The sequence below is a fragment of the Sphaerodactylus townsendi genome, linkage group LG05, assembly GCF_021028975.2.
Source record: "Sphaerodactylus townsendi isolate TG3544 linkage group LG05, MPM_Stown_v2.3, whole genome shotgun sequence".
NCBI lineage: Eukaryota > Metazoa > Chordata > Lepidosauria > Squamata > Sphaerodactylidae > Sphaerodactylus > Sphaerodactylus townsendi.
Genome location: NC_059429.1, coordinates 20,402,590 through 20,544,163, shown reverse-complemented (window position 1 = coordinate 20,544,163; position 141,574 = coordinate 20,402,590). Strand labels below are relative to the sequence as shown.

The following is a 141,574-nucleotide window of genomic DNA, read 5'->3' as shown; positions in this document are numbered from 1 at the left end:
AATTGTTCAAATGTAAGCTTTTGTAAGTCTGATGAAGTGAATTTTGACTCACAGAAGCTTATATCCCCGGGAAATTCTGCCCCCTTCCGCACCTGCAGAATAATGCACTTTCAATCCACTTTGCAGTTGGATTTTACTGTGCGGAATAGCAAAATCCACTTGCAAACAATTGTGAAAGTGGATTGAAAGTGCATTATTCTGCATGTGCGGAAGGGGCCTCTATTGGTCTTTAGGATGCTACTGGACTCCAGTTTTGTTGTACTGTTACAGATTAACACAGCTGTTAAGATAGGTTTGCGGGTGAATGGGAAAAAGAGAAGAGGCAGGAAAAGGTGAGAGGCTATGGGGGCTTTTGGGAAAGAGGGAACAGTGGGGGAGAACAGAAAGTGAAAATTCCCTTTCAATCTCCCTTGTAATTCATATGATTTCAACAGAAGATCAAATTCAGAAGAGCCTGAATTCCTGTCTTGGTTTTGGAGGGAAGAAGAAGAAGAAGAGTTTGGATTTATATCCCCCCTTTCTCTCCTGCAGAAGACTCAAAGGGGCTGACAATCTCCTTGCCCTTCCCCCCTCACAACAAACACCCTGTGAGGTAGGTGGGGCTGAGAGAGCTCCGAAAAGCTGTTACTAGCCTAAGGTCACCCAGCTGGCGTGTGTGGGAGTGTACAGGCTAATCTGAATTCCCCAGATAAGCCTCCGCAGCTCAGGCGGCAGAGCTGGGAATCAAACCTGGTTCCTCCAGATTAGATACACGAGCTCTTAACCTCCTACGCCACTGCTGCTCACTGTTGGGAAAGGGTAATAATGCATTGCAGCGGTCATGCAAGGTCTGGCGTTTCTCTTGCTGGTCTCCTGCGAGCAGCTGCTGGGATCCCCACTCGAGGGAGAGGGCATGCTTAATGCAACTTCAAACACAACCAAGGTTTCCAGCTGGAGACAAAAGGACTGTTCATCCTGCCTGCTTGCCTTTCCATCCTATCTGTCTGCCAAGACAGAGCCACTCAGTGCCCTGGGGTGGCTTTCAGAGAAATATCAGAAGTTTAGATGGCCCACATTTACTTGCATCTCTATGGCCCCTTCCGCACATGCAGAATAAAGCACTTTCAATCCACTTTCAATGGCAGCAGTGGACAAGGCATCTGGGCCAGGAAGAACAGAGTGACTCTGGTGTTCATTTTGGAGGGCTTTTCTCAAAGCCACATCTTTTAAAACAGTGTATTTTTAACAGGGGTTTGCAGGGGTTATCTCTTTTTTTCTCTCCTGGGCTAAGGCTACTAGGGAGCTGAGGACTGGGTTGGAGGTGGGTCAATTAGGTTAACAGAGGTTACTCCTTTGTCCCATTGCTAAAGGTGTGGGCTCCCTGAGGTGAGTCATTCAGTCTCTTAGTTCAGTCTCTGGATATATGCTAAGGCCAGCTTCTTAGTGGCTGCTGCAAGTAATTTCTTTCTTTTTTCTTTTAAAAAATTCAATTAATTAATTAATTAATAAGGACATTTCTTGAGGGATATTAGGTAGGTACAGATAGTCTCCTAAGGGGCAATCTGACTAAAAGTTTAATATCTAAATATCTAAAACAAAAGCAGATATGAAGGCAGGAAGCCAGCAGGGGATGGGGCTTGCCAGTGTTTTGCACTGAGTGTCAAGCTTTTTACTGTATGACGCCATCTGCCACTAGGCCAGAAAGTCATGGGTGCGCTCCCTCGCTGTGGCAAGGGAGCTCCTGGCACTCAAGGAACGTGTCCGGTTTCCTCTTGAAGCCAAGGTGGCAGACCTGGAGAAGCTTGGAGAGAGGCAGAGAGGGCAACAAACAAGGCTTTCTTGTGGGACCTAGCAGCCGGGTCCCACTTCCCAAGGTGACATCTCTTCAGATGTCATGGAGAATGAGAGAGTCTGGGTGACAGAGGGTGCTACAGGCTTGGAGGTGGGGGGAAGATGCTCCCTTAGATGGGGATCCCTTCCTTAACTGGCAGGATCAGCTATCCCTCTCGCACTGAGGATACCCCCCTTCGGGGAGGTGGGGGCTCCCTTGTAGTGGGTGATTCGGATCATCAGGAATATAGAGAGTTGGGTTTGTGACAGGCGTGATGACCGCATGGTGACTTGCCTGCTCTGGTGCTGGAAGGTTGCGGATGTCACGCCACGCCTAGATAGGCTGTTAGACAGTGTCTGGGGTGGAGTCAGCAGTTGTGGTCCACATTGGTACCAATGACATTGGGAAATGTAGCCGGGAGGTTCTGGAAGCTAAATTCTAGGCTGCTAGGAAAAGGTTAAAATCCAGGGACCCCCAAGGTGGCACTTCTCCTCTGAAATGCTACCTGTTCCACGCCAAGCAGGGCGAAGCTAGGCAAGCTGGAGATACAGGGTCTCAAATGCTGGGGATGAGAAGGTGGTGCAAGGCAGAGGGTTTCAGATTTGTCAGGAACTGGGGAACCTTTTGGGATAAGGCAGGCCTGTACAAAAGGGACGGGCTTCATCTTAACCAAAGAGGAACCCATTGCTGGCGCCAACATTAAAAAAAGGTGGCAGAACAGCTTTTAAACTGATTCCTGGGGAAAGTTTCTACAGGAGCTGGAGGTGGACTTCGTCTCGGAATACAGAGTCCATGGGGATGCAGACAGAGAAGCGAGGTTTTTTAAATCAACCACATACAAGCAGTGAGGAACATAGCAATGTGATAAGTGATAGTGTCTACAAAAGGCTAGGAGGGCAAAAAACACATAAATCCTAGGGTTAGGGGACAGAGACAGAGTATACAAGTGTCTCTATGCTAATAGTAGAAGCTGCTTGACCTAAAATGGGGGGGAGCTGGAGTACAGAGTTTTTAAGGAGGACATTGATATAGTGCGGGTAATCACAGAGACATGTGGGTGGAAATGAGGGAGAACCAGTGGGACAAGCTGTTATCCCAGGTTAAGCAGGCTCTACAGGGAAGGACAGGACAGGGCGATTAGTGGGGTGGCCCTCTACATCAAAGAGAGCATAGTGTCACATAAAATAGACAAATGTAGGGAGCTGATTCCTCTGGCACAGAAGCACTGTGGATATCAATACCCAGGGGTGAAGCTTATATAGTTTAACATTAGGAATATATTATCAGCCCCTGACCAAAGCGCACAAGAGGATTCTGAGATGGAAAAAAAAGAAATTAGGAGGAGGCTCAAACAAAAAAGCAAAAAAAATTGTCGTGGTAATGAGCTTTATTTTGAACTATCCCTCGGTTATAAACTCCGGAAATGCGTGTTCAGGTCATAGTAAGGAGAGAACATTCCTGGATATGCTAAATGACTGTGGCTTAGAGCAGATGGTTGTAGAACCAACCAGGGGAGATGTGATCCTAGATCTAATTCTATGTGGGACCCAGGACCTGGTGCGGGAAGTCAGTGGGAGCCGAACGGGAACAGGGACCTAAATGCTGTCAGATGCAGTATCTCTGCATGCTAACAAGTGGGACAACTCCACTAATGTAGTTACATTCACTGCTTCACAGAAAGGGAAATGTTCTCAAAGATGAGGGGGATAGTGCGCAGGAAGCTGAAAAGGGAAAAATCAAGAGAGTCAAAAATGTCCAAGATGCTTGGAGGTTATTTAAAAAAACACAGTCTTAAAAGCTCAACTGGAATGTAAGGTTCCATAGTGGTTAGGAAAGGCAGCGCCCAGTCCAAAAAAGAAAGCCACCATGGTTAACAACAAGGGACGCTTTTGAGGAAATTATTAGGGGAAAAAAAAAAGATGTCTCTTTAGAAAATGGAAGTCCAAACTTAACTGATAAAGAATACCAGAGAGAACACAAATGGTGGCAAAAGAGAAGCAACTAGCTGTAAGGGAGGCAAAAAAGGATTATGAGGAACACATGGCTGCGTAACATCAAGACCGTAGCAACAAACAGTCTCTTCGGCACATCAAAAGCAGGAAGCCAGCAAGGGAAGCGGTAGGTCCAAGTTAGATGACAAAGGAACAAAGGGTGTGCTAAAAGATGACAGGGAGATTGCAGAAAAAGCTTGAATGAATTCTTTATGCATCTGTCTTCACTCCAAGAGGAGGTGAGGAAAATTCCTGCACCTTGAACCAAGCTTCTTAGGAGGCGAATCCGAGGAACTAAACGAAGATAGCGGGTGGTAGACAAGGAAGAAGTTCTGGCGAAAGCCATTGATAAACTAAATGCTACTCAAACTCTGGCCCAGATTGCATCTCACCCAAGAGTTCTTAAAGAGCTCAAGCTAATGAAATTGCTGATCTTCTCTACCCTTCTAATATGCAACTTATCCTTTGAAATCAGGCTCCATCCCTGAAGACTGGAAGATGGCTAAATGTCACACCAATCTTTAAGAAAGGATCTAGGGGGACCCGGAAATTTCAGGCCAGTCAGTTTGACATCTGTTCCTGGTAAATTAGTAGAATCTATCATTAAAGATAAAATTATAAAACATGTACAAAAGCAAGACCTGCTGAGAAAGAGTCAGCATGGCTTTTGCAGAGGCAACTCCTGTCTTACAAACTTACTAGAGTTCTTTGAGGGTGTAAACAGGCATGTGGATAAGGGGGAAACCAGTGGACATTGTCTACTTGGATTTCCAAAAGTTGCTTTTGATCAAAAAAGTTCCTCACCAGAGACTATTGAGAAAAAAACTCAGCAATGAAGGAATAAGAGGGGAAGTCCCTCCCATGGATTAAAAAAAAACTGGTTGAGAAAACAGGAAGCAAAGAGTGGGTGTAAATGGGAAATTCTCACAATGGAGAGATGTGGGGAGTGGTGTCCCCCAAGGATCCGTATTGGGACCCTTGTGCGCTCTTTAACCTATTCATAAAATGACCTGGAAGTAGGGTGGGTAGCGTGGTGGCCAAGTTTGCAGATGATACCAAATTATGCTTCGGGTGGTGAGAACCACAAAGGATTGCGCAGGAGGTCCAAGCCGGACCTTGATAAATTAGGTGAGTGGGCTAAGAAATGGCAAATGTGTAGTTCAATGTAGCAAAATGCAAAGTGATGCACATAGGGGCAAAAAATCCAAACTTCTACATACACGCATATACAGGGGTCAGTGCTATCAGTCACAGACCAGGAAAGGGATTTGGGCTGCCTTAATTGATAGTTCCATGGGAATGTCAACTCAATGTATGGCAGCTGTGAAAAAAGGCAAACTCTATGCTGGGGATAATCAGGGAAAGGAATTGATAATAAAACTGCAAAGATTGTCATGCCCTTATATAAATGCACGTGGTGCGACTCCACACACTTGGAGTACTTGTGTTCAGTTCTGGTCACCACATCTCAAAAGGGGATATTGAAGAGATAGAAAAAGTGCAGAGAAGGGCAACGAGGGATGATTGAGGGACTGGAGCACCTTCTCTTATGAGGAAAGGCATTGCAGCCGCTTGTCACTCTTTTAGTTTTGGAGAGGAGACGTCTGAGGGGGGATATGATTGAAGTCTATAAAATTATGCATGGGGTAGAAAATGTTGACAGAGAGAAATTTTTTTCTCTTTCTCACAATACTAGAACCAGGGGGCATTCATTGAAAATGCTGGGGGGGAGAATTAGGACTTAATAAAAGGAAACACTTCTTCACGCAACGTGTGATTGGTGTTTGGAATATGCTGCCACAGGAGGTGGTGATGGCCACTAACCTGGATAGCTTTAAAAGGGGCTTGGACAGATTTATGGAGGAGAAGTCAATTTATGGCTACCAATCTTGATCCTCTTTGATCTGAGATTGCAAATGCCTTAACAGTCCAGGTGCTCGGGAGCAGCAGCAGCAGAAGGCCATTGCTTTCACATCCTACATGTGAACTCCCAAAGGCACCTGGTGGGCCACTGCGAGTAGCAGAGAGCTGGACTAGATGGACTCTGGTCTGATCCAGCTGGCTTGTTCTTATGTTCTTATGTTCTTATGTTCTTAATGCACTTTGCAGATACATTTTACTGTGCGGAATAGCAAAATCCACTTGCAAACAATTGTGAAAGTAGATTGAAAGTGCATTCTTCTGCATGTGCGGAAGGGGCCAAAGTCCTCCTTCCACCTTACCTTTGCCACTCCTTTTTTAAAGAGGGGACACTTTGCTTTTTGCCCCCTTCTTTCTCTGGCTGCCTACAAACATGGAAGGTTTTTACATAGCTACAAAAAATGCCCTGACCTGGTCCATGTTTAGCAAAGCTTTTTACGTGCACCGTATCAATTGTAGTCAGCAGTACTGGGAATGAGGAAAGTGTGATCCTGCCGATAGGAGACCAGGAAAAATGTCCACAGAAAAAATGTCCACAGTCATGAATGCCCATGCGAAAAATGCCCACACAGAAAACTGACCACACCGAAAAATGCCCACGTGATTTTGAGAAGTCTTGTAAGACTGCAGTGAGGATTGCCTTTCCCCACACTGAGGTCCAAGGGTGTTATTTTCACCTGTGTCAGAGTCTCATCAGGAAAATAAAAAAAACGTTGTCTTGAAGACTGAATATGAAACTAATATCAACATATTACATGGAAGTCCCTTGCGGCATTAGCTTTTGTCCCAATCAAAGATGCGAGAAGGTGGTTTTGATACGTTTGCTGCTCCACCTCAACAGCTATATTGAGGTGCTCCCATACTTCTTTCCTACATATATTTTATTTATTTATTTATTTATTAGAGTTTTATACCGCCCTATCCCCAAGGGGCTCCGGGCGGTGTACAACAACAAACGTAAAATGGCTAAATCTTTAAAAGCAGTGATAAAACAGTAAAAGCTAAATCTTATAAATATAATAAAAATACAATAATAAATATAAATGGTGTCCAGCAGCTCCATATTCAAAATCCTCTCCCCAAGAGGGAGGAATGGCAGGTCCCAGATGTAGAGGGCCATGAGGTAGAGGGCCATGAAAGGCGGGGGGGAGGGGGCACCATCAGCGGCCGGTTCCTCCAAAGGCCCGGCGGAACAGCTCCGTCTTACAGGCCCTGCGGAACTCACCAAGGTCAGCTTGTAGAGAGTGGAGCTTGTAGAGATCCTCAGTTTTATATAACAATATGGAATCATCATCATGATGCCACCCTGGAACAGTTGCCCCAAACTAAAAACTGTTGTGGAAGATTTTATAATGCTCCTATGGCCTCATCCAAAGGGGGAGCCCAAATCCATTCCTGAGAGCAGTTTGGGGCCATGCCAGTAGATATGTCTGTGGTGGCGAACCCATGGCACTCCAGACAATCATGGACTACAATTCCCATCAACCCCTGCCTGCTGGCAGGGACTGATGGGAATTGTAGTCCATAAACATTGGACTGCAATGACATGCTGGCAGGGACTGATGGGAATCGTAGTCCATGAACATCTGGAGTGCCATAGGTTCGCCACCACTGGGATATGCCAACCCAGGGGGACATGCACCAGCAGAAAGACAGATCTGCCAGCTGCTGCAGCTCTCCCCAGTGGAGTATCTGGTGGGGACAGAGGGAGCAAACAACCCAGGCGCCACTTTCAAGTGTAGCATGGGGGGCCCATTGGTCAGTCCCTCCTGCCACTTCTCCTCCTCTATGGGCCACATGCCTCACCACTTCTGCTGCTTGCCCACTGTTTCTGCCACCTTGCTGCCACTCACCTGATGCTTCTGCCGCCTGCTCAGTGCTTCTGCCGCCTGCCTGCTCCTTTTGCCACCTCTGCTACCCCCACTGCCCTCCGCTGCTCACTCAATGTTTCTGTCACTCCCACTGCCCCCTACCACTTCTGCCACCCCCACTGCTTACCCAATACTTCTGCCACCGCCAAGGCGTCTGCCGCCACCGATGCCCCCCAGCACTTCTGCTGCCTGTCTGCCACTTCTGTTGGCCACCTGCCCCTTCTGCTGCCTTCCCTCTGCTTCTGCTGCCCCCTGCTGCCCACCTGCCCTTGCCACCCTTCCGCTACCTGCCCACCATTTCTGCCACCCATCCACTGTTTCTGCTACCCCGTGCTGCTTGCCTACTGCTTCTGCTGCCCCTGCCACTTCTGTCACCTGTTTCTGCCACCCTCATTTTCCCCTGTTGCTTCTGCTGCCCCCACCTACCCACTGCTTCTGATGCTTCTGCCACCTGCCTGAGGTTCACCCAGAGGTGGGATCCAGCAGGTTCTCACAGGTTCCCAAGAGTAGGTTACTAATTATTTGTGTGTGCTGAGAGGGGGTTACTAATTGGTGATTTTGCCATGTGATTTTTGCCTTAGTTACGCCCCTCCTCTCAGCAGTAGCACGCAGAACTTGAAGCAGTCTAGCAGGAGGTGCACCAGCTGCATGCGGCAGTCCACTGTGCCCTAGTGCGTGGCATTCAAGTTTCCCGCCCAAGGACCCCCCCACAAGGACGCAGGGGCTGCGTCCTCTGCCACAGCTCCCCCCGCCCAGGAGATGCCCCGCACCAGGGAATGCCTCGGCCATGCCCCGTGGCTGTGCCCCCACCCAGCCCCACATTCGGCAAGCACGCCACAGTTTGAATCCCACCACCATGGGAACCTGTTACTATAATTTTTGGATCGATCCCACCACTGGGTTCACCCACTGCTTCTGCCTCCTGCCCTTTGCTCCTGCTGTCCCCCGCTGCTCGGCCACTGTTTCTGCTGCCCATCAGATGGTCGCCCGATGCTTCTGCCGCCCATCGCCCACTTCTGCTGCCCCCTAATGCTCGCCCACAGCTTCTGCTGCACCCCTGGCTGCTTGCATGACACTTCTGCCCCTAGCTTTCCCACTGCTTCTGTTGCCCAGCTGAGGCCCACCAGCTAACTTCTGCCGCCCACCAGTCACTTCTGCTGCCCACAGTTGCTTCACGTGCCACTTCTGCTATGATTTCAAAGCTGGAGGGGCCAGCTGGGAGGGGTGCAAGTGGAAGATAAACTTAATTACTGAAGGAGATTGGCTAATTTGCAAGAAAGGATTATATTTCTCCCTGTGTGCAATGGCGATCGTTGCAATTTGTTGTCGTTTTTTGTTTGGTGTAGTTCATTTGTCTCTGTTCTCTCCTGCCTCATTGTGTGTAAACTTTTTCAGTAGTAAACAGTTGGTCTTTTTTTAATTATTAGGGTTAGGTAATTGTTAGGGCCAGGTGATCCTTTGTGGTGGTCACTGGGTTGTTTGCTTGTATTAAGTTGTATATATTATTCTTTTAAATTATATCATATATATTTTTAATCATTTCTATTATTTTAATTATATTGTTTCTGTGTGGGTATATTTCCCTGTGGGCATTCATGACTGTGGGCCTTTTTCTGTGAGCATTCTTCCTGTGGGCTTCTTCGTGGAACCCCTGCCTCTAGGTAAGTAGAGAGCACTGAGGGATAAACAAAATGAGCTAGTTCTTCACTGAAATGTGCATACACTTCTACATAGAAGATTAAAATTTCAGTGTATCTAATGAAGGGAACTCTGACTAATGAAAACTTCTGCTGGAATATTTTTTTTTCATCTTCAAGGTGCCACGACTTTTTTTTTTTTTTTGCCACAACAGAGTAATATGGCTACTCCTCTGGAGTATTAACCCAATAAGAGAATTAATTTTGGGATTCCCTTCCAGTAGATGTAATGCTGACCATGTGCATAGGTGGCTTTAAAAGGGGGTTATATAGATTCATGGAAGATGTATCCATCAATGGGTAGCAAAGGGAGCCTCAATATACCGAGGCAGTCGACCTCTGACAGGCAGTATGGTGTGGAGGCTAGTATATCAGACTAGCACTGGGGAGACCCAGGTTAAAATCCTCACGTCATGAAACTTACTAGATGGCACTGTGTTCCACCATGTTTTGGTGGTCAAGGCTTGGGACCTGGCACCGTGTGAAGCCCAATCATCTGGATGCCAGGAGTGAGAGGTAAAACCTTTTTATTTTGAGCTGCAGCCAAAATAAGCAACTGACGAAAGGCAAAAGCAAAAGTACAGTCAAAGTTCAGAGGTTATATAGGCATAATACAAATGGACCATTGCGTACATCATTCTTAACCAACTTTTTTGCGTACGGTAACAGGTGAAGCCCCTTTCAGGCAAGTTCCTATGTCCCATGACCAGAAAATGGTTCTAAGGAGTGGAAATTTTGCCATGCTAATAAGGTCTTGGGCAGGGGTCTGCAACCTGCGGCTCTCCAGATGGTCATGGACTACAAATCCTGTCAGCCCCTGCCACCATGACCAATTGGCCATGGTGGCAGGGGCTGATGGGATTTGTAGTCCATGAACATCTGGAGAGCCGCAGGTTGCAGACCCCTGGTCTAGGGCAACATTCCAGCACAGTTGCCTCTGAAACTTCTCTGCTGCAAGATCATATAACAATGTAGTGGTGCTTTGGCTAATGTGTTTATCTCTTATCCAGGAGAAGAAAGAATCTAATTCATAGCCTTTCTGCGTAGTTTATCTTCCCCCAGTACCCTTGATGAGACTAGTAACTCCCTACTGAATTATTGCTTAGGTCAGAAAAGACCATTAACACTTAGATTTTTTTAAACATAAATATAATCAAAGAAAATATCCAAAGGCTGGAAGCACTCTAAGGATGGGGGGGGGGAACCCCGTTTCTCTTTAATTCAGCTGTGCTATAGAGGGCTTAACTAAGGTTCCCTCCCAGCTCCCGCAGAATACTGTACAAAAACAATTAAGCCTGTGATGGAATAGTACTGTAAAACTAGCAGAATCACACCCACATGTTAAAATCGGCCTTTGATCTCAAGACCTCTGGATGGAGAAACCAAAAGGCCATGGATATTTACCCAGGACAGGAAGATGCCCAAATAAGGCACTTCAAAAAGCTTTGCGGACCACATGGCAAGGGGGAAAGTTTTCTTGGAGACTAAGAAAAAAGACCAAGGTGATTCAATCATGGGCTAAGCCAAGAGAAGCACCTCTGGGCTGGATGTCCCGAGAGATCCATAAGAATGTATTCAGCTGAGCAATCTCTGTAACTGCATTTATGTTTTATTTCTTTGATTTCATGTTTTTCAATAAATCCTTGAGAACTCAGCTGGTTGGAGTTATTGGAGAAAGGACCCAGATTTTACTGAAACAGGCTTGGTTCTCCCAGGCTTGGTTTCATGATAAAGCCCATTCTAACTAAGGGTATAACTGACCCTTAAGTTAAAAAAATAGCGAGGGTGTCTCTAGGGGCATGACGGGCAAAACGAGAAAAAAAAACAGTTTCTCTTTAATTCAGCTATGCTATAAAGAAGAAGAAGAAGAGTTTGGATTTATATCCCCCCTTTCTCTCCTGCAGGAGACTCAAAGGGGTTTACAATCTCCTTGCCCTTCCCCCCTCACAACAAACACCCTGTGAGGTGGGTGGGGCTGAGAGAGCTCCAAGAAGCTGTGACTAGCCCAAGGTCACCCAGCTGGTATGTGTGGGAGTGTACAGGCTAATCTGAATTCCCCAGATTAGCCTCCACAGCTCAGGCGGCAGAACTGGGAATCAAACCCGGTTCCTCCAGATTAGATACACGAGCTCTTAACCTCCTACGCCACTGCTGCTCCCACTTCTGCTTCCAGAAGGGCCAATTTATGTCAACTACTATAAAATAAAATATACCCCTGGTTTTTGGCCTACATATCCAGGCTGCCGCTACAGGTGGGCCAACCTGTCTCTCTCAACCTAGCCTACCTGACAAGGCATGGAGGAGGAAGCATGTTTGCCACCCCAAGCAGGATATTAAAAAGGGGCTATTTAAAAAGGAAAATTGAAAAAGGGCAAGATATGTAAACGTGTATAAAGTTCACAGATACCAGTGCTAGAAGGCCTGCTTTTGGGCTCTCCAAGGCAACTGGTTGGCCACAGTGTGAAATGGGCTGTTGAATGAGATGGACCGCTGATCTAATCCAGCAAGTCTCTTCTTGCATACCTGTAGTAGTAAATGCCTAATCCAGAGGATGAATGTGGGACATCTTCTATTACTGTATTACTATTTCATTTGTGGGTGCATAGTCCTACATGAATGGGAACTTAAGAAGGCTTTCATGATTACTGTGCCTCATATTGATTCCCAAGACTGGACATGATGCTTCTAAGGGGTTGGAAGTCATCAAGCCCTTGACAATGAGGGTGAAACGGGTCTCTTATCCAGAATTCCCCATCTTCATTGCTCATATGTGACTTTCACATGTGATCAGTCTTTGAATCTGCCAGCAATTACAAGAAGACCCTGTTCTATAGGACACTACTTCAGTACCATATAGAATTTGGACTTAACGCCAGTTGACTCACCACTGATTCTGGCCGAATTCCCACTGAAAATTGCATCTAGATACAACAAAGTTTCAAAAGAATCAGCACTTTTTCATCCAGGTTCCAATATCCTCACTGCAGCATGTTTCTAGTGAAGACATCTAGGCCTGCCCCTTGGGGTGTGGGGGTATGTGTGTGCCTGCTGTCGGGGGTGCAATTGTTAAGCTAGCAGCACCAACATTTCAGAGTATCTTTAGGAGACCCTCCAGATGATGCACCCCAGGTTTGGTTAAGTTTGGTTCATGGGGTCCAAAGTTATGGACCCCCAAATGTGTAGCCCCCATCTCCTATTAGCTCCCATTTGAAACAATGGGGGATGGGGGGACCCCCTTTGGGAGTCCATAGCTGTGAACCCCATGGACCAAACTTCACAAAACCTGGGTGGTATCAGTAGGAGACTCTGCTGATGATACCACCCAGGTTTGGTGAAGTTTGGTTCATGGGGACCAAAGTTATGGACCCTCAAATGTGTAGCCCCCATGTCCTACTAGCTCCCATTGGAGTGTTTTTTCAAAAAGGTGCATATACAAGCAAGTCCAGGAAAATCCCGTGATGGGGTGGGGGGGAGTGTAGCAGGTTCTGTTTTGTTCCTTGGTGGGACATCTTTGACTTCCCCAGCAACATTACCCTTAAATGGGGCTTGAATCCAGGACCCTCGGCGTGCGAAGCAGGTGCTCAACCATTGGCCTGTGTCCCCCTCTGGCTTAAAGCAGAGCTGAGGTGTGTTGATGTTGAATTTGAAAAGCTGCCTTCCACAGCACTTGTAATTCCTGCTTTACCGTCTGGATACTATATTGTACTGCATTTTCAGTGCAACCATCTCCAGCAGTGGCATAGGAGGTTAAGAGCTCATGTATCTAATCTGGAGGAACCGGGTTCGATTCCCAGCTCTGCCGCCTGAGCTGTGGAGGCTTATTGGGGAATTCAGATTAGCCTGTGCACTCCCACACACGCCAGCTGGGTGACCTTGGGCTAGTCACAGCTTCTCGGAGCTCTCTCAGCCCAACCTACCTCACAGGGTGTTTGTTGTGAGGGGGGAAGGGCAAGGAGATTGTAAGCCCCTTTGAGTCTCCTGCAGGAGAGAAAGGGGGGATATAAATCCAAACTCTTCTTCTTCTTCTTCCAATTCTGTGGGTTGCATCTATCATTAGAGCCATTGCGGTGCAGTGGTTAGAGGGCTAGACAAGGATCTGGTCCCTGCAGTGCTGTGGGTGATTTGGGGCCAGTCATACCCTCTCAGCCAAACCAGCCACAAGGAGGAGAAGAGAACAATGTAAACAAAGGAGATGGTTATTTAACAAAAGAAGAATGGTTACTTAAGATAACAGACTATATGAATTCTAGACTATCAGTTAAGGTTAAAGAATTACCTTGGAATAAATTTGAGAAGACATGGAAAGATTTATTTATTTGTTTATTTGTTAGATTTATAGGCTACCTCACCCTCCAAAGGGCTCGAGGCAGCTCACAATATAGCTGTTCTCAGTGACAGCAAATAAGTACAAAAATATAACTTAACCCCATTAAAACCTGATAGCAGCAATTACTTTAAATGAGTACAGATTAAGACAACAAAAGTTGTTAAAAACAGGCGCCCGATCTAAAGGCCAAAAAGGCCAAAAAGATTATCTTCAGTTCTTAGAAAAAGACAAGAAACATATAGTTAGTAAAAATGTATTAAAGGAAAACTGAAAGTAATGGTATATTATATTATAATATGTACGGTATGTGTAGTGACTTGAATTAAATACATTATTAGAAGAATTTGTATATTTAATAGTATATTAACTCTTCTAAGAAAATATTGATTTCTTATTTAATTCTCAGATTCAGCTAAACCGATGTGGAAGCCTAAAAGCTGTAAAGATAGAAGGAATTAAACCAAGCTATCTGTTTAAAAGAATAGAGGATAGAATTGAAGAATTTGGTTTGGTAGAATAATTGGAGCAGATCTTTTTCTTTTGTATAAATGTAATTGAAGAATAATTGTCTGTTTACTTGTATGTTCATTTTTTAAACAATAAAGCTTATGAAAACTAAAAAAAAACCCCCACACTTTTGGACCACCAATGGGGAGAAAGACCAACAGTGAAATCCTATGCAAAATCACTCCATTCTCAGCCCATTTATTTCAATTGGCTTAGACTGGAGTAACTTCACACTAACTAACACCACCCTTACTGTTTTTAATTGTAATTGCTTTGAGCCTTAGGGAGAACAACGGACCATAAATGAATTAAGCAGGGAAGTAAACAAATAAAATTCCTTTCCCCTGTCCAATAACCTACTGGAAATTCAAGCACACAAAAACAGGCCACCTCTCAGCGGCGGCGGCTTGAGAAGAAGATTAATTGAACAACTGCAAAACTATACAACAGGTGCATGATCTCAGTGGGTTTAACAAGAGGACTGTGTGGTTAATCGGAGCAATCTAATATGGGATAAGGGGAGAGCATTCCTTTCCCCCGGTGTTCAGGAGTTTGGCTGCCTTCTCTTTTTTCTTGTATTCAGAACGATTTGCTGTTACTGCAATTTCCTGGCAGCCGTTAAGTGATCTCGATGTTATGGATGTTGAAGTCCAGCATCATTTACTTGCTGTTTTGGTAGCTGTTAAATTCCGAGCCAATTCAAATTGGGCCTTATCCAAGACATCGCTTAGGTGTCCCTTTTAATGTACAATGGATTTTTTTTTTTAAAGACGCCTGTTCAAAGCAGCTGCAGGATTTCAGGGAGGCTTTTTATTTAAAGGGGCTTTATTTTCAAGCGGTCCCCACCAAATACATTAATATAAAAAATCCACTTGATGTGCCTTGCCTTCCAACACGTGATCTGATTTGTTTTGTAAAAGCCACTGATCTTCTGTAACTTCAAATACTGACAATATAATACTGATCTTCTGTAACTTCAAATACTGACGACAGCAGAGAGGCAGGGAGAAAGAACTCATGGAAGGAAGATTATCTGCCAACTGGACTGAACTAGGATTCTTTGAGAGGACCCACATAATAGTACCCCAGGACTTGAGATCCCTTAGTCATTGTAAGTGCCAATGATCTGAATAAAACTCAGTCCCCAACATATTCCTGGTGCTGCCAGCTTAGCAAAACTAGATATATGGCCAATGACTTCAATGATCTCTGTGTTTTTCTTATATTTCAGTCTTACATCATTGGCTCTTACCCTGTGAACTGGCATTGCGTGGACTTGGGACTCTGCTGTCCCCCCCCCCCCCACTCAAATAACCTCATATATAAATGTCTGATTAATGAAGACCCACTGCATGTATTTGATAAAGTGGGCTATCATCCAAGAAAGTCCCAAAAGCCCATGCTGGAAGTCTTTAGGATACGATTAGACTCCTTTTATGAGTTTCAGCTCGAGATTTCCTACAATTTTACTCCAGAAGAAGAAGAAGAGGAGTAGGAGTAGGAGTAGTAGTTTGGATTTATACTCCACCTTTCTCTCCTGTAAGGAGACTCAAGGTGGCTTACAAGCTCCTTTCCCTTCCTTTCCCCACAACAGACACCTCGTGATGTAGGTGGGGCTGAGAGAGTTCCGAAGAACTGTGACTAGCCCAAGGTTACGCAGCAGGAGTGTAGGAGTGCGGAAACATCTGGTTCAGATAAGCCTCCGCCACTCAGGTGGAGGAGTCAGGAATCAAACCCGGTTCTCCAGATTAGAATCCACCTGCTCTTAACCACTACATCACGCTGGCAATTTCAAGGAGTCCTTCTGTATCATCCTTGTTTACAGTTTACATTAAGCAGTGAATGTACATTGTTCAGGCTTGCTGGCAGTGAATGTACATTCTAACCTGGAGGAACCGGGTTTGATTCCCCACTCTGCCGCCGGAGCTGTGGAGGCTTATCTGGGGGATTCAGATTAGCCTGTGCACTCCCACACAGGCCAGCTGGGTGATTTTGGGCTAGTCACAGCTTTTCAGAGCTCTCTCAGCCCCACCCACCTCACAGGGTGTTTGTTGTGAGAGGGGAAAGGAAAGGAGATTGTCAGCCCCTTTGAGTCTCCTACAGGAGAGAAAGGGGGGATATAAATCCAAACTCCTCCTCCTCCTCCTTCGTCCTCCTCCTCCTCCTCCTCAACTTTGTCATGGAAATAAGCTCTCCTAGTAGTTAAATGTTCTGATGTGGATGGCCCAGGCTAACCTAGACTCATCAGATATTGGAAGTTAAGCAGGGTTAGCCCTGGCTTGTACTTGGGAGACCTCCAAGGAAGTCCAGGGTTGTTACAAAGAGGCAGGCAGTAGCAAATCACTCCTTGCCTTGAAGCCCCTTTGGTGTCGCCATCTTGACAGCAAAAAAAGGTTGATAAATGCTTTACCTAACTTATTATTTTATGAATCTGTGTTTTTTCATCCCTTGCTTCCTTTTTTTATTCTGACCAGTACTTTTCCACCACCACTTTCTCACATCATCTTGACTATCACATTTTAATCCAATTTCACACTCCACTACCAAGAGAAAGATCTTCATTTATTAGGACGCTCGTAATGAAATAGGCCTTTGATTGCTTTTTAAGAAACCTCTGAGAGTAACGAATGCTGGAGCAGTATCTAGGTTCTCAATATTTTTTTTATTAAGTTCTGTGTTTGTGGGATATCCAAGGACTTTTCAAGACACAGCGTTCTGCAGTATATGGTGGAAGGTAGGGTCAAATTCCAACTAACCTGTGGCAGTTCTTCATGGGGGTTTTCAATGCAAGAGATGAACAGAGGCTGTTTGCCATTGCCTGCCTCTTTGCAGCTACCCTCAATTTTCTTGAGGGTCTCCCATCCAAGTACTAACCAGGGCCGACCCTTGTTAGATTCCAGGATCTGATGGGTTCAGGCTTGCTGGCATTATCCAGAGTGGGACGTTCTGAATATACCTTGGTTTTTATAATTTGAAAAATATTGTCCTCAGGACAGCTCACTGGCTAATAGTTCAAAATTACATTTGCAAAAGTTAAGCCCCCTGTTATCTATTATTTCTCTGCTATCTCTGGGTTTCTCCTTGCACTATGAATTTCCCAAGGTTTTCCTCGATTTTTCTTCGACAACTCTTGGAAGTATTCTGCAACATCTATACCCAAAAACAGTTCTGCCAAAATACTTTTTGTGTGTGTGCAGGTACTTTTTCCCTCCATCCAAGATTGTAATAACGAGCATTTTAAGGTCATCCTTCATTTGTTATTTATGGAAGCTAGGATTTAAGTTTGCAAAGAAATAAATATTTGATCGGGTTCCAGTGCAGATGCCCGGACAGCTGCTCCAAATTCCTCTGTGACTTTCAAAACCAAATTGCTCGGCCAGATTTTCATAGGCAGAGATTATGTTTTTTTTTTCAGCGAGTATCAATAAAGCTAGCAGCAGGATGGGTCAACCACACTGGATTTAACAACGCAAAGAGCTCGGCTGCAAGGAAACTTGCTTCTGGGTTTTTGTGAACGGTTTCTTATTACTTTCGTTCTGCAAAACACAGGAGTGGGTTCATGGCTCAGTGGGGAAGTATCAGAAGATACAGCAAAAAGAAAACCTGTCTGGCTCAAAGAACCGCGTTAAAACTATACCTTTAATAGAAACAATTAAAACGTTTGTATCAAAAAACCAAAATGCCAACAATAAAGAAAAATACAAAACGTGGATAACACATTACAAACAGAATGTGTAGAAGAAGAATGTTTATTTATAGTCCTTGACCAGTAAAATACAACTATTGTACTGTCGAAGGCTTTCACAGTCGGATTCAACTGGTTCTGGTGGGTTTTCTGGGCTGTGTGGCAGTGGTCTGGTGGATCTTGCGTTTCTCCTGCATCTGTGGCTGGCATCTTCAGAGGTGTATCACAGAGGTGTATCACCTCTGAAGATGCCAGCCACAGATGCAGGAGAAACGTTAGGAACAAGATCCACCAGACCACGGCCACACAGCCCGGAAAACCCACCAGAACCAGTAAAATACAAATAGTTTAAAATTACAAAAATACAGATAAAATTATATGAAACAAATAAAAGAAACATTATCCATCTAAAAAGAAAAGAAAATTAGCTGCCACACCTGATAAGAGTTCTGTTGTGCCTTCCTGATTTCACTAGAAGGCCAAGCAAACTTAGCAACAGAGTATGTTAGATATTTATTTGTCTCCGATAATCGTATTTTCATGTGTTTGTAATCCAAGTGTTATCCATGTTTTGTACTTTTCTTTATTGTTGGCATTTTGGTTTTTTGAGACAGACGTTTAAATTATTTCTAATAAAGGTATAGTTTCAATGCTGTTTTTTGAGCCAGACAGAGGTTTTCTTTTTGCTATATCTATTCTGTTTCTGGCTCATCTTGTATACCAGTGGTGGCGAACCTATGGCACGGGTGCCAAGAGGTGGCACTCAGAGCCCTTTCTGTGGGCACACGTGCACAGAGTTCATCATGTGGAGGGGGCAGAAAATCACCCCCTCACACACACATCTAGGCTAGCCTGGGCACGATCCTTTACCTGGGAGTAAGCTTGGTTGCTAGCAATGGGGCTTGCTTCTGAGTAAACCCTCCTAGGGTCGTGATTCACCCATTCGAAGCGTTGCACGGTTGCTTCACCAAGCTTACTCCGAGTAATGTGTGCCACAGCGCCAACCATTTTTTCTAAACTAAAACCTCAGTATTCAGGTTAAATTGCTGTGTTGACACTTTGCGATAAATAAGTGGGTTTTGGGTTGCAATTTGGGCACTCGGTCTGAAAAAGGTTCACCATCACTGTTGTATACTGAGAATATCAAAAGGTCCCAGTTTCAATTGGCATTTCCAGCTGGTAGCAGATGATTTGGAAGACCTGTGTCTACAGGCCTCTCCAGCGAGTAGGCCGAGGCCATCAAAGGAGTCAATTCCAATCCTCTGACTCTGAATAAGGCAGCTTAAAGAAGGGACTGGGACTCAAGGGAACCGCAGCACCTGCTTTGGCATGAAGAAGGCCTCCGGTTCTGTTCACCGTATCTCCAGTTTAAAAAGGATAAAGAAGTTGGCCATGTGAAAGACCCGCACTCGCCTGAGACCCCGGAGAGTTGCCGCCAGTCAGAGGAGACCAGATTGACTTTGACAGAAAAATAAGAAGGCAGTCATGTGTCGCTGCTCAGTGCGGTGGGGCAAGGGGGTGTGATTTCCCAGTTTGACCCCTCCGAGGTCATCTAGCCTTCTCCGCTGCTTGATCCTCAGTACAAATAGATCGGTTCATTCAAAAACAAAAAACGGCAAGCCACGACCCCCTCTTGAACCTTTGTCATAACGTGTCGGGACCAGAGGTGGGATCCAACCAGCTCTCACCACTTCTCTAGAAGTGGTTACTAATTTTCTCTGAGTGCCGAGAAGGGGTTACTAAAGCAGCCTCCCTGCCCAATAGGGACTGGAGGGGCGTGTGTGCGGCGGCGCCACTGTTTGAATCCCACCACCATCGGAACCTGTTATTAAAATTTTTGGATCCCACCACTGGTTGCGACCCTTCTTCTTTAAACAACCCCCCCCCCCCCCGCAACAGACTTCCCTCTGTGATACACCTCTGAAGATGCCAGCCACAAATGCAGGCGAAACGTTAGGAACAAGATCCACCAGACCACGGAAGACCCACCAGAACCAGTTGAATCCGGCCGTGATAGCCTTCCACAACACAAACCCCCCCCCCCCCCACCCAGTCCTGCACTGGAGGGGACGTCCCAATGGCCGTTTACTTCCAAGAAACCCCACCCGAGGAGGCTGCATCCGTTCGTGGCGCTTCCTTCCAGTGCGGCCGGTGCAATTTGCAGCTGGAGAAGAGACACCGAAGCCCCGCTGGGTGCAGAGCGGCTTCCTTACGAGCAAGCACGCCCAAGGGCTGTAGGTTGCAGCTGCAATCCCGTGCACGCCCTTTGCGCCCGGTGGGGCTTGCTCTCGTCTAGAGGAAAGCGATTAAGACTCGGGCTGCAGGACTTCGCAGCCACACCGGGGGGCGCACCGGGGAGCGAGTGCCGGGGCTTACTCCCGAGGAGGCGGCTGCAGGGTGGGGGGCGCGCCCACGGAGACGCACCTGCGCCCAGGCGCGCCCCCGCCGGGTCCAGGAGGAGGAGGAGGAGGAGACGGAGGCGGGCGGGGAGGCCAGCAGGCGCCGCCGCCCCGGGGCTGCAACGTGCGCGGCGCTCCAGACGAGCCGGGCGCCGCCGATGCAGGCGGGCAGGGAGGCGCCGGCGAGGAGCTGACCCACGGAGGATGGAGAGCCGCGCCGGCCGGCCACGGTGAGGGGCTTTGCCGTGGGGAGGGAGGGGGGGCAGTGGAGACGTGCGAGTTTGGCGCCCGAGTGGAGCCAGATAGCACAGCCGACGCCCGGTCCCCTCGAGCGCCCGCGGACCCGATCCCCAGTGCTGACTCCCGTGTGCGTGGGAACGGGCGCCGTGCGGGCAAGAGCGCCTCTTCCCTCGGCTGGGCTCCAGAGAAGGACCGGCAGGCGAGGAAAGCCGAGCCAAGGGGCACCCACCTGGCATTAGCCTTGGCTCCGCTGCCTGCCTGGCTGCCGATGCCTTCCCTGCGCCTGGTTCTTGGGTTGGAAACCTGGGCCACCCCGAAGCGGAAGACGCCTGCTGTCTCACCCGGTGGGTGTTGTAGGGTGGGAGGGAGACCCACGAAGCAGAGACTCGCCCCGAGCCGGAGGGAGACCGATGGCTTGGGATGGACACCCCCCCCCCCACACACACACACACACCCCTTGGGCAGCATGAGCGCAACCCTCCCACGGCTCCCTCTCAGTGCCATCGCGTGCAAAGTTACTCCAGAGGAATCCCATGGAAATGGTTAGCTTTGAAGATTGCAGTCTTCAAAAGCGGCTCCTGACTCTGGGGCTTCTGAAGGGCCGGGGTGGGGGTGGGGGCAGCCTGGCGCTTGACCCTCCAGTGGTCTCTGGAGGACGCAATTGGTATGAGAAAGCCGTTTGCAGAAGACTCGGGCTAGTGGGCCGTCTAGGGATGCTGGCGCTGACTTTTCCAGCACCTGAGTGCCTGTTTCAGGTGTTTCCAGCACCTGAGTGCCTGGGGATGTCCTGGTTTCAGTCTGGGACCTTCTCGGTGTGAAACAGGTGTCTTGCCACAGCCTCTGCCCCCCCAGATGCCTTGCCACAGCGGGGGTCTTCTGGCACCCAGCCGCAAAGGGGGAAAGTCTTGTGTGACACTCTAGGAGATTCTCCTGATGTCCTTCCTGTTGATGTCTTGCAAGCTTCCAGAAGAGAGATCCAGATTCTTGGGACTGTCTGCTGTAGATGCTGGGGTTTAGAAATCCGTGTTCCTTCGGAAAGGATTAATTTTTTTAAAGTTCTTTGGAAGTCCTGCTTTTGGGAGCACAAAGTATGGGTGGTCATCTCCAGCAACTGGAGACGTTCTTGTGGTCTTGTTCCCGGCTTGTGACTGGACACTGTTGGAAACTGGATGATGGGTTGATGTTCTTTCTGCTATTACTCTGTGGCAAGTTCCCACTGGACTCAGGGAAACTGTCTGGAATTCCTCCACAGGTGTCAAACTCGCGGCCCTCCAGATGTTATGGACTACAGTTCCCATCATCCCCTGCCAACATGGTGCTGGCAGAGGATGATGGGAACTGTAGTCCATAACATCTGGAGGGCCACGAATTTGACACCTGTGCTAGAGAATGTAGACAAAAGGGGTTAGATCCTGCAAAAACTGTGCTGCGTAACTACATTGTGCTTGCCCTTGTGGTCAAATTAAACCTGACCCCAGTCAAACAGAAGAAGAAGAGTTTGGATTTATACCCCCCTTCTCTCCTGTAAGGAGACTCAAGGAGGCTTACAAATTCCTTCCCCCCCCCCCCCCCACGCACACAACAGACACCTTGTGAGGCAAGTGGGGCTGAGACAGTGCAGAGAGAACTGGGAACAGCCCAAGGTCAACCAGCAGGCTTCATGTGTAGGAGCAGGAAAACAAATCTAGTTCACCAGAATCCGCGGTTCATGTGGTTAAGTGGGGAATCAAACCCAACTGTCCAGTTTAGAGCCCTCACCCTTAACCATGACACCACGCTGGCTCTCAACGTGGTGCTGTAGCTGTGTGTGCATATGCACAAGAAATGTGGGCGTTCTTTCAGTGCTCGTGAGGGTGTTAGGAAGATTAATCACAAGTGCCGGGGACTGTGGTGAGTAGTAACACGGCAAACTCACCTGGAGAACTCTGCTTTCCTGTTTCTGCTGGTCAGATCCATCAGTGGTGCATTGGTAACCTCAAATTCACCTTTTTCCCAGAGCTGGGTGCAAAGCCACCCAGAGAAGAAGGGAGAAATATAAAGTCCCCCCTGTGGCTATGTCTAACCTACACATGCATTCCGTTCCATTGCATCCCATTTACTTTGGCCTTTCCTGATCTTGTAAATGAAGCGTTGAGAGTCCGGCTTCCTTGGGAATCTTATCGGAGGAGTGCTAACTCCAAGGCACAGTTTGGAGGTCTGAATGACACAGCTGTGTGTGTGTGTGTGTTTGTGGAGATTTACCTTTCCACCTGCAGTCTTTATTTTCCACCCCAATTGAACTAGGTGACCCAGAGCAGAGATCTGTGTTGTATTTGTGTGTATGCAGGTACCCAAGAAACGTGAACGTTCTTTCAGTTCTTGTGCGCAGGTTAGGATGATGACTGCCAAGTTCAAGCCTGGGTGGGGGGAGGGGATACTGTAGTGAGGAACGGCCAACTCATCTAGGCAACTCTTTCTTCCTGTTTTGTTAGCTAAATCCACCAGGGAAAAGCAAGGTTGGCCAGAACATTCTCACTCACCTTTTCCCTTCAGTTGGGTGCCAAACCACCCAAAGAAGGGAGAAAGACATTTTATTCTCTTCCACCCAGTCAGACTCCAGTGTACTCATCTAGCAGGATATATTCTTGGTTCAGTATTCCTAGCTCTGCCTTAAAATTGGCACTTATCTCCTGCAAGAGATCTAGCCAGTGCCAGACTTACCTATTGGGTTGGCAGGCCGAAGCCTAGGGCCTCAAAATCTAGGGACTCTCCAGTCAAGGTATGTAGTATTTTTGACACAGTCACGGCCCTTTTTGACATGTTTATGCATTTAAAAAAACCACTATGGTATTGAACAATAACATTGTATGTCCTGTAGAGGAGGAATTGAGAATTGCGGAATTTGAAACACCCGTCGTCCTGGGTTTTGTGGGTTTTCCGGGCTGTGTGGCCGTGGTCTGGTAGATCTTGTTCCTAACGTTTCGCCTGCATCTGTGGCTGGCATCTTCAGAGGTGTAGTATCACAGAGAGAAGTGTGTTACACACTGTGTCCAGTGAGAAGGGAATATTTAGTGCGGTATATATTATCCATGTCCCAGAGTGGGGAACCAGTCAGTAAGTGTTTGGGTGGAACTTGCTAGGCAAAGGTGTGGTTGACTGCATTGTATTGCCGGTGTGGTTTTCAGTCCATTTACATTCGTATTCGCATTTGCATTCCCTGCAGTAGCAACAGTATTAGTGAACGCAAACCCTGTGTCTGGGTGGAGTTCATTGTCCATGAACCTATCATTCCCTTGGCCTTTGATTCTGGTGTTTTTAAGTACTGGTAGCCAAGTTTTGTTAATTCTCAGAGTCTCTTCCTTCTTGTTGAAGTTGTCTTGGTGTTTGTGGATTTCAATAGCCTCCCTGTCATCCTCCTCGGCTTTTACTCAATGTTGTTGAAGACGCTCTTCCATCTTCCTCTAGTCATGAGGGCGGAGGGGCCTCACAAGTGGAATAGGGCCTCTCTTAATTTAAATCTATCACTGGATCTAACCCTTCTAGCCAAAGCCCCCCTTTGGGCTTGCCAGGTGAACTCTGTTCCATTTTTAACCCACAGTGACATTTGGACAGGCCCAAATGCCAGGTCTCTCTGCTTCCACAGATGGTTGTTCAATACATTATGCTGTGCTCCAGTGAACATGGTAGCTGGGGGGCGGGGGGAGGAGAGAAGAGAAGAGGCAGATTTCCTGAGTTTTGTTTGTGAATCATCCTCTGCAGGTCTTTTCTGCAGAAATCAGGCGGAGGATCTCTTTTTTGATGGCAGTCAATCGCAGGAGAATCTGTTTGCTGTGAGAACAGCAAAAAAACAAAAAGAGAAAAGTCTTCTGGCACCTTAAACTCGAACAGATTTGTTGTAGCATAAACTGGAACGGAGCCAGTTTTGTCAACTGAGCATAGTGAGCATCAGTTGACAACAGACCCAAGTACGCAAATGCACACTCCGAGACAGAATGAGTGCAAACAGTTGGATCAAAACGGCTTTGAATATGCTGGAGGCGCCAGGGATGGAGGGAAAAAATGTAGAACGTTCTACCTTTTGTGTCTTTTGACTGTGCTGTTTACAATTATTTTTTGTTTGGCTGCGTGTGTAGCGATAAGTGGTGTCTTCTGCTGTTTTTATGAAGTGGGCTGTAGTCGTTGAAAGTGACTGCCCCGATACCTCTATTCATCCCTCAAACTCGGGCAGCAAATGGCAACAGATGTAGGCTGTACCCGCTGTTGTCATTGTAGCAGGCCGGGTCTAAGCCGAATGGCCCCGTGGCAGTGTCAGCCCCACTGGTGGCATTTAGCACCACTTCGTGCAGGATTGTTTTGATATCTTATTCCAGTCCTGCAGGACTATAAGAGTCATAGATCATAAGAGTCATAGATCATAGAATCACAAAGTTGGAAGAGACCACAAGGGCCATCAAGTCCAACCCCCTGCAATGCAGAAACCCATCATCAAAACACTCCTGACAGATGGCCATCCAGCCTCTGTTTAAAAACCTCCAAAGAAGGAGACTCCACCACACTCCAAGGTAGTGCATTCCAGTCTTTTCTTTTTGTCCAACTGGGATTTATTTTCTTACCCTGGGTGTACGATTTCTGGTTTTGACTGTATTTTTGCTGCATGCTGTGGCTGGCAGGTTCCCCGTCAGTCAGATTTTCCCTGCCCCTGCTCTGCGTTCGCAGGAACCCTTTCGCAGTTAGGTACCCCCCAAAACATGCCTCCCTCTGGTCTTCAGATTCTCCCAAAAGACAGTACAGCTTCTGCAGTTTGGATTGCAGAGTTAGAGGTCGAAGGACGTCTCTTCTTTGAGGGAAAGAGTGCTGGCGTTGTATGGGGTAGGTTCAAATCCCTGCTCAGCTGTGAGGCTTAGCGGGCAGACTGCTTGGAAGAGATTGCTCTCCTCTCCGCAGGGGGTTGGCGAATGTTTAAATGGCAAAACACTTTGCAACAAACAGGCCCCCAATGGCCAATGAATGAAAACTGGTATTAGAGAACTGCTAGAGATCTATCTGCGGAAATTGCTTGCTGCACACAAATGAAGTTCAGCAAATGAGACCAAAGACAAGTCTCTCTTTCCCTCAAAGTTCTCATTTTAAGAAACCATGGTGTCGGAAGCCTTGTATAATTGATTGTGGTTAGGTATGTGTATAGTTATCTGTTCCAAAAAATCTGCATTTACTGGTTCTCGCGGCATACTGGAACAAATGTTCTGCTCGTGAGCCTGCGCGGTTTGTGTTTTTGAATCCTGTGTGGCTCGTGTCCAGCTGTAGTACCACTGTGCTCGGTCCTCTTTCTCTGTTCTGATTTTGGGTGCCTGCCGAGCCAACAGTATTTTGATTTATGTCTGAACACAGTGGCCCTGACCTGGTATCGTCTCCAGATTTCATTTGGGTTCATCTCATTTGGGTCGCTTGTCTCTCTCTCTCTGGATTATTTTGGCAGGCTTTCAGTTTGTTTGCCTATCTTTCAAAAGGGGCAAACTCTGTCTCTCAGTGAGGTCAGCTGAACTCGATGATCTCCGCTATTTCCTGCGAAGTCCACCGTGGAAGCGTGGCAGCTTGTTTGGCTGTTTTATGACGCTGAGAAGCAACCACTGCCTGGGAATCTCTTGCGTGCTTTGTGGGATTCTGCGGAATAGAAATGGGTTCAGTGAAAGAAATCCCTGTCCTTCATTTTGATATTCCAGAGCCTGATGCTGTTTTGGTCCCAAGGAGAAATACAAAGATTCTACTGGTTACTAGGAGATAAAAAATAAGGCCAAGGCTGTTGGTGCTGTGTGGTTTCCGGGCTGTATGGCCGTGTTCTAGCAGCATTCTCTCCTGACGTTTCGCCTGCATCTGTGGCTGGCATCTTCAGAGATCCTCTGAAAATGCCAGCCTGATCTGGCAACGCATCGAGGCATCACTGCTAGAACAGCTACAACAAAATCCCGACGATGAAAGCCGACAAGGCCAAGGCTGTTGGTGCGAAATAAAGTAAAAATATATTTTATTACTCACTTAAAATTTTGTATGTGTTTCGCCAAGGAATTACCCTGAGCTAGCTTCTTAGCAAAATGCCTAGGGAATTTTGGGAATTTGAACAGAGTAATAAAATATATATTTGTCCCACTGGTCTTAATTTTTAAAATCTCCTGTTTTGGTCCCATCATGACACGTTCTGGATCAGTTCCGTGGCTTTTGCACATTGAGTACAATCAACCCCCCACCTCTGTCCTGCTAATAGGCAGAGGCATTTGGAAAATCTGCTCTGAATTTAACGAACACATTGCACTCTCTTCTACCCCACTCTGTTTCTCGGCCGCTCTGGCAGTTTGCTCTCTGAGAGCCTTCTGAGTCACGGACGTAAATTGTAAGCTGCTTATGCAGAGAGACGAGATTGTCTGCGTGAACTTGTGTCCGGAGTCTAACAGGACTTGAAAACCATCTCTGTTGGGAGCAGTGTGACATGTAGCCGTTTCACATCCCATTTGCATCCCTCAGAGGCCAGCTGGCTTGCTTCTGCCCCACAGAAAGGAGCTCAGAACTGAAAAATGGGGTGCTGGGAGTACCAGGTGGGAGCTAGGGATCCCCCGGAATTACAGCTCATCTCCAGACTGCAGAGATAAGTTCCCTTTGAGAAAATGGATGCTTTGGAAGGAGGGGTGCATTGCATTTCACCCCACGGAGGACTCTATCTTTTCAGGCTCCATCCCAAAATCTCCAGAAGTTTCTCAACCTGAATCTGGCCACCCTATCCCATCTTTACTTGTCAGGTTAGCACAGGTGTTGTGCATGCTGAGCGAGCGACCGAGCGCCACTTGCCCGCTTCACTCACAAATGACGTGACGCGTGGCAAGCACTGTCATACTGAACACGTCCTAAAGTGAGCGGAGGTTGCTTCGCCTCCATGGACCATGAGGCAGTTGCCGGATTCCAATTTTGTTGTATTCCCAAGATTAAAATATATTATTAAGCTTTTCAATACTATCATTAATATTAATTTTTTTCATTTATTGTGGGGATGAGCCGTGGCTCAGCTGCCAACATTATACCATGGTCCATTGTAAATCTGGCACTGGAAAAGAGCCCCTCTATGGGGCCCTCTATGGGACCAGCAGTGGCGTAGTGGTTAAGAGCAGGTGTACTCTAATCTGGAGGAACCGGGTTTGATTCCCCGCTCTGCCACTTGAGCTGTGGAGGCTTATCTGGGGAATTCAGATTAGTTTGTGCACTCCAACACACGCCAAGCTGGGTGACCTTGGGCTAGTCACAGCTCTTCTGAGCTCTCTCAGCCCCACCTACCTCACAGGGTGTTTGTTATGAGGGCGGAAGGGTAAGGAGTATGTAAGCCCCTTTGAATCTCCTATAAATCAAACTCTCCTCCTCAGTGGTGGGATTCAAATAATTTAACAACTGGTTCTGGTGGTGGGATTCAAATAATTTAACAACTGGTTGTTTACAAGCACCATTTCAACAACCGGTTCTCCCGAAGTGGTGCGAACCTGCTGAATCCCACCACTGCTCCTCCTCCTCCTCTTTACTTGAGGCTTTAAGCATGTTCTTATTTTGCTTAATGATTAATCCAGGGGTGCTATCATGATTGAGTCAGTGATGGCTAAGATACCTCCTGAGGAACTCCTGATGCTGGTATAGATGGGGAGGACCTTCTGCTATAGCTCTCTCACAACAATTGGCAGCTGAATGTACGCTGTCTCTGAATGTGGAGGTTCTACCGATTGGAATGTGGAAGTTCCACTGGGGTGAAAACAAGTAACAGACCTTGGTTAAACTCGTCCTTTTATGAATTTGCCTAACATTTTCGAATGCCTTCGTAGCTTTAAGCCTAATGCCGTAAATGCGCCTTGTAATGAATTTTAATTGGCTTCATTATGCATTGAGGAAAATGCTCTGGGGAAGAGAGGCGAGAGGAGGCCAGTGCCTTTTTTTTTGCAAGGAGAAGTTTTGGAAGCAGAAGAGGGAACCGCACGGCCAAATCAGCTGAAATTCCTATTGATTTGAGGTAACCAGCCACATCTTCCTGTATCTCAATTTAGACTTGCCACTGAGACCTCTGCTCAGGCGAGGAAGCAGCCAAGAAAGCCACCGAGGGATGCCAGAATTGTCCAGAGATGGATGTCCTCTCCAAGAGCATCCATTTGACTTCTGAGCAGGACTGTCTGAGCTTTAGGAGAAGGATGTTTTCTCTTCTGAAGTTTTATCTCTTTTGGCAAAACAAAAATGTTTCCATGAGGCAAATTCCTGCATAGTAGCTGTGGGGCCACCTTGACGACAAATTTGGATCAGCTTTGCAGAAAGGGAAGGGGGGTACAGGGATTGGGTCCCTCCCTGTTTTACCCCCATAGGTTGGAGAATGTTGTTGTGGCTGGAATTCTATGTTGGTGTGGCTGGAATTCACACATATGTTGGTGTGGTTGTGTGACTGGAATTCTAAGCAGTGCAAATGGAGTCCTGGGTTGAAGGCAACTTTGTCACTTTCTCCCCCTCCCCAAAATCTTGCCCCTTTGGGTCAGCAGATACAGGGGCATGTTGTTGGATATATAAAAGCAGAAAAGAACAGAAGGAAAGAGTCTCTGTTGCTTTTGATATATGAGTTTACCAAGTAGTAGTAATAGGTTTATTGTCTTGACCATAGGCCTTCACAATCTCCTCACACACAGCATCATAAAATAAAAGCATATACAGTGGAACCTCAGTTTTCGTTGGTAATCCGTCCGGAAAGAATCGATGAAAACCAAGGCAAACTTTTCCATAGGAATCAATGTAAATCCAATTAATCCAATTAATCTGTTCTAGGCACTCCAAAAAACATACCAAAAACACATTTTTGGTGAATAAACATAGTGTTTAATGCTGAAAACAGTAACGAACAATAACACTAGGACCAGCTTCAGAGCCAGTGGACCAATGTCACACCAGAAAGCTGTCCAAAGAGGTCTGTTTCTGACACCTCTTTAAGATTTGTCTGAAATGGGGCAAGACATTGTCATTAAACAAGTTGCAGACACGGCCTGCAACAGCTTTGTCCGGGTGATTTTTCTCCACAAACCCCTGCATTTCACTGCAAATCGATGAAAACCGAAGCAAATCGATGAAAACCGAGACAAATTTTTCACTGAAAAAATTGATGAAAACCGAAACTGATGAAAACCGAAGGCAATGAAAACCAAGGTTCCACTGTACACAAAACACCTCCTGTATACTGACATAACTAAAATAGACTAAATTAACACGAATATAATCTCCCTATCTATTAATACAACAGAACATACCCTGTTTCCCCGAAAATAAGACATCCCCTGAAAATAAGACGTAGTAGAGGTTTTGCTGAAGTGCTAAATATAAAGCATCCCCCGAAAGTAAGACGTAGCAAAGTTTTTGTTTGGAAGCATGCCCAATGAACAGAACACAGAAAAATAAGACATCCCCTGAAAATAAGACATAGCGCATCTTTGGGAGCAAAAATTAATATTAGACACTGTCTTATTTTCGGGGAAACGGTAATTGCACCACACTTCACCTGATTCTTCTTGCAGCCTGAGCAAAAAGTGCTACTCGATTGGTAATGTATGGATATGAGTTTACTAACTATAAAGGGAGGGTTACATGGAGATAAAATGAGAAATCCTTTCTTTCCTGTTACGCGTCTACATTACTGTATGTTTGGTTACATCTTGGTACCTATCTGCTGTTTGGTGGTGGTGGTAGTGGTGTCATGCCTGCTCAAACAAAGAGACAGAGTTAACTTTATAACTTCAGATGTATGTGTTCACTAGCATGTAAGCAATGGCTTTCTGACTGACCAACAGCTGATCAATAGATCCGTTCATAAACAGTGACTTCAGCAACTTGTTTACGTACAAACAGTTAAACCCTTTTATAACTGAGTTGTGACAGACAACTTGCAAGAAGAATTCCCGTGGCTATCTTTTAGGAACCAGGGGCATCCCTTGAAAATGCTGGGAAGAGTGGACTAATAAAGAAACACTTCTTCCATAGCGTGTGATTGGTGTTTGGAATATGCTGCCGCAGGAGGTGGTGATGGCCACTAACCTGGATAGCTTTAAAAAGGGCTTGGACAGATGTATGGAGGAGAAGTCGATCCATGGCTACCAATCTTGACCCTCCTTGATCTGAGATTGCAAATGCCTTAACAGTCCAGGTGCTCGGGAGCAGCAGCAGCAGCAGAAGGCCATTGCTTTCACCTTCATGTGAGCTCCCAAAGGCACCTGGTGGGCCACTGCGAGTAGCAGAATGCTGGACTAGATGGACTCTGGTCTGATCCAGCAGGCTAGTTCTTATGTTCTTATGTGGGGAGAGAACCGGGAGTTTTCACTTGGAAGGGGAATTCAGTTAAAAAAAAGCCTTCCCCTCTTCCACATTAGGGAAAGCTGTTTTTGCCGGAGAACCTTACTGCTGTGTTGATGGAGCTGAATGGTACATAAAACCTAAGCCCGGGACGCTTCTTATCTGCCTTCATTCATAGCATGGGAATCTTCATGGCTACCTTGCCGGGTTGCTGTGGAGGTCTAATCTCAGTTGCCCAGTGTCCCCCGTGGACATAACCTTTCAGTGACTTTACAAAATATTAATCTAAAAATTGCCACCATGTGGAGAATCATTGTTAAAAGCGTCCCTCCCCACAATGCAAGGCGGCTCTGCCTTTTAAAAATAAACCGGTGAAGTGTTCTGATGGGGGGGGGGGGATGGGTTTGGGTTTTTTTGCTGAATACTCTGTGTTTTGTGCCAGGATGCAAACCTGATTAACTTTCTGGAAGTCCCAGGCATAGATCACAAGAGGCAGGGCTTCTGGGACACTGAGACGGTTTCCAACTCTCAAGCTGTCAAGAATTTGACCTTTGGAACAGAATCCTGCAAGGTTTTTAGTTTAGGAAAAAGAGATGACTAAGGGAGAGACATGATAAAGGTTTGTGAAATGGTATAAGGGGGCAGAATGTGGATTGAGGGGACAATTTCCCCCTCTTCTGCAGTGACGTAGGTATAGATTTTTCATGGGGGGGTTCGGGGGTGGCCACCTGCCCCCACCTCCCCAGGCCCCGCCCCTGGCCTTAGTGCTTATAAAAGCAGCTCTTCGAGGCCAGGGATGGCAGACTCCCCTGCCCCACCCGCCCCGCCTCGCCCTGCCCTGCCCACCCCCCACTGGCTGGGCTTCCAGCTGGCAGCTAGCAGTCCTTTCTGTCCTCCCCTATGGGCAGAGGCATAGCTAGGGAAAATGGAGCCTGGTGCAAAATCTGAGCCCCCCCCCGGCATGGGTACCTGCTGTGATGCTGGAATCCACCCCCAAGCAGCATCACTTTCAATGGTGTTTAAACGAGGGAGCCCAAATTCTCCTTTTAGATCCACCTTAAAGGGAGAATCTGGGGCCCCCAGTTAAAACAACGTTGAAAGTGATGCTGTTTGGGGGTGGATTATCCCCCACCCTGAAACAGCCCCACTTTCAATGTTTAAACTGGGGACCTCAGATTCTCCCTTTAAATCCATGCTGAAGGGGATGGATTTAAAAGGAGAATCTGGGGAAATTTGGGGAGTGCCTGCTGTCAAAGGTGCAATTGTTAAGCTAGCAGCACCAAACTTTCGGGGTATCTTTAGGAGACTCTCCTGGTGCTACCACCTGGGTTTGGTGAAGTTTGGTTCACGGGGTCCAATGTTATGGACCCTCAAAGGTGTAGCCCCCATCTTCTATTGGAAACAATGGGGGATGGGGCACCCCTGCTAGCCTAAAAACTGCGCCCCCCGCAGGTCAAAAACCGAAAAAACACAAAAAATACAAAAAAACCACAAACGGGAGGCAGAACTTCAGACATGTAATGCGGGAGTTGAACCCGAGGAAAAAACCCCCCTTTACCTACGTCCTTGCTCTTCTGTAACACTATGGCTTGGGGACACCCAGTGAAATTGATGGGCGATAGAGTCAGGACGGAGAAAACATCTCTTAACACAAGGAGTGATTAAATTGTGGAATTCACTGCCAGTGACTTTAATGGTGTCCGCACAAGCAAGGATGCCTTTAAAAGGGGTTAGACAGATTCATGGAGGAGACGTTCATCAATGGCTACTTGCCATCGTGAGTAAAAGGAGCCTCCACATACAGAGGCAGTCAACCTGTGATTACCAGTGCTAGGAGATAACATCAGGGGAATGCCTTGGCCTCAGCGACTTGTTTGTGGGGACAAACAGCACTGTTGGAAACAGGGTGTCAGAGTGGATGGACCATTGGTCTAATACAGCTGTTCTGGATAAATTTGTTCTGGATAAATCCAGTGTGGTTAGCTCGAGGACCACCAGGGACTGACCCCAGCTGGGATCTTTCGTGAGCTTTTTGCGTTGCCTGCTGCTTGGACATCAGAGGGCCTTGAGGCCTTCAACCTCTCTCTGTGTGCCCATCAGTCATACCTCTGGCCTATGAAACCACAGCCCTGCTTTCTCAGCCTTTTCCCTTGTGATAACGTCAGTGCCTTCTACAAGTTGCTTCTGCTGGGTCTGAGGGAATGCTCCTGGCTGTGCTGTGCCGCGCCGCCGCGCCTGAGGAGAACAGGGATCCCAGATGGGATTGCTTGTCATGTCGTATTTCTTCCAGATCCTAAGAGGCAGAGTGGGGAAGGACCGCCTGCTGTTCTGCGAAACCCCCTGGCGCTCGGCTGCTCAGGCATCCGTTCAGTGTAGGCTGCCTGTTACGAAAGAGCGCTGCTCCTCTCTGGAGGCCAAGGCACTTTCCCTCCCAAAAGAACTGTAATCCTTAAAAATCAAATTCGCAGAGGTAGCGGTAGGAAGGGAAAAGATGCCGAGGAGCCGGCTGCCTTAAGCCCACCCACCCTCTGTGTTGCTCCTCGTCAAACTGACAGCTGCTCGGGATAATCGCACAAAAACGGGAGGCGGGTATCAAGAGTGTCACCCGGTTAAATGAGGGGCAAAGAATGATGGTTCGGTTTCCTCCTTCGCCAGCCACATTATTCTCACAGGTCAGTGGAACCCAAAATTCAGGTTAGCCCTGAGCGGTGGAAAAACCTCAACTAAGAAGAGAAGAAGAGTTTGGATTTATATCCCACATTTCTCTCCTGTAAGGAGACTGAAAGGAGCTTACAATCTCCTTTCCCTTCCCCTCCCCCCACAACAAACACCCTGTGAGGTGGGTGGGGCTGAGAGAGCTCCGAAGAACTGTGACTAGCCCAAGGTCATCCAGCTGGCATGTGTTAGAGTGCACAAGCTAATCTGGTTCACCAGATAGGCCTCCACAGCTCAAGTGGCAGAGTGGGGAATCAAACCTGGTTCTCCAGGTTAGAGTGCACCTGCTCTTAACCACTACATCACATCTACCCTCATCTATCACCACTGGCAGAAACTAAGCATCCAGCCAATGGCAAACAGCCAGTGCTAGTAATAGGCTAGCTGACCCTTGTCAAAAACGGAGGCATCGAACTGCCTTTGGCCAAGCCAAGCCAACCCTTGTAACCTGACATGCTGAGGAGCATTCATTCATTTATACTCCAACTTTCTCCCCAATGGGGACCCGAAGCAGCTTACATCTTTTTCCTGTCCACCATTTTGTCCCCACAGCAATCCTGCGAGGTAGGTCAGGCTGGAAGTTTGTGACTGGTCCAAGGTCACCCAGAAAACTTCCATGGAAAAGTAGATATTCAAACCTGGCATCCCAGATTGTCTTTTGACACTTTAACCGCTAGATGCACTACACTGTCTCTCAAAAGTAAATCAGGGACTTCATTCCCAGGTGATATCTTCAATCTTCAGTTGTTTGTCAGGAATGCTTTAGGTCATCCTGCGTTGTGCAGGGGGTTGGACTGGATGATCTTCAGGCGCATTCCAACTTCATTCTAAGGTTGATTTTCCTTGCTAACAGCAACCAGTTCCAAGTTTGGTAGTTTTGTGGAAGATCCAGCTTAAAACATGCTCTGGTGCATGGCCAGTTGCTCTTTTGCTCTGGTGCATGGCCAATTGGCCATGCTGGCAGGGGCTGATGGGAATTGTAGTCCATGAACATCTGGAGAGCCACAGGTTGCAGACTCCTGCTCTGGTGTTTTTTTTAAAAAATCCTCCACTCTGTGACAAGCAGGAGTAGCCAACTGGGAAGCTGGCGGTTCAAATCCCACCTCTGCCGCAAACTTGACTACTGGTCTCATTCAGTGCCCATTCTCATACCCCAATATGGGGCCAATAATATGCATCTACTTTATAGGATTGGTGTACAGATCAAAACACGATGATGCCTGTGTAGCGTTTGAGTTATTACGAATAGGTCCTTTCCTATAGGCCGTAGGTGTCAAACTCACGGCCCTCCAGAAGGTATGGACTACAGTTCCCATCATCCCCTGCCAGCATCATGCTGACAGGGGGTGATGGGAACTGTAGTCCATAACCTCTGGAGGGCTGCGAGTTTGACACCTGTGCTATAGGCTGTTACGAATAGGTCCTTTCCCAACAGGGCGATAGATGGCTTCTGACCAGCCAGCAGCTTCTCGAGCTTTTGGCGGAATGTCGGAAAGTGCTACGCAAACATATCTTGTTTCATCCCTGACCTTGGAGCAGCACCAGAAAAGGCCCTGTTTCTTTTTTTCCATTGCTGATTCATGCACTTGTGTAGTGGGTCTTCTGAACAGCACCCTCCTACCAATTCAAAGGAAGGGGCATGCGTCAAGATCCAGTGATGGGCTGTGTAAGGAATCCAGCACGGAACAGACCATGGTAGTGAATGGATGTCAGATGCAGACTTTGTAGAGCATGTTTTACCACTGTTGTCCACCCAGTAGGTGGCAGTAGTGTTCTCCATCTGCTTCTGCTTCAGGGATGTTTTCAAGGGCCGCTCTTGACTAGAGCCTCTTGCAGTAGTCAAACTGAGCGATGAAACAGGCACGACAAAATCTGAGCCACGTGTCCGTGCTCTGCTCAGCATCATGGATGTAAAATTATTAGGACTGTTGCTTCATTTAAGAGATCTTAGTGGATGACTCCTATGCATTTTCAAAGTAATGGATGAAATTGGTATGCATTTGCCCGTGAATACCACGATAGTCCTGAAGGGGAGAAAAGCTTTATTTTTTAAACCGTGTTCATACCACTGGCATTTCTCTGCCCTGTGAAAGCTGGGGTGGGGAGTGCTGAATGTGTCTGCTGGAAAACCGAGGCTGTTTCCCCACTCACCTTTTGTTGGGCGCTACTCGCTCCAAGTAACGCGGGTTCCAGCAGCACTCCCCACTACTGGAGCGGCAACAACGCAGCCGCCCCGATTCTGCTGCCCTCGCGACCCCTCAGCACGCGTCATTTCTGTTCCTGTTCGGAACAGCACCTTTTGGGAAACCCCACGTGACTACCTGCAGTGGGGAGCGTGACTGCGGGCTCAAAAACACCCAAAGCTTACAAAACCGTTTTGCCTCTGCTTTTTTTTTAAAGTGAGGAAACGGCCCAAGACTTTTCTGGGCAATCCTAATCAGAATTACTCCAGTTTAAGCCCATTGAAACAGTGGGTTTAGACGGGAGTAACACTCCTAAGGATCTGCAAGTCAAATAATTCAGTCAAATTAATTTATGAAATCTTCAACTACTCAGCATTATTGCTTCTTTTCTTTTTGGTATCCTTTGCATCTACGAAGCCTTCTGGAATAACCAGAGGCAACGCCAGCCTCTGCCTCTCAGGGTTTCCTATCCAGATGCAGACCAAGGAGTGGGGGGAGGCTGGGGGTGGGGGAAAGGGTGGGGAAGGAGAAGCTGCCGCGAATTCATCCAGGGATTAGAGGGAAGCTATCCGTGATTTCCGCTCTGAGCACTGGCCCTGTTGTCGAAAGAGAATCACAAAGCCATGAGTGGCAGATGTTCTGTTTATTTACCTTTGGAGATTGGCTGGAAGGAAAAGCCACAATCTCCGCTCCTTTTCCCCATCAAATTTAGCGCAGGGAAGCTGGCAGCTTTTGAAACAGGCACTCGAAGCTGCTGCCGGTCCTTGACTGCAGATCAGTCCATTTGCCGACTGCTAAAATACCTGTCATCTGGGTGCTCCAAGCACAGAGGTCATGTTCCCAACCTCCAGATGAGGCATGGCGATCTCCTGGAATCACTCCTGCTCTCCAGACTTCAAAGACCCATTCCCTTTGGAGAAAATGGACGCTTTGGAGCATGGACTCTGTGGTATGACACCCACTAAGGCAGAGGCACACCATGGGTAAATGGCGCCCGGAGACAAATTGTCTCCAGGATGCCCCCCAGGCTCTGCCCCACCACCACCCTGGCTCCGCCCCTGATGCCCCCAGGCTCCACCCCCCACTGACCTTGACCCCGCCCATGTCACCATGGGCAAGGTCTAGGGTGCCCACCTCCCTCCCTCTGCCGGCTGGGCTCCCAGCCGGCAGCCTGCAGTCTCTTCTGACTGGGGAGAGGAGGAAGGGAGGGGGGAGTCCAGGGGGAGCTGAGGGTGCTTGGAGGCAGCAGGAAGTCCTGCTGCCTCATCGTTTTTGCGTGCCTTGACTGACACAGATAGGTTGAGGCACGTGAAAACGACGAGGCAGCAGGACTTCCTGGTCACGTGGGGGGCCAATTTTGCGCCCCCCATGTGACCAGAAGAGTGGCGCCCCCCATGTGACCAGAAGAGTATCTATCTAGGTAGATACGCCACTGCACTAAGGTCTCTCCCGAAATCCTGCCTTGCCCAGGAGCCACCCTCTCTGATCTCCAGGAATTTCCCAACCAGGAGTTGGCAACCCTACATAGAGGCCACTTTCCAGCTGCAGGCTGGCGTGGAAAAGCAGCTCACCTGTGCCCCGATTCCCAGTAATGCTTCTCCATCTGCTTACTAGTTCCTACCTTTGCCAATTTGAGAATGCGTCTGGACCACCCTGGCTCACTGCAGAACTTGGCTATCCTTCTTAGCCCAAGGTTCCTCTGCCTCATGCTTTTGGGATGCTTCTGGCTTCCTCCCTTCCTTTCAGAGGAGGCTGTAAATCATTAGGGTGTTTGCAGAAAAGCCTTGATATGGTCATTCCTTATTTGGAGGCATAGCTGGGTCGTGTCCACCCCCCACTTCCTGCCAAAGTGTAATTTTCATGGCAGTTAATTCATGTGGATTTCAGGTACCTCCAGCTGCATAAGGACCTCGCATACTACTTCTTCTGCATTTTCCCCAACATCTGCCAGTCCATTTGATTTGAAGAGGAGGCACCTGATTCAACAACTTCTTTTTCCTCCTGGGGATTCATGACGCTAAGGCCCCTTCCGCCCATGGAGAATAATGCACTTTCAATCCACTTTCAATGCACTTTGCAGCCGGATTTCACTGTGCGGAAAAGCAAAATCCACTTGCAAACACTTGTGAAAATGGATGGAAAGTGCATTATCCTGCATGTGTGGAAGAGGCCTAAGTCCTTCCTGGTTCGAGGAGAATTGCTGAAGGTAAATTGGGATAATGGAGTTGAGCAGACTGCCTTCCCCTTTTTAGGTAATTTTGAGCAGACAAGTTGTGGATAGACAGGGGAGGGTGTTTGATGCTTCCCCTGTATCTCCTCTCCATTCCACCCCCCAAAAGTCTCCCTTCAACGACCACAAAGTTGTGGGTCAAACCTAAGCAAGTTCTTGGCCTCCTTTAGTTCCAGTTCCAGAAGGTGATTTCTGCTGTAATACCTGTTCCCTTTGGAATAGCCCCAACTTGGGGAGCACATGTTGGAAGCATCACATCTCAAGCCCAGTACAATCTGCTTTGTTTGCTTGTACAGTGGAACCTCGGTTTTCATTGCCTTCAGTTTTCATCGGTTTCGGTTTTCATTGATTTTTTCAGTGAAAAATTTGCCCCGGTTTTCATCGATTTGCCTCGGTTTTCATCGATTTGCAGTAAGGTGCAGGGGTTTGCGGAGAAAAATCACCCGGACAAAGCTGTTGCAGGCCGTGTCCGCAACTTGTTTAATGACAATGTCTTGCCCCATTTCAGACAAATCTTAAAGAGGCGTCAGAAACAGACATCTTGGGACAGCTTTCTGGTGCGACATTGGTCCACTGGCTCTGAAGTTGGTCCTAGTGTTATTGTTTGTTACTGTTTTCAGCATCAAACACTATTTATTCACCAAAAATGTGTTTTTGGTATGTTTTTTGGAGTGCCTAGAACGGATTAATTGGATTTACATTGATTCCTATAGAAAAGTATTGTCATATATTGGTGGAAATTTAGTAGAAATTTGTTACAACCACCCCAAAATTAAAATACTGGGGCTAAAACTAAAAAGAGGAACTAAAAAGAGGGAGCTCCTTCAGATTCATCCCTGACTGAAAGGAGCTTTCAATGCAGCAGCAAACATAAATTCAGCCCATTTTTTTTAACCCATATGCAAAAGGCCATCGGGAGAATAATGTGTATGTGTTTGTGGGACGTACAATCTGATTCCAGGCGTGGGGAAACAGAACTGGTGTGCTGTTTGGGCCAGCCCCCTCAAATGCTGCAGATCTGTTTAGCCAATGCGGGGGTAAAAGGCTGAAAGGGTGGGATGCAGCATCAGGTGGTGCCGGATATTTTCCAAACAACCCATTTGTCTCCGATTTGCACAGCAGTTGCAGAGAGGCTGGGGAGGGGGGGAGAGAGGCAGCGCATCTTGCGGCGGAAGTCACGACTCCGAGAGCTCGCATTGTGCTGCTATCTAATCGGGTTCCCATCAGAGGCTGAGTATTAAGTGCCACCTCCAGACGATTATTCCCTTAAGAAAGCTGCCGAGTGAGGCTTGAAAGACAGTTTTCAGGTGGGAGCAGAGATGTGAAAGGCTGGCAGGGGATTGGCTCTTTGAAGGGTTGAACTGGAGGACTGGAAAATTCCGCATAACAGGACGGTTTGATTCTGGGACCTCTGGGGGCGTCTTGTAATTGCATGTTCCTCGGCCCCCTCCCAGCTCTCCGGCTGGCAGTTCTTTCTTGGCTTCTTTAGGCTGTGATAATTTGAGATATCGTTCCCGGAAGGACGTGCCGAATTCATACTGATTTGGAAGAGTGGCAGCGGGGGACAAACAATGTGATTTGCTCAGTTTTTCTTTGCTTTTAATTTTTAAACATTTTATATCAGTATTCAATGTATCTACAAAAGACAAAACGGCACGGAAGGTGATCGCGAAAGGCTGGGTGTTGGCCGGAACAGCCCTCATGAAAAGTAGCTGTCAGTTGCAGCCTTTATACTTGTTACCGCGCCCTGAGTCTGGGCACTATGGAGCCAAGACCAAGAAAGAATTAAAGAAAAACTTTTATTTTAAACAGACAAGGGGCCCTTCCCCACTTACCCTAAGCCCCGCGCTACTCGAGGAGAGTAGCGCGGGGTCCCTCGGCGCTCCCCACTGAGAGGGGCGGCGACAGCGCAGCCGCCCCGACGCTGCTGCTGTCGCGCCCCTTAGCGCGCGGTATCCCTGGCGCTCTTTCAAAGGGCGCCTTTTGATGACCCCGCGCAGAGCGCGGGGTCGTGGGGAAGCCCGAGCGCGCGCCAGGGATGCTGCGCGCTCGGAATTGCGGGCAGCAGCCCTCGGGAAAAGGTAAGTGGGGAAGGGCCCAAGGATTCATTCAGCAAAGGGGCAAAGAACCAACAGCAAAAAAAAAAGACAACCCCTTTTATAGGGTTTCAAACAGTTACATAAAATCAAAAATTATTCATAATAATAATAATAACAACAAAACGAGAAGGTCACTAGAAACCATGATTTGAAAATCGAGCTTCAGCGTCTATGGCACAAACCAGCTGAGGTCGTCCCAGTGGTAATCGGCACGCTGGGCGCCATCCCGAAAACACTAGGGCAGCACTTGAAACATCTTCAAATTGTCAAAATTAAATCTGTCAAATTCAGAAGGCAGCCCTGCTGGGATCCGCACAAATACTACGCCGATACATCACAACTTCCTAGGCCTCTGGGTGAGGCTCGAATTGTAATGAAGGCCAACAACCAGCTAAAGATCTGGCAGCTGTGAAATCTGCCATACTCATACTCATAATTCATTCCCATCACGGTTCTTCTCCGGAGACTCTCTGGCATCTTTCAGACTTCTTATTTTCCACGCTTCTGGATCAATAACGCTCCTTATCAATCACCCCAGAATGCGAACATCAAGCGATAGATACTTGTCTCAAATACTTGTCTCTGCAAAGCAGGCTTTCTCGTGTTTAACAGAGGAACCCTTTTGTGTGCCTAAACTCAAAGTTATATGCCCAACTAAGGATTAACTTCTCCAACTAATTTCTAAATTAATTCTATTTCTTACAGCCTGGTTACATACTTATTTCCCCACCAGCAGCAAAAACACTCCTGTAACGAGATCAAGTCGGGAGAGAATGTCAGTTTTGCTGCCCGTAAAAGGTGTGTGATGGCTCTACACCACTATTGTTAGTGATATTTTTCTGATAACAGGACACATTAAATATGTTGCCAACCTCCAGGTGAATGGTGGAGATTTCATGAAATTACTACTGTAAGCAATGGCAGCAGTGGCGTAGGAGGTTAAGAGCTCGTGTATCTAATCTGGAGGAACCGGGTTTGATTCCCAGCTCTGCGGCCTGAGTTGTGGAGGCTTATCTGGGGAATTCAGATTAGCCTGTGCACTCCCACACATGCCAGCTGGGTGATCTTGGGCTAGTCACAGCTTCTCAGAGCTCTCTCAGCCCCAACTCCACTCCTGCACAGGGTGTTTGCTGTGAGGGGGGAAGGGCAAGGAGATTGTAAGCCCCTTTGAGTCTCCTGCAGGAGAGAAAGGGGGGATATAAATCCAAACTCTTCTTCTTCTCTTCTTCCTCTTCTTCTTCTTCTTTCTTCTTCTTCTTCTTCTTCTTCTTCTTCTTCTTCTTTCTTCTTCTTCTTCTTCTTCTTTCTTCTTCTTCTTCTTCTTCTTCTTTCTTCTTCTTCTTCTTCTTCTTCTTCTTCTTCTTCTTCTTCTTCTTCTTCTTCTTCTTCTTCTTCTTCTTCTTCTTCTTCTTCTTCTTCTTCTTCTACTATCTGGCTGATCAATAGCTGAAATACTAAAAGACTTAACGAAGGAACTATATGAAGAAGTGATTCTTATAGGAGATTTCAACAGGATAGTAGATAAAGATCTAGATATAAGGGGGTGGGGGGAATCCCCCAAAATCGATACTTTACCAAAAGCCTTTACAAGATTAACACAAATTTTATATTTAAAAGATGTTTGGGGAGAGAAAGAAGGCAATGCAAAGGAATATACCTTTTTTTCCCCCAAACAGACATAAGACCTTTACATGCATTGATATATGGACATCCAAAAAATATGATAAATAGCTAATCACCCCCCACTGAAGCTGCCGTTTCCATCTGGCCGGGCCCTGGTTTCCATCTTGGGCCGACCTATCCCCTCCCTCCATTGGCCTCTAGTCCGGGCGCTCTGATATCTGATATTTTAATCAGTATGTAATTGAAATCGCTATTAAGTTTTAAAGTTTTAAGTTTTAATGAATTAAGCTGCACTCTTGTATTTGATATGTTTTATGGATTGTTATTGAATGTGCAGCCATTCTGTGAGCCGCCTCGAGCCCTTCGGGGGTGAGGCGGCTTATAAATCTCATAATAAATAAATAAAAATAAATAGCTAATCAATAGATCAGGTCATAAGCAGTGACTTCAGCAACTTGTTTACATACAAACAGTTAACCCTTTTATGACTGAGTTGTGACAGACAACTTGCAAAGTCCCAACAGCCTGGCAATCCTAGGGAGGGGCTAGAAAGGGATGACCTTTGATCTGGAAGTATAGTTTCTAGGTGTTCGTCCCCGTGCCCCTCGGCCACTGGTGGTGGCTTGATGCAACATTGCAGGGCAAGACACTTCTTCCCGCTGAGCTTTCTCCCTTCCCCAATCTGTACCCTCCCCAGGCATCTAGCCCCAAATCTCCAGGAATCTCCCAAGCACAGAGGCGTAGCTAGGGAAAATGGAGCCTAGTGCAAAATTGGGGGCCCCCCCCCCCCCCGGTCGTTTGTGTTTTTTTGTATTTTTTAGTGTTTTTTCAGTTTTTGGCCTGCAGGGGGTATAGTTTTTAGGCTAGCAGCACCAACATTTCAGGGTATCTTTAGGAGACTCTCCTGATAATACCTCCCAGGTTTGGTGAAGTTTGGTCCAGGGGGTCCAAAGTTATGGACCCTCAAAAGGGTAGCCCCATCTACTATTAGCTTTCATTGGAAACAATGGAGGATGGGGCACCTTCTTTGGGGGTCCATGACTTTGGACCCCCTGAACCAAATATCACCAAACTTGGCTGGTATCAGCAGGAGTGTTGCCGGACGATATCCTGAAATTTTGGTGCTGCTATTTTACACCACCCGCCCCCCGGCAGGCCGACAAAGTAAAAACACTAAAAATATCAAAAATACATTTTTGCTCCCCCCACCCCCCGGTGCGCGCACGGTGCGACACGCACCCCCATGTCCCATGGTAGCTACGCCACTGCCCAAGCAAGAGCCAGCAACTCTAAGAGATGCCCTTCCTGAATGTCATGGTGTGAAGAGCATCTGGTACCATTCTTCTTGGCAACTGTAGCAAGGATATGTGGGTGTGAACTCTACATCCATCAGCAGTTTGGGATGTCCTCTGCAATTGGGAGTTGGCAAACTGCATTTAATCCCATGGAGGAAGCACGGAGTGGCAGTAAGGAGAAGGCTGGCCTTAGCTGAGAGGACAAGGCACTCAAAGCTGCCTCAGGGCTCAACTGGAGGATACATATGATACGAGTCGGGTCAAGAATCCCCTAATCTGAGAGCCAGTGTGGTGTAGTGGTTAAGAGCAGGTGGGTTCTAATCTGGAGAACCGGGTTTGATTCCCCACTCCTCTATTTGAGCGGCAGAGGCTTATCTGGTGAACCAGATGTGTTTCTGCACTCCTACATTCCTGCTGCATGATCTTGGGCTAGTCACAGTTCTTCTGAGCTCTCTCAGTCCCACCTTCCTCACAAGGTGTTTGTTGTGAGGGGGGAAGGGTAAGGAGTTTGTAAGCCCCTTTGAGTCTCCTATAAATAAAACTCTTCCTCTTCCTCCTCTTCCTCTCCCTCCTCCTCCTCCTCCTCCTCCTCCTCCTCCTCCTCCTCCTCCTCCTCCTCCTCCTCCTCCTTCTTCTTCTTCTTCGAGAAAGCAGTGCATGTGAGGAGGTTAAGAGCTTTAGGGTCTAATCTGGAGGAACCTCGGTTTGATTCCCCTCAGCCTCTGTCAGCCTGAGCTGTGGAGTGGGGCTATCTGGGGGATTCAGATTAGCCTGTACACTCTCATACACGCCAGCTGGGTGACCTTGGGCTAGTCCCAGCTTCTCGGAGCTCTCTCAGCCCCACCTACCTCACAGGGTGTTTGTTGTGAGGGGGAAGGGCAAGGAGATTGTAAGCCCCTTAGAGTCTCCTACAAGAGAGAAAGGGGGGATATAAATCCAAACTCCTCCTCCTGCTCCTGCTCCTCCTGCTCCTGCTCCTGCTCCTCCTGCTCCTGCTCCTGCTCCTCCTCCTCCTCCTCCTCCTCCTCCTCCTCCTCCTCCTCCTTCTCCTCCTCCTCCTCCTCCTCCTCCTCCTTCTTCTTCTTCTTCTTCTTCTTCTTCTTCTTCTTCTTCTTCTTCTTCTTCTTCTTCTTCTTCTTCTTCTTCTTCTTCTTCTTCTTCTTCTTCTTCTTCTTCTTCTTCTTCCTCCATATAACCTTGGGGAACTAACATTTCCAAGTGCTGCAGGCCAGATTAGATTGGTGAGCGTGGTGCATGTTGTGAGGAGGGTCTTCAGTTTTCCCTTCTGTGCCAACCTGTCTTTCGATGGCACCTCTGGCCTGCGCGGATTCCTTGCAATCACTCCCACCTCTTGGCTGAGAGGAGTGCAGGAGATCCATTTTAAAAATAAATGAATGTGTGTTCTGCAGTAGAGGAGGTGAAAAATGGCTTCTTGAAATCTGTCCTATTTTTCATTAGGATGTTTGAATGCTGCCGTACTATTGTTTTCACCCAGGAGTAAAGATCACTTAGAAAGTATAAAGTAGCATAGTACAATGAACAAAATCCACAGTAAGAATTGCACGCGCACACACACACACCACCACCATCTACGCTGTGTAAAAGCAGCTAGACCAGGGGTCTGCAACCTGAGGCTCTCCAGATGTTCATGGACTACAATTCCCATCGCCCCCTAATGGGAATTCCCAATTGGCCATGGTGGCAGGAGCTGATGGGAATTGTAGTCCATGAACATCTGGAGAGCCACAGGTTGCAGACCCCTGAGCTAGACGGTTATAATAATCCAGTTCTCCAAAACAGCATGAGGCAGATCTACAGGAGAAACATTCCCAGATGTGAAACCGGGTAGTCTTGACTGAATTATCAGGAGTGAAGAGGCCAGATGGGCCTCTAGAAGGCTGGCACTTCACAATGTGGGTGTTACAACTGGAAAGGTCCTGACCAGGAGACCTTTCTTGCCTTCACATAGAGTAAATGACATTTCACCTACATGCTCACTGCCAGGATCTCTCCTCACCCTAACCAGTGATTCCCAAAGTGGGCGCCACCGCCCCTTGGTGGGTGCTGCAGCAATCCAGGGGGGCAGTGATGGCCACAGGTAGAAACATTAATACATATATCTTTCTGTTTAATTGCTATTAAAATTTAAAAAAAATTTATTTCCAGGGGGCCCTAAGTAATATTTTTTCTGGAAAGGGGGCGGTAGGCCAAATAAGTTTGGGAACCACTGCCCTAGACCATAGGTGTCAAACTCACGGCCCTCCAGATGTTATGGACTACAGTTCCCATCATCCCCTGCCGATGATGGGAACTGTAGCCCATAACATCTGGAGGGCCGCGAGTTTGACACCTATGCTCTAGACATAGCATGTTCCGGCCTCTTCCGCACATGCAGAAGAATCCACTTTGAATCCACTTTGCAGCTGGATTTTACTGTGCGGAATAGCAAAATTCACTTGTAAACAGTTGTGAAAGTGGATTGAATGTGCTTTATTCTGCATGTGCGAAAGGGGCCTTTGGTGCCTTCAGTGTTCTTTTCTCAATCTCTGGGGCTCCCCCCCTCAATTTATGCATTTAGTAACCTCCTTGGGCTGTGCTTGGTACTTAGATCTTCTTCCTGATGTTCTTTTTGTATGTGTGTCTATAGTATGCCTAGATGGACTAGATGGCCCTCAAGCTTGAGTGTTAATTTCTGTCATGACCCTGCTTCTCCGTCTCCTCACACTTTGAAATTGCATCTTCCCCTCCTTGCCCTCTCTGCCGAGATAATAAAGTGCTAAGAGCTCCGCTTGGGCTGAGGAAAACCGAAGAGATCTTCGGACGCTTACGAATGATCCGAAACCTCCTTTTCTGTCAGGGCCCATCATCGCAACAGGGATGGCAAGGAGCCCGTTGATTCAACAGCTGCTGGCGGGCCTTTAAAAATGCAGCCGCTGCTCAGCTGATAGTTAACACAAGCTGAAAAGTGCTGACGATCGGTTGACCGCTTGCGCTTGCATCCCAGCCTTTTCCGGAACGTTTCTCAGAGGCTGGGGGTCACCCGCAGTGGAGCCGTTGCCAGCCTGCTCAGCAGAGGTTGTTGAAGTACGGTTGGTAAAGAGTGAAGGTGTTGCCCCGTTGCCGTTTCTGAGGAAATGGCAGAGGCCCCTGCTGCTGCTAGACAACTTGGGGAAGGCCTTCCCAACCCTTCAGGTTGTTGGGTCCTGAAAAGCTTGGAAACAGTAAGAGCGGATCTTCTTGTTTTGAAAGATGGGAATCTTTCAGATGCTCGGTTTGGAGATCCAGAAGTATAGCATGGCACAACTTTGCGCTCATCTCGGAGAGACTGATGTGCCAAATCTGGGACTGCTTCTGGAGTCAGAATGTCTCAACTTTGCGTATCTTTTGAGATGGGTTCTCAGCTCTTCTTCAGAACACTCGGGGATACGTGAAAGGAAGGTGAGTGGCTATGTGGCCCTTAATCTTTTTTCCAATCGAAGGGTACTTCCGCGAAACACTTGGCGGAAATCTTGGCCTTTGACTTGGAAATGCTCAAGACTGTGGGTTTGCAATGTAGAGGAAAACGTGGGCAGTCTGCTCATACACAAAATGCCCCATAGTATGGTCTGGAGGCCAAAACAAAATGCATCTGGTGTATTGTTGAAGACTTTCACGGCTGGACTCAACTGGTTGTTGTGGGCTTTCTGGGCTGCGTGGCCGTGGTCTGGTAGAGCTTGTTCCTAATGTTTCGCCTGCATCTGTGGCTGGCATCTTCAGAGGTCCGTCACAGAGGAAAGTCCTGGGTTTCCAGCCTGGATGAGAGTCTGTCTACCTTGGAAACCTTCTGAATTCCCTGATGAAAAAGAAGGCATACGGAGTAAAGAACAACGGATAATTCTGTCCTTAAAATAACTACTGAGCCCCGTGACACAGAATGGAAAGATGCAATACTGCAGTCAAAGCTCTGCTCATGGCCTGAGTTTGATCCCGACAGAAGTTGGTTTCATGTCGGTTGACTCAGCCTTCCATCCTTTCAAGGTTGGTAAAATGAGTACCCAGCTTGCTGGGGGGTAATAGTGTAGACTACTAGGGAAGGCAATGGCAAACCACCCTGTAAACATAGTCTGCCTAGTGAACATTGTGATGTGATGTCACCTCATGGGTCAGTCTTAACACAGCTAGCTTTGACCACAAACTGTGGGATTGCACCTGGGTCAAATCATGGCCTTTGGTTCAGCCGCTCTGGCACACCACTGATGGAAAACATCAATCTTTCACACGGCACCTCCAGAGTTTTTATTCAAATGAAGCATTCTTGAGATTTTGTCAAGCCAACTGAACAAAGATACTCCATTTGCTGAGTTCTAGACATAATTGCATAAGTACTTCAATTATGCCTATATTTTTTGGTCACAAATGAGTGAGTTTTCTTCCCTCTTGGAGGGATGAAAAGCATCAGAAACTTCCACAGTGAAGTATGCGCGCACGCACGCACGCGCGCACTCTCTCTCTCTCTCTCTCTCTCTCTCTCTCTCTCTCTCTCTCTCTCTGGCTCATTCCGCACATGCAGAATAATGCACTTTCAAACTGCTTTCAGTGCTCTTTGAAGCTGTGCGGAATAGCAAAATCCACTTGCAAACAGTTGTGAAAGTGGTTTGAAAACGCATTATTTTGCGTGTGCGGAAGGGGCCTTACTCTCTCTTTTTTCTGGCTTCATCCCAGGATCTAACAGATCGCCCTGTTTGGGGACCACAAGGGTAATGCCCCTAGTTCAGTGCAGGCACGTACCATTTATGGCTTTGCCTTGATGGCATTTGGGATGTTTTGACTTGGTCGCTGGTGTATTGGAGGAACTACGAGGCTGAGCTGCAAATCAGGAAAAACTCCTGACTGAAATCCTGTCTCGGTGAGTTCCTCAGATGACCGGAGGCAAGGTAGTATGTGCCTAATTTACAGGGCTGTTGTAAAGATCTGAAGCACTTTTCAGTGCGCTGCATATGTATGTGCTTGGTTTAAGGCTATTTTTATAACAGCAGCTTCTGTGTTGCGCTTGTGATCCATACTGTGGTGTGAACCGTCGGAGGTTTTCTGTGAGGAAACTGATCCATACATACAACAGAGCCCTGGAGGTGGGATGACTGGCGGTCTTCCAGTTGAGCTCTACGGAATTTCTTTTTTTAGATGTTTATACCCTGCTTTCCTTCCCAAAACAGCTTACAACATCATTCTCTCCTCTTCCTGTTTATATCCTCACAACAACCCTGACCAGCCCAAGGTCGCCCAGTGAACTTCAGTGGCAGAGCAGGCGCTCAAACCAAAGTCTCCCGGATCTTAATCAAAGACTCTAACCCACAACAGCACGCTGACTTCCTAGAATCAATGCTGAGATTTTACCTTTGAGCCTACAGCTTTGTTGACTGTTGGGCCAGCGTGGTGTGGTGGTTAAGAGCCAGTGCACGCTAATCTGGAGAACCGGGCTTGATTCCCCGCTCTGTCACTTGAGCTGTGGAGGCTTATCTGGTGAACCAGATTAGCTTGTGCACTCCGACACATGCCGGCTGCGTGACCTTGGGCCAGTCGCAGTTCTTCGGAGCTCTCTCAGCCCCACCCACCTCACAGGGTGTTTGTGGGGGGGGAGGGAAGGGAAAGGAGTTTGTGAGCCCCTTTGAGTCTCCTTACAGGAGAAAAGGGGGGGATATAAATCCAAACACTTCTTCTTCTTCTATGGGCCTTGGCCATCCCCACAGGCTAAAGAGTTTGGGGCTTTTCCATTTAGAGAAAAGACAACTTAGGGCAGGAGGGAGGGAGAAATGGGGGAGGTTTATAGGATCCTGTATGGTGTTGAGAAAGTACAGCTCCCCTCCCTTTTCATAACATCAGAGCTTTGGACCCCCAAATGAAGTGAATGGGCAGTCGATTCCGAATAGGCAAAAGGAAGTGCTTCTTGACATTAAGTACAATTACCTTGTGGAACTCCCTTCCATGAGATGTAGTGTTGGCTGCTGGCATCATTGGCTCTAAAAGGAGATTAGGCAAATTAATTGAGAATGAGAGTCCCTCTGTTATCTTATTAGCCTTGATTATGAAATGGAAACTTGTTCAGCAGCTGTCTGCTTCCAAATACAAGATAATAGAGGCGCGCAGAAGAAGAAAAAGAAGATTGTGGCCGCCACGTTCTGCTTGCTGGGTTTCTGAGACCCTAATCTTGTGTTTGTGTGCTGGGCACCCAATTAATATGGCAATAATATCAGTGTGAGGATTTGCTGACCCTGTTAATTAGCATCGTGTTACCATTTGCCCTTGCGTGGTACAGGAATTACATTGCAGGGAGCTTTTCCTGGATTTGCAGTGTGACACACACACACACACACACACACACACCCACCCACCCACCCACCCACCCACCCACACCCATCACTTTTGTGATGGAGCTGGTAAATTTCACCCCGTTTGGGGACCACAAGGTTGTGTGTACCTTTTGCCTTACACTGTATGGACCTGTTAGTCTTCCTGTTAAAGTAAGACTGTGTCCATTTGAAATGGAAAAGAGACCACAGTGCCAGGGAACTTCCTAGCAGCCCTGTAGCACTGGCTGGGACAGTGTGTGTGGGGCGGCGGCGGCGCTGCTGTCCAGGAAATAAGTACACCAAATGCCAAAGTTCTACTCTTACCATTTTGCTCAGAAATTGAAGCACGGCGTCGGTAAAGTCTGCTCTGGATACAGAACTGTCAGCTTACAATTCTATTGCCGGGATAACGATGACTGAATATTTGGCTGTTTCTGTGACGGAGTGGGTGGCATCTTTGGCAAACTTGCCACCCAGCGTGGTGGTGGTGGTGGTGATGGCGAAAAGTACCCTCACTCACTGCCAACTTATGGCAACTATAGAGTTTTCAAGGAAAGAGATGCAGAGGTGGTTTGTCATTGCCCGTCCTTGTAGCAACCCTGGACTTCCTTGGTGGTCTCCCATCCCAAGTACTAACCAGGACCAACCCTCCTTAGCTTATGACATCTGCTAAGATCAGGCTAGTCTGAGTCAGCAACCTGGAATAGGATGGCCTTTTGAATCCTTACTTTAACAAACCAGGAATCCAAACTGTTTTCTTGAATCTGCCCTTAGAATTCTGCTTTCTTGATGTCTTCTGTGGCAATGTTAGTTCATGTTGGTTCATGTTAGCTCCTTGGGAGTAATTTGGGTAGTATTGTCATTTTGTCTTTTTGCAGCGGTTATAGTAGTAGTTTACTGTTAATGCATTGATATGGTGTTACGGTATCGATAAATTGTTAATGTATTTTCTATTAATGTATGGATATATTTGAATGTGTTGATATATTGTCCATGTATTGGCGTTTTGTTATATTGATACACTGTTAAGATATTGCTGTATGGATTTAGTATTGATATGTATTGATGTGGTGCTGCTGTTATTGTTACTGGCAAATGGTTAGGCTTGATGTGTTTAAATTGCCATCTGTATTTGTTTCTTATTTCAACTTCAAAGACCTTTATTAGACATCAAGAGAAAATACAGATAAAACTGTGCAGTAATGTGATCCTGAGTTTGACGGGGTAAAACAACTGCTCATAGTTCATACAGTACAAACTTCAAGAAAATAAGTAAATAAAGGGAGAGCCAGAAACTTATTTCACAATATCGAGCAGGAACTTGGCCACCATTTTCAACTGCCTGGGATCCTCATTGTTCAGGAGGCGGTTCAGTTTGGAGTATGGAGGGCACAAGTAAGTCGGTGTTGAAAAAAACAAGCTAGGATTGTTTCTCATTTTTTAGTTCCATGTATTCTATTTGTATTTACTCTGTTTTAATGTATGTTGTTTTGCTATGTTGTTAGCCGCCCTGAGCCCTGCAGGGATAGGGCGGGGTGTAAATTGAAATACAAATATAAAATTGACCCTATTTCAGAAACACGCACCGTGGCTGTAAATTGCGCCATTGAAATGTCAGTGGGTCACAGGTCGACCCAACTCTTCCTGGGAGTCCCCAGAGGAAGAGGGGCTGAGATACTTCTGAAAAGTCGATGGCTTCATTCTACTTTCCTGGGCAGCCGGAAGTCCCTGGGACGTTCATTGTCAGGGAATGGGGAGGCTTTGTCCTTGCAGTGGCCAAAAATACCAGTTTATACAAATCTACAATCAGAGCATATTGGAAGCTCCATTGAAAGCAGGCACCACCACTCCTGATCCCGCTTCCAAATCCAAAGCAGCATCTTCTGGCGTCTTCTACTTCAGCCACCCACATCCAGAGGACAATGTGGTGTAGCGATTAAGAGCAGGTGCGCCTCTAATCTGGAGAACCGGGTTTGATTCCCCGCTCTGCCACTTAGCTTGTGCACTTCAACACATGCCGGCTGAGTGACCTTGGGCTAGTCGCAGTTCTTCGGAGCTCTCTCAGCCTCACCCACCTCACAGGGTGTTTGTTGTGGGAGGAGGGAGGGAAAGGAAATTGTAAGCCCCTTTGAGTCTCCTTACAGCAGAGAAAGGGGGGTATAAATCCAAACTCTTTTTTTTTCTTTTTCTGCCCTCCCGAGCACATTCATGGTGTTGGCCCCCAGCCTCTGGGTGGATTTGCCTATTCAGGGAGACAAACTCCAACCTTCTGGCTCCCACTGAGCAAATGACCACTGAGCATTCCCCGGTTTCTTCAAGGGGCTATACAGAGCGTTTGAAGGCAGTAGCTTTTTGACTTGTTTAGCTGCTTAGACGGCAAGCCGATTAACTTTCTTCCTCATTCCAGGCGCTTGGGGTGGCTAATGATGCCAGTCGTCAAAAAACAAATTAGAAATAATTCTAGGAAACACGATTTCAGGACTCGGAATGCTTTTCCGTGACGCAGCACAGTTTGAGGGGGCCAAAGTGCTTTTTTATCGATTTCTTTCCTCCGGCGTATGACTTCTTATCCCCTGTTGCTGAATGAGAGCTTTGGCCGCTTCCTGCCGGGGTGAGAAGTCTCAAATATCCCGAGAGCGAAGCTGGAAGCAGCTCGGAGGAGCTGCGTCTCTGATGCTGAAACGGCTGTTACCTTTTCTCAGTCTTCCTAATGGCCACTTTGTAAGGTAGAACCATATTATTAGCTGAAGTTGAGATACGGCCCCCAAGGCTTAGAGAGTGATAAACCCAAGGCCAACTAGAGTCTTAATTGCATACTACATTCTGCCACGAACCTTTTCAGTCAAACGTACACCACAAGTTCTCACTGAAAACACAGTTCCATGGGGACCGAGTTCAAATCAAGACTGTGGTGCATAAGGGGAAATCATGGAAGAGTCCCTCTTTATTTCCCAGACCTGAAATGGCTCAAGGGATGTCGTTTGCTCCTCTGAGGTGCGTTTGGCCTCGACCAGAGCCAGGGCTTTTACCGTCACCAACTACTACCCCTGTTTCCCCGAATATAAGACATCCCCTGAAAATAAGACGTAGTAGAGGTTTTGCTGAATTGCGAAATATAAGGCATCCCCCGAAAGTAAGACATAGCAAAGTTTTTGTTTGGGCTTAAGCATGCCCGACGAACAGAACACAGAAAAATAAGACATCCCCTGAAAATAAGACATAGCGCATCTTTGGGAGCAAAAATTAATTTAAGACACTGTCTTATTTTCGGGAAAACAGGGTAGTAGGGCCTTGCGGGATCTATCAGAATCCCGCAGGGCCTGTAAAACCACACTTTTCCGCCAGGCATTTGGCGGAGGCTAACCTTTCATCTTTCTGGCTGCCACCTGTTTGTATATCAGCCCAAGCTCTTCGAACAGTTAGGAGCAGAAGGTATTGTTTACCCGTCGCCTGTTGTTAGTTTGTGGTTTATTGTTTAGCTAATGTGTATTTTTAGTGTAATTTTAGTTTTGTTGTACGTACTATGTCATTTGAGGTTTGGTCTCTGTTGTGAGCTGCTCTGAGCACATGAGGGAGAGCAGCATATAAATTTAAATAATAAATAAATAAATTTGTGGGCTGCGCTTGTGTTGCTGGCTACATGCCTGCTTTCCTAGTGGGGCCAGTTTAGGTTAGGAAAATGGCACAGGATGGCGGAAGAGGATTAGTTGCTCTTTTGTAGAAGGCTGCAGCCCCAAATCCCCTGTGCCTTGGAGTTGAGACCTCAAGCGGGGAATTCACAGTGCGTATGTCCCGAGTAGTTCCAATTTGTTAGTGGCCCCTTGCCCCTCAATGATGCGGCTGGCCTCAACCCGGGCCAGGGCCTTTACAGCCTGGTGGAACAGTCTTCCACCAGCGGTGCGGGCCCTTGGTGAGTTCCGCAGGGCCTGCATAATGGAGCTGTTCCACAGGGCCTTTCGGGAGGCCAGCCGCGGATTGCCTGCCCCCTCCTGATTCCCACGCCGTATTTTTACCATCTCCAGCATTGCCGGTACTGTATTTCCGTCTTTGGCAGTGCTGGTTTCCCCTCCCAGCCTTGAGATCAGACGCTGTGCGTGCGTGCGTGCGTGCGTGCGTGCGTGCGTGCGTGCGTGCGAGAAAGAGAGAGAGAGAGAGAGAGAGAGATGTAATTTTACTTGGATTGTTATGTTGCTATGGGAATTTTAATGGTTCGATACTATTTACGTTTTTGCTGTTTTATTGCCTATTTGGCCTTGTACACTGCTCAGAGCCCTCTGGGGGTTGAGCGGTCTATTAAGTTCAATCATCATCATCATCATCATCATCATCATCATCATCATCATCATCATCTGATTGAAAGTCCTCATGGCAGACTAGGGCACAACTAAAGGATTGCGTAACATGTTAGTTAGGTTCTTTATTCATGATGGAGGTGAGAACTTGAACCAAAATCTGGGACCACATAAAATCACTTTAAAAAACTAGGATAGAACTTTAGGGATTCATTGGTGTCACAGGCGCTGTCCAGTAGATAGTTCTGATAATCACACAATTGTCTATTCCCTTTTTCATCTTTTGTGTTTTCTGAGGAGTTCAGAGCGTTGTGCATGATTCTGTCTTCCTCCGTTTATCCTCACAATGACCCTTTGAGGTAGGTCAGGCTGAGAAAGGGTGAAAGGCTGTCCCAAGGTCGCCCAGCAAGCTTCCGTGGCAGTATGGGGAGTTGAGGCCGCCCCTCTTAAATCCTAATCTGTCAACTTCAACTGGTGTCAGCAAGGGGAAGATTCCAACATGTAGAAGACCCAACCCCTTGGTGGTGTGAATTTTGGATTCTCATCAGCAATATTGGATTCTGGAAGGACTTCAGATAAAGTATTACAAGAATTATTTCTCCCACCCTGGACACTCCACAGGTATATATACTCCACTTGCTTTACTACCATCAGATCCTCTGAAGATGGCAGCCACAGATGCAGGCGAAACGTAAGGAGAAAATGCTACTAGAACATGGTCATACAACCCAGAAAACCCACAACACCCTAGTGATTCCGGCCATGAAAGCCTTTGACAATACATATTACAAGAATATTCTCAAGATCAGTAATTAATAAGATGCAGGTTGCTGAGTGTCTTGTTTTCCCCCAGCTGATTTCTACTGACAAATCCGGCTAACAGACGCATTGATGTCTCTACTTTGTAACTGTGAGGATCTCTTATTATAGCAGGTGTTGACATGTGTATGGCAGGGAGAGAAGTCCAAGGTTGCCTTTCCGGAACGCTTTTGCTTAATTGAAATCAAAATTCATCCCTTGACGCTCCTTCTAAAATGTAAACCTCCCACTCCGTGTCAAGCTAGTTGATTCAAATGCAGACAAGTTCTGTTTGCCTTTTTTCCCACAGGATGTCGGAAGACATTAAGCTGGCTCGGAAGTGAGGAACAGGTCCATTTTATTTTTATTTATTTAAAAGCAGCTAACTGAAAAATTATGATTCAGAGAAGAGGGGAGGTGACATCTTTTATCCTAGATACGAGTCCACTGGCTCCTTGGAGACCCGTAAGATTTTTCAGGTATGAGCTTTTGGAAGTTCGTCAGATACAAGTAGGAGTGGAGGTCTCTGCGTTCTTATATCCCAGTGTAAAGGTGGTATGGGTGTTGTAGAGCAATGCGTCGGGATGAAGATGTACAATGCATAATACAATCAGGTTGATTAGAGCAGGGGACAAATGCTTAGAGGCAGAAAATTAGCATCTGTAGTGACATAAGAATCATTTGTTCCTTTGGGTCCCTTGTTCTGAACTTGTGAATGAACTCATGTTCAGCCATCTCATTAACCTAGAGTCTTGTGGCACTGTAAAGACTATAAATTTAGTGGTCTATCAACAAGTTTTGTGGCCAAATGCCTACTTGGTCAAAACTGCAAGGTGGCCTGTAGTCCACAAAAGCTTGTGCTAGAATAGTGTCAAGGGCATTGGAAATTTGTGGCATAGCTGGGCTAGTGTTCCACACTCAGGCGCGTAGCTGCCAAGGTGCATGGTTGGGTGTTCTCCTGGAGGCGATCTCGGGCATCCTGGATGGGTGATTTCCAACCTATACTCAGGGAGGCAGGACTTAATTGATGTCACTTCCTGTGTTGGGTTGGATCCACCCCTCGATCCCCAGTCTTCTTCCTGCCTACAGCAGGGAGGTACGAGTTGACCCAGGAGCTCCAAGCCCAAACCATTTGCTTTTCAGCCTACCTTAGTGTCTTTTCGGTCTTGTGAACTGTAAGATTGTCTTCCAAGGAAAGGGCTAAAGCATAGCCGAGAGTAATGCATCGGTACTAAATAGGCTCGGTTCGCTAACCGAAAGCAAGCGAAAGCATCGGCCACTTCTCCTCCTCCTCCAGACTCTCTTGGCAAATCGCGCCCCAGCAGAAGACCAGGCAGTTTTAACCCATAGGGGCTTGCGGTAGCCCAACGACACTGAGTTCTTCGTGAGAGGCTCGCGGAGCTCTTCGCCTGCCAGCGCAACGAAGGCGGAAAGGGCGAAAGCCCCGCCGCATTAAAGCGGCCGAGAATCCCCGCAGCCCTCGACAGAACGTAAGCGGAGCACCAGCTGCTCCACTCAAGGGGACGTGGCTGGCGGCGCTCCATCCAGCCCCCAGGGCACAAAAGGAGCCAGGAGCCGCTTCGCACACACGGCCCTAACAGATTGCCACGAAACGGAGGGAGGAGGAGGATAGGGCTGGCGCGCCTATTGAGCAGGGCCGCGAAAGCACACCTTTATTGGATCTCCTCGCCTCGCCTCCAGCCGGAAGGCAAAGATTGAAGGCGGGAACAGGGAGGGAGGGCTCATTCAGCCCAACGATTCTAACTTAAAAATACCCATCACTCCCGCCCATACAATTCTTACTGTATGCCCTGATGGGACTATTTAGAACAGCCATGAGTGAGGAGATTATTCAATACCATAAAAATATATAAAGCCTCAAACGTAAAGGGGAAAAAAAAACTGCGTCCAAAAGGGCTCTTTCTAGCTCACGCAAGCTAAGCCTTGCACTGTAATGGAAAGAGGCTGTTTAGGTTCTAGCCTAGCCAAGAGACAAATAATTTCTTATAGACTCTAGTCACACAGCTTCCCCACCCTTCTGCCTAGGGGATCCCTCAATCCACCTGGAGGAGGAGGATGCTAATGAATGGGAGATTGGAGATTTGAAGACCATTCCTCCTGAGTCCTGAGGAGACTTCGCGAAAGAACCCAATGAGTGAAAAGCATTAGACCTGCCCAAAAAAGAAAAAGGACTCCTGCTCCTCTTATGGGTCAGGCTATTCCGCTTTGGAATCAAAAGAGGATTCGCAGATGTAAAGACCCTTAAGTGGTCCATCTCCTCTCAAAAGTCAGTTAAGGAGCTGCCCAAGGGAAGAAGCTTAATTCTCCACTCAGAGTCTGGAGTGACACCCCTCCAAGCATCCACTACCAGAGCTGGTTCTTGAAAAAAAGATTTTGATTAAAGAGAGTGCGTTTAACACTAGAGGCCAGCAGAGTTGCCCCTTCATTCCTCAAAGCTCTCTACTGCTCCTGAGCATATCCACAACATCATCCAAATCCCTGGTTGACGCCTCTAGTAAGTGGGCTCCTCCAGTTCCTGGCTATGTGCCTGCGTCACCAAGGACGTGGGAGGGCAAATCTGAGGGACCTCTATAGATCGTGAGTGCAGATGTCTTTCTGACACTGGATCCACATGTATAGCCCAAATCTTCTATCCGGGTCCTAGCTCCCCCGTGATTCATCATGCACAGTGCCACTCATGGTATGGTTACGCCACCTTCTCCTCTCGTAATGGCTTCCCCTGAGGGCCCAGGGTCTAAGAGGAGATGCGTGGAAAGGGTCCTCAGGGCAGTATCCATATTGGGCGACTCCCACCTTCTGCCAACGCCTCTAATGTTAACTTCACTGAGCCCCTAGCACTTGGCACACAGTGGTCAGTAGACAGGCCTGGCTGAGGAGCACATGTCGAAGCCCACTTCACTCCAACAGAGTGGTCTCCCCACTCTATGATTACTGCCGGCTCCTCTACTCGCCCGAGGAAGAAACGGATGCTCCAGATTCTAGTGGGAAACCAAGGCAACAAGAAGTCCATGCACTAGATACGCCAGGGTTACGATTTGTGACAGATTTGCTTCCTCCAAGCGCAACGCCTCCCCAGGGTGCCTAGAGGGCCTGTAAAACGCTGGTTCTCACAACAGCAACCACTACAGCAACAACAAACATTTCGCCAGAGATGTAATGTTCCTTCGCCTTAGCCCTAAGCCACCAGATCCTGACTTCACCAAAATGGAGAGATACCAGTGTAGAGGTCACTTTAAACTTTTTTTTCACTCTCACCAGTGGATAAGCTAATTACTGTGAGACCAGTGGACCCAAGAGGTCGTGTTACATTCGGATATTAATAAAAGATTCTTCTTCATTCTGACTTCGCACTGCCCCGTGTTTTCTCTCGAAGGTCCTCCCTGGCTCCTATCATGGCCCTTTCTCGCAACGGTGGCACCCATGTACACGCATTCTAGGACGAATTTCTAGTCAGGTCAGCGTCCAGGTAATGTGGCACCACAGGACCTGCAAGATAAATAAGTGCACACTCTTCGCCAAACACAGCTTCCTCAATCTAGAAAGAGCTCTCTGAATTTTCCTTCAACTGTGATGGAACACCTGGGAGTGATCGTGGACTACCCTTCACAATCATCGCTGTCATCACCACTACATCCCAAGATAACCAAAATTCAGAAACATGGTGAACACGCTCTTTCGCTACATTAGCAGAGCCTCACTCCTTCAAGCTAGCCAAACTGATGGGACTATTCATATCAGTCATAGATAATGTTGCTATAGTGGGCAGTTCCACGCATCGACATTGTAGAAGTTGTTCTAAGCTTCTTACCAGTTCCAGATCATGCAGAAAGAGACAGAGTCCCTTTACAGACACAACAAACAATCTCAAGCGTTAACCATGCGTTGAGTGGTCCAAGCAAGCAAAACTTCACGGGAAAGGCTTTTGCCTCTACCTGCACAGATCATGAATCCAGCTCACTTCACCGCGATGCCAGCCTCAGCCGGATGGGGAGCCTCCCTACCAAGGGGACACTAGGGGTCTGGCCTCCCCTAACCCACCGCAATGTCGCATCAACGCGTCTTAGAGAATGGGAGGCCATTCTCCTTCCCAATTTTCATCACCTTCTCAACCGCGAACTCCAGGGCACTGCCCATCTCTAGAATCAGAACGGACAACATCTCCGGGCCAAAGGGCCCACATCAACCACTTGTGGGGCTCAGAACCGGTCCCGGGCGTTTTCATCAGAAGCGACAGCCCAATTTTATCCTGGGTGGGAGATACACCTACAGTCCCTTATGGTGGAACATCACATACAAGGAAATCTCAACAGGGTCCAAAGCGGACTGGCTGAGTCAAAAGCCGATCCAGTCAGTAGTCCAGGCAGAGTGGAGACTTTCCACCCCAAATCTTCCTTCAGGATACACACAAACATTAAGGATCAGCCCATCATGGACCTAATGGCATCACCTCACAACTCCCTACTGCCACGCTTCCTTACAAGCAAGGTACTTCCACCCATAGTTTAGGAACAGATGCGCTTAATCAGCCCATGGCCCAAAGGGACTGCCTTTAAGCCTTTCCCCCCCAACCCCAGTAATTACCAAACTCCTAAGAAAAAAAAAAAAATCTGGATATAAAGCAGGCTCATCTTAGCAGACCGTGGTGGCCCAGAGGTCCATGGCTCTTTGTCAATTCCAATCCAACTTTCCTTCTCCACTTTCGCTTAACCCACACCCAGCAACATGTTGTCACAAGGGCCGGTACATCATCTCAACCCCGGTGGTTCTGTCTTGACTACTGATGCCTGTACGCCCAGGCTTCAGCTTAGGAAGGGCTACTCTAACCAAAGTCATCCCATCATTTGGCTTCCTAGTGGCCTCCCACTACGCCGCATATACACCTTATCCTGGAAGCACTTGTGCATGCTCCTGGGCCGAGAAACCAAGCAAGATCCACCACGCTCCTCCATCTCACAGGTCCTTCAATACGCAACTGTAGAACTTGATTTGGACGGCGTCTCAGGAGCTCAACCTCGCCGGAGAAAGAGTTAGTCGGCCTTTTCCACCGTGTAGGCAAAAGATACAGGCCACCAGTCATCAGACTTCCTCACATTCTGAGGTTCCTCAAAGGAGTCTCCCAAAAGCAGCCTCCTCGGTAACTCACAAGCAGATTCCCCGCCAGCCTGGAGACTCAACACGGTCCTAACTCAGCTCTTGCACCAAAACTCCTTCAGCCGAACCGATCCAGGATATAAGCCTTTGCGGCTCCGAGGATGAAACTTTTATTCCTCATTGCCACCACTACTGCCAGGAGGATAATCCAGAACTACAAAGCCCTCTCCAGTTAACTTCACAGCTGTGCGTGTTTCATAGCGGACAGAGTGGTTATATACCACCCTACCTTCCTTCCTCAAGGTAGCCACCATATTCCACCCTCAAGCAAGAGATCATCATTCCAGCCGCTCTGCCCTCACCGGCCCCACCCAAAAGAGCTGCTTTTGCAATTGGCTGGCCAAAAGGTCAGAATAATAATAATATCTATCCATCTAGAGAGGCTTGGCATCATGCTAACGTTGCATGGGCACTCAAAGCCCTCATTATCCGCATTCGAAACCATCAGGAACACTAAGTCCTCTCCATTAACGCCACTCACCCCTACTCTAGGGAGCTCCAAACGTCCAAAGCATCCCTCAGCTACACGCTTTCGAAGACATACATCGTGGAAGCATACAAGGCCTTCCAACGCTCCAGGTTCCTTCCGGTATTACAGCTCACTCTACGGGTCGCCGGCACTTCAACGCAGCGCCTGTGACGCCCCATCCCGCTCTAGAAGGATTGGTTAGTAGAGCAGCCACTCGGGCATCAGTTACATCTTTCATTAGAGCACTTTAAAACTACACACACCATCTCTCAGCAAATGAGACGCCTAGGTTCCTAAAGTTTTAGAACATATATTCGGAGACTAATTGCCCACCGTAACGGGACACTGCTCGGGAGGTCCCATCCAGGGATGCCCGAGACGCTTCCAGGAAGGCAACGGTCCATTGGTGGCCTACTCCTGAAGTGCTCTCTCCTGACGGCTGGTATGAGGGCATCCTGGCCCTCCCTGAGGTTATAGTCTCCTACTGAAAGTTACCCACAGTTAAATAGTTAAACTTCCCACTTAGCCTTGGGATGCACTCTTGGGGAGTTCCCTTATCCGTGATATATATATACATCGTGTCTATGTTTTATATGTTACCTTAACCTGTTGTCATTCTTCCTGTTAAAATTCTGTGAGAGCCTAAATTCTGCTATACTGCTACGTCAATCCGAGACTGGGGATCGAGGGGTGGATCCAACCCAACACAGGAAGTGACATCAATTAAGTCCTGCCTCCCTGAGTATAGGTTGGAAATCACCCATCCAGGATGCCCTCATCGCCGTCCAGGAGAAGGCCCCTTCAGGGTAAGTACCAATGGACCGTTTTGCCCTGGTCATGCGCCGGTGCGGGGGCGTGGCGGGGGGCACAGGGCACACACATATCCTGGGCTTAGTTCCCCCCTAGGGTTCTGTCCACACTTCATTCTCCTGGTTGGATGGGAGAATTGCACCAGACCTGCCTTCCTGCCTTGCGTATAGGAGACCCAGATTTGAATCCCTTGTCTGTCCCAGAAGCTCACTGGGTAATATTTGGCCAGTCACACATTGTTGACCTAACCTACCTCCCAAAGTTGTTGGGAAGGCATAATGGAGGCGAGCTACAGACCGCTTTGGCTCCCCATTTGTTTTCATTCATGCATTTGTTTGAATGAAAACAAAAATAAGTAACAACCCATTCAAACTAAGCCCGTGTGGCACAAATGCTCAGCAAAGCTGTACAGAACAAACAGCTGTTCCCCCAGCTTTCTGGCTCCATATCTTCATTCAACCCCAAGTGGGCATTTTCTTTATCTCTTCTCCCCCTCATCACAATTTCCAATTAACCACCCTGTCCATCCGCTGGCTAATCCCATTCACTTCACAGCCTGTTCGGCCAATCTGGCAGTCCATTCACATTTTGATATTAATATCAGGCACACTAAAACTCCCAGTTGGAACATCTGTTCTGCCGGACTCGCACCCACAGCTTAGGGCGGGTCATTTGAGGGCTTTCCTGTTTGTTTTTCGAAGGGGATAATATCTTCTTCCATTGCAGGACGTTCTGTAGAGCTTGAATGTATTTTTCCTCTAGAGATTTCTGACTGAGACAGAGGTTTTTTGGCTGGCCCTCTGAGTTTTTCCCTCAAAGCCATTCTGTCTGTTGGAAGAATTAAACAAAATATGCTGGTTGTGTGCTACTTGGAGCCCCTGGGGCAAACCTGGCCCCCTTCTGGCTTGCTGCACAGGCAGAGGTGAAAAGGAGGGCGAAGGCAGTCAGGGGCAAAGATGAGAAGTCCCATTTCTAGAAGGGAAGGGTAAAAGTCAAGGACTCCCCAGCCTCAGAGTGGGGGAAAATGGGCGTCTGCAAATGTGTCTTCTGGATTTGGCTTCCGTAGTGAAAGTTGTCCGATGCAAAATTGTCTGAAGTTGTGTGTGTGTGAAAAGCCACACCTCGTTGTGTTGAAGACAGGGGGTTGGCTGATCTGTGTCTTGCATGCCAGGGCAGGCTGGCCTGACTTGCAGGGATGGTTTTTCTGAAGGATGCTGCCCTAGAAGCAGGGTTACAATCTCCAGGCTAGAAAATTTCTGGAGATTTGGGGGTGAAGCCTCGAGAGGGCGGGGTTTGGCGAGGGGAGGAACCTCAGCAGGGAATAGAGTGCACCCTCCAGAATGGCCGTTTTTGTTGTTGTTGTTGTTATTTTATTTGGCTTAATAGACCGCCCAACCCCCGAAGGGCTCTTAATAGGGGAACTGTCGTTTGGCGACTGAGTGTAATTCAGACCCCATCTGAAGGCTGGCAGACTAGAAAGCCACGGTTCGCCTGCAGGAAGCTAAACAGTGCGGGGTTTGTAAGCAACAATTGACTTTTCCACATTGGGTTTTTGCTCTAGCCGGCCTGAAAAAAATATAGGGGAAAACTTTAAAAAATACTGGGAGATCAACCACTTGCAAACAATACTGTGTGCAAGGGGCAGCCAGCAAGGAGAAGCCAAGCTGGAGCAAAAACCTGGTGTGGAAGATCAACAGATATAAGCTCATCCCTGTCCGACCAGCCCCGCTAGGGTTGCACTTGGTGCTGCTGTTTTGACATCCAAGTCCGTTCCTGTTTGCAGGGTCTGTTGCCTTGCTTCTAATAGCATTCCCAGGTGGGTTCTCCATTGACTTTTTAATATATATTTAAATGCAAAGAATGTAGACAGGGTGTGTTAAGGGATACGGCCCCTTGTTCAAGCATGTTGCCTGTGCCCCACCAGATCAGATGTGGGTCCCCATAGTCTGGCATTCTCTGCTGGACTCCGTGGCTGCTTTCAAGCTCCCGTCCACTCTTGCTCTGAGCAAGGACAGTCTCTGCTCTTTTTGTTCACCTGGACTCTCTATGCAACCATCACTGAGGATTGCTGCCATCCGCTAAATAGTACTAGTAGACCCCGGGGCTTGACGGGTTGGCAGGTGTTGCCAATGGCAAAGAAGATCTCCTTTGTGCTTTCCTCCCAGGCAGAGCAACGGCCTCCTTTCCACCCCCCTCCCGGCTCTGGCTGAGCTTACCTGTGGGGAAAGGGTGCTGCCAATCAGGCACATTAAACCGAGCATCCTGTGCCAACTGTCTCCAGTTGCTAGGCAACCTTGACATCTTCCTCGCTAGCTGTGGGTCTCTTGCTGCCAAAGTAATTTAATTCCCATTTTGTTTCTCTAAATGGGAAAATGAGGGCTCTGCTCTGAAACAAGGACACGGTCCCTTAGATCGGGAGCTGTTTCCAGGGAACGGATAGGCAGCGATACAGCGAGAGCGCCTTTGTGCGTGTTTATGTGTGTGTGGGGGTCTTCCTGGCCCCACTGAGCAGCCATGACTACTAGCCCATTCACATCTAGGGATTTGGAACGCAGGGAGGGATGGGGTCTAGCACCTCCCCATTCTAGAAGCTACTCTGTCACGTTGGTGCAGAGGAAATTGCAATGCCTACAGAGCTTCATTGCACACGTGCGGTTCACCCACCTGCAGAGAAAGGTGAGCACAGCAAGGAGGCTGCTGCAGCTACTCTCTTTCCTTGGATATCCCAGGGTCCAAGGAAATCAGGCTGGCGGCTACGGCTGGCCATTCAGGGAGTGTTGAGACCTTTTCCTGCACAGAACCCACAGGGTCTTTAGCGAGACCTTGGCAGCCTTTTCTCCAAAAGCTTCTACCCCTCATGGTGGGAAAAGGAAGCACGGAGACCTCAGAGAGGCATTCCTGTGTCAAAATGGTGTTGGGATCGGTAGTGGCTTTAGCCATTCAGCTTGGCTCACTTACATGAGTAATCTACACACACCATGCTGTACTTCCTTTCATCCACCTCTGTCTGGTTGTAGTCCACCCTCCTTCCGTAGAGAAGAAGGCGTCTTTTGTGCTTCCCCTTTTCTCCGTTTGACGCTCACAACAACAATCCTGTGAGGCAGGGAAAGGCTAGAGAAGGTGCCTAGCCTAAACTCATCCAGTGACTTCGTAGTTGAGTGGGGATTTGCACCGGTGCCTTCCCAGTCCTAGAATAGCTGCTTTGCCATGCTGGCTTTCTCCTGCTCCCTGCTTCTAGCACAGTGATGGCGAACCTTTTTGAGACCGAGTGCCCAAATTGCAACCCAAAACCCACTTATTTATCGCAAAGTGCCAACACAGCAATTTAACCTGAATACTGAGGTTTTAGTTTAGAAAAACCGGTTGGCTCTGAGACGTGCGTTACTCAGGAGTAAGCTTGGTGAAGCAACTGTGCAACACTTCAAATGGGTGAATCACGACCCTAGGAGAGTTTACTCAGAAGCAAGCCCCGTTGTCAGCAACTGAGCTTACTCCCTGGTAAAGGATCATGCTCAAGCCAGCCTAGATGTGTGTGTGTGTGTGATTTTCCGCCTCTTCACATGATGGACTCTGTGCACATGTGCCCACAGAAAGGGCTCTGAATGCCACCTCTGGCACCCGTGCCATAGGTTCGCCACCACTGTTCTAGCATATTCTGCTTAGGCGAAGAGATTTATGTGTCCCCCCTCTTGGTGTAGATTCCAGTGGTCCCCGTCTAAACGCTGTGGGGATGTTCGCTTTGATTATGAACCGAAAGAGAAGAAAGGCCACCCAAGGCTTCAAGCAGGTAAGCAAAGCCGTATCAGTCTCCCGAAGGCAGCGGAGCCTGGGAGAAAGACCTTAATAGCAGGGTAATGAGGTTATAAGAAATCTCAGCGGAGCAGATGTGCCAAAACAGCTCACTTGCAATCCGGAGCAAATAGCCCCTAGGGTGCTTCGCTCATTACAGCAAACGGGACCTGAAATCTATTTTGGAAGAGACGCCCCGAGGGAGAGAGAGACCCATTTAATTTGTCAGCTACTGGATCTTCCCGTCTGGATGTGCCATCTGATGCTCTAAATCAAAGGCACCAAAGTGAAATGCTCCAGGAGGGAAACGATGTCTCTCTTATTGGGCTACGGAACCGCTTCATTGGTTGCCCCCTACAGAGGTATTAGCTGAGGAGATAAGCTCCTTGCAAGGTGGATTCATTAAGCGGGGGTGGCTGAATTCTGCCCTTTGTTCAGTACATCGGTAAGAACTGTTGAGGAGTCAGCTTCATATACAAAACTCTTTCCTCACGGGCTTGTTGCACAGTCTGTTATGCTGGGGTGGCGACCTCTGGACTTTTACCACCAACTCTGGTTAAAGTACATGAAGGAGAATCTGTCGCTCTATCCTTGATTCCACTCTTCTGTCCTCTTGTGGATAAGTCCACTACCTCTGGTGGTTAGCAGCAGGTGAGCAACTCATGGCGCAGTGTTGTGGGGTTTCCGGGCTGTATGGCTGCGGTCCAGTAGCATTTTCTCCTGATGTTTCGCCTGCATCTGAAGCTGGCATCTTCAAAAGATCCTCTGAAGATGCCAGCCACAGATGCAGGTGAAACGTCAGGAGAAAATGCTACTGGAACGCGGCCATACAGCCCGGAAACCCCACAACACTCCAGTGATTCTGGCTGTGAAAGCCTTCAACAATACGACTCATGGTGCCTTTGGCTGAGAATGACTTTAGACAGGTCTTGGACATGTGCTTTGAATGGGATGTGCATACTCTGTCTCCATGGCTTAAGAGCACACAAATGTATCCTCTGGCAGGAGGATATGGAGTCACTCCCCTCCCCTTTCCAGCATCCGTGAGGGATAGAAACTTGGTGGAGTTTTTAAAAACTGCTTCATAAAAACACAGCACGAGAGCTGAAATCACTCCCCTCCCCTTTCCAGCATCCGTGAGGGATAGAAACTTGGTGGAGTTTTTAAAAACTGCTTCATAAAAACACAGCACGAGAGCTGAAATTTAGGGTATGGAAATGTTAGCCAGTGTGGTGTCGTGGTTAACAGCAGGTGGATTCTAATCTGGAGAACTGGGTTTGATTCCCCACTCCTCCACCTGAGGAAGCTTACCTGGGGAACCAGATGTGTTTCCGCACTCCTGCATTCCTGCTGGGTGACCTTGGGCTAGTCACAGTTCTCTCTGAACTCTCTCAGCCCCACCTTCCTCACTGTTGCAGGGAGAGGAAGGGAAAGGAACTTGTAAGCCACCTTGAGTCTCCTTACAGGAGAGAAATGGGGGATATAAACCTAGACTCTTCTTCTTGAAGGCTATATATTAGTAACAATATGTAAAATCCTAGAGAAGTAAGCAAATTGCAGAAGACCAAATTATGTGGTTATGACTGAATGACTCCCCCCCCCCTCCAGCATGGGCACACATATACATATGTCAGAAATCCATCTTGTGTGTGTGTGTGTATGTTTTTGCATGCTGTCTCTCTCACACAAACCCCTACAAACACCCACGCAGAGTGCCCGCTTCTTTCGCTGGCCCATTTCCAATTGTCTCTGTTACAAAGGAAAAAATAATTAGGGATCTCTGCCTTCTGCTCTCCCACGGGATCTGTTTAGTCCCTGTTGCTTACATAATGAATGAGCTGCTGTAACTCGACTCTGGGTTTTCCGCTGCCACTGTGGCTGGGCCAGGCGTTTATTGGCACGATTGGATCCTGGGGCCTTGGAGGCTGCTTCCCCCCCCCCCCACACACACACACACACTTCGTGGACTTTTACACATTGGCTTTTCAGTACTTCACCCCGAGCCCGTCTTACATCCAAGATATAAAGAACCGTGCCCTGTAAATATCACTTCCGGCCATCTGCCTAATTTACCGTATTTCTCTTCTCTTTGCACAGTTTGCTTTGTAATGTGTGTCTGAAGGGGACTGAGAGTGCAGAGGGCCGAATCCCACTCTGCTCTGGGGTGGTTTCTGTCAGCTTTTCGAGGTCATTTAGGGTCTCCCAGTATGTTTAAAGAAACAGTTAATTACAGCCTCCCTATAGAGCTGGAACGGTCAGACAGGCTCTCCTGTTAGACCTTTCCTTGTCTGGCTTTCATGTCAGGGTAAGATTGCCGACTCTGGTTTGAGACATTTCTGGAGATTTGGGGCAGTGTGTAGAGTAGGTGAGTTTGGGAAAGGGAGAACTCAGGGATGTGACATGTCTTGTGATGTCATATCCTGTGATGCAACCTGCAGGTAAAAAATTAGACCTCCCAACTGTTTCTGTGATGTCACTTCCTCCTGCCAAAGATCATATTTTAAATTTCCCTCTTCACGACATCCACCTCCAGCTTTTCCTTCCACCTTACATCACTTGTAGGCTTCTATGTTCATGTCCTGTATATAGTACCAACCCCTTGATGGTAATTATTTGTGCTGGTATAACTGCATTCTATGTGACCTACAAAACCTTTCAAAATCCTCTTCAGATTTTCCTCGGTGTTAAGGAGAAAAATCCCTGCTCAAGACTCACAGGAGGATTCCAGTCAGTAACAGTCCCAATCCGCAATCAGCCCCTGGCTTTTAGTGACTTAAGAAGAAGAGTTAGATTTATATCCCCCTTTCTCTCCTCTAAGGAGACTCAAAGGGCCTTACAATCTCCCCCCCTCCCCTCAACAAACACCCTGTGAGGTAGGTGAGACTGAGAGAGCTCCAAAGAACTGTCACTAGCCCAAGGTCATCCAGCTGGCATGTGTTGGAGTGCACAAGCTAATCTAGTTCACCGGATAAGCCTCCATAGCTCAAGCGGGAAAGCGGGGAATCAAGCCCAGTTCTCCAGATTAGAGTGCACCTGCTCTTAACCACTACACCACGCCGGCTCCCTAGGTGACAAGCAGCTGGTTTCTCCTAGTCTCTATGGTACACCCAAAGAGAATCTAAAATCCGAATGCATCCACTCTCTGCAGCCCAGATTTTATTGTGTACCACACAGTCCACCTTCCAAAGCTGCCGTTTCATACCTGGCAAGAGGAGTCCAGTCTCCCTCCATCCCCCCCTCCATCCTGACCCTTTCAAATGGAAATGACTGTCAGCCGGTCATTTGGCTGAGCCACCTGGGAAGCAGCTGTTGCCCATGGCCACTATCAGCGCCTTGATTCTTGACCAATTTGGCGTCAGAATTAATGCTGCAGATTTGACACAGTCTCGATAACAAGATGCTTACATGGCTGTTGGCATGTCAGACGTTCGGCATGTCAAGCTTCCCATCTTACCAGTGACGGGGAAGTTCTGCCAGGCCGTGTCAGACAGCAGTACTGTCCAGCTCTCCTGCTTCAGTCACCAGTCAGTCGTTCGCGTGACCTCCATTTTTAAAAAATCCTGATGCAAATGGAAATAACGGGCCAGGAGGCGAAATGAGAAGTTACGCCCTCTGTGTCGATAATCTGCCCGTTGGAACCGAGGCCTTGACCGAGGCAGAGTTTGGTTTGAGCCAAAACAAATGCTGCTACAATCACAATAACAAAACAGTCGCTTTTAGAGGTGGGTATGAGATGTTGATGGTTTTCCATCAGCCTTGCTTAGCAGGAGATTCCAGCAATGGCCTATGGAGGCACATTTCTGTCCTTGCAATGTAAATGCAATTGAGACAGCAGCTCATATTCTGCTATATTGTGATGTTAGAAATGGTTTAATCTTGCCTCTACTGACTAGGCCTTCTGGATATTCTAATTATTCTAGTCACCCTAGTGACTGACTTATTTCATGTGCAGTATTGTTAGATCTCTAGCGGAATATGGAGATCGTTGGCGTCATGTGAAATTGCTCGGTAACTGTTAGTTAACATGCTTGTATTTTAATCTGTTTGTTGTATTTAATAGAATGAATGAATGAATGAATGAATGAATGAATGAATGAATGAATGAATGAATGAATGAATGAATGAATGAATGAATGAATGAATGAATGAGGTGGGCATAAAGAATTATGAGTTGGTTGGTTTTCTGCCCCCAAAGGTTCTGTTGCTTCTTGGACCCCTCAGGTGTCCTTCCTGAGCCATTACCAACACCTTGCAATGCACTAATGAGGAAGATCCGTCAGCCCTTTTCTTCGGCCTGTTTGGAACCAATTGCTGGAGGAAACAATGGCATCCAGTGGTCTGAAACACACAGTTCTGGTGTCAGTATTGTGCTGTGGTCATGTCTGCCAATAGAGCATCAGCTCAGCTGAAAACACTTTGGAGTTTGGATCTTTTCCTTTGAGCACCTGCTACAAGGTTAATATTCTTGCTGTTCTGGCACCCCAAGGCATTCGGTCAAGGTCTTTCTTCATCCCCTATCCCTGTAGGATGTAGTGGTTAAGAGCAGAGGACTTTAATCTGGAGAACCGGGTTTGATTCCTTACTCCTTCATATAGCGGCAGACTCTCATTTGGTGAACCAGGTCTTTTCCCCACTCGTGCTCATGAAGCCTCCTGGGTGCCCTTGGGGTAGTCACAGTTCTCTCAGAACTCTCTCAGCCCCACCTACCTCACAAGGTGTCTGTTGTGGGGCGGGGAAGGGAAAGAGTTTGCAAGCCACTCTAAAGGCCCATTCCGCACATGCAGAATAATGCACTTTCAAACTGCTTTCAGTGCTCTTTGAAGCTGTGCGGAATAGCAAAATCCACTTTCAAACAGTTGTGAAAGTGGTTTGAAAACGCATTATTTTGCGTGTGTGGAAGGGGCCTGAGACTCCTTATGGTTGAGAAAAGCAGGGTATAAATCCAAACTCTTCTTCTGAGAAATATCCAAGGGGACTTTAGGATCAGAAGGGTTCCTAGAAAAGAACAAGGCTAAGAGGAAAATGGACAGGGAGTTTCAATGGAGGAAAATAGACAGGGAGTTAAGTCCCTTTGGGTGCTGCCAAGAGTCCTGGAATCGCACGTAAGAAGCTGTTGGTTGTTCTGCTGTTTTCTGCTCTTGTGTGTGTGTAAATGATTTTCAGTTGGTTTTATCGTTGCTGTTGCTGTATCTTATTGTTTTGGAAGGACCTCTTAGTCTAAAGAGATGGAGGGTGAAAAAATAGATCAGGAATGCCAGGAGGAACCAGCCAGCTGTCATGGCAGTGAGGATGAGAAGGGTGGACGATGCCCTGTTAGGCCTATCGAACAATGTGGAATCCTCTTATTTGGCACCTAAAAGGGGGCGCCTTGTTTGGTAAACATAGGAGATGGGTTAATTTTTAAAGGAGAGAGAGAGAGGACCCATTGGGGCATGAAAAGCCAGGCGGAACGAGTACACTGTCCTAAATCGGTTGCCCAGGTTACTAAGATGTTCAAGGCAAGATCTGCTCGGCGCGCTGAGTGCCGGACAGAACTGTGAGGGGAAATCCAAAATGGTGCCATCTGAGCGGTTTTGAGAGGTGTTTGAAGCAAAAATCTCTTCTCTGGGAGAATACCTGGAAGGTGATTAAGAGCTGCTAAGCGTGTGAAAAGAAGTGAACCGCGGGGGTGGAGAGGGATGGTGAAATTGAGTTTGGAGGATGGCTCATGAGCAGGGCTGGGAAGGACATGTGGAGCATCAGTGTATCCACAAACCCGTTCCTTGGCTTAGGGGAACATCCTGAAGCAAGCTGGCTGGCTGATTTATTCTGACAAATCTCTCTCTCTCTCTCTCTGTGCCCTCTAGAAGAATCTCCCCTAAACTTTCCCCTGTGGCCATAGTTCCCTTGGAGGCTTGTCTGTTCTTATTTGGCAGTGTTCTCTTCATGCCTGTGAAGTGTGCTGTGCTCATTTCCTGTTACCCTTTGGGGATTTTGGTTGTGTTTTTTAACTCCCCAATAGTGCACAGAGTGTACCTTGGCAGCAGTAGGCTTTTTACGGGGACCGTTCCCTTTGGAGTGACCATCTTGCCAAGGTGCTAATTGCAACATGCAGCGTTTAGGATGGGGGGGGGGGGCTGCCCAGGGATGTGATTTGGATGGCCCGAGCACAGAAGAGGCAAAGCCAAAACTTGGGGCAGGATGACGATCCCACTAGTGCTAATCTACGGGCTGTCACCCCTTTCACTTCGAGTCCCCTGTCTCCGCCGGCTGCTGTGTGACAGACTCACTTCGCCCCACACTCTGTGCGTAAGTTCCTCCCCCTGCCGCCCTACCCCTCTCGCTGCCAATTTTAATCTAGCAGAGCGAGTAAGAATGCAGCGCTGACAGCGGCCGTCTTGGGCTGTCTGGTATTAGAGAGAACAAAGAAGAGCTGGGTTGCAGTTTGTGCGGGCAGTGTGGGACCCGCATACCTAATGAAGAGCCACCGAGTCTGGGGGCTGCAGGGTTGGTAGGTGCTGGCAGATGTCCCGTCTTGGCTGTCCGGCACTGTGTCGGCTCGCAAAGGAGTCTCCGCAGGCAGCGTGGCAAGCTTCCCGCAAGCAAAAGGAACTCTGTTTGCTTCGGAAGATATGATAGAAGAGCCAAAGCCCCAGAGATCGCTGGGAGCTGCATGTTTTACTCTTGGGATGGTCAGAGAATGCGGGAAAAAGCGGAAATGACTCGCGTGGTTCCTCATGCACCAAGCCACCCCTGGCCTGGAAGAGTTTTTGGGCAAAAAAAATCCCACTGAAACCTGCTGAAGTGCAAGTGGTGGAATTGAGAGGCCGAGAGATGTTACCTTACGTGCAGTGCTCCTTGGGAGCTCTCCATTCCCCAGGGAATAAGGTGAGGAGGCTGCAGGTGGAAGGTGGGGTTACCTGCAACGTTTGTGTCGATGTTTAATTTCTCGGATGCGAAAGATTGGGGCCCGAAGACTGCCTTGGGACTCTTTCTTCCAGCCTGGAACCCCTGGTCCTAAGTAAGGCAGGGTCATACTGGCAAGGAGAATCTGCTAGGAAGCATTCTTATTCTCCTTGTTGTTTCTTTTCCTGGCTGAGATTTGAGTCCAGGCAAGGAATGGAGGTGCCGTTCTGTGGAAGTGCTTGTTGCATGTTGGGGAAACGGAGGAGCATCCACGTGCCGGAGGCTGCGTATCTTGCGTCCCTGCCACCTGCAGGATGCAGCCGGGGAGGATCTGCACAGGCCAAAGGCAGCAATGCAAACACCACTGGAATATCTGTTCCTGCGCCGTCCGCGGTCAGGCTTCAGGGCTCGAATCCCAGAATATAAGAAAGCGCAGTGGACCTCTCCAGAGAGATTCTCAGATGGACGTTGTCCGGGCTCATTCGAGAAAGGGCTACAGACAGATCTCCAGAGGGGTTCTCAGTAGCACAGCACATCCCTCCCAGTTCCTGGTGGTTTTAGCATCCCTTCCCCAGGGACTTGGGATGCCTTTATGCCCTTAAAGGTATTATATGGAACTGACCTGTGAAGTTCAGGATTGAGCATTTCCCAGAAGGGCAGAAAGGCACCTCTGTGGGAGTTGTCTATTCAGAAAGCAATTATACAGTCGTTTGTTTTAGTGGGGGGGTCAACGTTTTGTATTTGAATGGCAAGGCTTTTTAAAAACCCAGTTGGCTTTCTGGGATGAGGCTTCAAACAAAGCCCTTGTGATGAATGTCCAGAGGGCTGGCATGAGGGATTTCATGTCCTGTTCCTGCCACTGACCCGTTTCTGTCATCCTCTTACCACGCTGACACTGAAGAATAGGAGGGGGTAACTTTGCAGCAGCAGAAGCATCTCTCAAAAAAGGGGGGGGATTGAAGGCTCGTGGTTCTGGGGCTGGGATTTCAAATTTGTGTTCTCAGAAGCCTGTTCATGATTTCCTCTGCCCCAGAGAGGCTTTGCTGGGTAGAAACTCCGCGCCTCGATGCGCAGGAGTGTTTTTTTCCGCCTGCCCAAGCGGCGTTTTCATCAAGGCATATTCCCCACACCGCACTCCACGTTCCTTTTCTTTTTGTAGTCCTTTTTGAGGCCGAAAAACACAGCCTATTTACAGTTCAAGGAGAAAGCTGCCTGACGAACTATACTTCCCAGGAGACCTTGTGAGCCCCAAGGTCTCCTGGGAACTGTAGTTCCTCAGGCAGTTTTCCCCCTGAACTGTAAATAGGCCGCGTTCGAGCACTCAAAAAGGACTGCTACAAAAAAGAAAAGGGAACGAAGGTCAAAATCAATGGGAAGAAGATTGGGGTGATGATAGTTATTGTGCTCGCTGGGGGGGGGGCGCTGGGAAAGACTTTTCGGGAGGGGCCGAGGGGCTGTTCATTTAAAGATGTATGCAGGCGCCTCGGGTGCACGACGCACCCCCCCGTCCCCTTGACCCTCCGCCACTGCTCTGCCCAGACCACGAATGGTAGAGAGGCCTCCCTCAGACTGCCTTCCTTAGGAAATCCTCTCATTCAGGGTGAAACCACAAGGAAGCATGGGGGTCTTTCACACAGAGGTTTCCCTGTGGTTGTGGGGACTGAACTATAGCGTTCTCCCTCCCCGGAAGTTTCTTGTTTTTCCATGCTTTACTCTTTTCCTTGAGCCCTGTCAAGCTACCAGTTTGGAGGAAGCTTGGAGGAACGATGTGGAAACTGTGGAGAGGCAGAAAATGGATAATATTGGGAGGGAGCTCAGAGAAAAATGGCTGTGATCTGGCACCCGATGCATGGGAAAACCGCCATGTGAAAGACTTCTGGGGTGTGGTTCAGTGCCCCATGTTTGGAGCCGGTCAGCGGCGAGGCCCAACTGGCACCTTGTGTAAACCGACCATGTGCCTCACAGTGTGTCCCAGAATCCTTAGCAATCTGATAAAGCTCTGTTGTGGACGAGTCAAATTGGAAGAGTCCCCGGGAGGCGGAGGGTTCGGATCCTTTCCCCATCACATAGGGTAGAAGGTGCTTATGAGAGCTATATGCGTGGAGGGGTATGTGCCTGTATCAAAATCCTCTTCATCTTGAAAGCGAATTGGAAGATTGCAGCCTGGGGGGTTTCAGCCCTCAGCAAAGGCGACCCTTTTGGTGGAAGGTTCCTCCCTGGCTTGACCAAGAAGTGAACTGCAAGCAGGAGAATTATCCAGGTTTCTCTTGTGAACGTTGTGTGGGTGAACAACAGGCAGAATTGTGCCGGGAGGGACAGTTGGAGACCTTGGTTCTGTCTGCTTCAATCTTCGTGTTGAAGTTTGGGGAAATAATGAGCAGCTAGATCTGTATCCGTGTGTTTGATGTAATGTTAACGATTTCATCAGTGTATTTTATGGATTATGTGTCGGAGAGTTGCCTCGAGCATGGTTAGAAGCTGAGCGCAATTTTTTTAAAAACAAAATTAACGGCAGGGGAGATCAGCAGTGGTCCAGGCTTCGAAGGGCATATTGGCAAGAGATACTTGCCCCCTGCTACCTGGGAGTGTTATCTAGCCCAGGGATCTGCAACCTGCGGCTCTCCAGATGTTCATGGACTGCAAATCCCATCGGCCCCTGCCAGCATGGCCAATTGGCAAGAGATACTTGCCCCCTGCTACCTGGGAGTGTTATCTAGCCCAGGGATCTGCAACCTGCGGCTCTCCAGATGTTCTTGGACTACAAATCCCGTCAGCCCCTGCCAGCATGGCCAATTGGCAAGAGATACTTGCCCCCTGCTACCTGGGAGTGTTATCTAGCCCAGATATCTGCAACCTGCGGCTCTCCAGATGTTCATGGACTACAAATCCCGTCAGCCCCTGCCAGCATGGCCAATTGGCTATGCTGGCAGGGGCTGATGGGATTTGTAGTCCATGCACATCTGGAGAGCCGCGGGTTGCAGACCCCTGATCTAGCCTGTTGGGACACTGACTGAACCTGGTGGGGGTATTTTACAAGCCCCCCTCTAAAGAGCATCCTCTAGCCCTAAACCCAGACAGGGCAGGTGAGATCTGGGGACGCCCCAGAATTACATCTTGTCTCCAGGCTACGGAAATGAGTTCCCCTGGAATAAAGCTGCTCAGGAGGGTGGACAGTATAGCATTGAACCCTGCTGAAATCTCTATCCTCTCCAGGCTCCACCCCCAAATCTCCAGGAGTTCCCCAACCTGGATCTGGCAACTCTATCCCCCACCCCAACCCTAGAAAGGAGAGATAAAGTTCCCATTGGGCCACCCTTAGGTCCAGAGATTATAAGACAGGAAGCCCAGTTTTGTAGCGCAGGAAGTGCTGCAGAGTGACGCTGGTGCTGCTCCCCCACCAGTTACCACCTCTTGGTTGAGAACTTCTAGAAGGTTAATACTGTCTAATCTCCAGGGTCCCAGGTAGAGGTCTTATAACCTACTCTCTGGTCCGTTGCCTGGGATTGAACCTGGGACCTTCTGGGTGCAAAGCGAATGCTCTTACACTGAGCTGTAGCCCCTCCCCAGTGTTTGTAATACAGTCTCAGAAATTATTGTTGCCAGGTGTGAAGACTGGGGTGGGCGGGGTTTGTAGACCGCAGTTATACAGATACTATGCAGTTCACTCTCCAAAGCAGCTGTTTTCTCCAGGAGAACTGAACTTTTTGACATCAGGAGATCAGTTGTAATTCTGGGTAGTCTTCAGGCCCTGCCTGGAGGTTGGCAGCCCTGAGCATTGCTCCTTAGCAAGCACATCATTGAGCACAGGACAGATCGGAGCAGGCCCTGAGGCAAACCCTTGCTTCCCGCTCAGCTGTCCCTCAGAGAAAGCTGATATTCCCCGCAAGGCCTCTTTTTGGCTCTCAGCAGACTTGGGGAAAGTGGAGGATGCAAGAGACCTCTCGGCAGCTACAGCCTTGACATTCCTGAGCAGTTCCAGCTTTCTGAGTTGGTCCCTTATGTTTCGTCCGGCACTCAACCTCTGTCCAGGGGTGGAATGCCCACTCTTGTTCTCCTGGAACAGGGAAGTAAAGGAAGCTACCCTTGATGAGATCATCTTGCTCAAGCAAAGTGAAGAAGCCAGCAACTCCAGAACCATTCCCTGCCCTATTTTATCTTCACTGTAAACCCTAGTCAGATAGGTAAGACTGAACTGACAAGGGCTGGCCCAAGCCCACCCAAATTTATGGTGTATCTATTTATTTAGGTAAAAGAAGAAGAAGAGTTTGGATTTATATCCCCCCTTTCTTTCCTGTAGGAGACTCAAAGGGGCTTACAATCTCCTTGCCCTCCCCTGGGCACAGCAAAGCAACCTTGTGAGAGTAGAGTGGGGGCTGAGAGAGCTCCGAGAAGCTGTGACTAGCCCAAGGTCACCCAGCTGGCGTGTGTGGGAGTGCCAAGGCTAATCTGAATTCCCCAGATAAGCCTCTGCAGCTCAGGAGGCAGAGCTGGGAATCAAACCCGGCTCTTCCAGATTAGATACACAAGCTCTTAACCTCCTACGCCACTGCTGCTCCTTGCTCTGCACTGCAGGTAAAGGTAGTCCCCTGTGCAAACACCAGGTCATTACTGACCCATGGGGCGATGTCACATCATGATGTTTAGGGGGTGGTTCTCCCCTCCATTTCATCCTCACAACTGTGTGAGGTACTTTCGGTTGAGAGGGGTTGACTGATCAAGGTCGCCCAAGGAGCTCCGAGACAGAGTGGGGATTCGAATCTTGGTTTTACCAGAGCCTGCACCAAGAGTCCCCAACATGGGACCTGCGGCCACAGCGGCACCATCTGTCCACTTTCCTGTGCCCCCACTGAGTGCTTTTAGAAAATAAAGTAGGGCTAGGTGGGACTGTTGGCCATTGGAGATGTGATTGGCTGTGCAGATTTTTTAAAAATGTGGTGTTTTCAGCAGCTGCCACCTTAACAGAAGGCTCTTCAAGGGAAGACTAAAGGTAAACTGTGGCAGCCATTTTGTGGTTGGCTGTGCCTCCTGCAGCAGCCATTTTGCGGCAATCGTGTTGTGACTGCGCCCACCACAGTGTCAGGATTCCAAAGGTGCTCATGTGCTAGTAGGGATTTCCACAAAGGTTTTCTAATCGAAGGCCTGCCTTCCAACCTCCACACCTCAGCAGCTGTCTGTCTGAAGACCTTCCCTGAGAATCAAACTGTAAGATTCTCAGTTGGCCCCCCACAGTGATGACACTGGGTGACGAGTGACCCGTCCATCTATTTTAACTTTTAATTAATTGAGGCTAGATGCAGCCTTTACAAATAATTTCCACACTCTCAGCTGTTGGAGCGTCAAAATCCCCTTTCTCTGACAGGGGGATGAAACTATCTCCTAATTAAATTCCCCAACCTTGTTTGGACCCTTGGTAACAGGAGCTGCGGAATGTTCCAGCCCAAAGAAAAGGGAATGGCATTGCTTTTTCCGCTAAATATGACCCAGGCTAGTATTTATGGAGCGTACGTTGGAAAAAAGAATGAGGGGAAGGCTGGTGCGTCTGCAGCCAGGATTCAGGGAGCTGTTAATATGTGGAGTCAGTTTGCTGAGGGTGGCTGTGATAGGGAGCAGAGGCTGCAGTTCTGGGGAACAGTCAGTTTCTGGACTAAAAAACAAAACAGGTTTGGGATCTGCCGTAGATAGGCCCTCGGGAACCAAGGATGGTCCACACACAGGTCTTAGCAGGTTCAGACGTTTAACGTGCGCAGAGCAAGGAATCCAGACAAGAAACAGTAACCTGCAACTAAACCACAATGTTGCTGCCACAAGCTAGCTGAGCTGCAGCCTCTCTTTTATAGCCAGCCTCCCATTCCCTTGTGCAATAACCTCTTGCTGCTGGGTTGCTCTAGTCTGGCTCCTGAAAAGACTCTACTCTAGCTTGCCCCAAAGCTGCTAACTTGCTGCTGCGTCTCCTTTGCTAGTACATAGTCTCCTCCTGCATTGCTCCTGGGACTCTGGAAGGGTGTGTGTGTGTGTGTGTGTGCGCGCGCGTGCGTGCGTGTGTGCATGTGTGCTCTGTATCAAGGGGCTGAAGAGTCTCAGAGCTAAGCTCTTGCTGGGGAATCTCAGAGCGTGGGCCTGGCTGTGGATCCCAGCCTGAATGCTCTGCCTGAGCCTGGGGACCTGGTCCTGCAGGAACTTCGGCTGCTCAGTCTCTGCATCTACGGATAGTGCCTGAGAATCTGGGAACCAACACTGTCCCCTCTTCTCTACCTGAGTCTTCCTCCCAGGGGTACCCATTCAGGCCAGGCTGAGCCCAAACAGGATCCAGGAGGAAGTCTCGCTCCAGTTCTGAAACTAGGCACTTGAATTCCATTGTTTTCGTGAAAGACGTTTGGGATTTCAGTCACTGGATTTTTGGGTCCTCGAAGGAATGTCTCAAAGCGTCTGCTGTGGTGACTTTCCGCAGGCCAAGGCATGCTAGGGAGGGAGTGGATTGTAGAAGGTGCAGTGAAGAGATTCTTTTAGATAGGTCCCTGGTGTGTCATCAGACCCTGAGTTGGATTTTTTAAAAAATTCTGCGTGTGAGTGTAAGAGACGGGGAACGAGGGAGAGAAAGAAGGAATAAATTGCTAATGATACATATTTTAATGAATAATAAGCATTGCTTTAAATACACCAGAAGCTGCCCTGAGTGTTAGATAACAGAAGAGGAACAGTGAAGTAGGAATGGGAATTTCAGAGGCTGCCGTTAACTCTTTGGACCTGCCTTCACTGCAGAAGCAGGTTGGAGAGGGGCCTGCCCAGCAGGGGTGCAGTTGACGTCCAACGAAAGGATAGTGCTCAAGAGCTAATTTGCAAGAGAAAAAAAACAAGGAGTCATCCTGACTGGCTGTGATTCACCGGAGAGCTCTTGGCAAACTTCACCTGCCATTTTAAATTAAAGTTATGCACCTGAACCAGCATTTTGGGAGGTGGCCAATTTAGAGCCGAGAAGGATGATCCAGGGAATTCTGTTATTCAAATTAATTGGTCTCCCAGGTAAACAGGCTGAAGATCCATTATCTTTAGTGTAGTTTCTGCTTTGGTTTGGTTGTCTCCATAGGGGGATGATTCCCCCTTTCCATTGCAAACGGAGAGAAATTTCCAGCAACAGTGGATCATCCATAATGGGGCCATGCGCTACTAGGGAGCAGCAGTGGCGTAGGAGGTTAAGAGCTCGTGTATCTAATCTGGAGGAACCGGGCTTGATTCCCAGCTCTGCCGCCTGAGCTGTGGAGGCTTATCTGGGGAATTCAGATTAGCCTGTGCACTCCCACACACGCCAGCTGGGTGACCTTGGGCTAGTCACAGCTTCTCGGAGCTCTCTCAGCCCCACCTACCTCACAGGGTGTTTGTTGTGAGGGGTGAAGAGCAAGGAGATTGTAAACCCCTTTGAACCTCCTGCAGGAGAGAAAGGGGGGATATAAATCCAAACTCTTCTTCTATTTTTTCCTCAGTATCCCTTTGTGTGCTCCATTCCCCCCTTCCCTGTGCTGCTGAATGGCTTTGTGTTCCCAAAGAGTGGTAGCTATATTGGTAGTTTTATGATGCCTTGGCGCTGACAGCAATTACACATTCTAAAACCAGGCAGAAAGCCCGTCGGTGGTAAGGCCAGGCAGCGGTAGAGGTCACAAGCAAATGCCGAGGCAAAATGGTTCCAATTCAAAAGCCTGCCCTCTTCCTGCCCGCGCAGCGATCAAACCTGCTTTGACTGTGAGATTTCTGGAGAAATCGTACCGAAGCAGTTTGGGGAAAATTGCAGAGGAGGCCCTGGAGGATCAAGCAATCGTACAGGTGCTCTGAAAGAAAAACAAACTTGCTCCAGATCCTCTGAAGATGCCAGCCACAGATGCAGGTGAAACGTCAGGAGAGAATGCTGCTAGAACACGGCCGTACAGTCTGGAAACCAGACAGCACCCCAGTGATTCCGGCTGTGAAAGCCTTCGACAAACTCGCTCCAGTTTTGAAGGCAAGGCAGAGCTATATGTAGGGGTGCCAAGCTCCACTTGGTGGCTGGAGAGCCCCTGCAATTATGAATGGTCTACAGCAGGGGTGACCAACTAATGGCACTCCAGATGTTCATGGACCACAATTGCCATCAACCTCTGCCAGCATGGACAGCTCTACAGGCAACAGAGATCAGTTCTCCTGGAGAAAATGGCTTCTTTTAAGTGTGGATTCCACAGCATTATACCTTGCTGAGATCCCTCTTCTCCCCAAATCCCACTATTCGCAGGTTGCACCCCAAGATCCTCAGGAATTTCCCAACTCACAGCTGACAACTATAATTAAGGCATGTGTGGATGAGGCCTCCAAGAAGTTTTGCTTCCTGAAACTTTTGGACTCCTTTGAGAAGAAGGTAGAAGAGTTTGGATTTATATCCCCCTTTTCTCTCCTGTAGGAGACTCAAAGGGGCTTATAATCTCCTTTCCCTTCCCCTGCACAACAAATAACTAGAAATCTTCCTCGTGTTCTGTTCTCCCCAAGAACTGCCTGCTTCTCTCTTGGTGAAACAGCACTAAAGTTTTCTGTTTTATCCATCTCTGTTCTTTCAGAACTGGAGCGAGACTTCCTCATGGATCCTGTGTTATGCATCCCTTTGTTTTATGCATCCCTCTTGCCACATGAGGAGTTTGTAAGCCATCTTGACTCTCCTTACAGGAAAGAAAGGTGGGGTATAAATCCAAACTCCTCCATCTCCTCTTCCTCCATGTGGCCACCAAAAGTTGTCGATCAGATGTGTGTCGGGAGTTCTATATTTGGAATTAAGCTTCAAGAGCCTGCAATGCATATTTAGGTCAGAACTGTGCTACTTAGGTGTTACCGCTGCTTTTTGGGTAACAATAAGTGATTTCAGCTCAGCAACGTAATGAGGCGCAGGAAGCCAACGTTCTTCAAGCAAAGGATTTTATTTGCAGGTGATGGTCACAGCTCGGGCAGGAGAATCGCACTCTTGCAACCCAGTGCAAGAACTTTTATTCCCAAACTTCAAAAGGGGCAGAGGGGCAGGGAAAAGGGGAGGTGAGGGGGCAAGTCCCTTACCAAACACCAATAAGAAAACAAACAACACCAAAAACAAGAAACAGTTACAACTTCTGGATGGGATTACAAAATCCTGCTGTTAAACGTCTTCCCTGCGGAGATCTACTTGCTAATGGTGCTGGAAGGGAGAAAGCAGATAAAAGGTCCATTCTAAGAAAGGAAATCCAAAAGGTGGAAGCTTAAGTTACCGCGACCCAGCCGTATCTCCTTTATCAGATGGCTGTTTCCTTTAGTAATACCCTGAGGCTCCCGCCTCACATCGCTGCAACAACAAGAAAAAAGTTCAAACTGTCCAATGGTGGTCGCTGCCAACGCCTTCCTAAACGCCTGGGGACCTCTGGGTGCTGGCTTAACAGATCTGGATTTTGCAAAGAGTCCAAAGAAGGTCTTTGTCTCTTTGTTAAGGAGTCGGCTGGGTGTTGGTCTAAAAGTTTCTGCATTCCAGAGCCAACTTCTTTCTTTGTTCCTCTAATACTCAGAACTCTTACAGGCTACTGCTTTTGCTATCAGGAACAATGTAAATTTCAAAAAATAACATTTCTAAAGTTTAAACTGATTAGGGAAACCTTAAGGGATAAAACACATATACTTATAGGCAAGACTTTCCTCTAAACCTAACAAATAACAGAACCTTTAAACTGAACTGGAGAACCTAGATCAAAGCTAAAATCCTAAACAGCGGGACATTCATATTAATTCCTGACTCTGAAGGGGCTTTTATTACATCCTAGAATGGCATAAACAAGAGGGAAACCATATATCATGGGCACAATTCATATGTTTGCAACCTTTGCAAGTCTTATGAAGGCTTCTGAGACACACATGTCTCTGCGTCCTAGCATGGAGCCAGTGTAATCAGGCAACTTGACACAGGAAAATATTTTGTTTATTTTCCTGGCGGTAACATAGGGACAGAAGGCTCCTGTGTCATTTTCTTGTGGTGAAGAATAATAATTTGGATTTATATCCTCCCCTTTCTCTCCTGTAGGAGATTCAAAGGGGCTTACAAACTCCTTTCCCTTCCCCGCTCACAACAAACACCCTGTGAGGTGGGTGGGGCTGAGAGAGCTCCGAAAAGCTGTGACTAGCCCAAGGTCACCCAACTGGCGTGTGTGGGAGTGCACAGGCTAATCTGAACTCCCCAGATAAGCCTCCACAGCTCAGGCGGCAGAGCAGGGAATCAAACCCGGTTCCTCTAGATTAGAATGCACCTGCTCTTAGGGTTGGAGCAGTTGCTGTTTGCCCCATTGAAGGTTCCACATCTACTGATGGATTACAGGTAAGAGTTCCCATTGGGGCAAATAGTGACTTCCCACTGGGGCCTTTTACAGCCATGGAAATGGCACATGGGAAGATTTCATCCTCCTCTCCCCACAGGCCTGATCTAAATTGGGACTACGTATGCATGGAACTCCCCAGATTATGTCTGTTGACTAGACATATGGGACAATTAGAGCATGATGTTATGTGGACACTCCCTTTGCCCCCCCCCCCCAAAAGCCTTCCAGAAGCCAAAGGGAGAAAAACCTCAGTTCAGAATCTGCTCCAGATTCCTTGCACCTGGGCTATACAAAACAGTCAATGATCAGGCGGAGAGAAGTGCAAATGGATGTGACAGAGAAAGATATTTTAATTGGGATGCCTCATGAATGGGGCCCTCATACATGTGTCCCGAGGGTCTAGTGCCCTCCCCGGACAACCTGAGAACGCTGCTGGTAGCATGAAGCCAAGGTGATTTCCTTTTCCTTGCAGTTTGTAAAGAAATATATCCTTGCCCGTTTGGGTTTTTTTTTGCCCCTTTGGAACACTGCAGATTGCACAATCTATCCTTTGTAGATTATGGATTAGTAGCAGCAGCTCACTCTTGAGCAAAAAAAAAGCACACAGGCTTGTCTTTAGACAGCTAAAAATAACGTTGGACGCATTTTCTCTATTTTTATGCAAGGGAGGGGGATGCAGGAATTTTCCCTCATCCACTTAATTTCCCTTTCTCCTGCAGTCCTCTCTCTCTCTCTCTCTCTCTCTCTCTCTCTCTCTCTTTTATATAATACTTTGTACCGTTGCTGGAATCTGGCAAGGAAAAGCTAGGCGGGTTCCTTGCGAGGGATTGGGGACCGAGAGAGGTCTGCACGGACTGTGACAGCCCGAGGAGGAATGTAGGAGTGGGGAGGCAAACCCAGTTCACCAGATTAGAGTCTGCTGCTCATGTGGAGGAGCGGGAGAATCATACCTGGTCCTCTGGATTAGAGTCTACCTGCCCTTAACCACTGCTACACCACACATAGCAGACACAAGGACTGTGTGACATGTGAGTCAGGCCTCAGTCACACATTTGTTGAGTGTCTGGGCAGTGGAAAGTGCTGTCAACTCACAACTGACTTATGGTGTCACTGGAGGGTTTTCAAGGCAAGGGGTGTTCAGAGGTGGTTGCCCATTGGCGACATCTGCGTCAGGACCCTGGGATTCCTTGGTGGTCTCCCATCTAATCATCTAACCCGAACTGACACCGATGAACTTCCAAGAGCTGTTGAGATCTGCTAGGCTTCGCCACCCTGGTCAGGGCATTAGGGGCCTTCAGCGAGCCATAAAGTATCTGGGGCATTGTGAGAACAACTGAGATCATGTCTTCAAAGTGTTCTCCAGGCACATGAGACACAGTTGCCATGCAGACTTAAAAAGAGTTACTCCAGTATAAACCCATTTATTTCAGCGAGGCTTAGACAGGAATAACTCTGCATAGGATTGAGGCCAGCAAGTTTAAAATGGGTTGTAGTCTGCGGCAGGGCAGTGGTCACCATTTTCTTTCCTTGTGCGGACTTTAAAAGAGACTGACCAGAGATGAAGATGATCTGGGCTTTTGCACTCTGAAATAGTTGCAGGGGTTTTTTTTTCAAGGTGCAGCCTTTCTCACCTTTGTGCAAGGAGGAACCTCTACCAAAACCTTGCCTTCCTGAGCAGCTATAAACAATGCTGGAGTTTTTATTGTTTCTGCCTTACTTCTGGAAACCAAAACAGGAAGATGCAGAAATGAAAAGTAGGTCCCAGCTTGCAGAGGACTTAGGAGCCAGCGTGGTGTAGTAGTTAAGAGCAGGTGGATTCTAATCTGGCGAACCGGGTTTGATCCCCCACTGCTCCACCTGAGTGATGGAGGCTTATCTGGTGAACCAGATGTGTTTCCACACTCCTGCATTCCTGCTGGGTGACCTTGGGCTAGTCACAGTTCGGAACTCTCTCAACCCCACCTACACCAGGGGTCTGTTGTGGGGAGAGGAAGGGAAAGGAGCTTATAAGCCATTTTGAGTCTCCTTATAGGAGAGAAAGGTGGGATATAAATCCAAACTCCTCCTCCTCCTCTTCTTCTTAGGAGGCGTAGGAGGTTAAGAGCTCGTGTATCTAATCTGGAGGAACCGGGTTTGATTCCCAGCTCTGTCACCTGAGCTGTGGAAGCTTATCTGGGGAATTCAGGTTAGCCTGTGCACTCCCACACACGCCAGCTGGCTGACCTTGGGCTAGTCCAGGGGTAGGGAACCTGCGGCTCTCCAGATGTTCAGGAACTACAATTCCCATCAGCCCCTACCAGCATGGCCAATTGGCCATGCTGACAGAGGCTGATGGGAATTGTAGTTCCTGAACATCTGGAGAGCCGCAGGTTCCCTACCCCTGGGCTAGTCACAGCTTCTCGGTGCTCTCTCAGCCCCACCTACCTCACAGGGTGTTTGTTGTGAGGGGGGGAAGGGCAAGGAGATTGTAAGCCCCTTTGAGTCTCCTACAGGAAAGGGGGGATAGAAATCCAAGCTCCTCCTCCTCCTCCTCCTCTTCTTCTTCTTCTTCTTCTTCTTCTTCATCATCATCATCATCATCCTGGATCTGAAAAGATTAGAGAGAGGCCAGCTCTGGCTGTGCAAAGATGGGATCTAAGGGGAGCAGGGGAAGGAGGGGAAGAGAGATTGGGAGGAATTCTGAGCATAACTGGGACAGAACTCTCTCTTCCCTTCTCTTGGTTTGTACCCCTTCTCTGTAACCCTTACTGTCCTCTCCAGCAGTTTCCTTCTCCCACTCGGGAACCTTCCCATACTAGCCTTGCAGCTGTCTTTCCTCTGAAGCTACAATATTTTTACTAATTACACATCTGCAAAACCTTAATTCTTTTTTGCAAAACAATGCTATTCTCCTACCGCTCCGTGGGCGAGAGCACTGCTGGAGTCGAAGGCAGGCTTCAAACGGTGCTGAGTAGAGTGGCAGAAGGCAGCCAACCTGCTGCCAAGCATGTAAATGGATTTTTTTATTTTATTTTTAATGATGCAGCTTATGGTTGTGGTAACTGGATGATTCATTGTCTAGCTTCCTCACCCCGCTAGCTCTTACTGGAGGGTCAGTGTATATTTAGAAACTTCGGTTTTAAAAAGGGTAGGGGAAAGCAAAGGTAACAGCAGGTGGTTAAAAACCACCAAATCCGTCTGAATATGCCTGCTGTTCTAGGTAGGACTGCATCTACATTTTTGTTGAAGGGGGGCACAAAAGTACCAATTGATGTCCTTTATATAGTATATTTTTTTCTTTATATAATCTGCTACTGCTATTGCCTGTTCTCCCCAGCATGCTGCAAGGGGCAAGCATCCCGTTGGCCCCATAGATCCAGCCTTGGTAGGAGGGGCTTCTTTCTGTGGGGCTTTGTCTACTCTTCCCCACTTTAAGGTCTTGTGGGGGAGGATGGAAACAGCTGCCCCCCATGTCCTTGCCGACAAGTAGTATCAGAGATAAATGTAAGATACTATACACTTAGGCAGAAAAAATGAAATGCACAGATGTAGGATGGGTGACGCCTGGCTTGACAACACTACATGCAGAAGGGATCTGGGAGTCTTAGTAGACCACAAACTGAACATGAGTCAGCAGTGTGATGCGGCAGCCAAAAAAGCCAATGCGATTCTGGGTTGTATCAATAGGAGTATAGTGCCTAGATTGAGGGATATAATTGTACCTCTCTATTCTGCTTTGGTTAGACCTCACCTGGAATATTGTGTACAGTTCTGGGCACCGCAATTCAAGGAGGATATTGACAAGCTGGAACGGGTTGAGAAGAGGGCAACCAAAATGGTAAAAAGTCTGGAGTCCATGCCCTACGAGGAGAGACTTAGGGAGCTGGGTATGTTTAGTGTGGTGAAGAGAAGGTTAAGATGTCCTGTTGGAGCAAACTTGTTTCCTGCTGCTCCAGAGACTAGGACTAGGAGTAATAGGTTCAAGCAGAAGAAAAAGAGATTCCACCTAAACATCAGGAAAAACTTCCTGACAGTAAGGGCTGTTCAACAGTGGAATGCACTACCACGGAGTGTAGTGGAGTCTCCTTCTTTGGAGGTTTTTAAACAGAGGCTGGATGACCATCTGTCAGGAGTGCCTTAATTGTGTGAGGGGTGGGGGAATTAGGGTTGGAAATTTCCTGGAGATTTGCAGATTGGGGCCTGGGGAGATCAGGGACCTCAGTGGGGTACAATGCCACAGAGTCCACCCTCCAAAATATCCATTTTCTCCAGGGGGACTCATCTCTGTAGCTTGGGGATGAGCTGTAATTCTGAGAGGTCTCCAAGTCCCACCTGGGCCCTGGCACCCTTAGCTGCCACCTGTACAGCGACTTTCTGGCCTTGAAGGAATCATGAGTAATATTCATTTACAGTCCAGTAGGAGCCGCGTGGCATAGTGGTTAAGTGCTTGCACTGCCACTCACACAGTCAGGAGTTCGAGCCCCCTGTGGGTCAGATATTCTGGCAGCTGGCTCATGGTCAACTCAGCCATCCATCCATTCCTTGGTCAGTAGATGAGTAGCTAGGGGGTAAAGAATGGCGGGGGAAAGAAATGGCAAACTACCCCACAAAAACGGCTTGCCTATGAAATCACTGCTCGCAGTGGTACCCCAGGGTCGGACACGACTGAAGGGGAAGCTTTACCTTTACAGTCCAATAACATTTGCCTGGTCAGGTGATCACCCTGTAAATCCTTGATCACTGTAGTAGGTGACCTGTAAGAACTCAATGTGAGACTTTGAAACACCGCTGTCACTCAGAATAGAGGTTCCTTGCCGTGATCAACCAAGGGTCTGCCTCTGTATAAATTCAGCTTTGAGCAGCAGTGGCGTAGGAGGTTAAGAGCTCGTGTATCTAATCTGGAGGAACCGGGTTTGATTCCCAGCTCTGCCGCCTGAGCTGTGGAGGCTTATCTGGGGAATTCAGATTACCCTGTGCACTCCCACACATGCCAGCTGGGTGACCTTTGTTAGAAACGTGGGTCCAAGGACCCTCAAAATAATCTGGACAAAGTTGGTGAAGCAGGTAACAAAGCTTTTATTGGTTTACGGTCTTGCAAGATCGGGTGTCCACCCAGTAGTAGGCACACCCTTCCTTTGTTCTACAACAGTTTATAATACTTTTTCAGGACCACCCAATCCCTCCCTCACTTCTCCATTGGCTAGGAGATGAGGGCCATAGCCTATTACAATTCATCTAGGCATACTATGTCATATACCAGGTGGTATCTCCTCAACTTAATACATCTCTATATGCTCATTTCCTGCAATTAATATTTTGGTTCTTAGTTGTCAACCCTTCCGTTAGCATCGTCTCTCATGATATATATCCATGCACCTGCAAGAAGCACGTCTTTTGGTTCCCTTTATCTTACTGTAGAAGACACCATACATATTTTACCCCTTCATCCAAAGTGCCTTCTACCTTGGCACAGGATCTTAGCCGCCTATAAGTGGGTAACTCTCTTGGCACAAGAACCCTAGGTCTTCCTGACCCACTCCCCTGCGTTTGAAGACTGACTATCCCAAGCTTGCTAGGGGCCCCTCTTATCAGCAGGTGCCCTTCCTGGTTTTGGCACAAGAACCTCATGTTCTATTACTGTTTAGAGGACTATTGAAGCCAGGCTTCAGAAGCTATCTTAGAAAAAAGACTTTAGCTAGAGGCCTTAAGAAGCTTCTGAATGGAGTTTCTTAGCTTAATAGCACCTCCACTGATTAGGGATCTAGAGAAGCAAAGCTGTTTTAGCTATTTTTACACTTTAAACTGAGAGAGATAACATTTAGTAGCAGTAGATTCATTACACATGAAGCATTAGGATACATATATTGAACATGAGTGATTAACATATTGCTTTAAAAGTTTCCTTATTTAAGCTACTAATATAAAAGCATTCAAATATACAAAACATGATTATAAACTACTACATCACCACATCACCTTATTATTCCCCTAACCCTATTGACCTTTCTTGTTCTTCTGCTAGCTCATTTTTAAAGCAGGTGTGCTTTTAATTGGGATACATGATAAGAAAATACACAAAGTCTAAATGGAATATACTAAGCATCATACTCCCATCTCTCTTTGAATTCTATCCAACTTAACAGGCTTTTTATTCAAGTGTAGATACTATACATGGACTTTATATTCAGAGTTCACCTACTAAATCTTGTGATTCTGTGAAGGGTATATTCTTTGTGACTTCTAAATCCAATATTTGTGCACTAAATATGTTTATGTGTGTAGATAACTCAATATAATCTTACACCTTATGAAAACACCTAAAGCTACCTTCTTTTATAACTTATAAGGCAATCATTGTCATTGTCCCGTGTATACTTTATAAAAGTAACACCTCTTTGGCATATGTAAAAGCAACATTTTCATCTATCACACCTTGGGCTAGTCACAGCTTCTCGGAGCTCTGTCAGCCCCACCTACCTCACAGGGTGTTTGTTGTGAGGGGGGAAGGGCAAGGAGATTGAGTCTCCTACAGGAGAGAAAGGGGGGATATAAATCCAAAACTTCTCTCTTCTCTTTTTCTTCATATGTGTTGTGGTTATGGTCGCCAAGCTCGGGGGTGGGGGGTGGAGTTCTCCCAGAATTACTACTGATCTCCAGACTACAGAGATCAGCTCCCCTGAAAGAATTGGTAGCTTCACAGGGTGAAATTGATGGCATAATATACTCATTGATCTCCTTCCCCTCCCCGGGTTCTGCCTCCAAATTTCCCGCCATTTCCCATCCCTGGGTTAGCAGTCCCATTCGTGGCCTAGTTGTAGATTTAAATGTGTTAATGTTTAAATATTTTCTGCTTGTCTCTGTTGGCCTTGTGAACCCATTTAGTTGTTTTCACTTCAGTTATAGTTGCCAACTCTGGTTTGGAAAATTCCTGGAGATTTGAGTGGTTGTCCCTGAGGAGAGCAGAGTCTGGGAAGCCCGGGGGCGGGGCGGTTCCTTAGTGCTGACCCTCTGAGGCGGCCATTTCCTCCAATGGCACTGATTTCTGTAGCCTGGGGATCAATTGTGATTTAAGGAGATCTCCAGCTCCAACATGGGAGCCGGCAACCCTAATTTCAGTTGTGATCTCTTTTGGGGCATACAACCTTCTTTTGGTACATGTTTTCAGGGACCAAATGGAGCTGGGGGGGGCGCAAGATTCAAATAACTCTTACCATAGTTGCATTGCTTGGGGCTCGTATTGAATTAAGCACAACTGGTATTGTATTTCTTTTAATGTGTTGTGGGTTTTATGGGTTGTATGGCCATGTTCCAATAGTATTTTCTCCTGACATTTCACCTACATCTGTGGCTGGCATCTTCAGAAGATCTGAAGATTCCAGCCACAGATGCAGGCAAAACGTCAGGAGAAAATGCTACTGGAACACGGCCATGCAACCCAGAGAACCCACAATGCACTAGTGATTCCAGCTGTGAAAGCCTTCAACAATATTTATTTTAATGTTACTCACTTGAGAGAGTTGTGGGACTCCCAGTGCAGTATCAGCTAATGAGAGGCCAGGGGGGAAAGGATCCTGGGGATGAAGACAGCACCCTTCTGCCAAACCTGCGATTCCCTGAACACGCTTGGCAAAATGCACATACATTTTGGCTCTGAACCCTGAGAGAACTCGCAGAGCCCTAACGTTATCATAAACCAGTTTTAAGCGGCTATCTTCCTGTCTCTCTCTGTCTTCCAGGTGTGTGAGAAAATGGTAGTGCAACCGTGAGACAATGCACTACACAATGACATGTTGTCTTCCGGTCCTGGTCCTCCACTGCGTTCTCCTTAGCACTGCCCTGGTTGCCGCTTGCCCAGCTCGTTGCGAGTGCGTCCCTCAGATCAAGTCGGTCATCTGCCACCGCAAGCGCTTGACCTCCATACCTGAGGGGATACCAACAGAAACAAAGATCCTGGAGCTGAACAAGAACCGCATACGCTGCCTGAACTCGGGGGACTTGGCCCCGTATCCTCTACTGGAAGAGCTCGATTTCAGTGAGAACATCATCACAAATGTGGAACCGGGGGCTTTCAGTAATCTCCTCAACCTGCAGACTTTGCGGTTGCGCGGCAACCAGCTCAAACTGATCCCACTGGGTGTCTTCAGTAAACTGTCCAATCTCACTCTTCTGGACATAAGTGAGAACAAATTAGTCATCCTTTTGGACTACGTCTTTCAAGACCTGAGGAATCTGAAGACCCTGGAAGTGGGAGACAATGACTTGGTGTATATTTCCCGAAAGGCTTTCTCCGGCCTGGTCAGTCTTCAGCAGCTGACCATAGAGAAGTGTAACCTGACCGGCATCTCAGCCGAATCCCTCTCACGCCTCCAAAACCTAGAGGTCCTCCGCCTCCGACACCTCAGCGTTGCCTCAATAGATGATCAGAACTTTAAGAAGCTTTATAATCTTTGGCAGCTGGAAGTTGAAAATTGGCCGCTCCTGGAGGACATTTCACCGAACGGCTTCCAGGGATTAAACCTCACCTCCCTCTCCATAACTTACACCAATATCACAGTGGTGCCCACAGCTGCCTTGAGGAACCTGGTCCATCTCATGTACCTCAATTTGTCCTACAACCCCATCAGCACTGTGCCCAAGGGGGCCTTCAAGGATCTTTTTCGGCTTAGAGAGCTCCACATGGTGGGTGCCCTTTTGGTCTTGGTTGAACCTCAGGCGCTCTTTGGCTTGAGGCAGATTCGCCTCGTCAATCTATCCAACAACTTCTTGTCCACTCTGGAAGAAAGCACCTTCCACTCGGTGAACACACTGGAAACTCTCAGAGTAGACCGGAACCCTTTGGTCTGCGACTGCCGTCTCCTCTGGATCCTTCAGCGCCGCAAGACGCTGAACTTTGACGGACAACCTCCAATGTGTTCCTCGCCACCTGAGATACAGGGGAACGCCCTGCAAGATTTCCCAGACTCTGTCCTCTTCGAATATTTCACCTGCCAAAAGCCCCAAATAAGGGACCGAAAGCTCCAGCATATCACAGCTTACGAAGGGCAGGCAGTGTCCTTTCTGTGTCGGGCCGATGGGGACCCCATCCCAACTATTATCTGGGTGTCTCCTCAGCACAGGATGATCACCACCAAGACTGCTGGGCGAGCCACCGTCTTGCCTAGTGGGACATTAGAAATCCGCTATGCCCAGGTCCAAGACAGTGGCACCTACATTTGCATTGCCAGTAACGCGGGGGGCAATGACACATACTTTGCCACCTTGACAGTCAAAGGGCATTCCATTGACAGTTCCCTCTATGCAAACAGGACCTTGTACCTCAGCGAGTTCAACGATACTTTTCACAACAACACACATGTTTTCTTAAAGTTTACGTTGGACCTCAAAACCATCTTGGTGTCCACGGCCATGGGCTGCATCACTTTCTTAGGTGTGGTCCTCTTTTGCTTCCTCCTCCTTTTTGTCTGGAGCCGGGGCCGTGGACAGCATAAGAACAACTTCTCTGTGGAGTACTCCTTCCGTAAGGTGGACGGCCCGACCACGACGGCGGGCCAAGGTGGTGCCAGGAAGTTCAACATGAAAATGATTTGAAGATCTGGGGATGGGTGGGAGCCTTTCAAGGTGCCATCTGCTGATATTAAGGCAGGTTGGGGTTTTTTGGGGTTTAGTAGCCACATAGGGCAGAGGCGTATGGCCTATAGGGACATGGGGTCACCCATATACCCGGGCACATGCCGGGTGCCCCCCCATGTGACAAAACAGTGTGTGACCCAGCCGCACATCACCAAGCCCCCCCACCTCCCCGAGGCCCCCCCCCCGCCTTTGTGCAGACTGGCTTTTTTCCTCCCCAGGCAAAAGCTGGCCTGCACAGAGGCCGGGGGTGGGACTCAGTTCCCCAAGCCACTCCCCCCAAGCGCAGGGGGTGCAGGGGGCACCCCAAGAAGGTGTGTCTCCAGGCACCATTTCCTCCTGATACGCCTCTGACCTAGGGCTACTGGGGAATCTTCCACTGGGGGCTTAAGTTGATAACCCCATAAGAATGAATGATTACGGGGGACGTTGTTTCTCCATCCATCCAGTTCTACTTCAAGGGCTCAGAGGTGAGCAGTGAACTTGCAAATTCACCTCCCTGATCTTGCTGGAGACATTAACGTAGCAGAAGCGTTCCACCTTGGGATAGCCGTGGCTGTCTTCCTGGAGGTCTCTCTCCGATTTACGGATACATCTCTCGTGCTCTCTGAACAACTGTGCTTCCATTGCCCTGAATTCCCCTAGTACCAATGAGGCATGCGCACACACAACTTGTGGTTTTGAGGTCCTCACACTGTAGCTTTTTTCTTTTTCTTCCTAGTATCAACTATGCATTTCTCGAATAACGAGAGCATCCATATGTTTGGGCTTTGAAGAACCTCATATCGTTGTCCTTTTTTTAGTGACTATTTTTGAAAATCTTGATCTAGTGCATGGATTCCTTTTTAAACTGTTTTATATGCACTCCCAACAAACATCTTCCTGTACAGATGAGGATTCCAGCCCGGGGGAGCGGGGAGGGGGGGTGACACGTGACTGCTCCATCCCAGCCCGTCTTCCCATCCCTTTGAAGGCGATCCAGTGATGTGAAAGCTTGCTGGGGAGGTGTAGTGCCTTTGAGTCCTTTCTAGTCTTTTTAATAAGGGTTTCCAGCAAATGTTTATCCTACCTGCCCAAAGCAATAACGTGCTTTTTTCCCACTCAGACACATTGAATTGAACACAACGTCCTGGAAGCAGGAATTAACAGGGACGGGCGAACCCTTCCGGTTATTAGTGACCCGAATGGAACTCCTTCCTTTCTTCTGTGGGTGCGCATACAGAAATTGTGCATGCAATGTAGGCTCACCGGCTTTGTAAGCTTGCTAGGAAGTGAATCCCATTGATACTGTTGGGTTTTGGCAAGGCCGAAAGAGTGTACTTCCGGTTTCGTGGAAAGGAAAGGAAAAAGAACTGTGTGTGTAGCTTTTGTTTAAAGGAGAGCTTTTTAACAAGCAAGGGGGTTACAATTTTCGGGGGAGGTGTTGCTGGAACTTTACTGAGTTGAATGGGATTGTTACAAGGTCTTCCTGGTGGACTGCATCCTGTGTCTTGTTAGTACAGCAAGCTACATTTCTTTTTGAAGGTCAACGTGGCGAAGGCGAGGGAGGAAACCCCGCTTGACCAAGACAACTCCTTCTTTGTTCTCAGGGTCAAATAAAATGTCCAGATTTAAGGCTGGTTCCCCGGAGATACTTCCAAGCAAGGCCTAAGGGAAATAGCATTCCTCAAAGTGTTTTAATATTGGATATATCCCCCAGTGGTGGTGAACCTTTGGCACTCCAGATGTTATGGACTACAATTCCCATCAATTCCCTCAACTGGCCATGCTGGCAGGGGCTGATGGGAATTGTAGTCCATAACATCTGGAGTGCCAAAGGTTCGCCACCACGGCCCCATGCCAATAGCAGGCTCTTGTTGATTTCTAAGGGTTAGTAGGGCAGGCTATGAGTTTTAGAAAACAAAGCAAATCTGCATGAGGGATGAGGGGTTCAGCATCTGACTTTGCTAAACAGAGATATCATTTATGAGGAGTATGTATAAACTGCTTTGGGGTTTCAGCTCCTATCATGTTCATCACCCTGTGACACAAGCAAAGTGAAGCAAGTGACTTGCACATGGTATTCCTGTAATGGTATTGCCTAACTAACCTGCCTCTGACCAGTCCTCAGCACAGGTATTTCTCATAGGTCACTTCTCCAGCCATTGCCTTTCCGTGATCCTTCTCAAGGGACGAAGGAACCTAGCTACAAAAATACCAAGTACGGCTGTCAAGCACCCGAGAGACACGGAGTGAAATTCGGAATCGTGTAGCAAATGAAACAATAGCCGAATATCGGCACTGCTGAGTAATAATCAGAAATGTGCAGCAAATGTAAAAATAGCCGAATGCCGGCACTACTGAGTGGTACTCAGTTGTGTAGAAATAGCCGAATATCAGCACTACTGAGTGGTATTCAGTTATATAAAAATAGCCGAATATCAGCACTACTGAGTGGTAGTTATGTAAAAATAGCCGAATATCGGCACTACTGAGTGGTAATCAGTTACGTAAAAATAGCCGAATATCGGCACTACTGAGTGGTACTCAGTTATGTGCAGTACATGAAACAGTAGCAGAATATCGGCACCACTGCGTGTACTCAGTCATAGGCAGCATGTGAAACGATAGCAGAATATCAGCGCCTCCTCTCCCACCAAATCCCTTTTCCCCAGTAGAAAGGAAACCGAAGCGCAACCACTTGACTGATGCCTCCCACCACAGGTCTCTGTGGAAATGTGCTGGGTGGGACACACATCCAGGCATCTGCTGGAAGATTATTTTTGTCGATAAGTGCTACCGGAGGTTTCGGTTGCCATATTTTCAGGCGTCAGTTTCCAACGAAAACACCAACTGCCGTGCAAGACGGACATCTTCCCTACAACAGGAAATTATTATTTTAACGAGATACAAGGTCAATGGGGGTGGAAGAAAACTGAGCATTCAGCATAGATCTGATAAGCTCGATGTTTACCTTGAGGAAAGGAGGTGTGGGCGTTCAGACAGCTTTCAGCTTGGCAAAGTGACTGGATCGATGGTAATGAAATGAATTCAAGATGCACCTGCCGGGTATGTCCCTCTACACCAAAGCTCAGTCCTGAAAGGTTAGTGGATGAGGGACGGTTTGCGACACTGTGTGTTGGCAGATAGATGGATGCACAGAGGGGTCATCTCTGTACAGCCACATGACAAAAACCACGTTAACACATCCCAGCTGTCTTGCCTGTCCAGTCCATCTCTATTGTGTGTGTACGTGTCGTCAAATCACAGCTGTTTTAATGGCGACCCCGTAGGGTTTTCAAGCAAGAGACGTTTGGAAATGGTTTACCACTGCCTTTCTCCGTGTGAACTGAGAACGTCCTGAGAGAACTATGACTGGCCCAAGGTCACCCAGCAGATCTCATGGGGAGGAGTGGGGAATCGAACCTGGTTGTCCAGATGAGAGCTCGCCGCTCTTAACCACTACACCACTCTGGCTCTCCTCCATCTCTGTTAGCAGTCTATTTTACCCAAACTGCCATCTCCTTACTTTTACTCCCTTCATAAACTACTGGAAGCGTTTCAGAACTTGTGTTGAAGTGGGACCAAGTCATGCCCTCAGCATACTGTAGTGGTTAAGAGTAGGTGCACTCTAATCTGGACAACCAGGTTTGATTCCTTTCTCTACCACTTGAGCTGTGGAGGCTTATCTGGGGAACCGGATTAGCTTGTGCACTCAAACCCACGCCAGCTGGGTGACTTTGGGCTAGTCACAGTTCTTTGGAACTCTCTCAGCCCCACCCACCTCAACGGGTGTTTGTTGTGGGTGGGGAAGGGAATTGTAAGCCCCTTTGGGTCTCCTTACAGGAGAGAAATCCAACTCTTCTTCTTCTTCAACCGATTCATTTCCTCAGCCTGCCGTCTCTAGGTTTGCTGACTCTAGGTTGGCAAATTCCTGGAGACTGAGGTGGTGGAACCTGGGAGGGGTGAGGTTTGGGAAGGGGAGGGGAGGGACCTCAGCTGGGGCAAGTCCCATAGAGTCCACCCTCCAAAGAAGCTATTTTCTCCAGATCAACATATCTGTAATTTGGGGATCAGCTGGAATTCAAGGAGATATCCAGGATCTACCTGATGGTTGGTAATTATATTTTTTCACCCAGCACTTTTTGCCCTTCATTGGCTTTCCAGTTCCATGTCCCTCAGGACAATTTCTAGGCCACAGGTGTCAAAGGTGCGGCCCTCCAGATCTTATGAACTACAGTTCCCATCATCCCCCTGCCTGCATGATGCTGGCAGGGGATGATGGGAACTGTAGTCCATAACATCTGGAGGGCCATGAGTTTGACACTTATGTTCTAGGCCACCCTCTCTCTTAAGGTGCTCCCCCACACCATTCCTCAAGTGTTCCCAGGCTGTGACTAGGAGAATGGTTCGGGGATAAAACTTTGAAGGTGTATTTTGGGTGTGCGCGGCAGGTTAGAAAAAAGAGAAGTTTGGATTTATACACCACCTTTCTCTCCTGTAAGCAGTTTCCAGGCTGCTTACAGTAAACTCCTTTTCCCTTCCTTTCCTCACAACATAGCCCAAGGTCACTCAGCAGGCTTTGTGTGAAGGAGTGGGGAAACAAATTCAGTTAACCAGATAAGAGTCCATCGCTTACGGGGAGGAGCAGGGAATCAAACCTGATTCTCCAGATTAGAGTCCACCTGCACTTAACCACTCTCTAGAGCGCCTAAATTGGAAGAAACTAATTCCCGATGGTTGCAGAGTTAGTTGATTGCAGCAGAAAATAAATGAAATTTTTGAAGAATCTGAAAGATTTGATGAGATTTTATTCTAGCATAGGTGTCAGTGGAGTGGGGTGAACATGTAGTGCAGTTTCTGTAAGGGAGGAGGAAAAGATCAGTATGTCTGGGCCATTTATGCACACATGGTCTCCTTCGCTTTGAGTGAGCATTCTGTTTGGGTTTTATTCTTGATTACACACACGTTTTCCCCTTTCCAGCACTCACTTCTTTGTTAGGTCAGAGAATCCCTGCAGTTTCCGAAAGCTCTTAAAGTGCAGCTGTTCCTCTCCCTATGCAGAGAAAGTGAAAGAGATCACCATGTGTTTGACTTTCCTCGGGTTTTCTCCTCCCTGCTTTCCCCAACCCACACCACAACAGTTCCTCCCACTTTTGAGGTCACCATTTCAGAATGATCAGAAGGGCTCCTTTTTATTTAATTAATTTAACACTGAAGGGGGTATTGCTGTAGCAGTGAACCTAGTGAAATCGACAAGTCTGGTCTAGCAAAGTACCGTTTGACCAAAGACTGCAGCGGCATCAACAAAAAAAACCCAGCAGACCAAATGGAGGTTGCATGGAAACAATGAGCAGATGGAAAGGCAAAATGGCAGACCAGCTCGGCTAGGGACACTTCGCAGGAGGGCAACCTGTAGAAACAAAAAACGATGAGGAAACCCCACTGTGAATCAATTACGAGGCAAGTACATAAATAGCATGTGATGAAGTCCAGAATAGTACACATGTCAGAGATCTTCGGCAGTCTTTCCATTGGGGCTTTCCACACTGACAGAGTTGTACTGGTTTCTGCTCCAGGTTCCCACAGTAACCGCGATTGCAACCGAGCTCAACGCTGTTTTTTGTCCAGTCCCTCTCAGAACTGCCATATCCCTGTCGCAAAGCTGGCGAACTGCACCTTCTGCTGAACAAGGTCGATACCGCTTTGAAGCTTCATGACGATCAAACGACACCTCATCAGTTCAACCAACTGCGGCATGCTATGAACGGAGAGTCGCGGGCGGCATGTAACTGTAAACTGTAAAGAACGCATTCCCGCTTCCTGTAACACAGTTCAATCAATGCATCGAGATTTAAACAGGCATTAAGATGATCCCCGCTTCACTTAGCTCGCCCCAGGGCCAAGTGTTGCTGTGGCGGGGATAGCCTGAACGCCCCACTGAAGGGAACCGAGTCGACCTGTAGTGCGGAAAGCCCCATTGTGTCACAGTGCGTCAGTCCATTTGTAAAATGGAATCCAAGCTGAACTTTCAGAATTTTGGGGAAGAACCTCCCTCAAGATTGTAACATGCTTTAAGAACGAAGGAAGTGTTCTATAAATTGATCCACGTTATCTTGGATGCCTAGGAAGTGATCATAAAGAAGGGAGCTTATTTACCATTTTGGGGCCGGTGCTGCTATTAATTCCTATCTTGCCTGGAAAGGAGGATAAATACCTGGAAAGGAGGATAAAAATTACAGGTAACTAAGGAAAACTGAATCCCTTGCACCCGGAACATGAAACAAGAACCCAGTTATGTTTAGAACCAGCTATGGGCTTGCGTGTGTGTGTAGGGGTGTGTGTGTGTTCTGCATGCTGACTTTTGTTACAGTACTTGGATAAGGGAGTGGGGAAATTTTAACTGCCGAGATCTGGGAAATCTCTTTGTCTCCATGGGAGGTCTTGTTTATACCCATTGTGCACATTTTTATATGTACCAGTGCATGGACAATATAGTGAGATATATATCTATAAAAAAAACATCACGTCCTGTGTGGTCTTTGTTATTTTTCCAACCTACCGAAATGAAGCAAATGGATACAGAAACTGTACAATTAGGGTCATGTTAAATTCGTCTCTCGGCTAGTAACTCCTGCAAATGGCTATTGGTCTCTCATTTTAGCAGTGTAAGAAAGGTGTGCAGCTGCATACGTGATCTTTGCTTTGCATACATGTGAAAAGGTAACAGGTTTTGTCAAGTGGCTGGCATTGGGTGTGTCTGAAACCACCAAACTTTTCTTTATTGAAAGCTATCTTCTGCAAAATTTAAAATATTTGGAATGATTCTCTCCCTCACTCAGTGGTGGGATTCAGCCGGTTCACACCAGTTCCGTCGAACCGGTAGCTAATTTTTTCCTCAGTTTGCTGAACCGGCTGAATCCCACCACTCCAGGGGAGGATGAGCGAGAGGGATTTCCGAGCCCCCAACCGGTCTGGCGCCTTGCTGCTAGGCTGCTTTGGGGCTCGGAAAGCCGGCTCACTCGCCCTTCCAGGCCAAGCTACAGCCGCCACCTTCCCTTACCTCCCCACCCCAGCCCAACAATCAGGAGGCGGAGGAAAAGACCCTGGCTATGCTGAAGAACATCCCTCCCCAGCAACAAGCCAAGTGGCTGGAAGTGCATTAGATGTAACTTAATGACATCAGACCAGAGTCCATTCTAGTCCAGCTGGCTCTGGGACTAAACTTCGCCCAGTTTTGGCCCACCAGGTGCCTTTGGGAGCTCACCTGCCACACAAGGATGTGAAAGCAATGGCCTTCTGCGGCTGGCTCACAAAACACCCCCCCCCCAGTAAAAAACATACATGCCTCCCCACCAACTCTCTTTTCCCAATTTTGTCATCACAATTCAACCCTAGCGAGGTAGGTTGTTAATCTGGAGATATGCAGCCCAGCCAGTGTAGTGGGTACGAACTCCTGAGGCCAGCCACATTCCTCCACCAGCAGCCACTCCCAGCATTTTACCAACACATTTTACCATATTTTGATGTTGAATATGACATTTGTATCATGTTTTTCTGGTTGAAAACATTGTCGTAACTCGATAAAGGCAGGTTTACTTAAGAAGGGGACATTACGGTCAGCGGATAAGAGTGGTACTGCGCCGGGAAGTGGGAAAGATTCCAGGGGGCAGTCCTTAAGCATAAATTAATGACATCCCACCACTACTCACATTTCCTAGTTTTGATAAGAACCTGGGCTGGTAGAAAGGGCACCAGAAATGAAATTATAAACCCAGAGAAAAAATTATGAGATAGAAGTTTTTATTTTTAAGGCTAGATTTCCCTGCAACCATTCCCTGCGTTTCCCAGGAAATGCACGACCTGTTCAGCAGTAACCATATCTGTTGGAGGCTCCTGAGCTTGAATGTCTGAAGGGTGAATATCAATTGACTGCTGTATGTTTCCTGTGCCACCCCAATCTCTTCTTTGGACAACCTCAGACGTCGCAGGAGGTTTCCCAACAAGACAAGGGTGCCCTCCTGTGGGGACCATTCACTGAGAAGTGTCTGGCAAGGACCAGAACAAAAAGAGATGCAAATTATAGTTGCCGAGGGCCTCTCTCCCAAGCGCGGGCCCCTTATTGACTGCCAACGGTCAGATAATTTAAAATAAAATGCTTTCTAAAGGTGAGCTTTGTGCTTTACCTGCTTGGGTGGGAAGACGCAGTAAATGTTTCTCTCCTCTCCTACTTTAAAAACTTGGAATACATGAGTCCATCCTGATGATTTGATCAGCGCTATTTCTTAATTGTGAACATTAGTCTATGAATCGTTTTTTGGGGGGGAGACAGGGAATCCTGAATCTGGAGCGTTAAACTGGAAGGATAAACTGGAAGGAGGGGAGGAGTTCCCTGATGGAAAGTATCATGTATGAAGATCATGTGTCTCTGTCTCTTGATGAGTGCGCAAGAACTACTGATTTACGCGATCTTTGCCAAGAATGTCAGGTGAGTAAAGAACCACTGTGACTTTTCCAGCTCACTTTAATCAGCTTTTAAAGCGAGGTCAGCATTTTGGGTTTGTGGGTTTGTTGGGCCCCAGTTTTTCTAAGATCTCACTCTCAAAGAACAGAATTATTTCCAAATTCATTTGATACTGGTAAATGTACTAGAAGGCAGCCCTGGGACAGACACCGTTTTAGTACATAATGACAGCTGAGAAAGGGAACGAGAAAATAGATCATGTATTAAACAGGACTAACTTTACATACTGTGTTCCATAATCACGCTCACACCTAGAAAGGGTGCCAATGAGTTAAAAGCAGTCCCATTAAGCAAGGTATAATCCAGGTAAGCACTGTGATCTTTCACAATAGCAGTAGCTGATAACAATACCCCCCCCCCCCGTTTTACAAAGTTGATTAATGGATGGGATTAACGTTCATGATGAATTCTAATCTAACAGTTGAACCCCAGAGCCCCCTTAAAGTGAGGTGATTTCTAGCGGGGCAGCAGAGCATCTTGAGACTGAAAATGCTCGCACTTCGTTTCTGAATGAAACAACATTAATATTTCGAATGAAACCACATTTTAACCTGCAGTCAATCAGATCTCCGCTGGCCAATCAGGAGCACCGCTGGGCAAGAGCCCCACTTTGTCCCACCTACTTTTAAAAATCGTTCGGTAGGCACCAAGAAAGATGTTGGCAGGGGTCATGTCGCTTTGCCAACCTCCAAGTGGTAGCTGAAGACCTCCCACAGACATCATTTCCCTGAAGAAAATGACAACTGGGGAACCGCATTGAAGCCCCTTCCCTCTCCAAACGCTGCCTTCCTTGGGCTTTACTCCCAGATTCTCTAGATCAGCATTTCCCAAACTTTTGTTCCCCCATGGCCCGGTTATTTTAATACCTTTCCTTCGTGACCCACTAGAATGTCATGGCCTACTTATGAGCAAAATAAACAAATGTGAATGTCACCCCACCACGCGTCTGCCCATGCTGGCTCGGCAGGGGTGAGCCCAGCCCCTCGCCAGGCTTCCAACTGCACGCGGCAGCGGCAGGGAAACTCCCCAGGGCGCTGCTTTCACCCTCACCCCCCCTTGCAGCACCAGCGTCTGCCACAAGCTGCGGCCCCAACCCCGGCCCCTTTCTGGGTGGTTGGCTGGCCAGGGAGGAGCCCCAAAGCTTCTGTATCGTCCCGGTTGGTGGGTGGTGCCCTCCAGGTGGGTGGTGCCCTCCAAGCAGGGACAAGGGGTGGGGTGGTCAGCCCCAGCCTTGGACATTAGGTGACCCGCTATTTTGCTTTCGTGACCCAGCGCCAGGTCATGACCCACCATTTGGGAAACACTGCTCTAGGTATTTCTCAGCCTGGAGCTGGGCACCATGTTGGAGACCCCTGCAATAGACCAAGGGTCTGATTCTGTATAGGGCAGCTCCATGTGTTCACAGCAATTGTGCAAACCAAGCAGGGTCGTTACAGGACAGGCAAAGCTAACTGGGACGTTTCTACGTTTCTTTTGCAAAAGCCAAGATGTCCCGAGTCGAAGCGGTGGAAATTCAATCCCACTCCAGTTGAGGGTTCAGAGTACAACGTACTGGTGAAGGCCTTCACTCCTGGAATCAACTGGCTGCTGTGGGCTTTATTATTATTATTATTATTGTAGATTTCACAGCTGCCAGATCTTTAGCTGGTTGTTGGCCTTCATTACAATTCGAGCCTCACCCAGAGGCCTAGGAAGTTGTAATGTGTCGGCGTAGTATTCGTGCGGATCCCAGATCTGAATTTGACCAATGTTAATTTTGTCAATTCGAAGATGTTTCAAGTGCTGCCCTAGTGTTTTCGGGATGGCGCCCAGTGTGCTGATTACCACTGGGACGACCTCAGCTGGTTTGTGCCATAGACGCTGAAGCTCGATTTTCAAATCACGGTATCTAGTGACCTTCTCGTGTTCTTTTTCAATGACCCTGCTGTCACCGGGGACTGCTATGTCGATGATGGTCACGTTCTCGTCCTCGATCACGGTGATGTATTATTATTATTTATTCAATTTAATAGACCGCCCTACCCCCAAAGGGCTCAGGGCGGTGTACAAGACAGTGAAACACAATACATCATATGATTTCAGTTAAGACAATAAATAAATTAAAACTTTAAATTAAATTAAAACATTAAAACATTAATTTTCTGGGCTTTGTGGTCGTGGCCAGGTAGTTTTTGCTCCCTAACATTTCGCCTAAATCTATGGCTGGCATCTTCAGAATTATGTCCCGGCGAGAGACATACCTTACATCTCGCCGTGACATACTTCTCAAAACGCCAGCCATAGATGCTGGTGAAATGTTAGGAATAAAAACTACCAGAACGTGGCCACACAACCTGGAAAAACCACAACAGCTAGAAAGTGAGGATGATGTATGAGTCTGAAATTGTGTGCATCGAGGAATGCTGCTGTAAATTTCGTTGTGCGTGCACAATGACAATAAAATGCTTATGCTTATGCTTAAATGCTTATGCTTACCCGCTGCCAGAGTAACAATTAATGCTGCTGAACTGAGACGGGATCAACCGGGCGGCAGCGAAACCCGGCCCCGCAAGAAGAGAGGGATTCCCAATGGAAATGAGGACAGACACAAGAATCTTGAATGCAGGAGCACTTTACTAAAACGAACACGCCAAACAAGGCACATGCAACACAATTTATAGGGGACAAATTCAAACATAATAGGAGGAGGGTAAGTAATAAAAGGTCCTATTTTCTCATTGGTGGAAGGCAAATCCAGGGGTAGAACAGGGGTCTTCCCTGCTGTGGGTGATCTCATCAGTGGCCCAAGGCTCCTGCTGTAGGGGTGAGCCCCGCGAACCCAGCAGAGCCTCAGACAGAGCGCAGGAATGCCTGTGCCATCTGTGCCCTTCTGGGCGCACACGCTCACCTGTCACAAGACCCCCATGAGTCATAGGTCATGAGATGCCTGACTCACTGTCACAAGATGTCCCGGACAAAGGGGTGCATACCCCCAGGTATGGATTAGGCCCAGACGGGAACGTTTCCTCTCTCACGTATGCAGCCCCATGAGTCATGTACTGTACAATATTCTCCCGCCTCCCGACCCACCTTTTGACAAACCCTAATAAAAGGTGCCAGGGACCAAACCACAGCAGAGTTGCCAGATCCACGGATCACGCTTCCTGCCACTGGCTCTCTCCACCGGATGATATCGCTGCTTCTCGCCTCTTCCTTGCGACCCTTGCGGGCCGACTTCATCCTGCCTTGGACCTTATCGACCTAATCCCTTCAGGAGACAAAAGGTGGTAGCCATGGCTAAAAGTGTTCTTCCTGGGTGCGGCTGGTAAAGACAGTCACAAGACCTGCGCCCTTTGTGATGGTTCATGAGTCCACCAGACCACGGCCACACAGCCCAGAAAAGCCTCCAGAACCAGTTCATGAGTCTCTTTATGTTTTGAATAGGAACGTTGAAGCAGAGGGTGTAGCTTCCTGAGTCAGGCCTGGATGCCCTTAACTCTCACGTACATGATGGAGACCTTAAAAAAAACCTGTCTAAACCTTTATGACTAAATGAACAGAAAATAATATAACATAAAATTGTGCATCTTTTATTTATTGTGGGTAACAGCATCTTCAGAATTACGTCCCGGCGAGAGACATACCTTACATCTCGCCGTGACATACTTCTCAAAATGCCAGACATAGATGCTGGTGAAATGTTAGGAATAAAAACTACCAGAACGTGGCCACACAACCTGGAAAAACCACAACAGCTAGTTCAAGGTACACATCTCCAGAAGCAAAGGGATTGTTTTTCACGATGCTGGAAAAGCTGCTGAACACGCAAGTATAGACCTGCCTTGTGTACTGCTACAGAGCCCAGAAAACCCACAACAGCCCGTTGATTCCAGGCGTGAAAGCCTTCAAAAATGCATTGAGTCTGACCCCTCAACTGGACTGGGATTGAATTTCACAGTTTCTACTCGGGACATCTTGTGTTCTTTGCCAGTTCCTTGCAGTTGGTGGACAGAAAAATGGAGGTGAGGGAGAGAAAGCCATCCCCCCCTCCCCTAACAGGTGCTGAGCGAGCAGTTGTTTCCCCCACTCCATAGAGACAGCAGATGTCAAACGTGTAAGAATGGGACCCTTGATTCCACTGGATTTGGGGGCTGAAGCCAGGGGCTGCCACCCGGCCCAGGAAAACACAACAAACTGCTTGTACAACCTCGCACTCCACTTGCTGCTGCGTCCAGAATCCCTGCTCGGGGGCCCCACTTTTCCCAGCCCTTTTGCCTCCTTTCCAAAGAGCATTTTCCTCCAGACACGTGACTGTGCGTCTTTATCCCCTGCAAATATGGAAGGTAAGATTCGCACTGACATCTCAAAGCAGGCAGCTCCCATGTTTGTTCGCCCCACCCACACACACACACACGTTTTCTGTTTGGACACAAAGCCAACAGCTGCATGCCCCGTGTGCGCTATTGGGGACGTGATTCCCATCGGCATCCTGCAATGGCAATCTTTGCTTGTTTCAAAACGGGGAAGCCACGTGGGCGTGATCCCTAGCCCCACCCCCCACCCCCCACCCCCACGCCTGGCTTCATTCATTCGTTCCTGCCCTTTGGTTTCCTTCCAAGAGAGAGAGATCGGGGCAGGGATCTTGGGACCGGCCGGGGTGGAGCGCCGGACTGGATCCCCGCCAGCAGCTGTTACCGCCGCAGGCGCCAAAATTCAAAAGTCGCCCAAAGTTTGAACCGCGCTGCGGAAAAGTTGCCTGGGAGAGGAGGCGGCCGCGGGGCATGCTGGGCGTTGTTGTTCGTGCCTTTCCCGAGCTCCCCGCCAGGATGGGAGGCGAGGGGAGGTTCCTGGCCTGCAGCGTTTCTGCCTATCGCAATCGGGCTGTGTGTCGCCTGCTGCCTGTCCCTTTCCAAGCGCTGCTAGCTGGAGAGCCCAGCAGGAAGGTCACAAGCAGGGCGAGAAATTGGCACTTGGAGGTGGACTGCCCCTGGATCTGGCGGCTTCATTTAGTTTCCTGTAGAGAAGCTGCTGCAAGGATACAAAGTGATTGCAAATCAGGCTCAGGATTAACTAACTGTTCATTAGACATGGAGACAGATTCAAAGTTAGAAGCAAGGCCCTTCTCAGGATTAACGGGGGAATTAACCCCTTGCTCTCCCGCATAGCCAGGAGCATGATTAATGGGTGCGTTTGTTGTTCCATGGTCTTCCACGGGAGATTTTGTGACACTATGGTCCACTGGGCAGTTTGAGTCTGTCTGAAGCAATGTGAAGCGGTTGGAGACGGGAACTGCAAATTCCAACCCAGCTGAATTGGAGATGGTAGAATTTCCTCCAACAAGGAAGTAGTCAATTTTCAATTGCTTGTTGGCAGGAGGAGAGCAAACTTCTTCTAAATCACGGGAGCGTTTGCTAGGAGCCATGCCGGCAGCTATTAGTTGTTAACTGTAACTCCCACTACCTGATCTCCACACTGCTTATCTCAGCCAACAACACCACTGGCAATAAAACCGAGGGCCATAACACAATAAAACGCTAATATAAACATTAAAAGATAAGGCTGAAAGCAATTACTTAAGATTATCCCGGACTCAGAAGTTAACACGCCGCCATCTTGGAGATCCGCATTTTCAGTTCTGTTGTGTAAGTGGAGTTTTTCCCATTTAGTTTCCAAGAAAGTCAAATCTACAGTCCAGCTAATACAATGGAAAAGTGAATTGGGCGGCCAATCACCCAAAAATTACACCAGAAACTGTATATATAATAACAAAGTCTGTAATATGCTTATCAATACATGAATATATATTCCATCCATGATGCATTGCATATGGTGCCCACGCAAGTTCATGGACATCATTGAGACTCATTCATTTGGGATTATAAATTACAAAATATTTCCACGGATTATAACTGTATGTCTAAATTTGGAAACCTGCAGGGGCACCATATGCGATGCATCATGGATAGAATATATATTCATTCATAAAAACGTTTATTCACTCGATTAGCGACCATAAGAAAACCTATGGAACTATTCTGATAATTGCAAAATAACTGACACAACAACCTTGTGGAGTATAGAAATAGACTATTTTATTTATTGATATGCACATTTATGCAATGCTGTATGGTGGTGTTGGTTTGAAGATATAATTGTATGTATTGCATGCATTGATAAGCATATTACAGACCTTGCTATTATATATAGGGCTTCATTTAATTTCCATGTAGGGATGCCAGCCTCCAGGTGTTTGCAGAAGTGTACAGCTCCTCTTCAAACTACAGAGAGCAGTGGAGGAAATGGATGCTTTGGATGGTGGACTCTAGGGCATTGTAGCCCACTGAGGTCGCTGTCCTCATCAGGTTCCATTCCCAAATATTCAGGAGTTTCCCAGCCTGGATCTGGCCTGGGCCTCTGGACTTGATGTGCGTGCATCTCAGCAAGCAGGAAGGACTCGGCTGGCAGGCCTGGTGCCTGTGCTCTAGGTGGCTGCTGCCCAGGAGGAGAGGCAGCAGAGATGCTAGAGAGGCGCAGAGCGGCGCATGTGGGACTTGCTGGAGGCTACAGCAGGATGGCCCTTGCTCGAGGGGGATATTTAGGTTAAATTGCTGTGTTGGCACTTTGCGATAAATAAGTGGGTTTTGATTTGCAATTTGGGCACTCTGTCTCGAAAAGGTTCACCATCACTGACCTATCTAATCTCAGAAGGTGGGGACACCTGAAGCCTGGCCTCTGAAGGTGACTACAGTGATCGGGTAGGTTCATAAAGGGAGTAGGTGGTCCTCCCCCCTCAGAGCAGCAACTTTGAAACATCTCCATGGAGTGGATAGAGGAAGAGGCAACACCCATTTCATGTTCAGTTTCCTGGCACTGCTAGTAGTCCAATAAAGACTAGCATCACATTGTGTGAAAATTAATTTGTGTGTGTGGCCTCAGGGATGTTTCTAAAATAGATTTTTTTAAAAAAGAGATTTAAAAGTATATTTTTGTACAGACACAATAAAAACATTCAGCACAGGGGAAGAGAAGCACTGCCAACATGTCCTAGGGCTGATTCTGGGAAGATGAACTGAAGGTCTGAGCTGAGCACCCCCTTGGCTGGAGAAACCGCTGCTATGTCCAAGTCACTGGATTCCATTCAGTTCTCTGTCAGCTGCCATCTTTTCAGCAGGTGCAAAGAAAAAAGGCACAAGTGCCAAGCGAGGGACTTCTTTCTGGTTTGTAGTTCTGTCCAGTTTTATCCTGGTTAGGACTAGTCGAAGCAATGGGAAAAGTGCAAAGCTGCAAGAAGCTGTCGCAAGAGAGGGCCCGCAGCAGTGGTGGGATCCAAAATTTTTAGTAACAGGTTCCCATGGTGGTGGGATTCAAACTGTGGCGTAGCGCCAATGGGGCTGGGCGGGGCACGACGGGGGCGTGGCCGGGCATTCCAGGGGAGGGGCATTCCTGGGCGGGGCTGTGGCAAGGACGCAGCCACTGCGCTGATCCTTGGGTAGGAAACAAATGCACGCAGGCGCAGGCTGCCACCCACGTCGGTGCACCTCCTGCTAGACTGCTTTGAGTTCTGCGCGCTACTGCTGAGAGGAGGGGCGTAACTAAGGCAAAAATCACATGGCAAAATCACCCATTAGTAACCCCCTCTCGGCACACACAAATAATTAGTAACCTACTCTTGGGAACCTGTGAGAACCTGCTGGATCCCACCTCTGGCCCACAGTGGCAAGAGGGTAATTCAGAGGCAAATGGAAGTTTCAGTAGACTGAGAAAGCCAAACTGGACAGCTGTGGGCAAGGAGGCTGTAGCCCAAAGGTGAGCAGGTTCAGCCCAGTCAAGGCAGATTAAAAAAAAAAACATCTCTGGACTCTTTTGATCCTGCCGACTACTCCCCCATATCCAGTCTTTTGTTTTTGGGTAAGGTAGTTGAGAGAGCGGCGGCAAAGCAGCTCCAGGATTTCTTGGAGGACATATTGGCACTGGATCCATTTCTATCTGGCTTCCAGCTTGGTCATGGGACTGTGACTGTACTGGTTTCCCTCAGAGACAATCTCTGTAGTCCAGAGGTGGAGCTGCATTGGGGACATCTGGGGCAGCTTTCCCCATGCGCTACCATTGGAGTCACGTGTCGGGGGTGGGGCGTGGCAGGGATGGGGTGGGCACATGGGCAGTTCATGTCTCTGGTGTGGTTTCCCTCCCTTCGTCACTGCTGTAGTCAGCTGGATTGGGGCGGCTCAAGGCTGTGGTTATTACTTGATATCTCAGCAACGTTTGACAAGGTCAGTCATGAACTTTTGACCCACTGCTGAAACTGGGGCATGGAGAACAGTCCTTCAGTGGCCGATCTCATTTCTCCAAGACTGGGGATAAACAGTGTTTGCTAGGAGAGAGGGTCTCGACACAATATCCTTTGGTATGTGGAGCCCCTCAAGGGTCGATCTCTGCAATGCTTTTCAGCATGTACATTTCCTTGCCCACTTAGTCTGGAGCAGGGGTAGGGAACCTGCGGCTCTCCAGATGTTCAGGAACTACAATTCCCATCAGCCCCTTTCAGCATGGCCAATTGGCCATGCTGAAAGAACTGATGGGAAACAACTGAACATCTGGAAACGCTACAGTCTGGAGCTTTGGGCTGGGGTGTCATCAATATGCTGCTGACGTGCCCAGCTGTATCTGTTGACGGCTGGCAGGACACTATCCAAGATAATCTTACTGGGTGCTTGGAGGATGTGGTGAAATAATTAAAGCACAGTTGTCTGACATTGAATTAATCAAAGATGGAGGTCCTTTGGCTGGGCCAGGGTGGCCCAGCACCTGGAGCGTATCTGTTGAAATTGGTGCCCCTCCCTGGCTGCTCTGGGTGCCACGCCCCCCCAAGATGGCCCCCAGACAAATCCCCCACACACACCACAACTGCCAAAAAATTGGAAGACTTGCTGCTGGATTGCGGTGGCGGCTGGCTGCTTCCTCTCCTCCAGCGGTGAATGAAGAAGCAACGAGCGAAGTGAGTTCAAGCGCTGGGTAATCCTTGGCCGGCCACTCAAGTTGGCTGGGCCCTCCCTGGCAGGGCAGTAGGCTACTCTATTGCCTGCTCTTCTTTCCCTTTCCCTGGGGTGGAATATAATGAAGAAACAGGGAAAAGGAAGAGTGTCAGTGTGCAAGCCAGGCGAAGAAGCAGCTGAGCCGAAATCCAACACCAGCAGATCAGCTTGCCATGCCGTCAGGAAGGGTCTGGCCAACTTGAGTGGTTGGCCAGGGGTTGTCCACTGCCCAAATTCACTTTGCTCACTTGTTGCTTCTTTGCTCACTGCCTCTCTTGTGGTCCGGAGAGGATGGGGAAGCAGCTGGCCGCCGCCGCTGCAAGCCAGCAGCAACTCTTGGAATTTTAAAGGTACCAAAGGTACCTACCAAAAGGGATTTTTTTGGCAGGGATGGGTGGGGGAGAACCAGCCCAATGGTGCCTCCATGTGACGCCTTAAAGTCGCACCTAAGTTGTCTGTCTCCTCTGCTTCCCCCCCCCTCCCCAGATCTGTTTGCTGCCCAGTGTAGGAAGGCCAGCTTCTGACTCTTGATGGAGTTCAATTCATGCCAGTTTCCTTGATCAATAATCCATGGGTGATCCTGGATACTTCCCTCTCCTTGGAGGTTCAGGTTGCTAATACTGTTAGGACAGTATTTTTCTACCTTTGCCAAGTCCTATCCCGCCTTGACCTAGACACAGTGATCCACGCAACAGTCTTCTTCAGGTTAGATGACTGTAACTCGCTCTTAGATGACTATAACTCGCTACCCTTGAAGCTGCTTCAAAAACTGCAACTAGTCCAGTATGCAGCTGTGTGTGTCTTTACAGGAACCCCTTGGGAAGCGCATATACAACCAGTGCTCTGCCAACTGCACTGGCTCCAGATTGAATTCCAAATCAGGTTCAAGACTTTGATATTAACCTTTAAAACCCTAAAGGGTCTGAGACCATTGTAGCTACACCACTCCCTCTCTCACTACACCTCCCAAAGACCATCACTCTCAGCTGATAACCTCCTGATGGTCCCTGGCCCAAGAAATGTCTAGCTGTCTTTGTTCTCTGTCAGCATGATGGAGCTCTATTGAATGAGACCTAGGCTTTGTTGACTTCGTTCATTTCTGCAGGGGCCTGCAAGCAGAAATATTCTGCTGGACCTATGATGGAAGGCAGCAATGGTTTTACAGCAGCTGGCTTCCCTTTCCTTTCTGCATTCCATCTAGCATAATCTGGCCATAATCGTTGTTAGGGTACCATTTTAGTTTTCGTTAATCTGAAATTTAATGTTTTTATACTAATATCTGTCTACCTACCTACGATAAACAAGAAATGTGTTTTCTATTAGGAGTAGAAAGAGGAGGAGATGAGTCATAAGGGAGGATGCTTGTGGCAGGACAAGATAAGATTGCTTGATGACTAGACTGAAGGCCAGGCTTGTATCAGATTGTACCTATTGAGCATGCTTAGTAGGTTAATACATGTTAACTTCTCCTCCTGCTCTGATGACAAACTGTATTATTATGAGTTGATTTCACAGCTGCCAGTTCTTCAGCTGGTTGTTGGCCATTACAATTTGAGCCTCACCCAGAGGCCTAGGAAGTTGTAATGTGTCAATGTAGTACTCGTGCGGATCCCAGTAGAATTTGACAGATGTTAATTTTGTCAATTTGAAGATGTTTCAAGTACTGCCCTAGTGTCTTTGGAATGGCACCCAGCATGCCGATGATGATGATGATCATCATCATTATTATGGTAGATTTCACAGCTGCCAGTTCTTTAGCTTCATTACAATTCGAGCTTCATTACAATTCTTCATTACAATTCGAGCCTCACCCAGAGGTCTAGGAAGTTGTAATGTATCGGTGTAGTATTTGTGTGGATCCCAGCAGGGCTGCCTTCTGAATTTGACAGATGTTAATTTCGTCAATTCGAAGATGTCTCAAGTGTTTTTGGGATGGTACTACTACTACTACTACTGCCGCCCCCTCCGCTGCTACTACTACTTAGATTTAGTATACCGCCCTATCCCCGGAGGTATAATGAACATACAGGAAGAATATGGGAGGGGGCCCACATATTAAGGAGTAACATGTAAATAGGCAGACCGAAAAGTTGTGACTCTAAGTACCCTTAGTCAATGGGGGAACAGAGAAGGTGTGGTGAATTCGGGAGAAGGGAATAAACATGCTGTGGATGTACGCAGAGTCTGCCCATGTGGGGATGGCTCCCCTTTCTTTGCAAATGAAGCTACATAAAACTATCTTCTGTTGGCTTGATATTTGGGAAAGAAATATTGGGCACCACATAACTATCTAGCTTTAATGTACACATTGTGGTATTTTGGTTGTGATTAGCTACCTCCTTGCCCTCCTTCTCCCCACAACAGAACCTTGTGAGGTAGGTGGGCCTAAGAGAGCTCTGAAGAACTGTGACTAGCCCAAGGAATGCAGGAGTGTGGAAACACATCTGGTTCACCAGATATGCCTCTGCCTCTCAGGTGGAGGTATGGGGGAATCAAACCCGATTCTCCAGATTAGAATTCACCTGTTCTTAACCACTACACCAAGCTGGTGTGGTGTAAATGGCGCACTAGCGAATCTCAAAAAACTGAGATTCACTATTGCACAATTTTAGCTTCTTTTTTAGGTAACATGAGTTCCTTACTTTTGAGACGTTGGGGACATGGCACAATGAGGTGTTCTCTGCCAATGTGTTTTGCAGGCTGTTTGCATTTGCCATCTTTAGCATAGTTATAGACTTCGAAGGCCATTTATTTCAGTGAGTTTAGGAATGTAAGAGCCCTGCTGGATCAGACATGTGGTCCATTTAGCCCAGTTTCCTGTCTGGCACATGGGGTAACCCGTTCCTCCGGAGAACCAACAACAGGGCATATAGGTCGCAGTCTATTCCTGACGTTATCTCCTGGCACCAGAGGTGGGATCCAGCACGTTCTCACAGGTTCCCGAGAGTAGGTTACTAATTATTTGTGTGTGCTGAGAGGGAGTTACTAATTGGTGATTTTGCCACGCGATTTTTGCCTTAGTTACGCCTCTCCCCTCATCAGTAGCGTGCAGAACTTGAAGCAGTCTAGCAGGAGGTGCACCAGCGTGCGTGGCAGCCTGCGCCTGCGTGCATTCGTTTCCCGCTCAAGGACTGGCGCAGCGGCTGCGTCTTTGCCACAGCCCCTGCCAGGAATGCCCCACCCCCAGAATGCCCGGCCACGCCCCCGTCGTGGCCCCACCCAGCCCCATTGGCGCTACGCCACTGTTTGAATCCCACCACCATGGGAACCTGTTACTAAAATTTTTGGATCCCACCACTGCCTGGCACAATTATTCAGAGGTTGACTGCAGACCTATCCTCCATTAATCTATCCAATCCCCTTTAAAGGCTGTTTATGACTGTGGTTTCACTATTTAGAATTGCCCTGCAAATGTCTGCAATTTAGAATTGCCCTTCAAAGCCTTCGGGCCTTCTTTTTTTTGAGAACTGAAAAGGCGCGGCCATTATTTTTAGAAGTGTATTTTTTACAAGCATCTTACTGCAAATTGGGATTTCGCTGTTTGTATGGCTCCTTTTTATTATTTATTTGCTGTTCTCAGAAGGAACCTAGGGATTATTCACAAACATTTTTGCAGCACTACCGCACCGACACAGCGTCAGACTCAGACTCTGCCTAGCTCTAGTCCCGTACAAGGGCACAAAATGGCAGCCGCGCCAAAAAAAACTACATTTCCCAATGGCTTAGATGGGTTAAGGTGCGGCCCGCCTAATGCTCTGAAGTCTCCGATTGGTCGGCGGGGGGGCGAGTCGGACTCCATTTCCCATGGTGCGCCGCGCGAGGCGTCGGCGCCGCTCGCGCCCAACGGCCACCGCCATTTTCTGCCTCCTTCTTTCCCGCCCGCCCACTTGCCCGAGTGCCGGGCGGATTGAATGAGCGGCCGTTCGTCGCCGCCGCCGCTACAGCCGCCGCCATGTCGGCCACCCCTCGCAGCTCCAGCCTCCCGCCCGGCTCTTCGACGCCGCTCTCCCCGACGCGCATCTCGCGGCTGCAGGAGAAGGAAGAGCTGAGGCAACTCAATGACCGCCTGGCCCACTACATCGAGCGCGTGCGCGCCCTCGAGTTCGAGAACGACCGCCTGCTGCTGCGCGTCTCCGAAAAGGAGGAGGTGGTCACGCGCGAGGTGGGTGCACGCCGGGGTCTACCTCGCAGGGCTGTCGAGGCGCTAGTCCTCAAGACGGCGAGTGGGGGAGCCGTGCCAGAAGGAGCAGCTGAGAAATCCCCTCCCCCGATTCTCCATGTGCGCTGATAGCTTTTTTTGCTGAGGAACTGCAATCCTTTGTCAGTAGGTAGACTGCCCCTGCACGTGGAGGCTCGCATGGTGATGGAATTTAATGGCGGCTCCCATTGGTAACTACAGATCAGTGCGGGTGGGGGGTTGCCTCTGAACATGGAAGCTTTTATGGAGCAGGGGTTCGCTGCCAGGTTCCTTCCTGGGGTTGGGAGGTCTCTCTCAACTAGGTCTGCTTTTGCAGGAACTCCTCTGGGAGTCTTGCTGACCTCCTGCTCTGATATGAATGGGTATTCTTGGTCTGATCCAGCAAGGGCTGCTCTTATATGTTCTTACTCTGTGTTTGGGGCCCCTTCCGCACATGCAGGCTAGTGCACTTTCAATGCACTTTGAACAAAATCCACTTGCAAACAATTGTGAATCTGGATGCAAAGTGAATTATTCCAGATGTGCGGAAGGAGCCTGGGGGTCTACTCAAACTCTGGAGGAGGAGAATTTGAGAAACCCCCAGTCCAGTTCGTAGGCTTCTGAGAGCTGTCCCTTGAATGAGTCTGGGTTGTAAGAATCTGAAAGGCGGGAAAAGCACAGGGAAAAGCACAGCAGCGTCGCACTGGTATTTGCTGTTGCTGTCTTCTTTGCCCCGCTTGGTATATTGTGCTCTACTTATGTAAAGTTGTGCCTGCGAGTGAACAGTAAATGTACAGCCTGGTGAACATTTGCAGTTGGGACAAAAGGCCGTTCTTTCCACCTCCCTGAAAACGAGGGGATTAGGGTGGGGCTCCTTTGTTCGAAAAAACAAGGATCTCCACCCTGCACCCCCCCCCCAGCACATTATGTAAGAGGCTGATATGCTAACTTGCTCAGGTATTTTCTGTGCCTCTCCACCATGTCTGGGATAAGTGCCAGATGTAGTAGGCTGGGGCCAGGATCCTGACATAGAGCTGTAGTAATCCTGTGCTCACGCATATATAAGACTTTGGGATGTTTCGTTGAAGGGTGTGTTTGAGCGAATGAGGCAGAAGCACGGCTGTGCATGCCTGTCTTTAATTGGGCCACCTACCTGGAATCCTTATTTCTCAGCAGTAGATACAAGCTGGAGAGATACAAGCTGGTGTAATGGTTAAGGTGTTGGACCAGGACCCGGAATACCAGGTTCAGTTCTGCACTCATGCCATGAAAGCTAGCTGGGTAAACTTGAGCCAGTCACACACTCTCAGCCCTGACCCTGGCTAGTATTTGGATGGGAGACCTCCAAGGAATACCAGGGGTGTGATGTGAAGGCAGACAATGGCAAACCTCCCCTCAATATCTCTTGCCTTGAAAACCCCTTCTGGGTTGCCATAAGTTGATGGCAGATAGCCCCCAGGCTGATCAAGGTGCATTTCTCGCATATAACCCATAGCCACTTCCCAAGACTCCTGGGAAGTTGGCCTGACTCTTCCGTTCTATGCCATCTCCTGCAGCATCACTACGAGGTCTGTGGAGAGTCCCAAGATTTTTCCTGAGCTGTCAAATTTATTTATTTGTTTGGCTGCAGTTCAGTAGCAGGGCACGTCATCAGTTGGGATCCCCCCCTCCACTAATAGCATAAGACTCCCAGACTATGTAGCATGCACCCATTGACTTTAATTTCAGTTCCGTTTAGAAATACCCTAAGCGGTTAAGCCTTTTTTGAACTGGTGTGTGCATGTGTTTTTCCTTTTCATTGTACCTGGTTGCCTGTAAGCAGAGGCACACGCAGTTCCTCTGAAACGAAGCAGTCCCGTTTCAGTGTCATGGTCTGAAGCAAATGTCATAGCAGTTCTTTGGAAAAAGTGACATTATTGTGAACTCCAGGGCCCTTTTTGTGGGGAGGGGGTTTGTATCTTGACCTCAGACTTCAGTTAGGTTCCATCGATTTCTGTGAAATTAATTTCCTAGGCTCTATGCAATAAGGTGGCTAAAATGCCATTTTAGAATGTTTAGTAATAGTTTTTGGAATAGCTGTGTCTTGGGTGGAGTTCTGCAAAGCACCCAAGGGTGTGTCTGTATTAGAGTCTTCTCTGCCAGACTCACAAGCTTAGTGCTGTAAAGGCACTTTATCCTTCGTGCAGATCTTTGGAGATGCATAAGTTATGACTAATCTGGCCCTCATTTGTCTCTGGTTGCCTGAGTCTGGTAGAATGAATGGAGTTTGGCCCTTAGCCAGCCAGTCTGTGGTGCTCCCTGGTGTAAAGACTTCGCGGTTTGTTTGAAAATCTGAAATGACCGTTATCTCCAAGAACTGGTTATTAGGAAGGGCGTGGAGCAGAATTTTCTGCTCTGGGGTTGAGCTGGCTGCCCAATCCCGTGCGTTTCCCATCCATAGGCCCATTTCTTGGGGGTTGTCCTTACTGTCAAATGGAGCAAGGGCCGCCTGCATTGAAACGAGGACTTATAAAAAGTCTTATAAAAGTGGCGACCAGGAGCAGAAATTCTACTTGTGCTACCAAGTTGTGGGGAACTTTCTAGGAAGGGATAGCTGGGTTTTGGCCATTTAAAGCAAGTGTTTTTGAGTAAATTGCTAATCGAGCAAGGAACAGGTCCTGTGCCTCGTAGTGAGGCTTGCTTCTGGTCTTTGCAGTGCAGAAAGAAGCACAGTCGGTGTGCCGCTGGCTAAGAAGGCAGGGAGGGAGCAAAGCTGGTCGATAAAGAATTCATGAGGTGTAATTCAGAGCTCTTAGTTTACAGTTCCTGTGAGTCCAACTCTTATGGTGAGCAAAGGACAGTTTATTTTTAGTTGTAGGGACTGGCTAACAAAGTCATTAAAAACACATACACACATACTGCCTAGCAGGGGATCAGTCCAGCATTCGGTTCCCCTGCACTGCTTGGCCAGCTTATTATGGCAAACTCTCAGTGATCGGCCGGCCACCCTTGCAGGAATTTAGCTAATCCTTTCCTCCTTCAAAAAAAAGTAGGCTAAGCAAGAAGCTCATACCACATTCTGTGATGATTAATTCTGTAAGTTAATTATGCATTGTGTGAAGAACAGCCATCTCCTTCTTTCTCTAGTAGGCTTCATTCTGAGTAAAATATGTTTTCTATTAGTTCTACGGCCATTCATGATGTCATATTTGCCTGATGCTGCCATATACTGAGTCAGATCCTCTTGGTGCATCTATTCAGGCAATAGCTGACTCAGGAAGAGGTCTTTCACATCTTCTGTGACTAATAAAGGAAGCCATGATCTTTGGTTTGCAAGACCTGAGCAAGGCTGTTAATGATAGGACATTTTGGAGGTCATTAATTCACACAGTCGCAAGCACATGGTGCATGCAATCTGATCCTTCTCAGTGGAGATGCCGGGGATTGAACCTGAAACCTTCTGCATTCTAGGCAGATCTTCTATCACTGGGACATAAACGTACAATTCCTCCCCCCTCCCCCACTCTTGAACTTTTCCTCGAAGGGAAACTGCTCCCTTTGCTGGATCATTTTTGATAGCCCTTTATTGCCCCTTTTCCCTTTCTGAGGTCTAGCGCCCAACACTGTACACCGTGTACTAAATATAGGATTCGTTCCAGGCTAAATATTCCATTCACACGATGCCCTTCTGTCAACGGAAAAGAATAATGCTCTTGAAGCCTGCTGATCTCTGTGAAACATACTTATTTACAAAATGTGTACCCTGCCTTTCTGCCTTCATCACAGCCATTGTTGGGGGCGGGGGACAGGGGACCTTCAGAAGCATCATTTGAATGGCAGTTCAAGTCTGTAACAGACTTGATAGAATTGATAGAAATTATCCCACTCCTTTGGGTAGTGGAAAATAGTCTGGAGCCAACCGGTGGTCACCTACCAATGTCATTACAGGTCACTCTTATTTTATTTGGTTTCCACCTTAACTAAATTCCTGTCATCAAATTTGCTTATTTGCGATCCTCTTCAGCCAGCGTAACTCAAATAGATTTTTCCTGAGCTGTCAAATTTATTTATTTGTTTGGCTGCAGTTCAGTGGCAGTTTTCAAAGTCGTCTGCAACTTGAAACCATAGTAATTGCTTAAAATTAACACTTAAGACAATGAAACAAACCAGAAAAAGCAAATAAAACCAGTAAGCAGAAGCTACTTTCTCAAAAACCTGGTCAGGCAAGTATGTTTTTGACATTTTCTTTTCAGAGGCATGGAAAGGGCATGCCAGAACATTATCCATGTAGCACCAGGAAAGCCCCTGTTTCTGTTAGACACCACCCTTGCATCTAGAAAATATGGTAACCAGAACAGGGCTTCACTGCCAGATCTTAAAACATGGAGTGTAGGTAGAGGAGGCTGTAAGGGATGATAACCTTTACCCTGAAGCCATTTAGGGTTTCAGAAGTAGTACTTTGAATTGGCCTAGTGAAATTGCTGCAAGTTAGTTATTAACATTGCTGCGGCAGCATTTGGAACTAACTGAAGTTTCCAGCCTGTCTTGAATGACCGTTTTTATGCTCACATGGTGGGCTTTGTTTTTCAGTTTAACCCTAAGCTGAAGCACTCTTGACCACTGGGGCTATCTAGGAGCCTTTCAGAAGCCAGGCTTTTGGCTTGCGTGTGAAGCCGGTGATAGTTGTTGCCCTGATGTGCTTCCTTCCCTGTGTTCTGTCTTACACCGAATCTCATTTGTCTTTTTGTCACTCATTCATTCACCCCAGTTGGGAGAGATTCTTCCGGAGCTCTGAGCAGTCTGCTTGGGATTTCACCATCCTGAATAATTTCACGTTTTCTACAAATAGTTCCGCTTTGTCTTCCCCTTCTGACTCAGGTTCACTTATGAATTAGTCAAGCAGCATATCCGTTTCAGTCCAGCCCATTGCTCACTTCCCATCATTGTACAAAGTCCCTGGCCTCTTACTCCTTACCCACTGCTGTTTATCATTGGATCAGTTACTGCCTCATAAGAAAATCCTCTTATCTAGAGATGCTAAATTTAAGAGCTTTGATGGGGGGACCTCATCCAAAGATTTTGGTATTTTTATTTAGCGAGTGTGTTTGCTACCTATCTGGACAACGACTCTCAGCAGCACAGTGAAGTAAAAACAATACTGTAGGATGACAAAAAAATCATTTGAATTATCAATATTAAAAATAAATCAGTATTAAACATTAGTGTATCATCTGTATAATCCTAAGCAAAAAACATGCTTTTCTAAGCCCATTAACTTTAGTAGAATCAGAATGTTGTAACTCTCTGTGGGATTGCATTGTATGTTTGCTGAATTAGCCTTGCTACAATGCCTTCTCCTGTTTTAATGCTGAAGGATTTGAGCCTGCCTGCAAGCCAAGTTTTCTCTTTGTAAACGTGTCAAAGCTTATTCTTCAGTTGTTTTTAACTGTTCTTGCCTGGCAGTCAGGTCTGTACTTGCTTTTCTTATAATACTGTTTTTTTTAAAAAAAAACACACACACCTGTCATTCCATTGGCTTCCTTCTGGTCCTCTGGCAAAGGGCTTCATATTTACAGACAAGTTGCACTCTTCAGTTCAGAGGTCAGCCATTTCCAGCTTTAGCTTGCTATGAACGCTCAGGCGTGTGCCATCCTGTACCCCTGTGACTCAACGGGAAATTCTGGAATACATTTGAATGGCTATGCGTGCGGCACTCGTGTGGGAGATTGGGTCCAAAGAGAATTGGTGTTGCTTAAATTCCTGTCTTGTCTCCAGCCCCAGAGGGGAATGAGGAGGAGAATCTTGGCTTCTCTTTGGAAGTGTTGCAATATTTCCTGGAAAAATTCATGTGAAATGCCTTAGGAAAAGCCAAGTAAGGAAGCAAGACTGATGTGCTTGATTATCCAAGGACTGTCGGTGGCTTTTTCCTGATAGGAATCAGTAAAGCAACTTAGCCCTGCTTGTGGATTCAGATACACAGAGCCCTTCAAACCAGGCATCTGTTATTGTTGGTGAATTATATATTAACATCAACAGATTATTTATTTACTTCAGTTATGCCCTACTTTTCTCCCCATTGGAACCCAAGGCAACATAACGTTCTCCCTTTCTCCATTTTATGCTGACAACAGCCCTGTAAGGTAGGTAAGGCCAAGGAAGAGACTGGCCCAAGGTCATTCAATAAGCTGCTGTGTCAGAGTGGGGATTCTCTCTTGGGTCTTTCAAATCCTGATCCATCCCTCTAACCACCACATTCCCCAAGCCCAGGGGTCGGCAACCTTTACAACCCAAAGAGCCATTTGGACCCGTTTTCCATGGCCCCAAAGATCTACCAAGCTGGAGAGGCGGCTCCGTGCCGGTTCGGCCCCTCCACTCACCTTTCCTTCCAGTGCTGCTCTGTAGGGCCTGCCCAGTGCCGCCACCTCTCGTGCTGTGGGAGGTAGCGGCGCAAGGGAGGGAAACCCCCTCTACCCGACGGAGCAGGCAGCCGCATGTGGCTCTGGAGCCACAGGTTGCAGACCCCTGCCCTAGCCATTAACTTGGTGATTTTGGCTTAGCCTCTCGTCTCCCTCTCCCCATCTCTGCAGCAGGAGTCATCTCCCCATCTCTGCAGCTACTCTTGTTTTGCATGAAAGTCAACAGTGAGAGATATTTGAGAGCCCGTATGAAAATGGTTGAGCTCATCTGCTGTATCCTCTGCACCATCTGTATTGGACTGGTAAACAGTTGTGCCCTTTAGATGGGTTCTGAAAAATCTCCCCTTCAGTCATGCTCTCAGGAGTCAGGAAAGTCCCAGCGAGTCTCCCACGTACCAGATGGCGTAGTACCAGACCGGTTCTGACAGTTGATTCTTGCTTTTCCAAACCCAGGTGACTGGAATCAAGGCCCTCTATGAGTCGGAGTTGGCAGATGCCCGTCGAGTTCTGGATGAGACAGCAAGAGAGAGGGCGAAGCTTCAGATCGAAATAGGAAAACTGAGATCCGAGCTTGATGAACTCAACAAGAGGTAAGGAGGAGGAATTGGGGCGGTTTCATTTCGGAACATGGCGGTAAGCTGCTGAAGTCCTTTATAAACCAACTTCACGAAAGAGATGTGGCTTCTTTTGCGAGTCCTTTGAACTCCCCTCACATCCATCCACATCATGGGAAAACGGAACTGCTCTAGTTTTCTGGGAATGGGGGCATAGACTTTCACCTCTCAGGAAGGGGATGGAATCAGCCTCCCTCTTTTCAAAGACCAGGAGTTCATACAATCATATTTTGAATTTCAGGGCACAGAAGTGGTCATTCAACCAGAAGTCCCATCTAGTCCAAGATTTTGTTTCATACAGTGGTGAACCAGTCACTTGGAAGGCCTTCAAGAGGGCACAGTGACAGAGGCTTTTCCTGGCGATGTCCCTGCCACTGATACATAGGGCTTTACTACCTCTGGGCAGGGAGGTTCCCTTTATTCATCTTTTCTAGTAGCCATTGATAGGACCTCTTCCTTTCCATGAATCTGTCTAATCTGTGCTCCTGGCCATCGCTACAACCACTGGCAGGGATTTTCACAAGGAAATTCCTTGTTAAAAAACAAAGAATTTTATTTTGTCCATCCGCATTGCCCATCGACATATTGCCCCACCTCTGAAATCTCAGAGTTAGTCATAGATCTGTACAAAGGCATTTCAGAACAAAGTGCACCTTTTTCATCACTGTCGAACTCCGAGCTGACATTTTTATTGAATTATCCAATCCCTAGATCTCTTTCCTTATCACTGCTGGCCCATTCAGATCCCATCAGTTTATACTTAAAGTTAAGATTGTTTGATCCATGGTGCATTGCATTATCCTCAACTACCGTGGATTTCATTTGCCCCCACTCAGCCAACCGAGTAAGGTCTTCCTGGAGTTTTTCACACTTTGCTTTTGTTTTCCCTAGGTTGAATTGTTCAGCATAATTTGAAAACTTTGCCGTTAATGCTGCTCACCTCCAATTCCAGATTATTTATGGCCCTAGTTGTCCTTAAGGTATTAATCAGCTGGTGACATCTTGTTGGTAGAGCTTTACATTGAGGGCTGATTTATATTTAATTATTTGAAGGGCTTTCACTTAGAGAAGGGCAGTGAGCTGTTCTTGGCAGCAGAAGATAGGACTCACAATAATGGGTATAAATGATGGCAGAAGGGTAGACATTAGGAAAAATGCTTTGTAGAAAGACTACAGCAATGGAATGGACTGCCCAGAAAGGTAGCAAGCTCCTTCTCACTGGCAATCTTCAAGCAGCAGGACAAACACTTGACAGAGATGTTCTAGGGTGACACTGCATTGATCGGTGGGTTGGACTAGATGACCTACATAGCCCCTTCTAACTCTATGATTCTATATGAAAAATCTGAAGCTGTAAGCTAGTCTGAAGTTAAACAGAGGATCATCCTCTCTGTTCATCCATTAGTACTTTCGTTGCACACACTTGCATGTAAACGTTTCCTCAGCTTCCTTATCAATAACCCCTTTGCTAGTCCCCCATTGCTCCCTTCATATTTATGTGAAAATAGTCCTGAGCGCTGATTTCCGCTTAGGTTGTTTATGTGCAAATACGTGTTACAAAGATGAAATTGCTACGATCTCTTAAGCTTGCCTCCTTGCAAGATACAGAAGTGGGGACACCCCTTCCAAGCGGCGATACCAGGCACCAAATGAATCTTTCCATTTAGTCTGCTTCAGCCCTACTTCCTGTTCTTTTTCTAGCGCATTCGTGCTGACTGTTAGAAACCTGTACAAACGAACTACTCTCGACAGCCAGCTTGGCTTGCAGGCACTGCTCGTGACACCTTGTTTCTTTAAAGCCGAAATATGCACTTGGTCTGAACACGCAATACTTTTTTGACTCTGTGCCAGTTAGGTGTTTTTTTAATGTCAATCAGGAACTTACTTATGGTGACCTGGTGGGGTTTTCGAGGCAAGAAATGTTACGTGGTGGTTTGCCATTGCCTGCCTCCGCGTAGCGGCCCTGGTCTTTCCCGGTGCTCTCCTATCCAAATACCAACCAGGAGTGTCCATTCTTCTGAGATCTGACAAGATCAGGCTAGTCTGGGCTATCCAGGTCAAGGCATTGTTAGCATACCAAGACTTTTAATTTTGCAGACTGGTATGAAGTATGCCAAATATTCTGTCCTCTGCTTTGCAGTGTGTGGATCTGCGTGGTGCTTTTGCCAGAGGAGCTGTAGGTTCGAAAAGCTTTTTTCCTAAAATCAAATAAAAAATCTGCTGCTGGCATGTTCTCCCTATTATGCTGTATCCTTGACCTTTATCACTCAGTACTGGATTCCAGGTCCTGTATGATTGCTAAGACCTTGGCATTCTAAGCTGCTGCAAAGTTGGGTGGTATTTTCACTAAACTGAAAATCAGTCACGCTCTTTCAGCTGTGGAGTAAGTCTCAGATGCTGTTAAGTGAGGCTTTCAAATCAGGTGGGGCCAGATTGCATAGGATTTTCACAGACAACTGATCCCTCAATGATAGTCTTCCCCCCGGCCCCCCATGCCCTGGCCTCCCCCTCCCCCCACCTCTGCACTGTTGCTCGCACTATGTTTGCTTCTTTTATTTTCTCCTGTCGACCATGAATTGAAAACTCTGGGAAAATTCCACCATGGTCAGTGGCAGCTAAAACGTGGTAGTTGGTGCAGGTGCCAGGTTGCTGCGCTTAGCCCAGGAACCTCTTGGGTGGGTTCAGGTCAGTGGCCTTCCATCCGTTTGCATTGGTCACTTTCTTACTGTTCCGGATGCTCTAAAATACGATCTTCCCAGACTGTAGTCTGTCATCCTTGTCTGGTGTGATGATAACATACGTGAAAGGGAGCCCAGGAATGCTCCTGGGAAAAGGCCAGGAATGATTCCTCCCTTTGGTTTTGCATTCCTGCACATACTGAAGGTGTGCAGAGGTGGAGGTGGGGTGGCCGTTATGCATGGGCACAGATCAGCCAGCCACCGAAGGGCAGAGATATGGGGCCTCTTGGAACTATGTTAGCTCCTGCTCTTAACAGCAAGTCCTGTTATAGTTACAGGGAGATGCATCTTATATTCTAGGGGTTACTGGGATTGATAATTCCCATCAGCCCCTGCCAGCATGGTCAATTGGCCATGCTGGCAGGGGCTGATGGGAATTGTAGTCCATAACATCTGGAGTGCCAAAGGTTCGCCACCACTGTGCTATAGTGTGGGTGTACAATTTGATTATGTGACCCAGAATTTATCTGGCTTAAGCAGGCAGCACTGTGAAATATATGACAGCATCAGGACCCACCCCGTATTCTTTATCAGGGATTTGGCTGAGGGTTTGGCAACACTTAAGGCTCCAGCAGAGGAGATGAAGATCAGTAGACATATTTATAGTTATAGGGATCATGCAGCCTCAGTTTTGCCTTGTGCAAGGGAAAATTTAACCCTTCCACCTCCACTGAGTTTCTCTATTTGAAATACCACACCTTGCTTTGTTGCACTTTAAGAAGGTGTCCTTGGCATCTAGATCTTCCTTCTTTCCGCCTCATTTCCACGATAGTCATTACTGGACTGTTCTAGGTGCTCTTGTTAGCTATAGTCTGGGTCAACTGAACCCATCTCAGGGCTATAAGTGCTTCTTTATGGAGCCTGTTGCCTGAAAGAACCTTCCCCTCTGGCACTGTTGCCTGAAAGAACCTTCCCCTCCAGCTCATGAACTAAGAGCCTGTTCCCAAGCCCCGCCCTCCACGCTTTGCGTGCAGAAATGAAGCTGCTCTCAGCTAGAACTTTTTCAGTGGTGGTACCTTTATTTTGGAATGCCCTCTCCCTTTTGGTGCATACTTTAATGTTGCTCAGCAGGCCAAAGCTTCACACTTTCCAGCTATCTTGGCCCAGGGCTGCTGCCCCTTTTCAGTACCCCACTTCAGGTAGCAAGACTAAAGAGGGGTGGTGTTTTTCCAGAGATCAGACTTGGAGCATCTTTTTATGACATAAGAAACTTTAATAAATGAATAAAAGAGCATACACATTCTGCTCAAGTTATTCTGGTTAATGAGGGAACAAAGAAAAGGTGAAAACCTGCAGTCTTCTTTCCCGCACTAGGTGCTTCCAAAATAGTGTTGTTGAATATTAGGATAGGCTGGCTTTACTGGATGTGGCAATAAGTTCATCATTACCTTAGACTTGCTGGTTGGGACTGTTGTCCAACATTGCCTGCCTTGTGGACAAGATGGAGTCCCTTAGTGAAAGCTTAGTCCATCATAGTATGTTACCCTTTGAACAGCTGCCCCAAATGGAAGAGACCCATCTTCCTTGTATCCAAGGTTTTTTTGAAAGTCTCTCCCTCCTTTTTTTGGGATGACCTTCCTGTCCCAAAGGAAGAGGTTTCCTTCCATCACCTTCCATCACCTTAGTTCTCCTGTTTCTTTATGGTTTTGGACAACTTAGCTGTGTTGGTGCAAATGAGTTAGTGCCATTATCCTGGAGTGCTCTTTGTTGTATTAATATGCATCGTTTCCAATTTTCTGCCATTCTGCAGCAGACCTCCTAATATATGGACAGAGAGCAGTCACAATAACAAAAATATTGGGATAAATTATTGGGTGGGAGCGTCCCCCCCCCCCCCAAAAAAGAAAGAAAAAGGAAAGAAAATGTATTTGACTATGAGAACAGTCAGATTTGGCTGACTCATAAGTAAATCAAAACTTTGCTGACCAAACTTTGCTGACCAAACGTAGGCTGTATAACCTGATCTGCTCCAAGAGTAACTCTCCTTCCATGGCTGAGAATGGGAGAATGCACAGTAAGTCCTTCTTTCTGAGTCTTTGTGTGGGTCGATGCCTCCATGCAACAGCTGATGGCTTGAAGCTGCACTCACTAAGACCCCAAGTGGCGTTTGTTACCTCTGCACTGATGGTGAAGCTGATGCTGATGTCTCTCTTGTCGGTTTTCCTAGCTATAAAAAGAAAGATGGCGAGTGGTCCACATCTCAGGGTCGCATCAAAGAGCTTGAAGTCCTCTTCCATAGAAGCGAAGCAGAGCTCACGACCACCCTGACTGACAAGCGCAACCTGGAGGCCGAGTTGGCGGATTTGCGTTCCCAGCTGGCTAAGGTAAAACTGCTGGTGCTGGTGCAGGTTTTGGTAGTGGTGAGTGGTGTGACTCAAATGAAATGCTGGGGCGCTGGCTAGATTTGACAATGACAGTCTTAACTGGCTAGACACAGCGCTGGCGGGGAGAGAGGGTGTGTTTCCTGTTCTTTACTTGCTGGATTGTACAGTGTTGCATTTCTTCAGTCAGTAAAGGTGATACCTTTTTCCTTAATCTAAATTTGTTTAGCATAGAACCTGAGTTGGGAATGTATCCTGTAGAGCCGTGCTCCTATGCACCAGGTTTCTGCAGGACAAAAATTATCAGAACCTTCTGTTCACAGTTCCAGGAGCATTGCCATTGTCACATTTAGGTTGTTCACCAATCAGAACGGATGTTTTCTTGCAGGCTACCTTGTTGGATTTACAATGCAGAACCCAGGGGTGATTTTCAGAAACAGCACACCTAGTATATTATTTATTGTATGTAAAGCTGAGTACTTGAGATTGTGTGAAGCCATAGCATGTAGCTTTCCTACTTGAGCATTTGTGTCTCTCCTATGTCTCTTCTATAAAGGGCCAAAGCTTCAGCCATGCAAACAGCCTGACCTTGGCTGGGGTTCATAGTGGTCCTTTTCCCAGTGATTCTGTTTCAGAGTGCTCAGATGAACCCTGGGGCTCATGCTCTTGGGAGTATGTGTCTGCTAGCTCTTTCTGTGGCTTGGTTGCCTTGTTTTGGGGGGTGGAAGTGGCTAGGTTCCATCTCTGCATGGGTCAGAGTTAAGTGTGTCTTTTGATTGATCTTTCTTTCGATCCTGATTGTGCAACCTTAGAATTATTTGAAGCTATGGGATTCCTTATCTGTTCTTGTATTTTTCCCCTGGATGCTGCAACCTGTAAATTGTTGTGAACATTCTGATGCTTCCACTGGTGGCCAGTAGATGGTGCTAGTATACCTTGGATGCCTTATTTATTTAGTGAAGCTATTTTCTCTGGCATACATAGCCATTGTTTTTTCTCCATGCATTCTGTCCATATGTATTTTTACGAACAACCTTCCTCTCTTCCCCTGATTAGCAACTCACAACTAACTGTTCACATACTGACACATTATTAAAGCAAGCAAAGTAGTCTTAAGAGGTGGTATTTGGCTCTGGAAATTATTGTAATGGATTAGAGGGCTACTTGCAATGCTGGTGTGTATGCACAAGTTTCTGGAGTAATCCTAAGCAGCACTGCATTATAATAGACGTGCTATAAGGATGCTGGGACCCTGCAATCTTCAGCAATGCTTGGAGGAAGCCTGTCCTGCTGCTGTGAACCTTCTGGCAGCACTTCTGCAGAGTAGTCCAGTTTGATGACCACAGGTGCTGCATACGTTGGGTCTCTGTAAATGTTTGTGAACTCAGGTGGACTTGGATTCTTTCCCGTCTTTCAGGACATCTTCATTTATACTGAGGAAAATTGAAAGTCAACGTGCTTGCCGTAAAAAGGGGTAGATGGAAAGAGTTTTCAGGGTTGAGATTTTGGGAGATTTCCAGTAAATGAAGGCAGGCTACGATTAGCTCAGTTCTTTTACTTGAAGTTGATCCCTGCGTGGGGAAATGGTGGGCTGAGAGTCTGGAGTTGGGAGAAGCTGGAGTATATTGTTCCTTTTTCTCAACAGATCTAACAACCACTTAGCTTCATGTGATGCCCCCAAAATGCAGGTTTCTGGAGAGATTTTTCTGTCTGGGTGCGTCTGTTCTGATGCCTTTCAGCACTTGGAGAAAAGATATGTCTTCACTTAGGAGAAAAAAACTAAAACCAATTGGCTTGCTGATCTAATACTTCATGTTTCTGTGTGAGAGAGAGTATTTTTTCCTCCCCGTGTCACACAAAACTGAATCCTCCCTGCCTCTGACCTCTTCCCACCCAGTCCGAAGACGCCCACGCGGTGGCCAAGAAGCAGCTGGAGAAGGAGACGCTGATGAGGGTGGACATGGAGAATCGCTGCCAGAGCCTGCAGGAGGAGCTTGACTTCAGGAAGAGCATTTTCGATGAGGTAGGCTGATCAGCCTGGAATGCTCCTAATGCGGAAGGTCATTCCATGGCACCTTGGTAGGTGGGGATTCTGTTGTCACAAGCAGGGCATGAGGGCCCCAGTGGTGGAACCCACATTGACATGAAGGGGGGGGGGTGTAGGGGGCTGCAGGTGCAGAGAGACCAGCCTATGTTGGAAGGGGTAGGGAGAGGATTAGAGGATGCTCAAGATTCCATGCTTTCAAGTGGTGTGTGTGTGTGTGCTGTCAAGTTGCAACTAACTTCTGGCAACCCTATAAGGTTTTCAAGGGAAGGGATGTTGGGAGGTGGCTTGCAGTTGCCTTCCTCTGTGTCAAAACCCTGGTGTTCCTTGAAGGCTGCCCATCAAAGTACTAACCAAGGCCAATCCTGCTTAGCATCTGAGATCTGATAGCCTGGGGCTAGCCAAGTTAGGGATAGCTTTCAGTTTGAGGTTGAGCATTTCCAGGGCAGACAATTCAATTCTAATAGGCAAGGAAGCATGCGTTGGCATTCTAGTTTCAGAGGTGGTGCCTTGGCGGATGGGGTCAGCAGCTATTGGCTAGGCTCTGTCACCCCACCTGGTACTCGAGCCACCTTTTTCGCGCTTGTGTTTTTGAACCCCTTAATCTGGGACCTTGTCTGGCTTGACTTCATGTAGGAAGTGAGGGAGACCCAGAAGCGGCACGAGCGCCACCTGGTAGAAGTGGACAGCGGCCAAAAGTATGAGTACCAGTCCAAGATGGCCCAGGCCCTGGAGGATTTGCGCGGCCAGCACGAAGAGCAGGTCCGACTCTACAAGCTGGAGTTGGAGCAGACCTACCAGGCCAAGGTGAGTCTGCTGAGAAACTGCCCACAGAGCCTCCCTCCCAAGAGTCTGGCTGTCATCCCATTCTGTTGAAGCCAGCCTTTCAGATGTAAAACAGAGTTCTTGAGAAGTTATTGACACCATGGATGAGAAGGGCACATGCTGCTACGGTCTTGGATGGGTCCATTTGAACTGCCTGCCGGATGTGGTCTTTCCACAGAGTTTTCTCCATGCTTCAGAGATCCTCTTTCATTATTACCTCAAGCCCAGGCTGCACTTGGGAGCCCTCCCTTTTTAGGCGTCCACTACATTTGTTACGCCCTGCTTTAGAGGCTGATAATAGGCTGTTGTCGTCAGCTCTGAGGAGTGACTTGTGGTGTCCCTGTTGTTCCAGCTGGAGAATGCCAAGCTCTGCTCTGATCAAAACGACAAGGCTGCCAGTGCTGCCCGGGAGGAGCTGAAGGAGGCTCGCATGAGGATAGAGTCCCTCAGCTACCAGCTCTCTGGGCTACAAAAGCAGGTGAGGCGGAAGCAGATGAACATTTCTTTCAGCACCACTTCTTCTGCAACAACTTCCACCACCACCACCCCCAGACACACATCACTCCCCCGTTGCTTTTAACTCTGTGAGGGTGTCTGTTCCATGTTCCCCAGCTCCGTAGTAAGTCTAGAAGTAAGGAGAGGTCAGATCCTGTGCACATCTGCACCTTTTGCATAACTGACTGAAATATGTATGCTTCTGATAGTGACATGTGACCCTCATCTGTGGATACCTAAATCTGTTGATCATGACCACATGGACACTAAACAGATTTTCCTGCCACGTTAGGGTACTCAGAGCAGCTCCCGGACACTGTCGCTGCTGGGCTTAAGATGGATGGTGGGGCCTGGAGCCACGATTCAGATGGGGGGAGATGGGATCCCCCCTGTAATCCTTGCAGGCTTCCTCAGATATAAGTGCAGTCCTCATGACCCAGCTGTACCCCCACATTGTTTATTTTGGGGCGAGAGTCTTAGACTGTACTGCTAAGCTTCTGTATTGGCATTTTGCTGCTAATGTTGATGGAGCATTCACAATATCCTCTTTGCACTCAATCTTACTGCTAAGGTAGCCATGCCAGTGCTCTACATCAGTCTGTGAAGTCAGAGTGTCTCCTCCCCTTATAACCCATGAAGTTCACGCTCTAACGCCTCCTTCTATAGAAACTGAGGCTAGTTCTCCCCACACCCTCCAGGACTCACACTTCCTAGACCCCAGTCTTAAGCTCCGCATTCTCTCCTTTCTCCACTTCCCCTCCTCCGGGGCAGGCTAATGTTGCCGAAGAACGGATCCGGGAGCTGGAAGAGCTGATGGCCAACGAGCGAGAGAAATTCAGGAAGATGCTGGATGCCAAGGAGAGGGAGATGACGGAAATGCGAGACCAGATGCAGCAGCAGCTCTTGGAGTACCAGGAGCTCCTGGACGTCAAGCTGGCCCTGGACATGGAGATCAGTGCTTACCGGAAGCTCCTGGAAGGAGAAGAGGAGAGGTAAGCCCCACCGAGGAATCTTTCCCGGGGGAAAGTGGGAGAGAAGTCTCCCGAGTCAGCCTGGCGAGGTTCTCTGCAGAAGGGTTTCACGGTCTATCCGTCCAACCTTGATGGCCTTATATTTTTTTGCTCAGCTTTAGCTGGAGGGAATCCCAAAGCTGAAAATGCGACCTCTAGTTGAGAGGGAACATTGCTTGATAATGCAGGTTACGACTATGCCTTGCCTTTGTGGCTTCTCAGGAAGGAGGGGGCAGCCTTCCCTCCCACCTGGTAATGGCTGCTTTAGGCAGCTGGATGCTCTTGCTGTTCCATGGGTGAAGAGATAACTTGTTCTTGAGTGAGAGAAGGCTCCTGGGCACGCATCATACTGACAGTGCTGTGGAGGTGCCTGTCCATACAGAGTCCTCCACTAAGCTAACAAGGCAAAGTCAGAAGGGTAGCTGTGTTGGCCTGCAGCAGCAAAATTAAAGTCCAGTGGTATGTTGAAAACTTAACAACACAGGTGTTATGAAAAAAGCTTTCCTGAGTCAGAGGCCACTTCGTCAGATGTGTGAACTGTTCGTCATTCATTTAAACAAAGGGGCAGGGGAATATTACAAGGAGAGGCCGTCTTGAAACAGATTCCAGTCAAGAGTAATCGGTCCATTCGGTGAGGATCATTCCCAACTCTTGATAAGATGAAGCAGGATTGACATGATGTCTGATCTGAGCGGATCTGGTTGGAGTTAGATTCGTGTGCTCTTTTGATTTGATCTTTCTTTACAGCTGCTTTCTCCTTGCAACATTCTCCCTTCTGCTCAGATGAGCCTGTTCTCCATTCCACTTATTAACAGGTCTGCCAGTACAGCTCATGGTTTTTTTAAAAAGACGAGCCAAGATTTTGTTCCAAGTGTTCAAAAGTGGAGTAAATCAGTAGCAGAGTCAAGTGATTAAAACAAAGTGGAAGCTCAGATCACATTTGAATTCTTAGGAAAGGCAACTTGGTGTTGTAGAATGGTGTCCCTTTTTTGTCTTGGGCGTTATGTAATGTTTTGGGAAAGGAGTTGGCTGTAGTGTCTGTGATGAATCTCTTGTCCTAAGCCCGGGGAACCTGCGTTTTCAGATAGCCAGGAATCATATTCCCATCATTCTACCAGCATGGCCAATTGGCCATGCTGACAGAGGCTGATGGGAATTGTAGTTCCTGAACATCTGGAGAGCCGCAGGTTCCCTACCCCTGGGCTAGGACCTAGCCCAACCAGACCCTGCCTGCTCCTGGAACTAAAGTCACGCTAAGTGTGGGCTAAAGATCCTTTCAAAAATGCATTTTGCACATGCGTCAGAAACCAGACATTGCAACCTGTGGTGGATCTCTCCCAGCAGCACTTCAGCGATGGACGGTTGTGTGTATTTCGCAGAGGTAATCCCATGCTGTCAGATCTGGTCTCCCATGTGTGACTCGATCTCTGCCTTTCCACATTAGGTTGAAGCTGTCCCCCAGCCCTCAGTCCCACATCACCGTCTCCCGGGCCACCTCCAGCAGCAGCAGCAGCACCCCCATGGGTCGCCCCTCCCGAGGGAAGCGCAAGCGGATTGAGGCGGAGGAGATTTCCCGCAGCAGCTCCAGCGGGATTGGGACCGGGAGCACCAGCAGCACTGCCAGCAGCGCCTTCCAGGTGTCCCAGCAGGCCTCGGCCAAAGGGAGCATCAGCATCGAGGACGTAGACTTGGAAGGGAAGTACGTCCAGCTGAAGAACCGCTCGGACAAGGTACGCTTGCTCAGATGAGAGCGGGAATAGAATAACTTGAGAACGGATGCCTTGCTAAAGTGTTCACTCAGTTGCCTCAGGCAAAGTGGACTCCTGGGAGTCTGTCTGAGCACAGTCATTTGTGAAGTACTTACCTGTACTAGGTCACCTTCCGCTGCTGAGAGATTCCTTTTTGTGTTGTTTCTTCTTCGTCAGGACCAGTCTCTTGGCAACTGGAGACTGAAGAGAAGGATTGGAGATGGCGAAGAGATTGCTTACAAGTTTACTCCAAAGTATGTCCTCAGGGCTGGGCAGACTGTCACGGTAAGCCATCCCTCTTTGAGACTCGCTATTGGTATGTGTTGATTTGAGCTTGTTTGTGATCATGAAGGAAGGTGTATGTGTGTGTGTTAAGGACTCTGACCAACGGATAGTGCTGTGTTAGGTCAGCAGGGATATTTTTGTCACGATCACGCCCATGCCAGTCTCCCTAGCCCAGGGGCCTGCAACCTGTGGCTCCGGAGCCGCATGTGGCTCTTTTGGCCTTGTACTGCAGCTCCACGTGGCCTGGAGGTCAGAGGGTGGCGTGGGCATGTCCCTCCAGAGCAGCGGTGGAAGGAAAGGTTGAGTGGAATCAGAGGCAGCTCCATACGTGAGAGTGCCGCTTTTCGCGTCCCCTCCACTCACCTTTCCTTCCAGCACTGCTCTGGAGGGACACGCCCACACTGCCCTCCAACCCCTGGAGGTCAGAAGATAGCATGGGCGTGTCCCTCCAGAGCAGCCGCCATCCCCCCTCTGTCCTACAGAGCAGCCAGCTGCCTGCTTTGTCGGGTAGAGGGGTTTCCCTGCCCGGTGCTTTCGCCTTCCAGCACTGGAAGGAAAGGTGAGTGGAGGGGCTGAACTGGAGGCAGTTCCGTGCGGAGCCACCTCTCCGGCTCGGTAGATCTTTGGGGCCGTGGAAAATGGGTCCAAATGGCTCTTTGGGTGGTAAAGGCTGCCGACCCCTGCCCTAGCGCTTGTATGCACAACATAGCAGGAACCTCTTTATGTAGTGCTGGGTTGTTCCTGTGCAGCTCCACTTAATCTACAGCGGTCTCAGTAGGAAGCCCAATCCTTGCCTTGCCTTCAGGCCAGGGGAAGTGTATAGCGTTTGCACCCCGCAGTTGCGAGAGGCTACAGCAATACCATGTTTGGTATTCCAGCTTGAGCTGCTCCCCCTTTCGTTGTGGAGAGGTGGCCTGGGCTGGGGTGATGTTACAGTGAAGCCAGGTCTTTGCATTCTGGAAAACTGGGAAAAGAATGCCCTCTGTGAACCCTCTCTGAAGATGACTATCTTGTCCCTTTTCTAGATCTGGGCTGCTGATGCTGGAGTGGCCCACAGTCCGCCATCGGTCCTTGTGTGGAAGAGCCAGGGGAGCTGGGGCACTGGAGCCAACATCCGCACTTACCTGGTGAACTCTGATGGAGAGGTAGGTGGCTGTGGAGCAGCAACCTGAGAGCAAAATGGGGAGTGGATGCAACACAGTTGCTGGCCGGTATGTTGGTATGTCAGGTCTGCGACCTCATTCAACAACAGACTCTGGATTTTGTAGCTCAGAAATCTTTATTGAAATGAACCGCGTGCACCTGGCTTTGCTAAAGCCAGTTCTCACTCTTTGCACACCTGACCTCCGCTTTGTCCCCTCGAATGCCCACACCCCAAGGCCGTTGGAGAGATAGAGGGCCACCTGCCCACCCCCCTTCCTGGGAAGACGCCAGAGAGGCTTCTAATTATCTGCAGTTGGCAGCATGGGAAAAGGAGAGAAGGAAAGAAACAACCCTTAACCCAAAGAGGTGTAACGAGAGAGCAAACATTAAGCAAACACAGACACTCTGACATGGTATTTGTATGTCTCTTAATGGAAACAGGAGTGGATCCCTGTGTCCTTAAAACTGCTTCATAACTAGGCCTGTGATTAATTTTTCTCTGTCCTGCAAGTCTGCAGATTTTGCTTGAGGTCCTTTGGCTGCAGAATCTTGGGATTGCTGGTGCAGAAGCCACTTCAGGGAGGGCAAAGCAGGGTGCAGACGTGGAAGTCGGGGGGTGGAGAGAGATTTGAAGGGGAAGGTGAAATGATCGTGGAGTGGGGGGTGAGAATCTAAATCAGTCGGTCGTTTCTGACCCCTGCACAGCTCACTAATTTAAAGCGCGTGTCTTGTTCTGAAAGCCATCGAATTCCACTGCTATTTCTGGAACAATGGAGAAAGTTTTCTGGTTGAATCCGAGCCTCCTGGGGGGTCTGTAATTCTGTAGGCGGCTGACACTTTGGCATGAGAGAACGAAAAACTAAATAATTCTTTTTCTGGGTCACTTACTTTCTGAGAGTCCCAATGTTTTGTGATATTGGTGCAGATTGTTGAGTTCACTTGTTACATGGCATTGCAATTTGTGTCTCTCTTTTTTCTTAGGAAGTAGCTGAAAACGGCTTGACTCAGAATTAAATACCTAAAAGTAATTAAAAGGGCCACTAAATATAAACCTCTGAGTATCAAAAAAATATGTACTTATTACAAATTAAAATCATCAACGTGTTATAGAAGGCCCATGATAGCCTGCCTTATGTATACAATATCACAATGACAGTATACAAAGGCACACTTTTTTGACCCTTAAAATCAGATGCATTTTGGCCTGCTGGCTTTCGTCAGTGGTCAAAAGTAAAACAATAATACAGTGTATTAATTCCTGGGGTACAAATTACAATTGAAACATTTTTATGATTGAGACCAGTTGTCTGTAAACAAAAACAAATAATTAGCCAATTTGATATAACACTTCAGATATACATTAAAAAGATCAATACAATTTCTGAGGAATTAGAAAGTTGTTTAAAATTGGCACCCAGGTCTTCCACACATCGTCATGTCCTCTTAAAGAGTATAATGCAATGTACCAATTGTGCCCAATTCTTACGGAGTGCAGTTTTTACATAGCATCGCAACTTGTGTCTCTCGTTCTTAGGAAGTAGCCGTGAGGAGCTTGACACAGTCCAGTGTTCTTCGGGAGAATGAGGAGGAAGAAGACGAGGCAGAGTTTGGGGAGGAAGACCTCTTCCACCAGCAGGTAGCGCAAAGGGTGTTTTGCTTTGCCCAGTCAAAAGAGTGCTCCAACCTCCAAGTTCTCTTTGTCAGATGCGGAAGGGGCAAACTATTTTTGCCGTCTTTGGGGTGACTGGGCCTCTAAACTGTTAAAAGTTTAAGGTTTCCAGAATGTCACATTTCTGTAGCTGTGAAGGCAGGAAAGAGTGGTGGTCTCTCCCCCCCCCCCTTTAACAAAGGAAGCTGGTTTTGCAGTAATGAGCATTGCAAATTTCTCACTTAATAGTTGGTATTACCTTTTTCGCCTCTGCTATGTGGCGCCTTCCTGTGTCTCTCAGTCCTGGACCGTATGTGAGAAATTCAGGGCAGGGTTCTTTGCTACGTCCACGTAGCCTCTGGCTGCAGATTCCCGCAGGACTTTTGCCTGATGTGAACTTCCTTAAGCTGAGCACAGCCAAACGCAGTTCTCTGCACTGAGGTTCTGGCTGAAACAGAAATGTTGGCATTTCAAGTCTGAGGAGAATCAGCAGCTGTATAGAAAGGAGCACACTGAGTCTGGCTTGCAGAGCAGGGTCTGGTTTGAGCCCTTCAGCTGAAGGGGGGTGGAGTTTACTGGGGGCTCAGGGTCTCTCCCCACACACATGCTGGAACTGCAGAATGTTGAGCAGCCCTCGGGTTCAGCTGCTACCTTTCTTATCCTTGTGAGGACTGCCTTGAGTCTCTCCTCAAGCTAGAGGAGCAGCTGGTGCTCATGGTCCCTTTTCCAAACTCAATTCCTTTTCCTTTTGTTTTAGGGGGATCCCAAAACGACCTCTAGAGGATGCGCAGTCATGTGAAAGGAAAGATCTTTGCTGTTCTTCTTCTTTCCTTTCCCCCTTTTTTTTGTTTCATTTTGTTGATTTTGTCCAGAGCCACTGAATACTATTTTTATATGTCACTAGAGTTTTGTTTTTTTTAAAGAATCGATTCTGCGGTCTTAATTTTTAAAGGAAGTGTTCATTTGGCCAGAACGGTCATGGTTTCCTGGGCTTTTTCTTCATCTCTCCCCGGTACCCCAGTGCTGCAAGATTTCCCATTTTTTAAAAAAGACCTTCGCATTTGACCTAGGAGCCAGAAGGTCCCATAAGTGCACGTTCATGCTGTCGCGACTTAACCCCAACATGGCTTCAGAATCCTTGGCAATGAATGGAGGCTTCAGCATTTCCTGCCTCCATTTGAAGGTTTCTGCACCTGCCGCTCTTGTGCTCTGTTGAGCTACGTGTACCTAAAGTGTGCAGTGTGGTCAGGCACTTTTGCTGGATTGTACCCAGGGTCTGTCGGTTTCAGCATTCCACCTCTCTAGCTGTAGCCGGCCAGATGCTGTGTGAGGAAGAGATCAACTAATGCTGCAGAATTGGAATGTTTATAAGATAAGCAGGTGGGTCTTCTTCCCTAAGGCACAGCTGTTGCTTTTTGTTGGTGCCCTCATCCTGCAACGCTGGTCGAAGATGTCTTAGTTCCTCAACAGGTAAATCCTGATACTTGTGTCTTACCCAGAAGGACATGCTTGTGTGTCTAGCTCAGGCCCGAATAGATTCTCTTGACAAAAACCAACAATATATATCAATTGTTAGCTGTTGAATAACTGCTGCACTTGACCAGCCCAGCAACTTTCATGATTCTGGATACCTCCCCGCCGCCTCTGCTTCTAACCACCATGTTCCTCTAGTGCTGCCTTTGCCATTGGTGGATAAAGCAGCAGATGAATGCATGGGGAGGGGGGACACACACTGTATCCCATGGTTGTAACTGTGTCCCTTGCCCTTGCATACCGCTGCAGATGCGCACTTTGGCAGGTTTACCCGGCTGTAGGGCTACAGTTCGCTTTAAGCAGGCGCTCCCGGACTGGACGCAGATTGAATGTCTCAAAAATCATGCACCAACGTGGGTGTTGAAACATGCTTGACGTGGAATTCTCGAACGCATTTTTCCTTGCAAGAAGGGTTATGGGGACCTTCACTCTGGGCAGGTCCTCCCCATGCCCCTGAATTCACAGGGAATGCAGCTTGGAAGCGTAAGCTTTTAGACCTGTTTGTAAAATTCTGTGCATCATCTTAGCACGACAGTTAACGCTGTGCCGCTTGCAAGAAAGGAAGGAAAAACAAAGCTGGCGTTTGAAACCAAGATTTAGCGAAAAATAATCCTGCGCTGAAATTCAGTCTGCCAACGCTGACACCTGATTGTTTTTAGCTGAAAAAAATCCCACCAGGCCACTGAAGTCAGTCCCGCCAAATCTGAATCTTGCAAATTCTGATAGGAAAGACACTGAAATTCTCATCCCTGCTTTAGTTGTGTGCTCTTTAGTTGAACAAAACTGAAATCACCGTCTGTTCCTGTGGGGACGGATGGTTGAAGTTTTAATTTATTGCAGTTTACCAGTTGGCAGAAAGATCCTGAGCTTTGTGCCTGGCATCTCCCCTTTTCTTTTTGGACACTTGGCATCAAAGCTCGCTCAGGGCCGCTTCTGGTTGCTACTGCTTTTTTAAAAAAAAAAACCTTTGTGCAAAAGTCATAGCATGGGAACTGTGCTTCATGCACGTGGACATCACTCTTGGCCCAACATCCCATCATCCACTGGCTCTCGACTGCCTCTGCAGAACGGCGTGGCGGTACATCAGATCTGTGATGGTGGTTTTCAGAACACTGAAAGTCATCCTGTGATTTTTTCAGTCAGGGGTAAGCGTGCCTTGTTGAAAGGACCGTCAGAGAAGCGGGTTTCCAGAGAGCTAGTTAATTGGGCCAGTAGAACTTTTAACAGGATGTAAAACATGCAGGCAGACCAGAGGCAGTGACTTTTGCTTTATAGTGATGTAAATGGAACAGAGCCCTGCCCTGTTAATTTGACTCCCATGTGATACTGACCACGCTGCTTCTGTGTCCGGCTTGCTGCACAGTGTGGCTGAGGTAGTGGGGGGGGGGCGGGGGGGTTGGTGACGGCTGGATATTACGATCACAGAACATTTAGATCGACTAAGAATGACCTAGCTACTTCTTAAGGGCTTAGCTGCAGGGTGGGCTGGGCGGGAACGAATGTCTCTTGGAAATGACATGTTGACCTTTTATATTTTAAAAGAAGATATTGAAGGTCCCGATATGATTTCCACTCACACTTCAATGCCGCCCGATGGGTTGATGACTACCAATGTTGAATTCTGTGTTTAGATTTAGAGACTCTGATGACATTTCTTCTTTTATGAGCCATTTGTGCAAAAGATCTGGAACAAAAGTCAGTCACTTTTGTCTCTCCCATATATAATCTTCCCACTCAGCTGGAATAGTTGGCTGAAAATGTAGTTGAACATGCTTATCCTTTTAACTTAAAAATTGTGCTTCTCAGGCAAACCCAAAAACTGCTTCGCCTACCTCTTTACAGCCTGCCACAGGCCGGCACAGGGGGGAGGCTGCTTTTCCTGGGTTGTTCTTAACCATTGGCTCCCCCCTTCCTCTCTGAGCCTTATCTACTACAAGATTTATAGAGGCTTGACGTCCTTGACTCTGGCCAGTCATTCCCATGCTCCTGTGATTTTCTTAAAATTGCCCTGAAGATGTGAATGTGCCATTCAGTGCAAACATACTACTTAAAATAGGCTGAGTTAAGCAGGCAGCTGAGCAAATGCGGTCTGAGCCATTCCCCATCCCTCGAGCTGGCATCTCCAAGATGCTTGACTCTGTTTTGTGGATCTACCTCCCAAGATTATGCCCTCCCCTACTGTCTCCATCGTAATTCGTGCAGATTCTCTGTTTGAGAATGGGGAAGAGGACCTCTGGAGACATGTATATAATCTGCTGTCATTTCTTAAAGCTTTTGTTGCAGAATAGTTTTACTTTTATTGACCCTGGAGAAGTCATTAGCTGAAAAAAGGGGAAGCCACCTCATGTGGGTCTCGGGATGCTTGTAGGGCTGCTGAGACCAAGATGATTCAAGATCCAATCCAAAACTATAAAAGTGTGTCTTAGGCTGTGTGGGCCCACAGGGTGGGGTGGCCCCCTGGAATTCTGTCCCTGTAATATCTTCCCCCCTTTCTGTGTGTTGGGTCTCCATGCATTATAAGGGACAAGACTTAAATCAAGCTGAAATCAGGAGCCTTGCTCACAAGTTGTCATAAACATACGGTGCATGGACAGCATACACTTTACTTTATACATGTGCTGAGTAATTCCCATGTTCAGCACATAGCCGCAAGCCATGCATTTATGCAGGCGCTGGTCCTCAGTTTAATTTATCAGGTGAACGTGCATTGGTTCTCTCTTACAAGCTGGTGTATGCCTGTTCATTCAGGATGTATTTGGGTGCACTGCTGTCCAGCGCTTTGCATTCTTAAACCTTTTCCATTCAGAAAGCTTATGTTTGATGTTTCGTACCGTAAGATGTCTACCTGGGTTTACTGGATCCCATTACCTCTTCAGTTAAATTGCAGCTGTGCTGGCGTTTTCACTGTTGGGATCCTGCAGCTAAGCTCGCGTTCCCATGACTTTCTGAGCCAGAAGTCTCAAATTAACATTAGTTCTTCAACCCTGGCCAGGATTTGTTTCTGCCCTCCCCTCTGTTCTACCATGAACATAGCATGTCCTCCAGTGCTACTTTAAATAAAGCCAAGTGCTGCTGTCGTCCCCCAGCCCACCTCCCCAAACACACACAAACACTATAGTCTTGTAGGGGAATCACTGGGTCCATCTGAAAGCATGCAGTTTTTAAGGGCTGGTGCTGCCACGGAATGTACAGTGTATAGCTGAGAAAGAAAGGCCTTTGGCTGTGATCTGTATAGTGTTCTCCCCCTGTTTCCTTTCAAGCAGCCCACCATGCAGCGAGGTAACCTCTTCCCCTGTCTCGGCCTGCCACCAAAATAAGGGAGTAGGAGCCAATAGCTGAATAGGAAAGTGAGTCTTCTCTCCGCCTGTTTTTTTTGTTCCTTTTAATCTCAAATTTAAGTGGGCTACTTTTCTTGCCAGTACAAGACCTAAGTTGAAATAGATCCGGGGGAGGAGGGGGGACAGCAGGTTTGTTTTTGGGTGTGACCTGAGAAGCAGAATTTTCTTTGCCCTTTGAAATATGCCTAGCTTTACATCTTTTTTATGTACATTTTTTCCTATGTATGATTTACATGTAAAGGTAAAAATGCCTTGTTGAAACGTGGAAGTCTAGAGAGCACACTGCCGATCGATGCACAAAGCACCGGACTCCCGTTGGTTGAGGCTGCGCATACACAACCCCACCCCACAATTCATCTTCCTGTTGACGCCTAAGATGGAAGGTTTGTTCCACTACTGCCATATCCAGGTTCTGGGTGTGACCCATGAAGGCAACCCTTATTCACTGTAAATCCGTGTTTTGCGGGAATCCCACGCACTGTGGATGAAGGGAAATGAGTGGCAAAGCCATGCTGCTCAGACCCTCATTTTGCAAGAGAAACACAGCTTCGCTCTTGAGTTACACTAAGTTTACAAAGCAATAAGCTCTGTGGGAGGAGGAGGAAGATTGTGACACATTTTGTACTCAATCTTCTCCTGTTGCAAGTATACTTTTGTGTATATGATGCATTTTTCACTAATTTTTTTAAAAGCAAAGGCTATATTTTCACTAATTTTTTAAAAGCAAAGGCTATGGTTTGGACGCTTGCATGGCCTTTGGTTACCTTAATTCGCCATCTGAAAACATGTTGGAAAGGGCTCAGCGCCACAAAGCAAGCTGGCTACCGCACGGGTCTGTGAGAACGCGCAATCTAGACTTCTCCATTTCACCAGGGTGTTTTTTAAAAAAAAAACTTTATGAATATGCATGCCAAATGTCTTGTATTTTTAAAAAAATGATTTGTAATTTACATTTTATGACTGGAAGCCTTTTTGTACAACACACACCAATAAATGTTTTGCATTTTACCTGTCTGTGGTGTGTTGTGTCTGGAGGAGATCTCCCAGAAATCCCCATTAAGGCAGATGGGGTTGTAGCTTGCCTAAGTGGCCAGTGCTGCTGTGATTTAAAATGGCCTGTGAGAGTGCAGAGGTCTGCGGGGTGGGGCTTTGGGTAAGATGGCATCCTTACCCTCTGGCTGAGAAGGATAATCATTGTGGTTCCAATAAGTGTAGTAAGCAGTGACTTGCTTAGCAAGATGTCCCCGCAGGACCTCACATCGTTACTGGACCAGTAGCAAACATTTGTTCCTTGGGTTATCTGTGTAGCGATGCATGAAGGTAGTAGACTAGTGTTTTAGAAGAAGCTGCTGGGGTGAGGGAGGAGGCAAAGAGAAATGCTGCCACACGGAATCATGTGTGTGATATATCAGCGGGGGTCAGGCAGATGTCATCTGGCCAAATTTTAGGAAGCAGCTGAATATCTTATGATGACCCAAAAGCCCTCTGCCAGTGTAATGCTGATGTGTCTTGAAGGTGTGTCAAGGCAGTACCTTTAACACAGAGTTGGCTGTTTAACCAGTACAGTTTCCCTCCCATCATGAACATGTAGTGAGTGACTCCAGTAGTTCTGAAATATTTGGAGTTGCTATCCTCCTGGTCGCCAGGAGGGGGTGGTATTGCTTTACATGAACACATTTTGGACATTTAGAAGAAGTAGTAGTAGAGCTTGGATTTATACCCCACCTTTCTCTTCTGTAGGAGATTCAAGGTGGCTTAGAAGCTCCTTTTCCCCTCCTCTCCCCACAACAGACACCTTGTGAGGCAGGTGGGGCTGAAAGAGTTCCAAAGAACATCCAAGGTCACCCAGCAGGAGTGCAGAAACACATCTGGTTCACCAGATAAGCCTCAGCCACTCAGGTGGAGGAGTGGGGAATCAAACCCCGTTCTCCAGATCCAGAGAATCCACATCATGCTCTTAACCTCACTCACGCCACACTGGCTCCCTCTCGGTGCTTTTACCTTCAAGAATGGATGCTTGGATTAAGAACGGGAGCAGGCGCGAAACGGAAAAATGGCAAAGTGATGACCGGGGCCTGCGTAGGACCAAAGCTCTTCTCCTGTGAAGAGAGGCTGAGGGACTTGGGAATGTTTTGTCTGGAGATGAGAAGGGGGGGGGGGCATGATTGCTCTCTATGTATTTGAAAGGCTATCAAAGGAGGGCAGGGAGCTGTTCCTGTTGGCAGCGGGAGATAGGACTCACAATAATGGGTTTAAATTATGGGTGGTAAGGTGCCTGTTAGATGCTGGCAGGGGATGATGGGAACTGTAGTCCATGAACATCTGGAGTGCCATAGGTTCTCCA

The 141,574-nt window shown here is 47.8% G+C and overlaps 2 protein-coding genes across 2 annotated transcripts; both read left to right on the top strand.

Moving 5' to 3' along the window:
- Nucleotides 1-20,336: 20,336 nt before the first annotated feature.
- On the top strand, nucleotides 20,337-93,938 carry LINGO3 (leucine rich repeat and Ig domain containing 3). The gene is made up of 2 exons (XM_048498513.1): nucleotides 20,337-20,437; nucleotides 89,512-93,938. The coding sequence occupies exon 2, from the start codon at nucleotides 89,546-89,548 to the stop codon at nucleotides 91,361-91,363; it is 1,818 nt and encodes a 605-aa protein (XP_048354470.1). The 5' UTR covers nucleotides 20,337-20,437; nucleotides 89,512-89,545; the 3' UTR covers nucleotides 91,364-93,938.
- An 18,809-nt stretch (nucleotides 93,939-112,747) lies between these two features.
- Nucleotides 112,748-140,238, top strand: LMNB2 (lamin B2). Its single transcript, XM_048498514.1, has 12 exons — nucleotides 112,748-113,078; nucleotides 119,942-120,078; nucleotides 125,008-125,164; nucleotides 127,059-127,184; nucleotides 127,842-128,012; nucleotides 128,383-128,508; nucleotides 129,297-129,517; nucleotides 130,980-131,265; nucleotides 131,461-131,568; nucleotides 132,594-132,713; nucleotides 134,246-134,347; nucleotides 135,117-140,238. The coding sequence occupies exons 1-12, from the start codon at nucleotides 112,869-112,871 to the stop codon at nucleotides 135,156-135,158; spliced, it is 1,806 nt and encodes a 601-aa protein (XP_048354471.1). The 5' UTR covers nucleotides 112,748-112,868; the 3' UTR covers nucleotides 135,159-140,238.
- The last annotated feature ends 1,336 nt before the right edge of the window (nucleotides 140,239-141,574 follow it).

Bases quoted from the DNA above. Each gene is read 5' to 3' on its own strand.
- LINGO3 (XM_048498513.1), top strand. From the start codon at position 89,546: ATGCACTACACAATGACATGTTGTCTTCCGGTCCTGGTCCTCCACTGC.
- LMNB2 (XM_048498514.1), top strand. From the start codon at position 112,869: ATGTCGGCCACCCCTCGCAGCTCCAGCCTCCCGCCCGGCTCTTCGACG. The intron at 129,518-130,979 runs GTAAGCCCCACC...TTTCCACATTAG, and splicing joins CTGGAAGGAGAAGAGGAGAG to GTTGAAGCTGTCCCCCAGCC. The intron at 132,714-134,245 runs GTAGGTGGCTGT...TCTCGTTCTTAG, and splicing joins TGGTGAACTCTGATGGAGAG to GAAGTAGCCGTGAGGAGCTT.